Below are 143,540 nucleotides of genomic sequence, written 5' to 3' on the forward strand. Positions count from 1 at the left end.
AGTGTTCTGGGATGTCTGGCGGAGAGACCACAGGGCACAATGGGCAGATCAGTGCCGGAGGCAGAGGGCACAGGCCATCTGGGAAAATCTTTACCTTCCTACTTCCAAGTAAAAGGGTCCTAGTTCCCAAGGTACCTCCCAAGTCCCTCTCTGCTGCAGCTATGAGGTCCTTCTCTGTCTTTGGGAGACCTTAGTCTGTACTGATGTGAATGGAAAGTTTTAGAACACACTGTTCATGAGGGAAGAAGGCAGTCATATGTAGGCTCATCCCAGAATAGTCGCTTTTTGTGAATGTCTTCAGAAAAATAAAACAGGGTACTTCAGCTTGAATCAGTAGAACTTGCACACAAATCCCATGTATTCCCACTTACCCTATAATGTAAAAGTCCCACTTCTTGAGCCCTTACAGATACAAGTCTAAGCCGTACATAGTGGTGCAGACCGTTAATCCCAGTCCTAGGGAGGCAGAGGCAAGCAGATCCCTGTGAGTTTGAGGCTGGCTTGGTTTACAGAGTGAGTTCCAGGACAGTCAGAGCTGCACAGTGAGATCCTGTCTTGAAAACAAACAAACAAACAAACAAACAACAAAAAGTAAACCTGTTAATACTAAGTAACAGCAGCCCAGAGCCCTTTAAAATAACTTTCAGGTGAAGGTGAAGGAGAGAGGTGTGTGTGTGGGTGCTCTGCACACAAAGGCACTAGCTAGTAATATGTGTATCATCTGTGCTTTCAACTCCCATAAAATGACCATGAGGGTAAAATAAATAAAGTCTAAGAAGTATATAGGTGCCATGTCGGCTGGTTTTATGTCAACTTGACATAGGCTGGAGTCAGCTGAGAGGAGCAAACCTCAGCTGAGGATATGCCTCCAAGATTATAAAGCTGTTGGGACAAAAGGGTATTCTCTGTGACACACTACACTGTAGCTTCTATGGAGAGATGGTATTTTATTTTATTTTATTTTATTTTACTCTTTTTTTTTTTTTTTAGGGGAGAGGTTGCAAGGGCCTGAGAGTGGCTATGGAGGGATGGGAAGATGAGCGGGATTGGGGTACATGATGTGAAAATCAGAAAGAATCAATAAAAAGTTCTTTTAAAAGATCAGGCTGTAGGCAAGCCTGTAGAGTATTTTCTTAATTAGTGATTGATTGGGGAGGACCCAGACCATTGTGGGTGGGGCCAAACCTGGGTTGGTGGTCCTGAGTTCTATAAGAAAGAAGGCCGAGCAAGCCATAGGGAACAAGTCAGTAAGCAGCTCCCCTCCATGGCCTCTGCACCAGCCCCTGCCTCCAGGTTCCTGCCCTGTTTGAATTTCTGTCCTGACTTCCTTTGATGGTGAATTATGCTGTGGAAGTGTAAACCAAGAAAACCCTTTCCTCCCCAGCTTGCTTTTGGTCATAGTGTTTCATCACTGCAATGGTAACCCTAAGACAGGTGCCAAGACTCTTATTAATGAACTTTTCTGTAAGTAGTTTAATCAATACCATTGAGCAGGATATGACTATAGTCATGGAGTAGTCCCTGACATATAGTGGAGTATTCCCTGGGTCCTGGCTACTTGCCATGGTTCATAGACATTAATTTACTAGGTTAAATTCACAAACATTTGATTTGCTGGGAAGGCATGTGAAAACAGGTAGTTGGTTGGAAGTTAGAAAGTGGGGGATGAGGTCAAGAACTCGAGCCAGACTGTCCGTGGGGTTTGTTCTTCTGCTGCCTGGGAGGTAGAGGGGGGATATTCTTCCCACCCATAATGGATGGCCAGGAGTCACTAGACAGTGAAGAGGTGCCCATGGGCAGTGGCGAGGGCCACACTAGCCAGGTTCTCCCTGGGAAGTCTGGAGGCAGTTCTGGGAGGTAGGGAGGAAGGAGCCTGTGGGTTGTTAGAACAGGTCTTCTAGGAATATTGATGGCTTGGCTCCCTGACAGAAGTTACAAGAACATGGTCCTCCAGTTGAAAGAGGGATGAGGGACAGTACCTGCTGGGGTTTCATACCCACAGACAGAGCAGACCTCCGGGGCCTTCTATATTAGTACTTACGGCGCTGGGAAGAAAGGGAGACCTGAAGTTTGCACTTTTCTTGTTTTGAAAATTCATGCTACCAAGTGCCAAGTAGAAATTAGAATCATGCTGACTTCTGGATGTTCACACACCTAAAAAAAAAACCAGAGGTGACAGGCAGCACTTTGCACCCCCATAAGACTCGTTTGCCGGTGGAACATCTTAAAGGTACAAGAGCCAGGGTTTCAAGTGTCATCTTTATCCTCGGGATAGCTCTTCTTCTCACATCATGAGAAAAGCCCAAACCTAGAGTCTTAAAAAGAAGGACTGATGCCTTGTTTTTACCCTAACATCTATTTTACCTAAACATCAGTTCTTCAGGGATAATAGTTGGGGGCTGACTCATTCTACCTGTGTGGTTATGGGCACTGTCATCTCCATATATCTCTTCAGTGGTCATGCAAGGATGTTGTGGTGGCAAAGGCTCACTTCTGTCCTGGAGCTCACATTGGATAGATAACCATGGCCACCCCTAATGGAGCTAAGGCACAAGCCTGAGTTTGTCCTGGTGCTTTGGTAGCCCCAGTGAGTCTCCCAAGGCTTTTACCTCCCAGACACACCAGCCATAGGCTGAGCTACACTGGCTCAGACATAGATGTGTTTGACAAAGGCTGTCACTGGGACATGGTCCTGATTTTATGGAGATATGAACACGGGCAGTTTGAACTGTCAACTCAACAAAGCCTAGAGTCATGAGGCAAAGACTATTTTGCATCAGGTGGGCCTGTGGCTATACCTGGGGTGATTATCTTGAATGCTAACTGAGGTAGGAAGACCCATTGAATTTTGGGTGATGCCATGAGTGAAGAAAGCTAGCTGGGCCTAAGCAACATGCAAGCAAGGACACATGCATTCTCTTTTATCCTTCTGACCATGGGTATGACAAGGCGACCACTTGATTTCTCTGAACTGATGAACCTGGAATTATAAGCCAAAGGAACCCCTTCTACCCCAGCTGCCTTCCTTTAGGATGTAGGCCACAAAACAGAAATGAAGCTATACCAGAGGCTTAAGTCCATGAAGCCCCACATCCATTGGGGCTCTCACAAGAAGCAACCATGAATCCCCTCTTAAAGGCTTGGCTCAGGACCCCAAAGCATGAATCTCCTTCATCGATAATGGCCAGAACACCTGCCCCTCAGTCATCCTGCTCCAGTGTGGCCAGTTCCCCGGTTCCATATGCTTTGATGACCAGCTATGGCTCGTGCTCTGGCTTTGGTTTCTGCATCTTTCTGGGTTGCACTTGAGTCAAGTGGAATTGTGGGAAATTCATATTTCAGAGCAAGATTTAATTAGAGGCCTCACGTTTGCAAAAAGGAAAGCAGGAAAATTGAGTAACTCTGATCCTCTGATGGATAGAATGTTATCAAAGCGAAGCAGCCATGACTGCTGCCCACTGGGCAGGGCTTGTGAAGCTGGTGTCTCCTGGTCCCACACGATCTGTGATCCCAGACAGGCTTTAGGTTGCCTCTCTGCCCTGTTCTCAGAGGGAGAAGCATGAAGAAGCCCCAGGGATGACCCTACTGTACTACACAGGGCCAGAGTACAGGATTTCTCTCCAGGATTTGCCTGTCCCCCAGCTGGTCCCATGATTCCTGCCTTCCTCTCTCTCAAAAGTTTCAATCACCCTTTGTTAGGCAGTGTTAAGACATTAACACTTCCCCAGTTCCTCACCTGCGAAACAGCTAAGACAACTGTACATCAGAAGGCTCAAGAGAAGATGCCAGGCATTGCACCCAGAGCCTGGCATATTATTATTAAGCGTGGGAGCCTAAAAGCATGTCACTTTGTACTGATGTTCCTGCTGTCCCTCTTAGCCTTTTTCTCCTGATATTGACAAGCTAGACTGGGGGCTCCCTGAGCTTGCTTTGTGGTGCCTACTCTGTTGTACCCGAGGATTTCTCACAACCCTCTTTTCTATGGCTATCTCTATTGCCCCCCAGGCTGGGTTGGGACAGCTCTGGAGACTAAGAGGGAGGGGATCAGAGACTTCATGGGATGAAATGGTGGGATCCCCATTGGCATGGTGGCATTCCCTGACGCAGGTACCCTCAAGATCTTTGGATGGTATCTGGGTTTGGTGTGCCTTGTTGGGTCAGGACAAGATATTTGGTTCTGGCTTTGCTAGGAACACATACGTATTGGTAGCAATTAACACTCTCCCAAGTTTGAGGCTTCTTCTCAGTAAAACTGTAAAGAAGAAAATGTCCTGTATTTGGCTATTTGATGGCAGTTGCTAGCTCAGGGGCATGCCTGGTACTCATAGGCAGGAATGAATCTCAAGAGGCTAAAAAGATGCCAGGCTGTGGCTCACTTGCCCTGCAGGGCACAGCAGGTCTCTGAATAGTCTTTGGGAAGCAGGTATCACGGGGAAGGAACGTGTTCCTACTTATGGCTTACACCCATTGAAAGGCTGCCCCATGTCCTGGCTGACCCTCAGACATGTGGGGTTCAGCCCTCTGGCATGGCCACTGTCATGGCTGCCTGGCCGGGACTGATCTTTCTTGGTTAACAAGGTGATTGGAGACGTCGGGGGCATTTTCTGGGCTTGCTAATGAAGTTGCCACGAGAATGGCCTTTGGTGACACTGATGTCACAGGAGCTCTTGGAGTGGGATGAGGCCAAGCAAACAATGGGACCTGGAGTCCAGTTCATGGTTCCTCATTCCACAGTGGGACATCCAGAAAGCCATCCACACTCTCTTTCCTTTGCTTGTCTGCGAGGCAGATCCCAAAGCGCGGAGGTTTCCAGGGTGAGAGAAGCCTGGGCTCACCTTCCCTAGTTACAGAGATTGAGAGTAAAATTCTCTTCTTCTGGGGAAGTATGAAACCATCCACCACAAGCTGAGAACCACTCCCTGCCACAGGGATCAATGCCAGGCACAGGGACCTGGCCGTGACCTGAGCCTTGGGGAACTGATTTTATGGGGCAGCTGAGGGGGACAGGATCCTTTCTGTTTGCCCACCTGCCTAGGTTGCTGTGAGCCTGACTCAGGTCACTAAGGACTTTATCATACCACTCCCTGCTCAGAAAAATCCTTGTCATTTGGGGCTATCCTTTTTATCTTTTAGTTTTATTGCTATTTGGTGAAATAACTGTGGCCGTGGCCTTGTAGAGTTAAATTACACATTGACTGACATTTCTGTCTTACATATACATGCATCTTCTCATGTTCTCTCCAGACAGACAGACCATCCAACAGACAGACATCTATTCTGGTTCTAGCAGCTTCTTTCCAGGGCATTGTAGTCACCCTCCATGGTAGAGGCCTCAGGCCCAGCAAAGCTATACTCTCCGTGATCCTAGTACCATGGCTGGAGGGCCCTTTGGTCCTCACTGAGGGACAGCCTGGCTGGGCTGGACTGGGTGAAAGCTGATGTATCCCAGTGGATTCTATGCTTTCTCTTCAGTTAGACTAACTCTACTTCTCTGTCTTGTCTGTTGTAGCTCCTCAGGAGAGTTTATTTGAGGAAATAATTTGATAGCTGGCCATCGTTGAAAAGTACTGGTTTTCTAGTCACACAGTTAAGGTCTCCCGGGAGTGTGCATTTGGCTTCCAGTCTTCCTTGAGTAATTTGGAGGACAGTGAGGGACTGTGTGTGAGTGAGTGGGCCTGGCCCGTCAAGCTGGGGCTTATGGGTAAGAAGGGTTGGAGACAGTGCTGGAGAAGAAGGTAGTCCTTTTCAGAGTGTATTTTTGGGGGTGGGGTGAGGTCGGGGGTGGGGGGAGGTTGTTTTTTTTTTTTCCTGGCATATATTCTGCAGTGGTCCACCAAGCTGTCTACTCCCGACTCCTGTGCATCCACTAGACTATGTCTTTGCATCTTCTAAGGTTGTCTGCAGTCCTGCCAACGGTTCTTGGTAGCATTAGAAAACACAGTGGCCTGAGAAACAGTGAGGAGCAGTAAGTGTCGGGTAAGTGGTGGTTGGAGTGAGAAGCTGTGTGTGAGAAACTGCAGGCACGGCCCACGCCCATGCAGCACCCGAGAGGAAGCAGGGAAGTGGGCTGTGGGCTTGGACCATTGTTGGAATGAGAGAGAAGGACCCTTTCTCAGGAGGAATTCTGATGTGCAGTGTGATCAGGATGTGAGCTGAGCCCCCAGAGTAGAACTGGCTTTGAGAGGGTCTCGCTATAAAGACAAAAAAGCTCCTGCCCTGCAGGGTTGTACACACCATCTGGGAAGCTTGGGGAAGAGTTTCTGCTTCTAGCCCAGGCCGGGCTGGACTCCCAGGGGGTCAGGCTTGGACTCATCTCGAATGCCATTAGGTGCCCAGGTCATAATGGAGGACTGAGGCACAGGAGTGAAGTCTGGGCTGTGGAGACATCTGCAGACATTCCAGGCCCAGCCCTCTCTTCCCCCTGGAATGGGCTTGCCTCAGACATCCTCTTTAGCTCTCATCCCTCAGTGAGGTCCTTATTGACAATTCATTTAATGTTCAACCCACCTCCGCCCTCCACGTCCGCCCTCTCCACCCGTTTGACTTCCCCCATGCCTCTTCTCCCTGTGATCTTTAACCTACTGCGTAACTTATTTATGTACCAAGCCTGTCATTGATGGTCTGTCTCTCCATCCAGAATGTAGGTCCTCAAAAGTGTTTAGTGGAAAAATGAGGAAATGAGAGCCCTAAGTCTGGCTCTTGGGGACAGAGACAGTTCTTCTCCTACCTCTTCTAAGGAAGAAAAAAAAAATAAGTGTGATTGTTGGAAACACAGTGACTCTGCCAAAACACCTAGAATCAGCTCCATGGGCGGGAAGGATTTCCGTCAAATTTTGGTGTTCTGAGAACTGATTTGCCAACAGATGTGATGATGAAGGCTACCCTGCCAGGTGGAGGTCACGAGTGTCTCTACCACTATCTTGTGCCCAGTTTATCTGTAGAGTTGACTCCCCTACTCTCCTCACAGAAAAACTGAGGCTCAGGGGAAGTTGCATGGCTTGCCCATCAGGGATCGGTAGCTTCCAGGTGAGATGGTTGCTCAGCCTGCTTTGACTCTAGGAGTTTCCAACTGTGCCCTCTGTCCTAGTCCCTGTATCCTTTCCCACTGTAAACAGCCAGAGAACCATGTCTTCAGGAAATAAAAGTGGTATGTTCTCCCTAGGTGGAACATCAGGGTTCTCTTTTCTGTTGCTTAGCCTCTGGGGGATGACGAAGAAAAGAGAGAGAGAGAGGGAAAGAGAGAGAGAGAGGGGAGAGGGGAGAGGGGAGAGGGGAGAGGGGAGAGGGGAGAGGGGAGGAGAGGGGAGAGGGGAGGAGAGGGGAGGAGAGGGGAGAGGGGAGGAGAGGGGAGAGGGGAGGAGAGGGGAGGAGAGGGGAGAGGGGAGGAGAGGGGAGAGGGGAGGAGAGGGGAGAGGGGAGGAGAGGGGAGGAGAGGGGAGAGGGGAGGAGAGGGGAGAGGAGGGGAGAGGGGAGAGGGGAGAGGGGAGGAGAGGGGAGAGGGGAGGGGAGGAGAGGAGAATATGTCTGAAGCTGGTGTACTACAACTCCGGTTTGAGGTACTCAGGGCAGGTACTCTGTCTTCCGCCTGGTGGAGGCTCAGAAATTCACTTGCTCACAGCAGGGGGCCAGTGCCTTGACCTGGATTCTCTGTGATGGCATAGATGCTCTGTGTACACACCAGCCTCCACGCAGGAACTTGGACTGTGATCCAGAAACCGCAGTTTCAGTAAAAATCTGTAAATCAAGTCCCCACAGCGCTGCCTTGTTAGATGCCATAGAACTACATTGCAAAACGGGAACATGCTTTTTGCCCTAGGTGGACTTGGGAAGTAGAGGAGTTTGGTTCATCTTTACTGGTAGTTCTAGCACGCTGTAACTTTAATTTCAAAGGGATTCTTACTAAACCAGCAACCGTGAGTCGGTTCAATTTAGATGAGCCCAGCCCCGTGCAAGGAGCTTTTGTGATAGTCCTTCCTGTTATACGTGAGAGACTAGGCAGGGAGATGGGACGGGCTACTCACAGTCCCCAGTGCACAGGGGGCTTTGGAGCTGTACCTCATGGGCTCCACCTCCCTCCAGAGCTCAGCAGGTTCACCTGTGTGACTCTCCAGTCATCTAAGCTGGCTTCCAGGCCCTGCAGCCACCAGCTGCCAGGAAACAGATTGGCTTGGTAAAAATATGTGTGTGTGTGTGTGTGTGTGTGTGTGTGTGTGTGGTGTTCTCACAGAATCTGAGAGAATCACACCTTCACTTTGACAAAAAAACCCAACAACAACAACAAAAAAAAAAACCCCAAAACAAAACAAAACAAAACAAAAATCTGTTTGGGCTGCTCCAGTAATCACTTTGTAACTGGTGGCATAGTGGGCCATATGTCTGCAAAGTGGCTAACTGGGGAGGTACACCCTCTCCAACACACCTCAGAAAAGCCTCTTTGCAGTCGACCAACTCGATTGTATAAATATGAGGAAGGCCAGGTCTCTGTCCTGAGAAACATCCACGAGTCCAGTCACTGTTGGCGCTAAGATGGCGGGGCTGGAGGTTCGGCTTTGTAGACTCTGTAGCCCTGGTGTGTTCCAGGAGCAAGTAGCCCACAAGATTAAGCTGAGGGGTTGCTTCTGCATCTCAGCCTGAAGGTCTGAGGCAGGCTTCCACCAGAATGAGGAAGGTTCCAGTTTGCAGAAAGCAGAACTTTGTTAGGGCTTTTGATTTCTTGGGGGAGGCTCCAGGATTCCCTGGATGCTGGCATTTCAACTCTGCACGCTGCTGTGTTTGAGCCCCTTGATTGACAGGAGTTCACAGGTGAGAGGAGCCACCCACTCCTCACTCTGGAAGGAAGCCCATTTCCAGGGGACTGCTGGCCTTTTCTGAGTAGGACTTGAGAGTTCAACTTTGGAGCTGTTGTCCCACGGAAGCCAGTGTGCACATAGAAAAGTGACAGCCCCCTTGGAGAGTCTGAGGACAGTCCCTTCTCTCTGCATCCTTCCCTTGGAGTCAGCTCAGATAATCTGAGGACATAGATCTTTCTCATCGCCTCATGTGACCAGAAGGAAGCCTGTTCGAGCTGTTACTTATCTCCTTCCTGTGGGATACTTGACAATATGAAGAGTTTATTTGGGCTCACAGGTAATAGGGGGCTTTGGAGAAATCAAGACCACCAATTCATGGTGAGCATTCAGAAGTATTTAGAGATCAGGGGCTAGGAATTAAATCTGGAGCCAGTATGCTCATCCAGAGCGTCACCGGTTTTCCTTTTCACTGTCTTTTCAGACAGGGTCTCATCAAGTTGCCCAGGCTGGCTTGGAGCCCAGCTTGGTACTGAACTTGGGATCTCCATACCTCAGTTTCCAGACTAGTTTGGATGACAAACCTGGTGGGCTGATGCCAGATTAAGTGCTGATATGTCTCTATATTTTCCAGAAAGCTTTATAATCCCCACTGACTGGCCCAGCTCTGTGCCTCAGCTAGAATGTAGCAGAACCCTGCCTCATCGGGAAGCCCAAGGAGTGAGCAGAGCCCTGCTATTCCAGTATTTCCTCCTGAGGCTACAGTTCCAGCACTCCAGGAGGAAGGATGATGTCTGGAGAGGCACAAAGGCGTTTTCTGTTCTGGGTAATTTTATGTTCAGGTACGGTTAATGATCAGAGCCAAAATAAACTACCCAGGAGATAGGAGCATCAGTAAGGACCTAAAAACTCCTCCTGTGGCCAGCAAAGGAAAGCTGGCATGGTGAGAGCATGGCTTTGGCTAGCACAAAGTCTCAGGGTCCCTGGGGTTACACAACCGGCCAGCTCTAAACCAAAACCAAAACCAAAACAAGCCAGAGGACAGTCATTACACCCTCATGTTATGAGCAGTGAGGGGAGAGGCTTGGGGGTTGCCCTGGGCTCCATCCTCTGTCTTTCTGAGTCAATCTCTGTAACAGAAGAGCCTGGCTAAACTGTCATTGTATAGTGCCAATTGGCTGAGGCTTCCTTCTCCAGGGCAATGAGAAGCAGGCACTCAGGCTCAGCAGGACTCAAGCTCTCTTCTCTAGCTCCCCCCACCCGGGGGCTTGCTCAGTTTTACTTCTTGAAGAATGTCTTCCAGCCCATCACCATGTATTTGTTCAGGGAACTGACCATTTCAGAGTCTTAGTCTATGTTCTTTGCTAGAAACTGTAAGAGTCACATGGGCAGTTGGGAACTAGTGAGGCCTCGGTAGTCCCCAGAGTACTCTGTGCAGGATCCCTACTGTATTATATACCTGGCTGGAACATTCATTGATTGGGCTGGGTTGGATTGGCCAGGCCTAGCTGCTGGAGAGATTTCCCTGTTGTGTTATATTTTACTATTTCTGAGATCCACATGATTATCTCTTTTTAAAAGGTTTTTAAAGAAACGTAATAAAATATTGAATCAACGTCTCATCATTATATACATGTATGGGATATGGTATGATAATTTAACATTCATATAACCTACAGTGACCAAATCAGCATTCTTAGGTCCTTAACAGTTATCCTTCTTTGTGTTGAGAATCTTCTAACTTCCTACTCTGGTTCTTTATAAAATAGGTAACAAGTCACTGTCAACCCCAGTTGCCCGCCATGCTGAAGACCTCTGGGCCTCGGTCCTACTTTCTATCTGCACTTGGACCTTCGTGGTCAGTACTCAATTCTACAGGCACAGGAAACACATCCACACCTCTCACCCTCTGCCTCCCGACTGCGAAGTCTGCACTTAACGAATATCTCTCTTATCCATGCAGGAGAGATGGGGGAGTTCCCACGAATCCCTGCCCAATGTCATCCAGAGTGTTAGAGGACACTCAACCCTGGTGATTCAGCAGCTCACTATGTAGACCAGGCTGGCTTTGAATTCACAGAGATCCACCTGCCTCTGCCTCCCAGAGTGCTGGGATTTAAGGCATGCACCACACCTGGCATGCTTTGTTTTTAAGTCATACCTTCAGTTTAACATGGCTGGAGGCCTGCGTTCCACCCAACAGGTGCTCCTGTGGTGTGCTGGAACTTCTCCCAGCCCCCTCCCCCTGTAGAGGTCAATCAAATGCCCTTCAGTTTATTTGAGTGTGTGTGGTGTGTGTGTTTATGGTCACCATGCAAGTGGATCTGGTTGGAAAGATTGCTTGCTTGGCTTCCTCGAGGTGTCCTTCCTCCAAGTTGTAAAACTATTCACACATAATCTACTTAAGCACACATTCAAGGCTGAGATTGGTGGTAGCCTAAGGAAGAGAAATTGCTTGATGTGTTTATTGTCACTGTCTGCAAAGGATCGGTGACTCCTGGTCATGGGACACAGAGCACTGACTGCGGATCTCTATGACTGGAATTCCACAAGGCACAGAGTTTTGATCTGTGTGGAGTTTACCCAGGGACAGCCACAGATGCTAACTCAAGTGCTTTTTGTCTGGAATTCTCTTAACCTCAGGCCAGCACCTGTCATCTTTATGGCTTTTGCATGGGCCCAGATGGGGGTAGGGGAGGGAGTGTCTTCTACAACAGTTATTTTTCTCTCTGAAGCTGCATACAAAAGTGTCCTATCAAGAGGGAATTCTGGGTAGTGTTGCTTCTAGGGGAGACTATTAAGAGGATTTTTTACCTTGATCTTTCCTGCAGAGATATCCATCTTCCTAGGTCAAAGGGCAGCTAAACAGAAACAACGAAGCCTCAGGTAGCCTTGTGACAGTTTCCACTCGGGACATTAACCTCATCAGCAGGTAGGAGTGGGGGTGGGGGTGAGGGCAGGGATGTCTGCTGATCCTGAAATGTTGTCACCATTCAAAGAGCTGCTGCTGGTGGAATTTAGTTCGTGTGTGTGTGTGTGTGTGTGTGTGTGTGTGTGTGTGTGTGTGTGTGTGTGTGTGTGTATTGAGAATGCCTTTTAGAGGGCTGGCAAGATGGCTCAGCGAGTAAGAGCACTGACTGCTCTCCCGGAGGTCCTGAGTTCAAATCCCAGCAACCACATGGTGGCTCACAACCACCCATAGTAGTGAGATCTGACGCCCTCTTCTGGTGCATCTGAAGACAGCAACAGTGTACTTATGTATAATAAATAATTCTTAAAAAAAAAAAAGAATCGGAGAATGCCTCTTGGATTCTTTTGGAGGTGTCTCTAACTTGCAGCTGGTAAAGCAACCAGAGGGAGGCTACTGGTGAGGACAGAAGATCTGTTTTGGGGTCAGACATTCTAGATCGACAAGCCAAGTGACTGTTGGTGACTGAAATGTGTCTCTTCAGTCACATATCCAAGTCCTGACCCTAAATAACATCGAGTGGCATTCAGAAATGGGGTTTAAATGAGGTTATGAGGAAGAAGTCCCATCTAATCTGATGGACTTGGAGGTGAGGGTAGGAGGGAGGACACACACACACACACACACACACACACACACACACACACAGATGTTGGGAGAATGAGCATATGAGAAAGCATGCAAGGATGGTTCCTAAGTCAGAGATGGCTGTGTTCCACGTGTGTACCAAGCCCCAGCCTTGCTAGACTCTCGAGAGAGCTTGCTCTAAATGAGGTCAAGAGCACACCTATAAGACTGAGTGTGCCTCATGTCCATCCGGGGTGTTGATGAAGAAGTTACATCAACTTCTTCCGGCCCACAGTGGACAAGGGAGGAGGAGGGGAGTGAGCCACTTTGGAAGCCCATAGAGCTGGCAGCTTCTCTTTGGCCTCCAGCTTATTGGACAGGCTGGGCACCAGGACTACCTCTTCCTAGCTGGTGGTTTGACTCCTGTCGATCCAGCTGCCTCAGCCTTAGTTTCTTCATCTGGAAAGTGGGGTAACAATCCCAGCCTGGCAGGGGTTCTGTGAGACCGATGTGTTATAGTGATTGTGTGAAACTAAAGCCACTGAGGTGTAGGGATGTCGCTTACTTGGTAGAGCATTTGCCCAGCCTGTGCGAGATCTTGAGCTCAGTCCCCAGAGCTGCCTAAACAGGCCATGGTGCTACAGAACTGTAATCCTGACATCCAGGGGGAGAAGGCAGGATGATCAGATGTTCAGAGTCATCCTCAGCTATAAAATGAGTTCGAGGCCAACCTGGGCTACATGAGATCTTGTCTTCAAAACATACAAAAGAAAACGCAGTGGCCTGATTATTTCCGGGAGCTCCGAGGGTAGGAGTGGGATGAGGATTTTGGAGACCTGCCTATAGGAAGATGATAAGGACCAGGAGGAGAGGGGAGGGAGCTAGGAGGAAAGTGAGTCCTTGTAGCATGTGTGACCCAGTGCTGGTCCCACTCTGCCAATGCTGTGTCCCCCCCCCCCCCCCCATGCCCACACGTGGCTGTCTGTGCCAGGCACTTGCTCAGCATTGTCCAGCCTTGGGCCTTCTCTAGGTCACCATTGGAGGCTGACCTGTGGGGACATCCTGGGGTAGGAGATCATTCTGCATAGGACCAGATGTGATACTCTAGAAGCCTGTCCAAGTGTTACCTGTGCCGTTCACACGCCTCTTCGACCATTTGCCCCACCTTTGGGGCCTGTCTGCCTGCCATTCTTGTTTTCTCTGCTTGCCTGCCTGGTGTTGCCAGTGCCTCAGGAGCTGCTCCAAGGGCTCACCCTATGGCTGTATTGCTCATCCCATGGTTTCTCCTGTAGCTCAGTCAGGTCCCTGGGCACAGGACTGCACCCCCACTGTCTCCACAGGCAGAGCTCTGAGGCAGGCTTTCGGGAAGGTGGCTTTGGAGGTGTGTGATTAGTTTCAGTTAGTGCTAACTGGTTTCAGGTTTCTTTTGAAAGAGAGTCAAGGCCTAGCAGAGCTTTTGGGCTGGTGACCCCTGTGCTCCTGGAAGTAGCCCCCACCCCGGTGTATGGTGCTCATACCGGAAGACTTGGCTTGGAGGCTGGGTCTGTGCTGTGGCTGTAATATATTCCCAGATCCTGGGCCATCATCCCATTCCTAGACTCCAGCTCCACAGCCACATGACATCACCTATGACAAGGACAAGGGACCTCTCTGTCATCTACTGTGTCCTTCTCACCTCCAAAGTTCTTGAACTTTAAAGCAGTGGTTCTCAACCTTCTAGTGCTGCAACCCTTTGATACAGTTCTTCATGTTGTGGTGACCCCCAACCATAAAATGATTTCTTTACTACTTTACAGCTAATTTTGTTACTGTTATGCATTGTAATATAAACATCTGATATCCAGGATATCTGAGACGCAATACCGGTGGGGGCCAGTCAGAACCTAAGGGTTAAGAACTGCCTTAGAGTATCACTGAGGAGTTCCTCAAGGAGCGAGGAGCTAATTTATGATGGCACTTTCCTTTCTCTATCAGCAATAAAATAATAGGTCAATTGCTAAAGTGACAAAGCTCCTGAGCTTCCCCTTGTGTTGGGTTAGGTAATTCCTGGTGGCTAGTTGACTTTGGCTCTGCCAGGCCCTGTTTCCAGAACCATGATCAAATTAGTACCTTCCTCATTCCCAGGCCTGGTGGAGAAACTGACAAACGGTTTCTGAGGTGGGGGCAGAGAGAATGCATGGGTTGCAGGGCCCTTGTCCTTTCCTGTTACACAAGGTGAGGGACGTGGTGCCATCCCTGTCCATGGAGTCGGGGGTAGGGCCAGGACTCCTGTTCCATTTGCCTGTGACTTTTCGAAAACCTCTGACATAGACGTGCGGGGACTCTCTGAAAAACCAGAGGAGAGGCTCTAAGGGCAGAGTCACGATAGTTTAGCGATGTTCCATCTCTACCCCTTGGCTTCTTCATTTTCAGGGTATTGGAACTGAAGCTTGGATCTGGTGGTTGCGTCCTTGTGTCTGGACTGCCTGACCATCGTGTGGATAGGTCCCAGGCTTCTTTTCCTGGTAATTCAGGACAGAGAGCTCAGACCTGTGGTTGAACTCAGAGACACAGGTCCCAGCCCTGCCCCAGAGGGAACAAACACCTCTGCTACCCCTGACCTGAGAGCTGCCTGTTCCACTGTTGAAGTCCCAGGGACTAATGGTCCCTCTACTAGTATACCACTTTGATGAAGTTCCTGACACTGTGGGGGTTGGATGTGTTCTCTCCTTCCTCTTCCTCGTCTTCACTCTCTTCCTCTTTCTCTTCTCCATCTTCTTCCTCCTCCCCCTTTTCTCTCTTCTCCTCTTCCAGTCTCTCTTCCTCCCCTTCCTTCTCCTCTTTCATTCTCATTATCCACCCTCCACCTTTTAAATAAATTCTGGATCTTAGGCCTTTATGGAATAGGCGATTTGAAGACTCCCCACCTTTCCTGGGCTGTCTTCAGTTTCTTTAATCAGCTTATTCTTCCCTGCCCCACTGGTTGATGTCAGGATTTAGGAATATTACTTAATCCAGGCTCTTATTATACATTTATAAAGACAAGATACAGTCCAAGATCTTAAGATTTCTCCTTCTAAGAGTTTTTTAGTTTTAACATTTAAACCTTAGATATTTTTACCTTTAAATTATGAGGTTCGCCTCTAGGAACACTCTTTTTTTTTTCTGTGTTCAAAATTTTTATTATTATTTGAAATGAAAAAATTAAAGAAATTAGAGGAAATTAGAGGAAAATAAGATTGTAAAGTGCATTTAGTTCATTGCTTTCTCCATCTAACATTTCAGACCACCCTTCTATGCCACTGAGCAGAATGCCATACTTTGGAGTCATGCATCATATTCTGTATGATAGCTTTGATTGGCAGCACAATGTCCTTCGGGTGTGTGTCTGCTGTTTAACACATCCCTTGTTACTGGGCACCTACATTGTTCCCATGAGGAAAGAGCAGAGTAGCCTGTGTGACTTCCTTGGAGTAAAATCTCAAAGGAGTTAAAAGCATAGCCCCACATTTCCACTGTCCTAACTAAACAAAAGCACACGGTTTCCTCGACCATTCTCTAAAACAAAGAGAAGGACAGCTAGAGACAGGTAAGCGATGAGCTTGAGAACAGCCTCCTAACGGAGAAGTGCCGTCTCCACCCTGTCATGTGACAGTTTTCTTTCGCTGTCCAGATGTCGAAGATTGATGTTCCATTCCTATTTTAATTTATAGAGACCACCAGTGCAGTGAAATGGTTCGGCACATGGATAGCATTCTTGTTCTTTTGAATAATTTCCTTAGGGCGGGTTCCCAGCAAGGGGATTTCTGGGTCAAGTAGCTAGAATGTTCTGGAAAGCATCTAAGCTGCAGCATTTCCATAGATAGTGCAGAAAGGCCCAGAGTCTGTGTCCCGACTGCCTCCTGCATTACAGACACTTGAACCTGTTTCAGTGAGTCTTTCAGGGAGGTGGGGGCTGAGTTAGGTAGGGGAAGGTAAAATTACTGTTACTGTAAAAGCCACACTAACAGGGGGGATTCTCTGCTCTTCACATCTATGGAGTTCACAGTTCTCCATTCTTTCACTCAGTGGCAGTCGGCAGATTATCTCTTAGAGAGCAAACTGTGTGTGTCTGATCCATGTCCATGGGCCTCTGAACTGTGAAATGTTTGCTATGCCCAGACAGCTACAGCATAGAAAACCTGGAGAGTCCTCCATCTTATTAGCATCCAATCTTTCTTGTTTGTTTGTTTACTTAAGATGGGGTCTTACTGTATAGCCTTAGAAGACCTGATAATGACTACATAGTTCAAGCTACTTGAACTTGTAGCAATCCTCCTGCCTCTGATTCCTGATTACAGATATCCATTCCCATTTCTGGCCCCCTGTCTTAATTTTGGAGCTATAGTGTAGGGAGTTAGCTGCAAGGGGCAAGAGTTGGGCCCTGTGTTATTGGAAAGGCTTCCTGCCCCTGCTTTAGGATTGGTTGGAACACAGAACATCTTGGAACAACTTGTTTAGGAAAGGACCGTGTGTACTGTTGAATTGGCTTGATGGCTAAAGGGTGGAAGGGGAGAATAACATTATAGGCAGAGGAATCAACCCCCCACAAGTTTAAAATGTGCATGTAACTGAAGGGTGCTGCTCCCCACTCTTGTGGGAGTACAGAGTTCATACCAGATCTCTGACAGGGCATTTTGGACTAGAGGAAGGAGGAAAGAGAAGGAACATTGTGTCTCCCCAGGGGGCAAATGGACAGAGTTGGCTGCTTGCTTTCTCAGGCCCTGGGTGACCATGGATAGTTCACAGTTCCTCTTCTTGGCTTCTCCTCATTTTATATTCTTACCCACACTTCTTTCCCAGAAAGCACATGCCTCAGAAGGAGAAAGTCCAAAGAAAACCCTTGATATTTATTTGATCTGAAGAGTATTTTAGTGAAAATGACATTGGCCTTCAGACAGAGGTAATTTAAAACCCATTGTTTGTATGTGTGTGTGTCTTCTGCTGTGGTGTGGGTGTGGAGGTCAGAGGACAGCATCTCCCAGGCAGGCCTCTCCTTCTACCTTTATGTGGGATCCAGGGATCAAAGTCAGGTGTCAGTCTTGTATGGCCGGTGCCTGACCTGCTGAGACATATGGCTGGCTCTAGGAGAACTTTAATACACATAAACACCAATTTTGATTACAGGACAGGCTTGAGCCAACTCAAGACTTAGATTCTTGTTTTAACATTGTGTTAAAAAAAAACTGGGCTTGTTAGCAGGGCAGTGGTGGCACATGTCTTTAATCCCAGCACTTGGGAGGCAGAGGCAGGTTGAATCTCTGAGTTTGAGGCCAGCCTGGTCTACAGATAGGGTTCCAGGACAGCTAGGGCTACACAGTGAGACCCTGTCTTAAAAACAAAACAAAACAAAACAAAACAAAAACAAATAACCAAAAACTGGGCTTGTCATAAATTTTTTTCAAGGGTTTTCACTGAGTGGAGAGACATTTTATCTCAGGCAGATCTTTCCAGAAAGGAAGAAAGAATTCACTATTGCTCCTTCACATTGGACTGAATGTTAATTTAAGAGTAGAAGAAGCAGAAGCCATTGCCAAGTGGTTCATGGTGTGTGTGTGTGTGTGTGTGTGTGTGTGTGTGTGTGTGTGTGTGTTCCACTTGTGACTATGCTGAGTCTGTTTCCAGGGTAGCTGTACCCTGGGAAACGATCATTGTATAACCCTAAACCCCAAGGACTTATGAATCCCTGGGAATGCTCTGAGCATTAACAAGCTGTGCTGGCTAGTTTTACGTTAGCTTGACACAGGTTAGAGTTGTCAGAGAGGAGGGAGCCTCAACTGAGAAAATGCCCTTTCAAGACTGGGCTCTAGGCAAGTCCTTAATGAAAGAGGCCCCAGCTCATTGTGGGTGGAGCCACCCTTGGACTTATGGCCTGGGTTCTATAAGAAAGCAGTTTGAGCAAGCTGTGGGAAGCAAGTCCACCTCAAATAATCTGATTAAGAAAATCTCCCAGAGATCTGTCCAGTAGCTTGAGTTTTAGTCAATTCCAGATGGAGTCAAGTTGACAACCAAGATTAGACATCACACCTTGTGGAGTTATGAGAAGGTGCTTAATGCCTCCACTTCCTGAGGGTCAATCAGAATGAGGTGCCAGGTGCCTACCATTACTGGGTCATCTGCTGTGATGACCATGGCAGGAAGGAACAGTGTTCTTGAGCGTGGAAGCAAGCACTATACTCCAGCCTAGGCTAGGATCTTGCGTTACTTGGTGGCAATTTTACATTGCACATTAGTCACACAAGAGTGTGCACGTTGTGGCTGCCGATCCTTCTAGGGATTCGCCCTTCAGATGTAGTGTACTGTGGAGGTGCAAGCAAAACTAAGCCAATAGAGAGCCTCGCTCAGCAGCAAGATTTGTCATAGCTGTGGACTAGATGGGCAGCAGAGGAATCCTAACAGCTACACGTGGAAGCTTACACTGACCTTTGCAAGACAAGGCAGGCTTTGTTTGGAGATGCCAACGTATATTACCACATGAAAACCAAAAGGCCCACAGATACACAGAAAGGTTTACAGGGAGACTTTATCTGTGTAGACAGAAGATTCCTGGACAGACAACAGAGAGCTGTGGGGCAGAGATCTTTTCTGGAGGGTTTATGAAGGTGTGAATGGGTAGGTGAAGACTGAGTTTCATGAGCACTTAATGATTTAACTTGGTCATGAAGATCATGTGCGACTTCAGTGTTACAAGGCAACCTCCTCATCCCCAATAAAACCACACCCCTTAGAGGACATTGTACTAATTAGATTGGATAGTTCAGTTTAGTCTGTTTGGTTCACTTATACTGTATCCCAACCATAGGCTAGTGGGTTACATTGTATCACTTACATGGGATGTAAAAATCAGCTCCACAAACTGTTAGCCACCATAAAAATAGAGCAAAAAGTATTTATTCAGAGAGAATAGCCCATTCATCAAAAATATTTGTGAGAATTAGTTTCCATTTGCAAGAAAGGACTCTCCTGAACAGCAAGTTGCATTTTAAGCAAACAGCCATAGTTATTTTATTAAGGGTGCGACCATCCTTACCATCTTGTGAAGTACACATGGCAACTCCTCCGGAACCTTCCCAAAAGGTGGTGTGAAGACAGCTCGAGAGTTAGGATAGGTTGTTATAATTGTCACAAGGCAGGGCAGAGAAAGGGGGAGGGAGGGGAGGAGGGGTGGGCTGAATGCTAAATACAGGGCAGCTGAAAAGATACCTGCTCTTTTTCAGTGCTTGGTCACGTGACTTTAATTCTTTAACTACACATTGCTGGCACTTCTTGGCAAGGAGTCCATCCCATGGCATCTGCTCTTGGCTTCCAGCACCTTCTTTCTGTGGTCTTCTGGGTTGTTGATACCTCTGTGTCCTTTGAGACCCAGAAGTCCACGGGCATCAGTAGGTGAGAGCAAACCAGTTGAGATTTCTCCTCTGTTCACTTGATCACTAGCTACATTCTGGGCTGTGAGTCCTAATGACCCAGGAAGCCACTAAGGGCTGAATTTCAAAGTCATCTTCCTGACCAATGCTGTGGTGGGTAGACTTTGGAGCTACATGTGTGGCCTGGATTTAGATCCCAACATCATATCAGAAATCCGCCTGCCTCTGCCTCCCAAGTGCTGGGATTAAAGGCATGTGCCACCACTGCCTGGCTCCAACATCACATCTTAGTGCTAGATGACAGACAGCTCACGAGACCTCTGTGCCTTCATTTACCCTATGGTCATGCAGGTCACTCTGGACGGCCAGAGCACAGAACCATGGGTTGTTCAATAAAAGAACTAGCGACCTGTCTTTGAGAGAAAGGGATCCAGCAAGCGTGGTGGTGACTTCCAGTGTTCTTCTGCAACGGTACTTGGTTGCCAGGTTTCTTTGTTTGAAGTCCTCCGGAGGACCTGTGTAGAAGCTGGAGGGTCAGTTCCTGGCAAAGCCCAAGCACAGAACAGCTGTGTGGGCAGCTCAGGGTGGGTCCCAAGGTAAAGTGCAGTCGGGTAGACCTGGTCTCTGCAGCTCATTCACAAGCTTCCCCTGCTGAGACCCCTGACTCCCATCTTCCTGATCTATAGGGTCTGACTTTACATTTGCCATTCCGTGCTGGGCACTGTAGAGAGGGGGCACAGGGCATTCAGTGCAGAGCCCTTGGCCCATATTTATATTCTTTTGATTCAGTTTTAATTCCTTTGTAGCGTAGCATACAGAATAATGGTTTGATTGTGACATTTGCATACAGGCTTGCACTCCATGTTGCTCACCCCTTTCATTATCCAATTGGTATTTGTTACGGTGCTTTCAGCGTAAGGAATGGGTCAATATTAGAGAAGAGAAAGGAAGGAAAGAGTATGAATCAGGATGCCTTGTCTAGGTGGGAGCAGAAGATATAGGAGCTCCATCGGGCTGTACCTAGGCCCTGAGGGACTAGGCACATGCTGGCAGTTCTGATGACTCTTCCACTGAAGTCAGGAGACCTCTTCAGATGCCTTAAGGGAGACTTCTATGGGAGAGAGAGGTAGCCCGGCTGGGTAGCCATCTTGGACCAGCAGGACTTGAGGTAAAATGCTGTCATTGGATGGTGTAGCTGTAATTTGCACAGTGCAAGGAAGGTGAGTTTCTCTGTGCACGATTCCTGCCCTCTTGGCTGGGGAGGGGACTATGTTGTGGGGGACATGAGTCCTGGGGAGGTAAGGGGCCTTCACACTCTGATGTAAAGTCCTCGGTGAGCCTCATGAAGTCCCCATAGCAGGTTCTGAATTAAAGATTTAGATTGAGCCGGATCTAAACTCAAGTCTCATTTTTCGCCCCCGTGTAGACATGGAGATTTTTTGAGCCCCCAAACTCCAGCCTTTGGGCTTAGTAGCAAGCTAGTTCCAAATACAGTGTTGTCTCAAGGTTTGAATTCATACCTGGCCCATGCCTGGGTTAGTCTAAATTGTTCCCATTTCTGGCTTGTGAATACACCTGGCTGCCCCAGAGATGGGCCCTCCCACTCCTCTGCTTTTTGTGTGGAAGTGTTGTCCATTCTTTCTACCTCCCAGTCCACTCAAGCAGGGTCTGTTGGACCCCAGGCCCTTCAGCCCCTTCCCCACCATGACCTTCATAGCTCTCATTCCATCAGGCAGCGTCAGCATGAAGAGAATTAACTGGAGGCCTCTTTGCTGTGTGCCCAGGTCTGGCTTCTGGCTCCAGGTCTGAGGTTCACTCCTAGACATGCACTTGTGGTTGTTCAGTGCCGTAGACCCCAGTCTCCCCTTGCTCAAGACTAAGTGAGTTTCTCCTCAGGGAGAGATGGTGGGCCCTTCTGAGAGCACCCTTCTCACGTTAGCCCTCCTTTACGGTGAGCTGAAGGCGAGGCTTCATGCTAGGACAGTGCTAGAGGAAGGGGTGTGGCTACATGAGACATCTGTCTGAGCTTGTGGGCATCACTGTGAGCACAATTCCGTGCATACTCATGGTTCACAGGACACCCTTCACGCAGTGACCTTTTCCTCAGTGTCAGAACACGGTGGCTTCTCAAATGTCAACAACTTGAATTCACTCGTAGTGACATCACCGTGAGGTGCCTTGAGTCAGCTTTGGGGTGGAAAGTTCAGATGTTTTTAGCGGTTTGAATAATGATATTAAAAAAAGGATCCTAAAACAAACTGCAAAAGGCCCCAGAAAACCCAAGCTTTCACAGGTCTGCAGCCCCACCAAGCTTCTCCCTCCTCCCCGCATGCTCCTGCTTCTGCTACAAATGAGATGTCTTCAGTGCTCTGCCCGTGGAGGGGGCGTGGCACCATTGCCCCATCAGTCTCTTTCCTCCCAGACAGATCAGGGAAGTTATAATCCCAAAGGCCTCTTGAACATTCATCTACCCAACCCCAGTCCTGTCCCCTGCCTGCAGGTGTGGCTGTCGTTATCTCTCACTACCCCCAAATTGTCATGGTCAGACACAGTATTTCTCCATTCTGGGTGTCCTTTAGTTTGTTTGTGCGGCTTGTTCCCCTCAGTGAGTTCATCGTGTCTGTCATATCATCTCAGGTTTGACCTTCTGCCTTTACACCGTCCTCGAAACAGTGACTGTGTGTCTTGTAAAATGAACAAGGATATATACATGTACATTTCGCCCTGCAGGGTTATTATAAAGGGAAAATGCAGAGACATGTCAGGTCTAGAAGATTCTGGAAGCTCTTTGAAGCCCTGCGAGGACTCACTACCTCCTAATAGCTCAGCAGTCAGTGTTGTCTCCGTTTAGAAATTCTCAGGACTGGGGATAGAGCTTAGTAGGTCAAGTGCTTGCCTAGCGTGCACACAGTCAGGCTCACAGAAACCAGGTGTGCTGTAGCACAGACCTCTCAGCCCAGCACTTGGGAGGTGGGAGATAACAGGATTATCTAGATACCCGTCACCCTCAGTGACATCAGATTAATAGACCAGCATGAACTACACGAAAATGTATCAAAGATAAATAAATAAATAAATTAATTAATTAAAAAGAAAGAAAAGGAAAAAAAAGCAGTTTAGTGAGAGACATTCATATATCATACACTTTGTTCATGAAAAGTCTCCAACCCATGACCTCCTCGAGGGTTAAGCATTACTGATGTACCTGAAGGCTCTGTAGCTTTGGTGGCATTAGAGGCAGCCACAGAGGGAGGGCAGGCGCTGGGCTGCTGGCGTTGGGTGGTCCTGGGGAGAAAGATTCTGTCAAGGCCCAGAAGTGATGAGCAGTCTTAAGCAGTGATCTAGACTTAAACAAAAAGGGACAATTGAGGCGTAGGGATGTAGTTAGTTCATGGGTCAAGTATTTTTCCCAGCACGACCCAAGTGCAATGTCCCATCCCTAGAACCACAAAGCTGAAATGGAAAGTTTTCTGGTCGCATGCTGGAGGACAGGTGTCTTGGCCAATGGGAACTGGGGGATGGAAGGGTGGGTGCAGAGAGCAGTAGGTTTTGGAGGAAAGATAAGCCGGGGTCACACATGACTGGTGCTGAGTGGGACTTAAATATTGAGGGATTGGGGGAAGTAGAGAAAGCTGCAGAGGGCATTGACAAGGGTAACCTGTGAGATATGACCTAAAATCCAGCCTGTAGGAAGTTCCTGCACCCTCCCTGAGGCTTCAGCAGCAGGCCGAGGCCCAGAAGAGGAACTGTGCGTGAGGTTCTATGCTGGAAAACTAGGACAACCTGTTTCTGCCACTGCCGCCCAGCCCAGAAATGCTGGTGCAGGTGGCCGGTGAATAAGGGTTCCTCTTTTCCTACAATGTCTGGTAGGGGAATTCAGCAAGAAGGACTTGAGTCTGGAGCTCTGACCCCAACTTCCTCATACAGATGTGTAGGGAGAGCTGCCTGTGTAAACTGGGTGCCTGCTTCCACAGGACCACCCAGGGCAGGGCCATACACTCACACCTAGAGGCTCCTGAGCCTGGCTGTCTGGGGATCTGTAAGTGGCCACCACCCCTCCCCAACTTTTCTTCCTCTAGGTCCATGTCTGTGCCACACGCTGCTGCCAGGCCTTTCTGTGCCTGTCCCACCAGTGCAGGAAGGCCTGGCTGTGGGTCCGAACCTAGGCAGGAGATTGCCTTCATTTTTCCCTACCGTGACAGGGCCCCTCTCTCTGCTAGCTTTTTGTGATCTCCTGTGTATCATACTCCTGGCAGGACCCAGGGCATTAGAGGGTCAGTCTCTAAGAAATCAGAGTGTAACCAAGGAAACTTACCTCCTTCTCAGAACAGGCAATGGGCAGAGCCTGACCTTCCTGGCTAGGCTATGGCTTCTCCCCTGTAGGAAAGAGGGGACATATTTCTAACTCAGGGAGGTGACTTTCCTTCTCTTAGACCTTGGGCTGCAAAGTGCTTATACCTCAGCGATGGTGACCTTCGTGTGTTCTCAAGGCATTCCCCCTCTCGTGCTGGATGTGACCTCAAACTCCGAACTCCTGCTGTCTGTGATGTCTCAAGAAGTCCAGGGCACCCTCCTCTCTCTCTGAGCATCTACGCCTGTGTGCCTGCCCCTGTCTTTAGGGTCCAGGGAACTATTGAGATCCATTAGCCTGCTGCTGCATCTCTGCTGTGAGAAGCAGCTGCAGTTTATGAAGTCTCCCACATATTCAGGAAGCGGGAGGAGGACCCAGCTCTTAGAATGCTGTACACTCCTGGAAGCCTTCGAGTTAAGTTTGAACCCCTGTGGTCCTGTGCAGGGACTGGACTGGACCAGAATTACCTGTTCTCACTGCAGGAGGCCAGTCTGGGGACAGGAAGGTATCCTGCCTTGGCTGGAGTCTCAGCTGGAGTTTGCTGGTCCCTACCTTGTGGGTCTGCCTACCTCCCACCACTCAAAACTGACCCTAAAGCAGCTCACAAAAGTCCCACGAGGAACTTTGGAAGGGTTTGCTATGGAACTCCCAGAACGGAGCCTTTGCTGAAGCTAAAAGTGGTATTTCTGGGTTGCTGTGACCTGGGCCAGTTTCTTGTAGCCTGTGGCTGCCTCCGACTATGACTGTTCCTCCTCCACCCATGTTCATGCCTTAGGCTTTGCTACCTCCCAGAAGGAGCCTTAGCTTAACAGGGAATTGCCCGGAAGTTAGAGGTGAGGGAGGTAGGCCTTGTTTTGTAGGGTACCTGCCTACTCACTGGGTTCTGTGCTTTGTGTGCCCAAGGAGGCCGAGTCAAGCGAATGAATGCAGAATCAGAAAGAGTAAATGGCTTTGGGACTCCTTTGCTAAATGAAGATGGTAGGGTTTGAGAACCGTGGGGGCCTTGATCTGGGCAGTTTGCTTTCCCTGCTTACAAGCAAGGAATGAAATGTTTAAAGAAACCAAAATAGCCTTACATAGTCATGGTGAGTTAGACCCGCCATCTTGGTCTCCTCCAGTGCGAGGGGCTCAAACTCTGTGAAGTTAAAAGATTCCCTAGAGGCGGCCTCACTACAAGGTCTGGAACCTTCTGTAGGGTTCTAGTCATGCAATGACGGCAATGGGGAAAGGGTCTTAGCCTGATGCAGAGCTGGGACCCCAGAGCCTAGATTGGTCATGGAAATTCAAAGACTCCCCTGCTTGTTAAGTGTGTCTGGAGCAGTTATGAATCAGCCCCCAGAGCAGAGCCCGATGGCCTAGTTCTATGGAGCTCTCTGGCTGCCAAGGCGCTTCAGAGAGTTCCTCCTTCCCACTGTCCCTTCCCACGATGCCCATGGCCTTGGCGTTATCCAAGTTTCCTGTTAGGCTGTCCTCAGCACAGAGGGCAATCTGATAAAAACAGTTTTGTAGGATTGGACTGGAAGGTGCCTCAGGGACATTCCCTCTGAGGAGGTAACTTGTTAAGGGTCCAGGGGAATCATACACAAACTGGTTGGCTCGGGTTTCTGCTCAGTATATACTGAAGCCACTATTCATGGCTCTGCTCTCTCTGTATGCTGCATGATTCTCAAGGGTGAGTTCTTAGTGTGTTTTGAGATAGGGTCTCAGTGCCAGTAGATTGCTGGACTCAAGTAATTCTTTGGTCTTAGCCTCCAACTTTCTGGGACTCTAATGCACTACTGCACTTCGCTTGCAACTTTCCACGTCTGTGTCTGGCCCCCAGATCAGTGCCAACGGTGCTGCATGCTGGGGAGGCAGACAGCTGCTGCCAGGCAGTCCCCTCATCAGCATGGGTGGTGAGGGCGATGGGCTTCTGGTACTCTGCCAGGCTGTGTCCAGGAACTCAGTCTGAGAGGCACCCTGTGTGCAGAAGCTACTGGATGCCCTGGGTGGCTTCCTCTCAACCCTCTTAGCTTGCCCATGTGGTAGAACCATCCACCAGAATGCCCAGAAGAATTCGTTCATCTAGGCTGGTCTTTGTCTTCCAAGGAGCTGGCTTGGGCCTGGGGCCAGGGGTGGGTGTTCTTCTCTTTCTCTACAGGGGATCTAGCTGAGTGGCCTTACAGCATCCCCACTCTTCCAGTCTCTAGCTGCAAATTCTCCCTTGCATTTAGCCAGCCCTCTAGGTCACAAGGAGATACCAGCAGAGCCACCATTCCCTATGGATCCACCCCTTTGTGACCTGAATGCTCGCCTTCCATGAAAAGAAATAAGGCTTCTCTGTGTGACCAATTCTCAGACTTGAAGGGCAGAGAGGGTCATGGGACCTCTGCTCAGGGTCATGGTGAGATTTGACATGGTCACTAAGGGCTTCTTTAGGGAGCTTTGTAGAAAGTATCTGATTTTCCCATTGTCACAGAGTCAAATAAACCATAAGTGTTTCATGACACATGCCACCGGTGTCATATTTTGTCTTGTGGAAAATGTTTGACAATGTCTTGAAGGGAAAAATGAGGCCATGGGTTGGGGGGTGGTATGATGTCTGTCTGATGTATGCAAGAGGCACGCCTACTCCCTGGAATACCAGACCCATCAAAAGTCAGAGCAATTTAAAGAAAAAAGTCTGCTTTGCTGGTTTGTAGAGTTTGACCTCCCAAGCAAGGATGATTGATTAATTCAGGGGTTCATTCATTCATTCATTCATTCATTCATACACTAGTAAAATTTACTGACCATGTGTTGGTCATGATGTTAGGTGGCTTGTAGAGACACTACCCTGAACAAACTTAGCATCCTGGCACTTACAGACTTGTGGGACAATCAGTTTGGATCCTAATCCTGCCATTTCCTGTGTCATAGTGGGCAAGTCATTTAATGTTTTTGGATCTTTGATTTTATTTATAAAATGGAGATAGGAATTCCTACTTCACAGAGGAGGCTGCGGTAGGTGCTTGATCAAGTCGGCTGCCACTACTGCTATCTTCTGGTCTATGTGCTGCCATTTTCCTTTAGTGGGAGAACTGGGAAGCTTTGAATTGCTGGCTTTCCAAACTTCTGGCTATCTTGAGTCTTAAAGTCCCTTGGAAGAGGCTCAAAGAGCTGCCTCACTGGCCCCTGGGATGCCAGGTTGCAGACAGTCTAGCCACCAGAATCCAGGCAGTAGCTGCACCCTGTTCTAAATTCTGTTTCTCCGTGTACTCTGTAACTGGGCCACTCTGTCAGACATCCTGAATCGTTAATGACCTTGAGAAGCAATCCCAGCTCTGAATGTGGGATTCTGTTCTTTGAAGTCACCCACTTTCTTTGTGGGTCTGTTCTCCCCTCTCAGGCACGCCTCCTTCCAGCTTTGATGGTGCCACTGTAACAACTGGGTTTGCAATTATTAATTCCTGTGCACAGCAAGGTGCAGTTTTAATATACAGAAAATATAATTGCTATCTTGTGTAATCATTTTCTGAGGGCTGAAAGTGTAACCTTTAATTAATATTTCATCGGCAGGCGGGGCAGGTTACTTGAATAGGGCCTAAAAATATTGCTGTCCCAGTATGTAGAGAACGTGAATTGTGAGACGCACAGCCAGTGTCTGCTATGCCATTGTTCGGGGTTGCTTCTAAAATTAAAGCGGTTAACCCGTTAACCCGTAATCACATGGGCTGCGGCTCCTGGAGGGCAGGGCTGGTGGAACGGGAAAGGGACATGAGTCTAGGCAGTAGTTCTCAGCTGCCACCTGCCTGCAGCAACAGAGCCACTGCACCTGCCTGAGAAGTGAATGTGGGACATGGGGGCTACAAGGCCAACGAGTCTCTGATCAAAGCCAGCTTCTTGGAGTATGACCCGCAGACCCTGGGGCTGGCTGGACTTCCCCAGGCCACTGGGTTAAGGAAGCAGGACAGGTGTCATCTTTGATGTTCCAGGAGCCGGACACCTGAAATTTCAAAGTACAGCCTGAGGGAGGCCAGGGGTGCTCCCTAGTAAACCTGGGAAGCCCAGTGGTGAAGGAGGGCAGTGAGGGCTGGCTGAGGGGCCTAGCAAGGAAGGTCAAGAGTGCGGATAATGGAGTCTCTGAGGTTTCAGTGGCTCTCTGTGGTTCTTAATGGCTCCTTTCCCAGTTTGGGGATTCTGGCTGATTAGGGTCCTAGGGCTGGCTGGCTCCTCGGCGGAGAGCAAAGTCCTTGGTGCTCCATGTGTTCTGTGCAAGTTTACATAGTTGACGAGTCATTCCACACACAGGACATTCTGACCTTAGTGATGTCCCCTGAGACCTGGGGCAATGTGCAGATAGTGTTAACTTCTTCATCCTTTCTATGGCTGGATCTCTGACTGTACTTGGCTCTGCTCCCCATCTCTACAGCCACGGGGAAGGAGCCTCTTCCTGTAACGGAGCCTAGGACACTGAGCCAAGTGTGGCTGAAGTCGCCAATCTGACAATCCATGGAGTTCACCTGTGGGGTTCTGGGGCTGTGTGCAGTGTATAGTGTTCGGTCAAGTGTATGTGCCCACTGTTGGCTCCCGTGGTCCTTTCAGAGCCCACTTTCATCCATCTGAGTTTTGACCCCTTAAGCAAGGGAATAAGCACCCCCAAGGGGCTCATTTAAGATCACCCCAAGAAGGCTGTCTCTGTGTTCTTGGGTTTATTGAGTTTTTTCTTGTAATTATCGATGATCTTTAGATGAGGAGACAGTGGCAGATTCTGTGCATCCCTTAGAAGCTTCCTCAGTGACAAAGGGGTGAGGTCGGCCACCCCCCCCCATTCTGGCCACATGCCCCAAGGGGCCACTGTGGGGAGGTGGGAAGGGGTGAGGACCTGATTCCACTTTCCTTCTGGGAGGAAGTATTCTCTGCCACCCCTGAGGAAGAGGGACAGAATGTGGACAATGGCCCTTGTGTAGTTCCACAGGCCCTGTCTCACCTGCTTTCCTGGACAGGCTGCCATGCTTGCTCTTCCCATCTGACATACGAAGACCTCAGCCCTGAGGGAGGAGATAGACATAGCCGGGGTAATGAGGATAGCCAGTCATTTTCTGCCCTCCTAGGGGAGCTGGCCCTGGAGGGAAGGGCTCTCGGCGTTGCTGCAGGACACAGCCGCCTTCTTCCCCAACTCTGTTTCCTTGGCTCTGCTACTGATGGCTGTCACCCAGCTCTCAAAGTCACTTCCAGGAGGCCTTCCGGGGTCATCTTAATGTTTTCTCCCTATTTGGTCCCTTTGCAAACACTCTGGAGCAATACTAGGTCACAGATTTTCTTTTTCTTTTTCTTTTTTTTTCTAGTCACCTCTCAGAAGTCACCCAGTCAGTAACTGGCACATTTCAGACTTTGTCTTAATGCAAATAAGATCATCAAATGCAGTGTATGGGTGATGATGTATACAGGATCAGGTTTATATAGCATGTACAGGTATGGGTACACTTCCACCAGCCGTGTCTGTGAAAGCCAAAACAGGCCACACAGGGCAGTCAGTCCCTCCTTGGGGATTCAGTGTGACACATCAGAATATAGATGTTTGGGGAAATCGTTCTTCTGTTACTGCAAAGGTACAAAGCAGCCCTCTGCACAGACCTGGAAGCCCACTCTGTGGCAGCATCACAGTGGAGGCTACACGGGCAGCACATCTGGTTCCCTCTGTGGGGGTGATGGCGATTTCAGTAGTTGGATTCTTCTGGGCCATGCTGCTGATAACCTTGGATGCCTCCAGGGAGCTGAGGCCAGAGGAGGTTACTCAGGCTGCCCCGTGGGGGTGGGGGTGTTGGTGTCCTCCGCAAAGGAGTAGTTGGCATTAATTCAAATAAGCGAGTGTGTTGGGAGGACAGAGGGCAGGGCTTGCTAGGCAAGGCAGTGGCAGTGGCCTCAGGCTCAAACTGAAACCTCTCGAAGGCCACTGCCTCAGAATTGTTCAAATGGCCACACAGAACAACCTAATTGTTTGTGTTTGCTCAGTCAGGCTCAGCGAAATGAAATGGCTTGTCTCAGGTCACACAGCAAGTGAATGACTGGGGTGGGGCTTAGGGCCTTTCTTGGGGGCACTCTGAAATCTATGTGCCTTGGTAGGGTAGAGATGAGGTCTCTTTTCAGGACTTCCTGTACCCTTTGCCTGTCTCGTCATTTTACTGTTAGTCTTCCTATGCCCTCCCTAGTCCCCTCCTCATTTTACTCTCTTTTCCTTCCCTTTCTCCCTACAGCCTACAACATTCTTTTTACCTAGGAAACCCCCACATTAGAGCTAGGAACTCTTTAGCAGCTTGCCAAAATCCTGGGTGAGCATTCTCCTTGAAACTCATATGTGTGTGCATGTGTGTGTATATGTGTGTGTATGTGTGTATTTGTGTATGTGTGTATGTATGTAGGTGTATGTTTGTGCTCATGTGCAAGTGCATGTGCCACCTACATAAGATTACTGTGCATGTAAGGTGTACACATACTTAACCTGTGTGGCATGTGCACATATATGAAGTACGTGTACAGATGGATTGGTGTATTGTATGTATGAATATGTGCACAAATTTATACTTGTGTATAAGAGGAGATGACCACAGCAGAAGGGTTTGAGCCAGGAGTGGGGCTGCCCTAGATGGTCCTGTTCCTCAATTTCACTGGACACTGGTGAGAGACCTGCTACCCAACTCATGTACATCTACAAATGTCATGGTGAAGGGGAGAGGAGGGCATGAGTTCTCAGAAAAGGCCCACCACTGTCTTCTTGATGGCTGTTTGGCCTTTAAATGCAGGTAGCAATTACCCATTTGGACTATTTGGAGACTAATTAGCTTGCCCCTTGGAGATAGCAGGATGAAGAATGTGTCTCTTTGACCAGATCTACTTTCTCACCTCCCTGGGAAGGGCTTGGGGGAGGTCAAGGGATGACAGGGCACTGGTGAAGGATTGGGGAGAAATGAGTCCAGAGCTACAGGATGCCCTGTAGCTGCTTGGTCCCAGCTGCAGATCCTTCTGAAGATAAAAATAGCCTCCTGCTTTGGTTTGGCCTTTGCTGTTGTGTTATGGGCCACTTCCTTTGTGGGTGCAGCTCTTGGCTGTCTGCCTGAGAATGTAAGGTGGTGTCAGAGCCCCAGTTGGATCTGCCCCTGACTGCAGTGTCACTGTGTCACGGTGGGGAGCTGTGCCCTTGGCATCCCAGGATGATTTGAACTAGACCCACAGAGGCAGGATTCTCATGGTGGAGGAGTTCCAAGATCCCAAGAGGATGAGGAAGGTATCCACTTGGCTCAGATGGTTGCCTGAGCTTAGCTGTGAGTCCAGTTGCATATTGGTTCTTATCAGCCACAGGTCAAGCTCCAAAGAGTTGGTGATGCATTGTAACAATCACAAAGGTATTCCTCCAGGAGGACGCAGACTTGCAGGCAGGCGAGGTATCAGCATAGGCTAACATGCTGTAGATGTGAGAACTACAACATGCCTGAGTATGTTTTGCATGTCTGTTTTGCAGAGTTGCTCTGCCTTTCCTAGGTGCTAGGGATAAGCCTTGGCACCCAGGCCCTGCAGAGTGCAGGCCTACCTATGGAAGACTGCCTCCAGCACCTTCCTTCAGACTGTCACAGGCTTTACCCAGGCTGCTTGTGGTATGTGTCTTCCAAAATGTGCCCAGGTCAGCAAGGAGACTCCAGGCACTTCACCTACATCCATGATGGGTTCTGGACCCTCGCTGGGTGTGGGCGAGACTGGCCAACCTAGAACACTTGCTGTACATGGACACAAGTCACCTCCTGCCCACTCATGCTGGTGTCAGGCAGGGCCCTTGACATTTAGCAGTCTGTCTATGCAGCTGGGGGGCCAGCTCTACCGAGATGAGGGCTTGACCGTAGTCATTTGCACACAGTTGTGTCGGCTCTGCCTCACTGACTGTAACTCAAGGCCAAGGACCTTGCCTTCTTCATACTTGGGGTTTCCCCAGGGCCCAGACTCATGCCCTGCCCTAGAGGACAGCCAGTGCTTGGTCACATGGTCAGGTTTCTTTCTCCACAGCTGCAGCTGCAGTTTGTGTGCAGTAAGGCTTGGCCAGAATGTAGAGGCTTGGACTTGAGACAACCCCTGTCCTGTTCTTCTAGTTCCCTGTGACCTTGTGCAAGGCCCTGGAGTCTTTGAGTCACACCTGCAGAAGCTGTGATGTCTGTGTCTGGGGCTGGGCTTACGTGTTTGTCATGGGATGACCCAGCTGCTCAGGATCCCAGTAAGATGAATAGGGGTTTCTGGAGAAGGACCTGTGGCCTTCTTGTGACCTACAACCTGGACAAATGGCCCCGAGTCTCCCTTTAGGTCCCAGGAGCCTATGGGGAGACAGGGTGTTCATTTCTCTCCTTTAGAGCCAAGAGAAAACCCTGAGTCTGGCAGGAGGTACAGGATATGATGAGGGAGTCTCAGAAATGGGCAGTGCTGTATGGCTCTGAGCTGAGGTCAGGGATGACCCCAGGTGCGTTCTAAGGCACCTCGGGAACAGGTTTAAATAGTGCTATCATGTAACACCTAGGTTGGGATAGGAATGGCCATTCTGTGAAGTGGACTAGAGCTCCCCCAGGCCACCTTGGACTATGACTGGGGAGCCAGTGCTGGCAAAGGCACACATACAATTCCCTTCAGCTGTCTCTGGAGGCTCAAAAACACCAGGTGCAGGCTGTTGGTTAGAATTTCCATTTCCATTACCTGGGGCTTTTTTGTCCAGCCCACCCCTCCCCCGTCTCCAAGAAGGGTGTCATTCCCAAACCCAGTTGGCTGAGGCTCTTTCCAGGGGTGCCCACTTGTTATATGTTGGTGTCTGGCAGGCCTGCTACTTACCGAGGACAGAATGCCCAGCTTATGCATAAGGCATGGGATTCCCCCAGAAACTCTAAACTGCAAGGGCAGAGCCATGTGACAGTGGTCCCAGGAGTCCTGAATCTAAAGCCTGTCATAACCCAGATGGTTTTGGGACAGTCAAGCTAACTCTTTTGTCATTTGAACACAAGGGAAAAAAGTACTTGCTTAGAGTCTGTGTGAGGGGACTAAGTAAGGAAGGAGGGTGAAGGATGTGGGATATGGCTTGCCATAGCTTGCCATGGTGCAGTTAAGAATTAATCAGGGAGGTAGGGATGGTAGCTAGGATGTGAGAGCTGGAGGATGGAGAAGATGGTCATGAAACATTGCCATGGCAACCATGAACACACAGCACCTGTGGATACCTTCATGAAATTCCCCCATGGATAAAGGATGCACCCAGGGGGTCCCAACCCTATTCAAGGAGCTGAAAACTATTAACGCTGCAGAGTGTGTGGGGTCCTTTTCTCTAATGGTGTAGCCACTGGGGGATAAACTGAGAAGACAGGGTTCATATGATTATATATATGTACGTGTATATGTGTGTGTGTATGTATGCATGTATGTGTGTGTGTGTAGCTATCAAAAATAAAAAGGTGGCATGGCTTAGGCAGGCTTCTGCTCCTTGTTTTGTAGATCACCCAAGAGGCAGCCGACTGAAGAGGCACGGAATTCTTACAACATGGAAAGCGTGTTTATTATTCTTTTACTTGACAAGGAACCAGAGGCTACAGGTGCCAGATGCCCCGGCTATAGTGAGAACACAGATCACAACCACGTCTGTCTTGTTTGCTGCTTGTGCCTGGTCCACCAAATAGCAGATACTCAGGATACATGTTCTGAATGAGTAGGGCATCCATACAGGCTGGAAGCTGGGACTCACAGCGTGGGTCTTGTTTGGATTGGGGGGGGGAGGGTACAGTGAGAGTCAGGATGAGAAACATGAGGCACCTAACCAGAGGCAGATGGTTGCCAATCTACAAGCTGGCCAGAGTCCTGTGGGGCATTGCTCTGCCATAGGCTGTGCGCTTGGCTGAGTTGAGGGCTTTAAAGGAAAGAAATCAAGATGGTGTGTTTGCTTACCAAACATTTACTTACCTTGTGTCTGTCCTGTTTGTAGCTCCGTGAAGGCCATTATGAGGCTCTGGAGGGGGCCCCGTGGCTAGCATGGATCTCCAGGAGGGCCTCGGGTTAGACTGGGAAGGCTTCGGCAGTGCTCTGGGGCACGGGGTAGGGAGGGACTGTGTCCACCATAGGGCTGTATAGCAGATGTCAGAGAGGAGGTCTCCTGCAGCCGAGGCTCCAGGTGGCACACACAGGTGCTGGTGGGGAGGTAAGGGAGGTGCTGCATGGTCGCTGTGGGGAAGCTGCCCTAGGGATGTGAGAGTCTGTCGTCACGAGACAGCTGCTGTCATAGGACAGAGGGCTTAGCCTCCGTTTGTACTCTTGGCTTCTTCACTTTTGAAGTTCCCAAGGAAGTGCATGGTTTCTTGGTCTCAGCCTCTCAGAAGTGGCCTCAGTGGGGCCTTGGAATGCGCCCTTTGCTTTTACGGGATGCGATGTGTTGAGATTCCTAGAACACATTACTGTAAGTGCTCTAGAAGTACTTCTAAACACAGAAAGCTGGAGGCCCTTAGAAGTGCACGCAGAAGTTGCATAGTTGTATAAGTGGCACCAGGAAATGTGTCTTTGCACTGATCATTAGTCCTGCTTGAAGCCATAAGGAGCAGGTAAGGGCTATGCAGAGCAGGCGCCTTGGACCCTGGTTCCTCCCACTGCCAGGGATGGCTAACAACTCATAGTTTATGTTCTGTTATATTTCATTTTCACTTTGTCGTATCCCTCTTGTTGGAGAAAGAAATTCAGAGGGATTATATTATTATTGTTTTCAATTATTAGGGCAGGATCTCATTATATAGCTTTGCAATCCTGGAACTGACTGTGTAGACCAGGCTGTCCTTGAACTCATGGAGATGTGCTCCACAGCACCTGGCAGGATGGGTTATACAAGTATAAAAATACGTGATTTTAATCTAAATTAAAAGTGGGGTGAAATGTAGCAAAGGAGACACAAAAGGAGGTGTAGGGACTCAAGGGTCAGTCACTTCACTTAGACTTGTCTATGGGCATGAGGGTCCAGGTCTAAGCTGCCAATGAGTGCCCCCAGGTCTGCTGAATTTAGAGCTTCCACAGTGTGTTTGTGTTGCTTAATGGCGTGCTTTTGTGTTGGGGATGTACCTCAGTTTGTAGAACGCGTCTAGCCCTGAATTCCATCTCCAGCAGTGAGTAAGCCAGGTGTGGCAATACACACTTCCAATTCTAGTGCTTGAGTGGTAGAGGCAGGAGGATGGGAGTTTAAGGTCATCCTTGGCCACATAGCCTAGGCTATATATATATATATATATATATATATATATATATATATATATATATATGTGACTCTGTCTCAACAAAACCAAACTAGAAAAAGAAAAGAAAAATGTGCTTCAGGTGCCAAATCACTGTTGGTTGATGCAAAGGGTTTGTTCCAATCATGTGGTTTACCTGCTGGCAACAAAGTCCATGGCTATGTGTGCAAGTTGTCATGGTGGCTAGTGGAGCCAGACCCGAGAGTCTTGCAGCTGGTTGCAGGACAATTTTCCCTTTGTACCTGATCCAAAGTCCCTAAGCCCTGTAGGCTACCATGGCCTAGGTTAAGATGGCTAGTGTAGTAGGCTCACCAAGGGCTTCCATGATGTCAATTTTCAGGGCATTAAGAGAAGAGGAAGTGGCTGTGATTTGCTTTGGATACGTTAATAAGAGAGAAGTCTATGCTAGAAGGACTTATGGTGTGGACTCAAGATGTGGGGTGGATTGTGTCTTTGCTGGACAATTTTTGTATGCTCTCTGTTCTTCACTCTCTGTTGTTCACACCACATGCCATTCATTCCTGCATGTGGCCGGCTCTCCTCCCCTTGCAGGTTGGGTCCCTACACAGCATTCTCTTCTTTGTCACCTTCCATTCCTGTGCACAATCTACTACTCCCCTCCACCTGCAGGCTGGGTGTGTACCTGGGGCCATTCTCCACATTGCACGCCATTCATTCCTGCAAGGTTTCTGCTCTCCTCCACCCTGCTCTGGGGTCACACCTGAGCACTCGGTGTTCCTGCTGGAATGAGTCACCTTAGGGGTGAATAGAACTTTACCCTCCAATCTTATTGCATGAAAGGAAAACAGATTGAACCCTGTCTACTGGGACCAGCCTACCCTGGGCTCTAGTCTGTTGCAAATGTGCCTTAGTGAGTGATGCTGAGGGGTCTAGTCCTGTGATGTGAGGCCATTTAAACCAAGTTTGGAGAATATTGCACTAGGCAATCTAATATTTCCTTGGGAAGTATTAAAATGTGTAATCTGGGTGTTTGCTTCTATTCGTTTAGTTTTGTCATGACTTTCTCTAAATAGTAATCAATTTTGTAGGATGCTCTTTGCAAGTAGCTGCCTCATCCACTCTCTTACATTGAGGTGGCGATCTCTTTAAAGGACTCAGAAGAGTCTGTTTGCCTCTTTGCAGCTGAATAGCCTCTCTCTCTCTCTCTCTCTCTCTCTCTCTCTCTCTCTCTCTCTGTCTGTCTGCCTGTCTCTCTCTTTTTGTTTTTTCGAGACAGGGTTTCTCTGTATAGCCCTGGCTGTCCTGGAACTCACTGTAGACCAGGCTGGCCTCGGACTCAGAAATCCACCTGTCTCTGCCTCCCAAGTGCTGGGATTAAAGGCGTGTGCCACCACTGCCCAGCTAAATGGCCTCTCTTGCCTGGCACTTGCCTGGCCAGAGGGTAGTTTTCATTGGACATGTGTTGTAACGTCATCTCTGCTTTCTCCTCTTTTGTCCAGGAAGGTAGTCAACTGATCTCATCTTGTCCTCCTCAGAACCCCTGGAAAGTACAGGTGCCCTGCAAGGGCACTGCAGATACTGAGCCCAGTTTTACATCCAAAACATTCAGTCTTGCCTCGATAACCCACTGCGAAGTGATGGGATGGGTTTTCATGTCAGAAAAGTCAGGACATGCTAACATGACCTCGGGATGGCAGCAGGCATGGTACAACCATAGGCAAAGTTGGGGTTGGGCTGGTGGTAAGAGCCGTGGGAGCAGCTATGTGGAAGGGGTGCAGGAGTGTACTGCTGCTGTGGCTCTTCTGTGGTTTAAAGCAGCCACTTCAGGGAGCCTGGCTTGTGGGTACATGGCTAGTGCATGCTTCAGCTAATGCCATTTCCCAGAGGACTGGTGAGGCTTACTCCACCTTCATCCTCACAAGCCTCCCCTACCTCCCTGTCCCTTACCTTCCCTTGTCCTTGGCTCTTTTTGTGCTTCCTCCTCTTCCTTCTCCTGTGATAGATGAGTGATGGGTGTTGATTCATTCGAGGCTGTCAGTGGAGGGTTAAATAAGAATCCAATCCAATGGATGACTTTTTCAATCAGTCTTTAGATGAAGACCTGGTAGGCACAGTTCTAACAGTGTTGATGGTCACTCTGAATGGGTGTTTGGGAGATGAAGTTCCATCAATGTTTATGCACACTGAAGTTTGATAGCATTTGTAGGCATAGCATAGGTTTCCTGGCAGACCAATTTCTACTCCATTAGGCATCAGCCCACTGTATGTTCATCCTTTGCTGGAGTCTGTGTCCTATGCTCTGGTCAACCCTAGTATGCATGGTGGCATCTTCTCCAATATATGATGCCTGTTTGTGCCTATGTTAGTCAGGAGTCTGCAGAGGAGAGACTAACACAATGTGTGTGTGTGTGTGTGTGTGTGTGTGTGTGTGTGCGCGCGCGCGCGCTCGTGCGTACACGTGCATTTGGAGACTGGTACATCCCAAGTCTGTGGGATGGAGACCAGAGCAGGTTGAGGCCACAGATCAAGCCCTGAGGTTTGGCTGGATCTCCTCACGTTCAGGGAGTTTGGGCTGCTCTGTCTTGACTGCCAGCTGACCAGAAGAGGCCAATCTGCTCCATTCAGACTCTACACAGTTGCATATATATCTGACTCAGGAACACTCACAAACACCCAGAATAACATCTGATCAAATGTCGGGGTACCTTGGGCAAGCCATGTTGGCATAGTAAATTGACTTCACAGCCTCTAAAATAACATCTTTCTGATACTCATAAGAATATCTAGACCCATGAGGCCTGTGTGTGCTACACAAAGGCACAAACCCAGCTTCTCTCTGTCAATTAGCTAGTTGATGTGGAGTCTCCATTTTGTACCTTTCTTAGACAAGAGTGAGCTTTGTGTAATTTTATAAACATATATCCTGTCTGACTTCCTTGATACAAATTCATTTGATAAGTTAAACTTCTCTTTTCTTTTCCCTTCTTTCCTTCTACTCCTCTTGTCCTTTTCTGCTTCATCAGTGTTTATTTGACACCTAGCAATTTTCTCAGACACTGAGGAAACCATGAAGACATTTTTTGCAGCCAGCTATGAGCTTAGAATCCAAGAGAAGATACAGATATGGATGTCTCCATTAGATTTGGAGCCACTGGCCTCTCTCCTTCCTAAGCTTTCTTCAGCATACCAGGCACTAACCCTCAGCCTGTGAGAACACTGGGGTACCCCTGGAAGCACCTTACTTCTCTACCATGTAGCTGTTGTACACAGATGTGCCTAGCTTCTTCCTTCTAAAGTCAGGACTGAGGGCCATGAAGATACCCCATTTAGCCCCTGCCTCTGTAATTCTAATCCCCCCAAATGAATCCAGAAGGTTTCCCCGTAAGATTCAGGAGACATTTTCAGCCTGGCCTCTGGGCTGTCTTCCTGGGACAGTGCTGGTGAGAGAGGTTGGACTCTTTCCTGAGTCAGCCAGGGGGACCCCAGGCTACTCCTCTGGGACTTGGGGGAGGGGGACGCTCAAATGCAGATGAAGTGAGAGCACCAGTCTAGGGTGCTGCCAAGAAGGGTAACTCCAGCTCACATCCCCACCAGTTTCATTTTGGGCAGAGCGCTTCCCCTCTCCGAGGCAGGTGTCTCTTTAGCATCTGGAGTTGTTGAGAACAATCTCATTTTGGGTAGAATGGCACCATGGGTCTAGACTGGCATGGGCTGTGTGTACATCCTTTGGCTGGGTGGTGAGCTGCAGTGGAAGGAGCTGACCCTGGGGAGCAGCTGGATGCTGTGAGGCTACTCCTTGTTCCTCGTGGGCACTGTAGGAGCAGCTTGGCATCCTGAGCTGTCCTGGGGATTATGTGACATTGTGCATGTAAAGCCCCTTAGCAGGAGCTGCTTGTTCATTTTAAGTGTTTCACAATCGACATTCGTAACTGCCCTGCAACACTTAAGCTTTGGGGCGGCCCTAGCACCTGGACTCTTATTCAGAGCCAGGTGGGTCAGGTGGAGAAAGGAGTTGTGTTTGACTGTGGTAATATCTTCTAGATGGTTCTGCTCAGGCCTTGAGTTTCAAGACGATTGGTAAGAAGCACAGAAGTTAACGTGATGTGCTGCTAAGTTGATTCCTTTGAAAAGGTGCTTTCCCTTTCTGAAGTATGGCAACTGAGGGGTTGCCATGGTGACAAGTTGTCTGGTCAGAATGCAGAGCAATAGGAAAGATGGCTGACCTGCCATTTAGGGCCATGCAAGCAAAGCGAGCATCGGCATCCCCACCTCGAACAGTTTACTGGTAGACCTTCCTCCTCTGGGGCTCGTGTTTCCAAAGATGAGTTCATTTTGTGCCTTTGGTGGTTAGGCAAGGTGAGGAATCCACTGTGAGTGTTCAGGACAGACTGTACGGCACTTTGGCATCCCTGACGTAAAACTTAGAGTCCACAGGCTACTGTGAAGATTGACTGACGATCACATGCTAGGAGAGAATGGAAAGAGAGAGGACAGACAGGAGTACAAGAAGCACGAAGGGAAGACAGTGTCTTGAGAACATGCTGGAAAGAGCATACGTGTTCATGGGAGCCCCTGGAAGCTCTACAGTAACACACCAGAATCTCTGTGATGTGAGCAGACATCAGCTAACACATCCATTAATTTGTTTAGTTCTAGGGATCCCCAAACCTGTGTTGGAGTATCCTGTGGGGACCACATGGAGGACATACTGTGGGGAACGCATGGCCCCTCCTCATCTCAAAAGCTTTGGGTTTTCTGCTTTCTGGTCACCTGCACTTGGTTCTCCACACTGGGAGGAGGGCTCTGCAGAGGGTCTGTGCCTGGCATCCTGGGAGAGGCACTGGGCCAATTCACACCCACCTTCCCTAGCTGTAGACAAAATGAGAATAAAGTCCTACACAAGATGCCTGGGCACACCCAGGGGGAACTAACCAAGAAGGAGTTGCCAACTAGAGTGTGACTCCGTTCCATGGGATCTGAAACCAAAATGTGAATTTTGTTCCTAGAACCTAAGATTGGTATAAGTTCATAGCATGCTTCTGAGAGAGAGAAAGAGAGAGGGAGAAAGAGAGAGAGAGAGAGAGAGAGAGAGAGAGAGAGAGAGAGAGAGAGAGAGAGAGAGAGAGAGAGAGGACACTAACCTGCTAATCTGCTATGGTACCACCTGAGTGTAAATATTGTAGATTTATTTGTGTGTATTTATGTGTTTGTGTATATGCATGTATACGTGTGTACATGTGCTAATATGTAGGTCAGAAGTCAGCACTGAGTTTCTTTAGTCACTTTCAACCGGATTATTATTGTTTTTTAAAAAGATTCGTTTTGTTTTTGTTTGTGTGCTTGTGTATGCACATGTACGTTTGTGTATGTAGATGCCCGCACAGGCTGGAAGAAAGCATTGGATCTCCTGGAGTTACAGGCTCTTGTGAATTGCTCAATGTGGGTGCTGGGCCATCTCTCAATCCCTTGACGTTGTTTTGGGGAGCAGGATCTCTCACTGACCCTTGAGTTCACTAATTTGACTGAGTCTGCCCAGTTCCACAGGGAATACAGCTGCCTGCTACATACTCCCCCACACGGGTCCTGGGAGAATGAACTCAGTGCCCACGCTTATGAGGTAAACACCTTGCTGGCTGAGCTACCTCCCCAGCACCATGGCTCTTGTTTTCTCTGTGCCTATACATCCATCAGTAACTTCTTCTTCCTTTGGACAGCACTGGGTCATAGTCTCTGTATGGTTTGAAAACATTCCTTTCCTCATTTAGCAGTATCTCACAGGCGCATTTCCTGTTAGCTTGCTTTCTGGTCCACCATCGGTTACGACTCCTGTGGCCTCACCCTCTGTGCACCTACACTTGCAGAGCAGCCTCCTTTCTGATGCTCAGCGGGTTTCTGCCACAAGGTGCAGACTCCAGCAGTGCTGCTGCCATGGATGCCCTGAGAGCCTCTGACTTCTAAGGTGGGCCGTTATGAGGAGCCATGTGGACTAGGGTGGAGTCTACCTTAAAGAAGTATGTTTCTAGGTCTCCCTCCTGGCTGTCCATGGGTCCTGGTGATTTTGTTAAATAGGCCCAAGCTTTGAATGGTCCTGTCACTGGTAAACTGTCTTAGTTTACCTTTTGGTTGCTGTGATAAAACGCCATGACCAAAAGCCACTTGGGGAGGAAAAGGTTAATTTCATCTTCAGTTGGCACTCCACCATCAGGGAAGTCAGGGCAGGAGCTCTCACGGTAGGACCTGAACCAGAGGTCATGGAAGCGTGTTTACTGGCTTGCTCCCCGTGGCTCCCTCAGCTTATCTTCTTATACCATCCAGGACTATGGGTTCCAGGAGCAGCACTGTCCCCAGGAGGCTTGGCCCTCCTATATCAACCATCAAACCATCAAGAAAATGCTCCCCGTGCTTGTCCAGAGATCAATTTAGTGAGCGCATTTTCCTCTCTGCCAATGACTCCTGTGATGCCATCCTCCACACGTGCACACTTGCCTCCTCCTTGTGGCTCATCAGGTTTCTGCTGCAGTCCACAGGTCCCTTGCAACTGCTTGTGACAAGGTGACAAAAATCTAACCAGGACACGGACTTTCTTCTTCAGCACCAGCCTGGGCTCAGCTGAGCTATGTCTGCCCTATCCCTGCAGCAGGTGGGGTGAGTCTGCTCTTTGATAGGTCCCAGGGCAAAGCTGGGCTTGTTCTACTGGCCACTGGGTCCCTGGTTATAGATGTAAAGGTCCACAGAGAGAGTGCAGAATCTCCCTGAAGAAGCCCCACTCCCTGGCGACAGAGCTCTTGATCTCTTTGGGACACTTGCTGCAGGGTTGTATGGAGTACCCTGATGCCTTAGGTAGAGCTGTCAGCCATAGAGAACCTGCTAGCACTTGGGCTATGGTCCAGGCACCCATGCATTTCCTGATAGCTGGCTGTTCACACTAGAGTTGGGCTACCTGCTACACTGTAGTCACGCCCTGGCCAGCTGCCTTGCATTAGTCTGTGTGAAGTTGCATCAGGTTATTTCTATCTCACAGATCTGGACTCAACAGGCCACAAAGCCCCCGACTGTATGTGGACAAATGTGGTTTAGAAGATGGTCCTGTGAAAGGGTCACAGCACAGCCTACCTGTGGCCAGAAAGAATTCTTACGGTTCAGTGGCCGCACCTGTTCTGCAGGTTTAGCAGAATCCTAAGTCACGGCAAGACTCTACAGTAACCACACTCAGAGTGCCAATGGAAATATCAGACACCTGCTTACTACTATTACCATAATAGTAATTCTTGATATTTTACCATATACCTGAGGTGTGTTGCGATATCAAAGCTGTGTGTGTTTAGCATATGTAATTTGACAGGTTAGGAGATAGGTATTAATCTGTGAAGTCCCCAGCACAGTCTATACCGTGGACATTTTCATGTTCTCCCAGAGTTATTTTCTTGAATATTTTACTTTATGTATGTTACATGTTATATATGTATATATTATATATACATTTAATATATACACATATATGTACATATAAATTATGTCTTGACCATATGTACCCCAACATCCTCCTCCTATCCCTTTGATACCCCTTCAGCATAGCCCCTTCTTGTTTTCATGTGTTTGCCCTTTTATAACCCTGGAGTCTAATCAGCGCTGCCTGCTAGACTGGTCTTGGCTTGATTCCGTCCAGGTAAACAGTTACAGCGAGTTCCATGGGGACAATGGCTGTTCTGGCTAGGTTGGTTGGCTTTTATTTTTTTCATCTTAACACAAGCCAGAGCCATCTAGGAAGTGGGAGCAGTCTGTGGGATTTTTTTTTTCTTGTCATGACTTTTCTCAATGATAAATTATGATGGAGAAATGCAACCCAAATCAACCCTTTCCTCTTCAGCTTGCTTTTGGTGATATGTTTAGCCCAGCAATAGAAAACAAAGTAGGCCAGTGCCCGTGATCCGGTCCAGAAGACAGCAACATTTAGGCCGTTGTTATTTATCAAGGCACTTTAGTAAAGCTGGAAAGGTGGAGAATGCCATCCAAAGCAGGGAAGCAGAGTAGAGTGGTTGTTGCCTGGGGCAGAGAAGAGAGGGAAATAGTATAGGGAGGAGGGGGGCAGGGGGAAGGATGGTCGGGCATGAGTGGGCGGGGCATGAGTGGGCGGTGTTGTGGGCTTAAGCTAAGTCCTAGATGTCTACTACACACCTTGCCTGTAATTATCAGAAGCCTGTTACATACTTGCAATTTGACTAATAGGGTAGTTTGACACTAGATGCCCTTATTACAGCAGATTGTAATGTAATATAATTTGCCATATATTAATAGTGAATTAATTATTTGTCTCACTGCTGAGACAAACACATGACAAGGGCACTTTAAGGAAGGAAAAAGCTTTATACTGGCTCACAGTTTGAGGTTATCACCCCTGTATCAGGGAAGGGACGGAAGCAGGAGCAAAATGCCCACCCAAGTTCATCAGGATTGTCATAGTGACAACAGGATTTCTCTCTTGCAAAAGCTTAAAAACCAAACCAAACCAAACCAAGCCTCTTACTCTGTGAGCATATGTGTGTATGTACCCATGTATGTGTGCAATCATTGGAACTGAAAGGTTTTTAGGTGATGGCTCCACGTCTCATTTAGATCTGCGCTTAGGGCATTTCAGAAGCTAGTCCCTCCATTATATTTGAAGGCAAGGAAACACACGAAACTATGCATGGCTTGAGTGTGGGTCCTACCATGCTGGGGTAGTAGGGCTGGCCCCAGGACTTGGCTCTCCCTGCATAATCTGCCTGTGCTGCCCAGCTGGACTCTTGACTGCACAGCCTTGGCTACAGTCTGTTCTCCAACAATGGTCGTTGGAAGCAGTTGGCAAATGCTTTGGTTGCCTGTGCACACAATGCCCACAGTATATTATTGAGCAAACATAGTTCCCCAGTGTCTTTGCCCAGAAGTTTCTTATTGTCCTTCCCCTTCCTTAGTCTCAGCAGGGAGCTTTGTGCAGAGGAAAGAGGAAGCTCTTTAGAGCCTGAAGCCACCTGCTTTTGTGACTTAGCACAGGTCCCTCTGGTTAGCCTTCTGGGTTCAGGTTTCTTGGGATAATGGAGACGGTGTGTGTGTATCATTCCTGGCACTTACTGAACGCTGCACCTTCAGGACCTACATACTGTTTTTTCTCTTTTTTCCCTTCCATTCTCAAATCTCAACGGCTCTTTCTTCTCCTCTACCATCTTTGATAAATGTATGTCCATTCCTGATTCACCTCCTTGGCTCCCAACCTTGGAAATAAAAGTGAGCCACGTTGATACAGATCTTTTGTAAAAAAAAGTCTGGGATGGAGCTAGGGTCATTACAATTTGGAAATTACTGGTGATGACCTGAGGGGTAGACAGAACCCATTTAAATGAACCTAAACAGGGCTAAGGTAGGTGCTCATCAGAAAAGCCTTATTGGGGCGAGGGTGTGATTGTCTGGCCACTTAGCTGCCTCTTTGCACACATGATATGTACTTGGAATCTGGAAGTGACTTCTGTGTGCATCACCTGTGTCAACCCTGTCACTCTGTAAAAGTTCCTCTGAGAGACTAAGGTTGAAACAGCTGGCACTTCTCCCAGCTGCCTCTTTCTTGTGACACCTGTCTCTGGAGTCCTCTATCTCATGCTTCCCAGCATGCCTTGTCTCTACAGTGTCTTCTTACCTGGGGAGAGTGTCTTTCAAGCTCTCTGCTAGGAGCCTAAGAGCCCACTTGTGTGGTGCAGGCCTGTGTGGTCCTGGTTGGAAGTCCGGAGTATCTCCACTTTGTGTCACAGACATTGTGTCTGAAGTGTGAGCTGCCTCACAGCACCCACAAATGGGGAGTGTCTGGGCTGAGAGCCCAGCTGAGCTCTGGCTGGGAATCTGTAACTGTTGCCTCAGCGCCTGGCCCAGCACCTGTAATAATGTTGGAGGTGGCAGCTGTAGACCATCTGGGGTGACTACAGGGGAAACACGGGTGCTCAGAGGCCCTGCAGCCCCCATCTTCTCCCAGCCTGTACGTTCATTGCAATGGTCTCCTCATGCTCGTTGCTCCTCAATCAGGGGAGCTGCAGCCAGGAGGAAACTGCCTATTTAAGCTTTTCTGGATTCCTGGGCATGCTGTCCTCTGAGACAGGGGCCATGCAATGTTGCCTGACTGAAGAACCAGTCATTGATGGTATTCGAGGCTGTGGGTGATACACTCATCCCTTGCAAGGATGAGTGCACTAGGAAATGGTCATAACAAGAACTGCCTGTGATGGTGCTTCATTGTCAACTTGGTCCTAGCACTGAACTGAAATATTGTCTCATTCACAACTGAGGATATTGGAGCATAGAGCTGCTCATAGGTAAGAAAGCCAGCACCTAAGCTCTATTGGCTCTGGGATCTGACTTTATCCACCATGTTGTTCTGCTGTGCACCAAATATAGATAACAGGGGGTCGTCCTGAGCTGTAGCTTAGTCGGTAGAGTGCTTGTCTAGCTTGCATGAAGAAGCCCTGAGGTCTAGCTCCAGTGTTGCATAAACTGTGTGTGGTGGTACATGCTCCTAATCTCAGTGCAGAGGAGGTTGAGGCAGGAGGATTGCCAAGAGCTCGAGGTCAACCTGGCCCACAGAATGAGGCTTCCAGAAAAACTGAAAGAAACATTCTGATTACTTTTTGGATGTTATTAAAAGAAGAGGAAGATAAAAATGGTTTGATTTGGTTGATCTGGATTCCATAAAAGACTAAACAGTTCTTCTAAAACCACAATCCGTGTGAGGATGCATTAAGAAAGGCCTGGATACTATAAAGGGCCTGGCTTTTCTTAGCCCACGAGGAATGGTTCCTGGGGCATGGATTTAATCTTACTTGGTTGGACTCACTGGTCCCCTCCAAAGGACAAGGTTTCTGATTCTAGACTTTTTCATGTAGTATTGGAGCTGGAATTCAGGACTGCAACAGCCTGAAGGCTGACAGCCCATGTCTCTCTATCCCAGCCTGTGTTTTGGTGGTTTCGTGACTGCTGTGGCCTTCCTGAGCCCTGCACTATGTCATCTAGCAGAAGAACACACCGTCTGTTGCCTTTGTCCCGGTTGCTATGAGGATTCTGCAGGTGAACTGTGATCTCCCCGGAGCTCTTTGCAGGAATCCTCTGAGGAGATCTGACCTCTGCCTTGTTCTGAGCTCTTGGAACTTCCCACAAGAGATTAGTGCTTTAGAGTTGAGATGGCCTTCCTAGCTCAGCTGGCTCCTTTATTTTACAGAGATGTTTTCATAGAGTGTCTTGTGGACACCTGAGGCTCCCTGAGGTGCCACCAGGGAGAACTATTGTTATAAAATTACTAGCACAGGACACACTGCCTGCTTGCTTGGCTAGGTCCTGGTGTTGTGAGGCATGATCAGTAGACAATAGGCACCTTGGCCAGGAGCCCAGTGCTCTCTCGCAATCATTATGGATGCTCACTGTACGTTTTGTGGTTGTACAGCCACGATGAGCAATGACATTTTCCTTTGGAATGGCCCTGTTGGTGAGGGACAATTGTTTTAGACCTCTACTCCAAGATTAATCTATGTGTCTTGGAGACAAAGGTCTTGGGGGTGGATTCCAGCTTCTCCAGTGGTAGGAGCTCAAATTGTGACAGAGAGAATGACCCATCTGTGGAGCACTAATTTTACTCAAATAAAACAACACCCCTCCAACAACAAAGAAAACAAGCTAGATTATTCAAACCTGGTGTTGTCGTTACTCCCCGTCCTTACCTCTTTTCTCTTTGCCCTGTCTTTCCCCTTCCCTTTTACTTCCAGTCCTTTCCCTCTCCTCCTCTCGCTCTCCCCTCCCCCTCCTCCTCTCCCAGAGCCTTCTGCATCTTAGGCTAGTATCCTATCACTGGAGTAGATCCATAGCCTTTTAAGAATGTTATTTTAATGTGTGTATGTCTGCCTGTGTGGTGATATGTGCATGTAAGTGCAGTTGCCTGCAGAGGCCAGTAGAGGGCATTGGATCCTCCAGACCTGGTGTTCTAGTCAGCTGTGAGCTGCCAGATGAAGGCACTAGGTTCTCTGTAGAGAGAGTTCTGCTGAACTCTCTCTTTAGTTGCTACCTTTAAATTTTAATGCAGGGTTTCACTAAGTCACCCTGTCTGTCCTTTAATTTGCAATCCTCCTGCTGCAGCTTTCCAGGGAGCTGGGATACAAGTCACTGGGCCCGGCTCAGGCATTTTCTTGAAAAGAAAGTGGTGAGCCTGATGCTTCAAGAAAAATAGCTAACTGTACCAGCTGTCAATCATCAAACCGAAGCTTTCCAATTAAAATCCGACTTTTAGAAAGCCTTTGTTCACTCCTGTGAGTTTGAGAGATTGCTAGCACACGCAGACTTCCCTGGTAAACCAGTGGCTGTGTCCGTGCTGTGACTGAGCGGTGAAATGTGTCAACATTCCCCTAGATCTGCATAACTCAACTCCATGAATCAATATTTGCCTAGTGACTAACTCACAATGTGGCAAAATCATGAATGGATAAAACCAATCTATTCATAGTGCATAATGGCTAGTGGATTTGACTGTCACCGTGTATAAAAATATTAGGGTTGGGTTGTGACTCAGCCTGGTATGCAGAAGAGTTTGGTCCCCTAACACTGAATAAAACCGACGTGGTAGTACATGTCTGTAGTCTTAGCACCTGAGAGGTGAAGGCTGGAAGATGAGAAGTTTAGGGTTATCGTTGGCAACAGAGAGAGTTCCGTTCCAGCCTGGGCTATGTGAGGCCCTGTCTTAACAATAGAAACAGCGGGTGAGTGAATTCTGGATTGCTGTTAACCTGCAAGAGCCTGACTACCGCTTTCCAAGTGTTACTGAAGAGATGAAGAAGTGAATCCACACATACACAAAGGTCTTTTCTCAACCCTGTATTGTTTGAGGTCCAATTTTCTTCACATGCTGCAGGTAAATGGCAGAATTCTACAGCCTGACCTTAGCTAGAACCAGCTGGTTGCTGGTGAGTGAGATGTTTAGGAGCTCTGGATAAGCACGGGGCATTTTTTTTGTTCTCACTGGTGCTTTGAAGAATAGTTATTCTGGAAATATAAAATGTATTTAGGTGTGTAATGGATTTAGTTGTGGCTATGATCAATTAATTTGGGGGGGGGGTGCAGGAGACTGAACCTAGGGTCTTTACATGCTAACCAAGTAAGCTGCCACTTGGCTACATCCCTCCTCCTTCTGCTCATTATTTAAGAAACGGTCAATTTGAGGTAAAGTTGCTATGCCACTGAGAAAAAGCTCCCAAGTGTCTGGGATCACAGACTACACCACCAGGCCCAGTTCTAATCATTGTTGTTACTATTATTGTTATTGTTATTAATGTTTTATTTTGAATCAGGGTCTCACGTATCCCACGCCAGCCTGGAACTTATCTTGTAGGTAGATATAATCTTGAATTTTTGAACCTCTGAGCTCCACTTCTGGTGTGCCGAGATTACAGCCATGCACTACCACACCTAGCTTATACGGCACTGGAACAACCCAGGGCTTTGTTCTCTAGGCTAGCGCTCCACCAACGAAGCCACACCTCCAGTCCTTCTAATTATTATCATTTTGGCCCAGTTGACACATTCATTTTTCTCAGCAAACATCATGCGTTACATCTCACATGAACAAGAACCCTTTGGGCTGCCCAGTACTCTAAAGAACTTTGTCAAGAAGTCCTGATACCAAAACCCTGTGGGAGAAGCTGCCGGGCCTCTGTTTGAACACTTAGGGGACTTCCAGCAAGGCACCTGGCTGCTGAGGACTTTCCAGGAGCCAAGGCAGGCCCCATCTGCTGTGAGCCGTGAGCTTTCCCAGGCCCAACTTCTGCCTTTTCTGTAAACAGCTCGGGTCTGGTGGGATGTGACTCAGGAACCACTGGACTGGTCTCTCCCTTAGCAAAATATTAAAAAAAGCAAATGTAATATGCCAGGCACCAGTGTTTACTGTTGAATAATGTGTGCATATGAGGGTCAGAAGCATTCTGGCAGTGAAGAACACCGGTGTTATCTAGCAGGGCCTAGTGGGCAGGAGGCGCATGAGTCTGGTGACCAGAGGTGCTGTGTTGACAGGGCCACTGTGGATCTGTTCAACCTCTACCCTGTTTACCTGCACCTGTCTTGACTAGAGAGCTGTTTCTTCTCTACATGAGGCAAGGGACTCAGCTGAACTCTATGTCATGGCTCTTCAACATTCTTCACAAAATCCGCGGTGCATTGTGGTTCTTCAGACTCTGTGAATGCTCTGGGGTTTACAGTCACAGTTGGCAAGCGGAAAGATGTCTTTGTGCCCAGTGTGAGTGATAAGTGAGAATGTGGGCTAAGGTATAGAGACATCTGTCTAGGCTCAGGCTGCAGAGAAGCAGGCATTCAGAAGGAAGGACATTGAGAGCTGTTTGAGGAAGGCCTGGCTGTTCAAGCCTGGGGGACTCAGATGGGCAGCCAGGTTAAGGCAGGGCAGGTAGGGAGAATGTGCTTACAGACTCTTCTGTTGGTCTGGTCACAGTACTGAGGCTTTAAATGACGCTGTTGAGCATACCTTGGGTCTGGCGAAGTCCAGCACTGGGGACCTGAAGTGTTCTGCATAGGCCCAGAAAAGAGGAGGCCTGAACTTGACATTTGAGGATGACCAGGACCCAAGAGAGAAAAGAGGGTCAGGAAAGGGCTGGAAGGTAGGGAACAAAATGGTCAGAGGCATGGGAACCTGAAGTTGGGAGGCACGTGGATCAGTTTAATGGTGGTAAGGTGTCTTAGGGTGAGCTTTGGGCTACAGGGTAGGTGACCTTAAATGCCTGTTTCCAGTTCCGGTCTTGTATTTGGCCATGGGGAGCCACGATCTTCTCTGAGCAAGTGACTTAGCTGTCTGAGCTCAGTCTCACAGGAGCCTTTGGGTGTGTCTTCAATACAGACAGCAGGGAATAATGGGTAAAGGTGAAATAGGAGTCTGTTTACAGAACGAGGGGTGGGCTGAGTTGCAAGGGGAAGGGATGGAGGGGTAGGGGTGTTGCCAAGCCTCCAGCCGGGCGCCAGAACGACACGCATATGCTGGAGTTTAAAAGCATAGCTAAGTGTGTAGATGGCCTTTATGAAGTATGTAAGTGCCTTCTGCGGGGTGTGGTGTGAGACAAGGTTTTCTTGATGTAGCCTTGGCTGTCTTGGAACTGGCTCTGTAGATCAGGCTGGTTTTGAACTCATAGAGATCTGCTTGCCTCTTTCTCCTGAGTTCTGGGATTAAAGGCATGTACCACCATTGCTTGGTTGAAGGCATGGTGTGGCATAGCTGTGATCTCAGCACAAAGGAGGCTGAGGCAGGATCATTGTGAGTATGAAGTCAGATGGTATGTCCCATATCAAAATAAGCATAAAGCTCTCAAACTCAACCAAATGAAACACAACATACAAACAGACAGACAAAAAACAAACAAACAAATAAACAAACAAACAGAAAATACAACAACAAAAGGAGCCTGCATCTTCTTCAGCCCTTAGCTTGTGGGAAGAGCAGGGGAGGGACTGTCTGAGCTTAGCTCACTTTGAACCCATTATTCTTACCTAAGAAGACATGACAGAGGGTTGAGGAGACACTAAGATGGTGAAGTACTTGCCTTGCAAGCTTGGAGTGGGAACTCAATCCCTAGCACCAACACAAAGTCAAGTGTGGTGGTGTGTGCTTGGAATCCCGGTGCTTGGGAGAGAGCTGGGGACAGGGAAAGCTCCTGGGGCTCACATGCCAGCCAGATTACTGTAATAGGTGAGCTTCAAGTCTCAGAGAGAGATCTTGTCTGGAGAAACAAGGAGAACAGCTCCTGATAAATGATACCTGAGGTCAGCCCTTGACCTTCACATGCAGGATCAAACATGTGTACAACACACACACACACACACACACACACACACACACACACGCACACAGACACACACAGACACACACACAGACACACACACATACACACACACATACACACACACACACAAGCTAGAGAGTCCAGCTGACTACTTCCAGATTCCTGGAACAAGGAGATCTTCTTGTAGTAGCCTGCTGCATTTGGGGATATTTGTTACACAGCTACAGATAACCGACACACCTGAGCTGTCTTTGCTATTTCAGTGTATTGACTTAAAATTGGACCGGATGGGTTCAAATGTTGGCTTTTCCATTTGTAAGCCACATGGCCTCAAGCAGGTTTAATTCATATGTGCCTCAATCCTGTCCTCTGCAAAGTGGAACTAGGAATAGTATCTCTGTGCAGTTCCAATGAGAGAGTTCATAGAAATTGCTTGGGGTTTTATAGCACTAAGATTTGCCATTGTTATCACTACCACATCTAACACAGCCTTCTGCACTTCATACCCAGATTCTCCATGCACAACACTGACTTGTTCTCTGAAGGTCTCACATTCGTGGTCTTTTCTCCTTGACTCTGCACAGTGGCTAGAAGACTCTGAAGAATACCCAACACAGACTAAGGGGCTCAGTTAAATAAAACAAGTTTATCAACAAGATGATGACAAGGGACAGCATCTGCTGTGAGCTCATTAGGATCAGAGTTGGACATGGGAGACCTGTTGGACACTGTGGGAACAGGGCCTAGCACTGTCAAGTGCAAAGCCATCTTGTCAAGTTGGATGGAATAGCTAGACAGTGATACAGCGAGGCCAACACAGGGGAGTATGGATGTCAATTCTGGAGCAAACAGCATGACACATGTGAGTGTTGGTGATGTGCTTGTTGACTAAGTGGAACGAACACAGAGCCAGATGCTCCTTGTGGATCCTCAAGTGGCCAGCATTTGGATGATTGGACAGACACTCAACAGTGTGATGGACAGAGAGAACTAGAAGCCCGAGGAAAGGGTTTGAATTAAGAATTTCTACATTGCCCTGGAACATTGAGTGGCTTCTACATCCCCACAGCTGTGCTCACTTGCTTGTCTGTGATTGGCTCCTGCTTCCCAGCTTGCTTCTCACTGAATAGTAGTTCACTGGTCAGGCCTTCAAAAGATTGGCAGTAGACAGGGAGTACAAGGATTCTAACAGAGAGAGAGAGAGAGAGAGAGAGAGAGAGAGAGAGAGAGAGAGAGAGAGAGAGAGAGAGAGAGAGCAGTTCTACCTCCTGCTACAAGGCAGAAGAAGCAGCTACATCATCTCCTGGGCTCTGGGATGCTAGGGAAGGTGAAGTGATAGGAGGGCTGGCTTTTGGGTCCTGCCCAGTTGAGCCCTGGGAAGATAGGACGTTTTTGGAATCTTGTGTTCCTAAGGCCCTACTTGTCAGATTCCTATAGGTCTCATCCTGAAGTCAGAATAGCTTGCTTAGCAGCCTGTAAGTAGGGGCTGCAGATTCATCTACCAGCATGCATTTCTTAGAATCTACTTTTTGTTCTGAGATCCCACTGGCTAGAGATGGGTTGAACAAACCAAGGTCGAACTCCTGTACTCATGGATTCCAGTACCTAGAATGAGGGGTCTCTTTATAGGCTATGCCAGCTCTTAGGATGAAATGGAATTGACCAAGGGCATGGATTCTTATCTCAATGACTCGGAACACTCCTAGCAACCAGTTGGTAAAAGCTGGGGACATTTTGTAGTTCACAGTATCTCATGGCAAAGAGTAACCTTGTTAAAAATACCTGTCAACTATGCCTTGTGGACTCCTTGCCCAGTGGGAGAGCCAGGTGTTAATTTGCCACACAAATGAGCAGTCACACAGCACCCATACTCTGAAGGAAGCACAGGGAATCAGCAGGATGATGCTGGACCCTCCCCAATGCCAGCTGGACCCACAGGATGATGCTGGGTCCACAGCCTACTGAACAATGCTACCCTCATTCAAGAAAGGCTTTCTGTTTTCAGTTAGGCCTCCCTGGAAATCCTGGAAATTCCCTCATAGACACACCTAGAAATATATTTTATTAATTTCCCAGGTATCTTTCAACCCAATCAATTGTTAATCACCACTAACCATCACATTTATCCATATAATAAGCTAGATGCTAATCTTCTCTGTTTTTGTAGAGGCCAAAGTACCCAAAGCCACACAGGTCAACAGACTGGAGATCTACCTAGACACAGCTAACTAGTGCCCAGCCCAAGAGCCTGTCCCTTAACCTCTCATTTATCCCTGTGTCGTAGCTCCTTTTCTGGTTATTATGACCAGTACTTGACAAGAGGCAACTTAAGGGAGAAAGGATTTATTTGGGATGAAATTTTGAAGGTATAGTTTGTCATGATAGAGAAAGCAAGCTAGCAGGAACACACAGCTATATGCTTATCTCTATGTGGACCACGAAGTGGAGAGGGGGCAGGAAGTTGGGCAGGACTGTAAACCTCAAGGCCTGCCTCCCCAGAGATCCACTTCCCCCATGTAGGCCCTTGTTTTAGTTACTTTTCTGTTGCTTTGATAAAACGTCATGACCAAGTCTACTTCTAGAAGAAAACATTTATTTTGGCTTATGGTTTCAGAGGACTACAATGAGTGATGGAGGAGGGAAGATCAGCTCACATTTTGATCCACAACCACGAGGTAGAGGAAGAACACTGGGAGTCTTTTAGAACCTCAAAGTCCACCCCCAGTGATACATCTTCTCCAACAAGGCCACACCTCCCAATCCTCCCCAAACAGTTCTACCAAGTATTCAAAATAGGAGCCCAAGGGGACTATTCTTTAAATCACCACAGCCTCACCTTTAAAAGGTTCCAGAAACTTCCCAGAGAGCACCATGAGCTGGAGAGCAAGTGTTCAAACACACAAGCCGGTGTGGGACTTTTCCTAGCCAACCTGTAACACTCAACAACCCTTCTGCTCCTCTGTCTTCCAGCCGAGACATGCCACTGTTTGTTCTTGGTCCTCTGGGCAGGTAGCAAGAATCTTATGGGAAGAGCCATCTGTTCTCATATGCTTTGAGTGTGAGATGTTGCTGCTCAGGACAGTTGACTATGCTTTGCTGGTCCTGAATTTGCCTTCAGTGATGACATTAGCCAAGGCAGGAGTGATTATACCATACAAATTGGCACAAGCTACAACAAGGGCTGCTTTTAATTTCTTTACTCCCTGGAGCTGATTGTTGCCCCTCTGCTAGTATGCCATATCCCCAAGACTTAAGATTTCCTGGGGCTCACTCATTGGAAACCTCTACCTCAGACAAGGCTCTGTCTGGATTGGATGTTGGGAGGCCTCTGGCATCCTTGCAGCTTTCTTATCTTTGCTGCGTGTCTGGAAGTCTTCTGTCTGTCTTTCAAAGGCCACAGTGGCCTAGGCTCCAATTTACTGGGCTCTCAGGTTCTGGACAGCAGGAGGGAATCAGGGCTGCCCACTGTAGCCTTTCTTAGGATGGAGTAAGATGCAGTAACTTCTGTTTCTTTCCCTCCACATTCACATAGCAGCATCTCAGGGAGGGTAGCATGGGGCCCAGGATCTTAGAGCTGACATTTCTACCTGCCAAAACATAGTGAGATTTAAGTGTGAGCAGAGACAGGAAAGGCCAAGGGCTTTCTTGTCCCTTAGAGAGAGACAGGCCATGCCATGTTCCCTGTGGAGGGTACCTGCATGAGCTGGGGTTCTCCCATGGCAGGTCCCCATGTTTGCTCCATCTGACAGATAAGGAAACTGAGGTTCAAAGAGGAAGTAACCTGCCACAGACACAGACTGTGAGGGACAGATGTGAGAGCTTCTCTGGGGCAGAACCAGAGGCTGGCTTCCACATTTCTCTAGGCTCAAGTACAGAGATCAGCTCAGGACCAACATTACCTTCAGACCCCTCGTTGGATATCCATATCTTCCCGACTTGCTGCATGAAGAAGGGGTTTCCCCAGCTGCCTATGAGAGGCCAGTAGGAAGTGCTGCTGTCCCCGTGTTCAGCCTTGTGTATCAGGTCTGTGGCTTCTCCAAGGCTCACTGAGGCAATTGGAAGGATCCTGAGGTTTTGAAATTGCTACAGGCTTTGCTTGGGTTGGTAAGCCAGCTGACAAAGTAAAGGCAGGCATGGGGTGGTCACCATGGTCTCTTTTGGCCACATCTGATGCCTAGACCCCCTCATTCCTGCTTATAAGCCCACAGTGCCCACTCCCATGTGAACAACTAGCTCGTACATTTCCCCATTCGGCCGGTGGTGAAAACTGTGCTATTTTAAGCCCACATGGAAGTATGTCTTTTTTTTTTTTTTTTAAAATAAGGACCATCTGCTACCGGCCCCAGCCCAGATGATACAGTTGGAGCCTACCCACAGCATCCTCTCCCGCCTTCAGACGGTTCCAGGAACGAGAGTGAGTCAGACTCAGCTGAAGCACGTCTTGCTAACCCAAGCAATAGCCCAGGGGCCCAGCATAGGGGACCACCTGCTCCCAGGGCAGGTGTTCCCTGCAACCTCTCCACACAGGGAAGGAATCTCACCCTGAGCTTCATGGGGCACTCAGACCCGCCTTCCAGATGTGCCCCTTCCCTTTCCAAGGGACTGCAGCCAGCCACAAGTTCAAGCGCAGCTGCTACAGCTCCTGGCCCTGGCAGCTTGTCACAAAGCGCGTCACACAGTGAAGCTGGTGGCTCACAGCTCGGTCACTTCCTGCCAGTGGCGGCTCTCAGAAGAACTCCTGGGTCTACTTTAGGTGCAAAAAGGGTAATTGCTATCAGGAAAGGACGACCAGGGGTGGCGTCGTAGGCAGCTGTGTCTCTGGGCCATTGAGAAGGTACCTTTAAACACTAGTGGCTCAGCAATGCTACCCAGCTATCGGCCCAGGTGCAGCTTTCAGCTCTCCACCTGGCTGCCCTTCCTTAGCAACGAATGTCTCATTGTGAAGAGAGGCCATTAGCTTCCAGTGCACATCTGGCTTACAGACCATGCTTGCTCCTCTCAAGTGTGAGGCAAATACAGGATTATCAGACCCATCTATGATGCCAGCAAATGTGAAGGAGGACCACACATGGGAAGGGTTTGTTCTGCTGCCCAGCGATCGATCATGTTTTGTATCATACGGAGCTGTGACTGTGCCATCTGAGTATGCTGAGAAGCTGTAGAGACCTGGAAGGCCAGACTCTCTGGACTTGTCACCACCCCAATGCACTTCTTGAGCCCTAGAACAGCCTCCAACCCCAGCCCCAAGGGACCCTCAATAGAGAGTTCACAGGTAATGGTTCTCCAGCCTGGCTATTAGATCATTGTAGCTTTGGCCTTCATTCGTGATGCTGGGAACCTGGGGACCCCAGAGGCCAGGATTCAGCTTGGTGTTTATCTTCTCTGAAGTTCCCTTTCTCCTCCCGTGGTTATGGCTGTGCCTGGATGTGCTTGTGTTGGACAGAGCACGGTCCCATTGTGAAGTCACAGCACCAGTCCCCACAACGGGTTCTGGGGTCCTGTTGGGGCCTGAGCCCTTTCAGTCTTGAGTCCCTGCTAGCATAACTTCCTGGTCTGGAGTCTATCTGCTGCTCCTGTAGAGCCTTGCAGTTTATCTGTGGTCAGTTTTCTCACTCATTTCCTGCCAGCTGCTACTGGTTTTTCAGTCAGCTTCTAGAGCTACAGTAATTGGGAAAGTGCACAGTCCAAGTGGTTCACCAGCTGTGGCAGGCGGGACGTGAAGAGTGAGGCATACTCTGTGTCGAGCAGAGACGGGCACCTCCACCCAGACTGGGTCTGTCCCTTGGGCCTCTGGGAGTGACACAGAAGAGGCTCTAGGGCACATACTCATTGTAAACTGAAAGCTGGTGTATGTATGCATGTGTGTATGTGTGACATAAGGGATTTTTTTTTCCTGAAGCCAAAATAAATGGTTTCATGTTTTGAGAAGGCTGAGTTTGGTCTCTTTCACGGGGAACCCTAGGCTCTCTCTTTCTCTTTGAGGTGTGATGGGTGAGTTGTGCTAGGCCACTGACTGGGCTATCTGATCACACTTAAACTTTTGTTCCTTAGCATTTACAAAAATGAAGAGAAGGAAATTCCCATAGTGGAGCAAATTACTCCTCCAGCCCCAGCTCTTTGGACATGTCTATTTGTTATTCTCATTTTATGCCGTGGAATAGTGTATTGGAGCTGCTCACATGCCGGCAATCACTACTCAAGGGTCTCTCTATCCAGAGGCTTCTCTGCAGGGGTGGCCCTGTGTGGACAGCAGAGTCCCCAGAGGGTAGAATAAGGACCAGAGGGAGAGCAGTCACCTGGGAACTTGTATAAGGGGTGGGATGCAAGGCTGCCTTGAAGCCTTAGGCCCGGGGCCCAGGGGATTGGGCCAGCCATCTGCCTTCTACCTCTCAGCTGGCCCTTCTACCTCTCAGCTGGCCCTTCCTATGACATCATTAGTAGATTTTTATTAATCTGTTGGTACATATGAATTGTGAAGAATGAAAATGACACCCCAGTGTGGACGTACACAGCGGAGTCCACGTGTTTTCTGCCCTCTTCTTTCTGACCAGTTCATCCTCTCCCGGGTTTGGAAGGGAAGAGTGCCAGGTCACCTAGAAGCACCCAGAAGCCGTGAATGGAGTTGATGTAGGCCACCAGGTGCATGCTCAGAGACACCTGTGGACTTGTGTGATCCAGGCACGTGGTCTGAGCAGTTAATGCTATTCCTGGTGTGAGCACCAGGACTCCATGATAGGAAGCTGGCTTTTGTCTGGGCTCGTCACCTTTACCATGTGGTAGGATCTACCTTTTCTGGGTCCATAACATCTCTTGGGCCACTTCACTGGCCAGGATGACATATGCCCACTGGGCCTGGGTTCCAGATGGTACCTTCCAATTTCCTCTCTGAAGTCTAAGAAGTCACTTGCCAATGCTTGTCAATTTCTTTCCAATCACTGTGTGCATGTGTGTGTGAGTGTGTGTGTTTGTATATACATGTATTTATAAACATATAGACACCATAGTACAACCTCATCTGCTGTTCCCCAGGTACTGTCTGTCTTTTAAAAAATTTCTTTAAAAAAAATTTTTTTTTTCAGAGAGGGTTTTACTTTGTAGCCCTGGTTAGCCTGGAACTCACTTTGTAGACCAGGCTTGCCTCAAACTCACAGAGATCCACCCAGCCCTGCTTCCTGAGTGCAGGGGGTTAAAGACAGTGGCCGCTGTGCTCAGTTTCTTTTCTTTTCTTTGTTGACTAACTGGACATGGAGCCCCGGGGCAGCCATCAGATTCTACCGCCCCAACACTAAGAGTGCATGAGTGTTTCACCCTGCCAAGCTTTAAAACTTTCAAATGTGAGTGTTCTGAGGACTCAAACTTAGTTCCTTTGGCTTTCCAAAACCTCGAGCACTTAGCAGACCCAGCTCCACGCACTCTCTTCTTTCTTGAGGAAACAGTCACATCAGAAAGCCTCTGCTTGCCGCGCTCCTTCCTAGGTGAGGCGTTGCTGTGGCTCTGACAGATGAGTGTGCTTCTGCACAGCTTTCTGCAGCCTGCTCCCTGGGTTGGTGCTTCCTGTCTCAGCCTCCCATTTCAGATGCCCACAGAGTTGTGGGGGGAGCGGAGCAATGAATCCAGAAGTGGACTAGTCTCAAGCTGCTGGGATTTCTGGCCTTTGTCATACTCTGCCTCTTTGGTATGGCAGACTTCTCTTTGTGAATCCAGCTACACAATGGCACCTCCAGGAAGCCTTCTCTAGTTTCTGTTAGTCTCATGAGTGTGGGCCATCTCCTTCATCCAGGGGCTTTGTTGAGGTGTGGTGATGCCCTGAGACTCATTCCTGGTCACAGTGGGTGGGAAATCAGGGCGATTCCTACTTTGGGGGGGGGGGCAAGAACAAATCTTTCTTGCTTCCATCTCACTATCAACTCCCTGTCTCTCTATGGTGTAGACTCTACAATGGAAGTTGGAATTCCAGAGACCCTGCAGGATGCTGATGGCAGAGACACTGTCACAGAGCCTGGAACCATGCAGATGCCTTTTGGGAGCTTAAAGCAGATGGGGGCTGAGTGACAGAGATGTCAAAGAATGGCTCAACATCATTCCCTTGAAATAGAAGCCCCACACTCCTGCTTGAGGAGGGTACTAGGGAAGGGACAGGTCCTGGAGGACACAGTCACACAGAACCAGTGCCATTCAGGGGGGTCAGAAATGACATGATAGTCTGATGCTTCTGGTGTGGGAACTGGAATCAAGGGAGTCCGGGTTTCTCTGAAGGTCAGGGATGGCATGGGGACTTAGATCTCCTGAAGGTTGGGGATGACACAAAGATTTGGGGTTCTCCAAGAGATTAGGGATCACACAGGAGTCTGAGGTTACTTAGGGATGTCTGGGATGACACAGGGGCCCGGAGAGGTCAGGCTTTGATCTGGACTTGGTCCCTGCTGATGACCCATGACAGTTTTCTAACCTAGTGGGTTTCTGATTCCTTTTCTGAGAGCATGGGGCAGCAGTGTGCGGCTGCCCAGAGGCAAATGGGGACATTTGTACATTGTGTCTTGAATATTTTCATCATCTCTGTCTTGGACAGTCTTCCCTGGAAGGTACCTACAGCGTGTCCCTGGAAGAGGAGAACAGAAGAGGTTGAGGTGGCTAGGGACTCCCATGTCTGGACAGTCCCTGGGGCCAATATAGCAGTGGCTCTCAACCTTCCTGATGCTGTGACCCTTTAATACAGATCCTTACATTGTGGTGACCCCCAACCATAAAATTAATTTTCTTGCTACTTCATAACTGTAAATTTGCTACAGTTATGAATTGTAATGTACATATCTAATATACAGGATATTTGATATTAGACCCCTGTGAAAGAGTTATTAGACCTCCAGAAGGGTTGAGACTCACAGGTTGAGAATTACCACTTTATAAACAGGCTTAGACAAGGTGAGCCGTGGCCCAAGAACCCAGCTCTGCTGCCCACTCACGGTTAATCTTTTTTTCAGATGACTCAACGTGTCTCCACTTTGAGTTCTGGGCTTGGGTCACCGCTTACCTCATTTTCTTTCTCAGTGAAACTGGCTTTAGTGTAGGGTTCTGGGTGTTTCCATGGGAGGCCATGCGGGAGGCCATAGATGTCCTGGGCCTTCAGAATAAACTTGGCTTTTCTTTCTAGACCAGGTTGGACAGGTCTCAGAAATGGCCTGTTTAGGGCATCATCTCTTTCTGCAACTCCTGCTCTGCTCAAAAGGGTCAAGATTGGGTTGTTGAAGCTTCCTGCACAGGGAGGAAAGGGTATGGGAATGGCCAGGTAGGCTTCAAGTCCCAAAGCCTCTACTCACCTCAGCCTAGACATCCTTGGGAGTCATCTTGGACCACTGACCTCTGGCCTAGGTGCCTCTGGCTGCTGGGTGGAGTGAGGGCTGGGAGGCGACCCCCGGAGAGCCTCATGTACTGTATAGACTCCCTATATGGACCCTCCCCCTCAGCTTGTTCCACTTTCAAAAATAGCTAATGAGGAAATTAATTTTGTCACCCAGATGTATTCAGTAAAAGCATGTCAGGGAAAGACAATTAACCTCTGCACTAATAAATCTTTTCCAAATTAATGAAATTCACTTGTAGATGCTGAGAGACTCAGTTGAGGTGAGGACCCCAGCCCAGGCTGCAAGGTGAGTGTGAAAACAGAAAAGAAAGGGGAAGGAGGAGGTGGGCTGAGAGAGGGGGCAGGGAGGAGAGAGACATGCCTTGGATTTGATACATTGTCTGGGATAGTCACAAACAAACTCGATAAATGAAGCCAGAGAATAAACATTATGCTACTTTAAAACACAGGCTTTTCAGCCTTACCTTGACTAAGTTGCCTCCACACTGAATCAATCTGGATTCCCTTTTCCTGGGAACACCAGGAAGAAGTCATTGTCTAGAGACAGGGGAGATGGCTCCGTGGACAAAATGCTTGCTAAGCAAATGAGAGGATCCAAGTTCAACTCCCGGTATGCACATAAAAGTACTGATTGCAGAGGGAGGTGCCGGTAATCCTTGCTGGAGGAACTGAAGTCCGGTGAATCACTTGGGACTGCTGGTTAGCCAGTCTAGCTGAATCAGTGAGCTCCAGGCTCCTTTCTCACAAACTAAGGTGGCGAGTGATGGAGGGAGACGACGCTCAGCCTCCATCTCTGGCCTCCACACACGCCCTCACACATTTGTACATGTTCTCCCCGCCCCATGCTCCCAACACACACATGGCTGAGTCTCTGCTCACTGAGAACTTTTGCTCAGAATCCCAGCCCTGTCAGTTAACTCATGCTTCTCCCTCATTTCTGGTTCCTTTGTGGAGACCATGTAGGGTTTACAGCAGCATCCTTGAAGACGTTTGGGTCTTCTTTTCCAAAGCTGAGACTGGTTAGCTTGGACAGGAAAATTAGACAGGAGAGACAAGTTCTGGAGACATGGGCAGGTAAGGCTGATGTTAGCTGTAAGGCTGATGTTAGCTGTATCAGCAGGAGGAGAATGGAGGAACAGTCAGAATCCATACCCTTCAGCTCTCAGAGCATCAGCTCCCATCTAGAGAGCCCTCGCTTAGGAAGCAGGTCTCAAGAACCTTTCCCCCGAGACTTGCAGCTTTGCAGCACTGGCTGGCTGGCTGGGAGACGTGTCAGGGATATGCATCCTTTATAGTTTGGGTCTGGGCCCTATTTGCCAGATGCTCAGCTACGAAACCTGGTTCACAAACATTGTCCACAGGGTGCAGCTATGTCACCAGATAAAGGCCCTCCCATTTGTTAGGACTCCATACTTCTGTTAATCCTCCACCTCTATGCAAACTGAGCTGGAAGCAACCAGCCTTTTACCTCTCACTATAGTACCTGTTACTATAGTTACTCTCGCTATAGTAGGTTCTAGGAATTAGATGTTGGCGTGCATGGGGTAGCACAATTATCTTGTCCTGCTTAGTGAACAGCTTGGAGGCAGCAAGAAAATGGGGAGAAAAGCCCCTTAGCCACCAGGGCTTCTCTCTAGAAAGAACAGGGCCATTGACAGCTGTCACCAGTTAACCAGAGTGAAAAACAGGAGCTGTGGTGTTCAAGACCTAAGAGAGTTCTAGTTAAGGCTGGGCCACCATATTGTCAGCTTGTCTGATGGGAGTGCTTGTGGAAGGGGCTGAGAACATGCCAGTCATTTGTATCACAAACACTGCTCTCACATTGTGAGCACAGATGTGGGGGAAGGAGATATTAGGTATCTGGAGTCCAGTGACCAAGCTCTCACTATCTAATCTTGGTAGACAGAGTGACAAGTGTGTAGATTGGAGGCATGGATAGATTATCACCTATCTTGAGTTCCGTTAGGCCGTTGTTCACTCTTGGGTAGAGACCTCCCCCGTTCTCAAGCCAGGAAATGGAAGAGATTTGTCCAAGTCTCTGGATCACAAGCTGACCTTACGTGCCCACCCACACAGAGAAAGCTCATAGAGTGGCCTCCTACACCTCAGGCTAGTTGATGGGGGTCATCAAAACCTGGGACAGAGAATGAGGAACTATCAGACTTTGAGGACAACCAGGTGGTGGGCAGGGGGCTCAGCAAAGATAGAGCATCGGAATTCATGTTTTCTAAGGAGTCCATGGAAGGGACACCCGATAAGGGAACTCAATAAGGGGCACAGGGCATAGTAGTCTGGAGGGCTTATTTCTTTTCCTCCTCCCTCCGTCCCTCCCTCTCCCCCTCTTGCCTCCCTTCCTTTAGTGCCCAGCACTAAATTGTAGGTTGTAGATATTCTCCTCCCATCTCCCAAAGGTGGAGATTGGACTGATACAGGTCAGGCAAGCACAAACCCAAAGACAACCTCATTGGCAGCGGCAGCGCTGAGCCCTCTGCCCCAGGCTGTCACCTCAGAATGGGTATTAGGTCTAAATGTATTCTTGGACTGGGATCTTTTCTAGGGTGGTATTTACCATCTGCCTCTTTCTCTGCACTCTGAACAAAGATCAGGAAAGTAGCTATGTCCACAGCCTGAAACCTCTAAATCAGAAGGCAGAAAGAAGATTCCCCTGTTGAAGGTGAGGGTTCATCATGCAATCCAGCTACCTTGTAAATGCTACTGTCAAACTCTTGGAGTTGGGTGGGTGCAGCCTTGGCCAGTGCTGTTTGGAGGAGATCCCTAGAGCCCCATAGGCTGGGGTAACATTTGTGTCTAGGTCCTGAGGCAGTCTGAGCCTTAGTTTCTCCATCTGATTTATTGACATAGAGCTTCTACTTCATGGGGGGGGGTAATGTGGGTAAACAAAACAAAATGTGTTTTCAGTTCAAAACAGTGCATAGGTGCTGCCTCCCAGGCAGGTGCATACAGGGCATGATACTCTGAGCCTGGAGGAGCCTCACAACGTTCTCATGGCCCTCCTGGAGCCCACACCTCTCCTAGATCCTTCGCACATCAGAGTAGGAGCCATGTGGGTGGGTGGTTCCCCATCAGCCTTGGTCTCTCCAGCTTTCTTATTACTCAAGTGGGCATAGATGAAGAACAAAGAGCAAGGGCTTTCCCAGAAGAGACAGAACATGACTCTGCAAAGCAGAAGGCTTGGTTCAAAGCTACACTTCTTTTTCCTTTAGGGCTGTGACAGTCTCCCAATAGATCTTTGCTGTGCAGTGCTGCTTGGTACTCAGGAGCCAGCCCTGAGGGAGCTTAGGAACCAGGAGTCTAGCCTGCCTTCTGCCCAGAGTCTTGTGCATGAGTCCCTCTGTCTTGCTCCCTCTCCCTCTCCCTCTCCCTCTCCCTCTCCCTCTCCCTCTCCCTCTCCCTCTCCCTCTCCCTCTCCCTCTCCCTCTCCCTCTCCCTCTCCCTCTCCCTCTCCCTCTCCCTCTCCTTCTCCCTCTCGGTGGTCTTGACTGATCCTGCAGGCCTTCTTGCTGCTTGCTGGAAGGGTTAATCAGCTGCTGTGCAGGGTAGAAGGGTGGGAGGGAGACAAGTGGGGAAGTAGTCAGAGCTGAAGTCTCGCAGCTGGGGCACTAGTTCCCAGTTCTCTTGCTCAAATGGTGCTGTGAGCTCTTGGCTTCTGGCTCCCTTTCCTCCCCTTCCAGAGAGACCCAGGTCTCCCCTCCAGACCCCTCCTCCTCACTGCTGACTCAGCTCTTTCTACAGTTTGCAAATGCTGCCTCGGGTGGTGGTGGTGGACTGGGTCTGGTTAGGGGTCAGTTGCTTTTCCCAGCTGCCTCCGGTGCTTCCTATTTAGAGACCAAGGCTTTTGGAGGTCAAGTGGCAAACAGCATGCCATGCCTGAGTTTGTAATCAGTGCTATGATGATGCCCCTCCTGGAGCTTTGTTGTTTATGAGGGGCTTTGGGGTAGGTAAGGACAGTTTCACCTGGGAATGGCTGGTAATGTACGGTGGCTCTTGGACTCCATCGATTCGTGGTGGAATTTAGCAATGAGTTTCCCCCGGGGACAGAAGTCGCTCCCTAGAAGGCTTGTCTATCAAATGTATTCTCCAGAACAACTTGAAGGCACTTGCAGAGACCCCAGCTCCACATGAAGAGGCCACTGTTTGTGTCTCTTTGTTCCTTTTGGAACAAAGATTTGGACCCCAGGGCTTCACTCTCCTGACCTTGAACATTTATTAGGTCCCCCTTTTTTCTGATCCAATTATTTCTCCAGCTTGGCCACAACTACTAGAGTTTACAGAACACAGTCCTTATTTTCAAATAGGGAGTGCCCAGAAGGAAGGCTCCTCAGTGTGCAACAGGGCAGGCTAGTTTCTAGGCCCTATCCTTAAGTCCCCTCCAGAGGACTCCCTTCCCTCCCTCATTATCATGAGGGTCCTATGTAGAGAACTGAAGTAGTTCTGGGAAACTGGAGCTGGTAGAGGCTTTGAGTATAACTATTTTTTGTACTAACAAAGATTGAGTTTAGGGCTTAAAGCATCTTAGGCAAGTACTCTACCTCTGAACTACGGACATCTCCAGTCCACTTTTTAAATCTTGAGACATTGCCTAGACTGTCACTGAATTTACTGTGTAGCCCAGGCTGGCCTTGAGCTTTTGATCTTCCCACCCTTGTCTCCCAGGAAGCTACATGCCTGGCTGAGTGTAACTGTATTGTAAATACATTTGATACTGTAGAGAGAAAGAACAGTAAAAACAGCCACAGCGGCACACAGATGCCACAGTCTTCCATCATCTTCATCACAAGCATCAGCATCCTCATTTGACCAGTGAGGACATGCAGAGAAGTTAAAACACCTGATGGAAAAGCCCCAATCAGAAGAAAGAAGCCGATCTAAGCTACAAATCCAGGGCTCTGAGCTGCACATGTGTTTGTAAAGATCCTTAAGCTCAAAGATGGCTAGCTCCCTCCTTCACGAGTACACTGGGTTTGCCCAGGGTAAGGCAGAATGACCACAAGGTAGAAATGCTACCGTGGACCTTGGAGTTTATGGAGAATAAATCACCACTTGTCTATTGGTGTGCTGCAGGGTGAGGTGGTACAGACAGGAGCTGCTGAGTAGAGTGCCAGCTCCAACGCCAGTGTGTTTACGTTCATGTGACCCTTGGGCTCCCTGGAACTCCATTTTGCTCACCTGATAAAAAGGTATAACAGGTCCTGACAGTTATATCATTTCCCAGGGGCCGTTGTTGAAATGGGACAGAGTAGTTTAAACATTGGAATCCAAGGTCTTGCAGTTCTGGAGGCTGGAGGTCTAAGGTCAAAATGTCATCAGTAGAGTGTGCACTCACTACGCTTGAGGGGCATTGTCCCTGTCTCTGCTCAAATGGTCAGGGTATTACAAAGTGGCCTGCTCTAACCTACACTGTTACCTCTATAAGGCAGAAATATGTCCTGTGGCAGAATATCTGTTTTCCATACTTCTGAGAGCACGGGATGAGGGGTAGATGAACTCTCTGGGTTGTCTTCTTAGCTGACTGTATGTAGTAAGAGATGTTCCTTAGTTTGGATCAGATTGGAGTACTCATCAAGGAGGCAGCTTTGAGAAAGACAGTATGGTTATTTCTCAGCATCTCTTATGAGAGGATTAAGTAGGCCAGGCTAATAAAAATGTTCCCTTCTGTGCACTCTACCAAGCTTTCTATATTAATTTTTTAATTGGCAAATCACAGTTGTGCATATTTATGGAGGTGCCATGTGACATTTTGAGGTATAGTTACATTATAGAATGATTAGGCCAAGCCCATTAATGGAATGCTATCTCATATGCTTACTTTTTGCCCAGAATGATGGCTATAATAAATAACAATTCATTTAAAAATTTAAAAATTGCTAACAGAGCAGATTTGAAAATCCAGCTTGGTTCTCTGTAGTCAGGCATAAACACGGCCCCAACTCCTCAAATGTGACAAATGTACTCAGATATTTTATACAAATGTAAGTATTTGGGCACGTGGCCCGATCCTTGAAGTGTTAGCACTGATAAGTTAAATGTCAGTTGCTTACTCATTTGTGAGTGAAGATTCTTAGATATTCAGCCATGTGCTGTTGAAATTCTACTCTGAAATGGGCTCTGGCAATCAGCCCAACAGAGTTGAAATGATGTTTGAGGCAGGCTAGGCAGTGTGTCATCACACGTGTGTGCATTTAAATAAAGGTCTCCAAAGAGTGTTTACATCATACAGTCTTCCCCACCACTGTACTACCCACCTTCTTGTGAAGCTGTTTTACCTTCCAGAGAAAAATCTGATCTTCAAAAGGAGTTAGCATCCTTGACATTTCTTGGTCTAATGTCTCTTGGTTCTTAGGGTCTTTTAACCATGCATGATTTTATATTATCATTTGGAAAATATTAATTTATTGAGTTATGCAAACCTTCCAAATGTTGACACATTTCACTGTACAGCATCCAGGAACCATATTTATTAACACCACCATCAATCTCATTAGAAAAGCCTTGGAAAGCACTCAGTCAAGCACATGGTGATGGGTAGTTTTCCAAAATTTGGATTTTTTTTTTTTACTTGAAATCACAGATTTTATCATTGACAAGATGTTTTCCCTAAACTACTAGGCTCACTTTGTTCATTTTCAAGGGGATCTCTGCCAAACACCTAAGTCTGAAGAGTCATAGATTGTGAGATATTGAGTAAAAAATGGTATTGTGTGAGATGAAAATGGCTAGTTTAGCTTGCAACTCAAATGACTGCTTTCCCCCAGGCAGCTTCTCATGTCAGAGAATAACAGAAGGGCCCAGATATCTTTTCCATTTTCTAGTACAAATTATTAAAATGCAACCAAGAGTGAAATTACTACTTTTTTCATTAAGGACTATCTTTATCTTTATGGCTCTGATTGGGTAGGGATGTGTGTGACAGGGAAGAATGGAATCATTATCACTGCTGTTCGGTATCACTGCCTACTGCTTCGGTGAGTGGAGTTTAACCAGTAATTACTTTTATTTCATGTATGCAAGGGTTGTCCAGGGTAAGATCAAACATTACCCCATACTTCTTTCTTTTTCTCTTGTTTGTATTTTTGGGTCTCTAGGTCAGCCCATTATTTGGTTTCAGTTTGTTTTTTGGTGCTCAATTTCTCTTGTGTCTCTCCTCTTCCTCACCCTTTCTCTCTCAACTTCTATTTTCCTGACCCTGGTTTACCCTGCCTCACCACACCCCTTCCCTTCCCTACACTCCTTTCCCAGTGACTGGGTCCTTGGGAAAGGGACAGCTCCACATGGGTGTGCATAGGCAGCATTCACTGTGGTGGAAGAGGTACCCTCCTAATGATTCTCAACACATAAGTAAAAGAAGGCCCTTTCCTTGGGGTATGACTCAGTGCTGGAAGTATCTCAGTAGGTGCTGTGTCTGCAGGGCACCCCCTCCTCAGGCTTGCTGTTCTAGGGTACAGATTTCAGTGATGGAGTCATGGGAAAGGAAAACCACTATCTTATTCCTCCTCATTTTGAGGCAGCTTGATTTTGGTACTGTGCTGAACACATAGGTCTAAGGGGTTTATTACTGTTTCTGGTGTACTTGCTATGGAAATTCCCTGAATATCAGAAGGTGACTTAGTCTCAGTGAGACTTTGCAGAATAATTTGCTCATGGAGATGGCTCCTCCTAAGGTTCTTTGGTGCTCTCCTCCTGTTCCTACTCAGCCCATCCAAAGTTCTTGCCTTCATCCCCCTCCCCCCAACCTAGAGTACATCTTTACATGACATATCCATGACTATTATTTAAAATTGTAATTTAATTTTATTTAATATGCATGAGTGCTTTGCCTGCATACATGCCTATGCTCCTTGTACATTCCCAGTGTCTGCAGAGTTCAGGAGAGAGCATCATATCCCTGGAAGTGGAGTTACAGATGATTGCAAGCTACCATGTGAGGTCTGGGCATCAAATCTAGGTCCATGTAAGAGCAACAAGTGCTCTTAACCATTGAGCCATTCTTCTAGCTGATATCCCTGGCTATTCTTTTTTCTTTTTGAGAAAAGCAGCAAATCTTTAACAAACTCTTTGCACAGGCCAGGTGTCCCAAGAACGTAACGCATATTTTTTTTCATTGAGACCTTATAGCCCCCAGAAGCAAACTGAGCCTTGAAAGACATGTAGTGACTTGTCTTAGAAGTCTCCTCATCAATCGCTTTCCTAGAAGAAGGATAAAGATATAGACATTGAAGACTGGAGCAATTGGTAGCAAACAGAAAGGCAGAAACAATGAGCTCTCCCACCCCCACAACCATCAGTGTGAAAAATGTCTTCCCTAGGGTAACATCCATGTATGCACGTGCGTGCACACACACACACACACACACACACACACACACACACACACACACACACACAGAGAGAGAGAGAGAGAGAGAGAGAGAGAGAGAGAGAGAGAGAACATGTATATGCAGGTAGCATTAAATGGTGAGTGGGTGTGTGGTAAAGGAGCTGGTGTCTGGTCCAAGTATGGCACTCAGAGGCCTATGGTAAGGCTCCTGGTCATTGTCCTGCAGGGCAGAGGGGACACATGACAGTATATAGTTGGCATGAAACAGATGCCTCAAGCTTGCTGTACAAAGTAAGCAGTAAATGTGCTTCTGGAAAGTGTATGTAGAGAGACATTTGGAGGTTGGATCTGGAGGCAAAGAGGAGGAGCATAGTGAGGGCCAGAGGACAGAGCACACTGAGGCCCCTGCAGAAAGCCAGAGGTAATTCATTGATGCCAATGAGGATAACAGACTCTCCAGGCCATGACAGATCACATGTGAGGACGAGTGTGGAAAGGGGTGTGGCATGTGGTCTGGCTTCTAGGTAGGATGCTCATGGGCACTGAGACCCTTCCTTCTGGCAGTGGGCCATGGGCCAGAGGCAAGGGGTGGGTGTGAGGATGAAGGGACTTTGAATGAAAGCTTTGGGAGACTAACATTTTAAGCCTCTCTACTGACCCATAGCTAAAGGTATGGAGGTGAGCACCCATTGCCAGAGTTGGGGATACAACCCCAGTGAGACAGTATCTTAGTGGGGGCATTTAGAGCACTGTTCACATGGCCCCATCCAGATGACTGAACCATGGTTTGAAGGTAACTGTAAGCTCAGAGAAAGGAAAGAGGAGCAGGAAGGGTGTGGGAATCTCCTGGCTCTATACTTGATCAACCACAAGTCCTCAAAGCCCAAAGCTTGATGAGGCAATAACAGTGTCCCTCTGCGCAGGCTCAGCATCTGTGCATCCTCATGCAAGCGAAGTGACTTTGGACCTGACAAGCTGTTCTCCAGCTCTTGTCACTAACCACCAAGTACAGCTAATTCAGCCTGCCTCCGGCTAAGGAGTTATCGGCCCTCCGACTGAAGGATGGTTTCCCCTAAGCACTGAGCTTCCCCTCTGGCAGAGCTAAATATCAACTATTTCCCTCGATTTCATGATTATTCATGGGAACTCTTGTCATTCTTGAGTGGGAAGTCATAGTAGGGAGATATAGATACCACTGAGAGGAAGAAGTGCCTGAGAACAGGGTCCTGTTTGTTACGGGTGGACTGCTGAGTCACAGCCAGCGCATACGCTGCCAACTCGGGTGAAACTACAGAAGTGGATGAGTGTCCAATCATCTAACCTGTGTTCAGGCAAAGGACCTGTCATTGGGATGAAAGTTTGCCCACATACTCTCCTGTTTCAGGCTTTGACAGTCAAATCAATTCAACATCTACAGGGACTTAAGAGGTGACAGATGATATGCTGCAGTGGGGAGAGAAGCGTGAAGCCCAGGCCTAATATGCTTGTATGGATGCAGTTACTTAAAACTGAGCATAAGAGGGGTTGGGGGTGGCTTAGTGATTCCCTATTACCCACATACAAGCATGGAGAGCCGCTATGGGAGAACATGGGAGGTGGAGGCAAGGGTTTCTGGGACAAGAGACCGAGCTAGACTAGACAAGTTGACAAGCTCCAGGTTCAGCAAGAGATGCTGCCTCAGTAAATAAAGTGGAGAATAAAGAAGAAAGGTACCGGATACAAACTCGTGGCCTCTACATACATATATGCACAGATATATTATCACATGTGTAAACTAATATGTATGTATGCATCATTATACACTCACACCCTGACCACAACCCCCCCCCCCCCAAAATCAAACTGGATACAGGAACCTTGTCATTGAACTGCCGTATGTGTGTGTGTGTGTGTGTGTGTGTGTGTGTGTGTGCATACATGGATGTTACTCTAGGGGAGACATTTTTCACACTGAATGGTTGTACTTGTCATTTTTCCAATCAGTGTAACAAAATGCCTTAAGGGAGTCAGAGTTTATTCTAGCTCACAGTATCATGATCGGCAGTGTGTTCATGTGATAGATAGGACACAGAGACTTCTGGCTTGAACTGAGTGTAGGAAACATTGTAACCTTCCATTTGTGACCTACCCCAGGAAAGGCTCTATGCACTTCCCACATTTTGCTCCTCACTAGGTAATAAGCATTCAAAACACTAGCCTGTGAAGCCCATCTCAGATTCAAGCAGTAACACGGGTAGTCTCTTAGTCCCATGGAAGGAGAGCAGGATTGAGCGCTTGGAGAAAGCACACTTTCTCACATGCCCAGCTGAAGGCAGCGTGTGGAGCCGGGTTCCTCCTGCTCTGTCTTTTCTATTTTTAATTTTTCTGTATCGGATATTTTCTTTATTTATATTTCAAATGCTTTCCCTTTTTCAGGTCTCCCCTTCAGAAACCCCATATCCCCTCCCCCCTCCCCCGCTTCTATGAGGGTGCTCCCCCAACCACCCACACACTCCTGTCTTCCCGCCCTGGCATTCCCCTACATTGGGGCATCAAACACCCTCAGGCCAAGGGCCTCTCCTCCCACTGATGTCCAACAAAGGCATCCTCTGCCACATATGTGGCTGGAGGCATGGGTCCCTCCATGTGTACTCTTTGGTTGGTGGTTCAGTCCCCAGGAGCTCTGGTGGGGGTGTCTGACCAGTTGACACTGTTGCTCCCTCCATGGGGCTGCAAACCTCCTCAGCTCCTCCAGTCCCTTCTCCAATGCCTCCATCGGGAACCCCTGAGCTCAGTCCAATGGTTGGTTCTGGCAGAGCCTCTCAGGAGATAGCCATATCAGGCTCCCTTCAGAAAGCACTTCCTGGACAATAGTGTCTGGGTTTGGACTGCATATGGGATGGATTCCCAGGTGGACCAGTCTCTGGATGGCCTTTCCTTCAGTCTCTGCTCCACACTTTGTCTTCATATTTCCTCCTGTGAGTATTTTATTCTCCCTTCTAAGAAGCACAGAAACATTCACACTTTGGTCTTCCTTCTTGGGCTTCATATGGTCTGTGAATTGAATTGTGGGTATTCCAAGCTTTTGGGCTAATATCCACTTATTAATGAGTGCATACCATGTGTGTTCTTTTGTGACTGAATTACCTCACTCAGGATGATATTTTCAGGTTCCATCCATTTGCCTGTGAATTTCATGAAGCCATTGTTTTTTAATAGCTGACTAGTATTCTATTGTGTAAATGTACCACATTTTCTATTTCCATTCCTCTGTTGAGGGACATCTGAGTTGTTTCCAGCTTCTGGCTATTATAAATATGGCTGCTATGAACATAGTGGAGTATGTGTCTTTATTACATGTTGGAGCATCTTCTGGGTATATGCCAAGGAGGGGCATAGCTGTATCCTTAGGTAATACTATGTCCAATTTTCTGAGGAACCGCCAGACTGATTTCCAGAGTGATTGTACCAGCTTGCAATTCCATCAGCAATGGAGGAGTGTTCCTCTTTCTCCACTTCCTCGCCAGCATCTGCTGTCACTTGAGTTTTTAATCTTAGCCATTCTGACTGCTGTGAGGTGGAATCTCAGGGTTGTTTTGATTTGCATTTCCCTGATGACTAAGGACGTTGAACATTTCTTTAGGTGCTTCTCGGCCATTTGAGTTTCCTCAGTTGAGAATTCTCTGTTTAGCTCTGTTCCCCATTTTTTTTTTAAATAGGGTTATTTTGTTCTCTGGAGTCTACCTTCTTCAGTTCTTTGTATATATTGGATATTGGCCCTCTATGGGGTATAGGATTGGTAAAGATCTTTTCCTAATCTGTTGATTGCCATTTTGTCTTATTGACAGTGTCCTTTGCCTTATAGAAGCTTTTCAATTTTATGAGGTCCCATTTGTCAATTCTTGATCTTAGAGCATAAACCATTGGTGTTCTGTTCAGGAACTTCCCCCCTGTGCCCATGTGTTTGAGCCTTTTCCCCACTTTCTCTTCTATTAGATTCAGGGTATCTGGTTTTATGTGGAGGTCCTTGATCCTCTTGGACTTGAGCTTTGTACAGGGAGATATGAATGGATCAATTTGCATTCTTCTACATGTTGACTGCTAGTTGAACCAGCACCATTTGCTGAAAATGCTGTCTTTTTTTCCACTGGATAGTTTTAGCTCTTTTGTCAAAGATCAAGTGACCATAGGTATGTGAGTTCATTTCTGGATCTTCTGTTCTATTACATTAATCTATCTGCTTGTCACTGTACCAACACCATGCAGTTTTTATCACTATTGCTCTGTAGTACAGCTTGAGGTCAGGGATGGTGATTCCCTCAGAAGTCCTTTTATTGTTGAGAATAGTTTTTGCTGTTGTGGTTTTTTTGTTATTCTAAATGAATTTGATCATTGCTTTTCTAACTCTATGAAGAATTGAGTTGGAATTTTGATGGGGATTGCCTTGAATCTGCAGATTGCTTTCAGCAAGATGGCCGTCTTTACTATATTAATCCTGGTAATGCATGAGCATGGGAGGTTTTTCCATCTTCTGAGATCTTCTTCAATTTCTTTCTTCAGAAACTTGAAGTTCTTGTCATACAGATCTTTCACTTGTTTGGTTAGAGTCAGAGTCACACCAAGATATTTTATACTGTTTGTGACATTGTGAAAGGTGTCGTCTCCCTGATTTTCCTGCTCTGTCTTAACTGCATTGTCCCCCTCACTTTAGAGGATGAGTGGGGTGGAGGGCCATGGAAGGGGTCATGACGGAGCCTAGAACTTCCAAATCAGAAAAGCAGGGTCTTACTAACTACCTCCAGGGAAAGGCGCTGATCTGCACTTATGATATGAGGTCACCTTCATTAGAAAGACACGAACATGCCTATTTAGATATGGTCCCTTCTTTTAGAGACTTGTCATAGCTCAGACAGAAAACTTTTCAGGTTTTCAGTGATATATTTTCAAATCTCATTCTCCATTGGGTCCCCCTCCTCCCCTTTTTTCCTCCTTCCCTCCTTTTTTCCTGTTCCGTGCTGGTCTGCCCTGGCATCCTTCATTGTGTAGAGGGGTTGAAGGGGCTAGGATGGCTTCCTGGAAGAGACAGAAGGAGTTAGGAGGGTATTAAGGGTCTTCCTTCCTCACTGTGAGCCTTTTTTTTTTTCTGATAGTGCCAGAGTGGGAGAAACAGTCACACCCAGAGCCAGTATACCTGTATTAAAACCCAGCTTAACTTTTGAGTGATAGACCTGGGCTAGAGAGAGAGACCTGTCTCTCTGACCTATATAACACAGAATGGGTCATGCTGGTCTGTGAAAAGGAGGCTGGTCTGGAGCAAAGGTTCAGGGAGGAAGTTTCCAGAAACTCTTACTGTTCCTCATCTTGCACAGAATGACTGTCTGCCCAAATTGAGAAATGGCCTTTTCTCTTGGTTGTTGACATCTGAGCTGCCAACAGTTAGGCTGCACTCCTGCAGGACACTGTGACCCTCCTGGGCCTCTCTGGAGACTCCCAGTAGCCACCTGTGGTCTCTCTGTTCTTTTTGTCCAGCTCTCGCCAAGTGGGGCAGAATCCCTCCGTGCATCTCAAGTTGCTGTGCTCCATGGCTTTATTGAGGCATGGGAGGAAGCCAGCCTGCCTCTCCTGGATCCTCTGGTACTCCCTGCAGTGCCCTGTGGCAGGCTGTATCTCTCGCTGTTCCTCAGTCAAGATCCTGCTTTCTATCCCCCTCCTACTTTTTACTTTTGCCCTGGACTTACACATTATGGCTGAATCTACATTTGGGGCATTTCACCTTTTAGGCTCCCACAACCAACAGGAAAATTCTCACACTGCCTCACAGTCTTCCCCGAGGACTGGACTGCTTCAGAATACAACAACTGGGGTGTTGACCACATCCGTCTAATTATGGCAGAAATCACCAGCTTTATGTTGGGTCCATGTATAGACTAGAACACTCTCGGTTTGGTATTTTTATTTCACTCTCTCCAGGATCTCACTATGCAGCCCCTGCATGTCCTACAAGGCTATGTGGATCTTCATGGCTCTGCTTATACCAGACCTCTCTTCTGTGTATTTTTTTAAATGAGAAGAATTAAAATTATGATAAAATATATATAACAAAGTTTAATACATTTAGAAGTGCATGGCCTGTGGCTTTATGCTCCTTTTTCATACGTTTTATTTTATTTTATTTTATTTTTAGGTGCTACCTTCTGCCTGCTTCACATCAAATGCATCTATATTTCTGGGTGCATCACAGAGAACACCACTGCTCTCCAGTGTCCTCACTTTGGAACTCTCAACTGAACTTCTGGGTTGCACCTCCAGCTCTCTTCACTTTCTGTGATTTGGGACTGTTCTGTCTGTACAAATGCAAATCATGAGACTCCCCTTGGGGGAGAAGAGAGAGTCAGAGAGTCAGACTGTCATGCCCAGAGAGTGGCTGGCTCCTACCCCCGGAAATGGGCCTCTTACTGTGACTGCCCTGGGGCCAGCCGAACAGCTGCGTTGGCCGAGCAGGAAGTGGTGAACAGGCTGGACCCTGTTCCAGCACGTTGTGGGGGAAAGAAAGAAAAAAGAAAAAAAAAGTTCCATCAGAGAAACTGCACGCTAGCTTAGGCCAAGGCTGATCACTGACCTCCTGTGTGGTACAATCGATCTGGACCAACCACTTCCCCCTTATTCTTCCCCGTATGGGAAAGTCGGTGCAGGTGCGCAGGGCCACACAAAGCAGCTTGGGAGATAGCAGCCCAGGAAAAATAATTCCACCTGTAAACACCTGTGTTAACAAGTGCTGTATTTGTTCAGCTATTTTCTTTTTCAAACACTGTTTACACACACCTATTCTCTTACCTCGGTCAGGTGTGTCTTGCATGGCATCTGGGGACCCACTGGCAGGAGTCCAGGGTGCCTCAGAAATGCCTGTGTCCTCTGCCCAGCAATGTAGGGCTGGGACTGCCAGGCTCTCAGCTGGAGTGCCAGTGCTGCTGGGTCAGCCTCTTGGAATGCTTTCAGGTCCCTAGGTGCTTAAGGTTGGGAGACTTCACGTGACCAGAAGGGCCTGTCCGGGGGACAGTGACCCCAGCTGGATGAAAGAGCGCACCTGCTGGCCCAGGTCACTTTGCATTTTCACACCCTGAGGAAATTTGAACCCTTGGCCCACCCTTACACCAATGGCTAGATAGAGATGCCCTTCTTAGTGGGCAGGGAGTCAGTGGCTGTTTAGGTCAGCGCTCTGGCATCCTACTGCGACTCCTAGAGTTCTTCCTGATTCCCTTTGACTCCAGGAAGGATCCTTTTAGCATCCTGACACTCAGGCTCAGGCCCAGGGTATCTCAAGGAATTAGCCAGCCACTCCCTGGTGAGAGTGAGCTATTGTTATTCTGGATGTTTATTTACCACAAACCCCTTTATCAAAACAGCTACACAGCTATAGAATGAGGGGCAGGGCAGGGGTAAGAACCCTCTATCTACCACTCCTGCCCATCACTGAAGCACATCTGTCACCAAGGAGCCCACAACAACACCGGGCAGTCTATTTCAACTTTCCCAAGTGTTTCTTCTGTCCTAGAATCCCTCTCGATGGTTGTATCATTATCTGCCCTCTGGCCTGTGACAGTTTCTCAGACTTTCTTTGTCCTCTTGTATGATGCAACAGTTTTGGGGAGCACCGATCAGGTATTTTTCTTATTGTCAGAGTGGGAGTCTGTGTTTGGAGATGCAAACCTCAGGAGAGAAGTCTTCATTCACTGCAGCCTGATGGGAGCGCACACTGTCATGGTCACCTCGCTGTGGGAGCACACACCATCTCAGTGACCTATCGCTATTGGTGTTGACCTCTGTCTCTTAGCTGAGCCTGTTCATCAGATTTCCCCAGAGTCCAGGGCTCCCATGTAGCGCGACCCTTCCTCCATCTGTTCTTCAGAGGTCAAACAATGCTGAGCTAGGGGCAGGGGTGGCCAGTCTCCACCCCTTGGAGGGAAGAACAAACCCACCTAAAACATATGGACAGTCACATGGTCTCTGCTCCCTGTTATGTACTTACTCAATGGTTTATACCCATGGTTCCTAGGTGTTTATTTTATACTCTGGGCTTGAATACAGTCCTCACCCTATTTGATTGCTCTAACCTTTCCAGATTTGGGTTTGGGTTTGGGTCCTGCTGACGGCTTGGTCCTTTCTCTTTCTGAGCACTTCCTCACTCAAGGGAAAGGCACTTTTGCTGAACACCTGCTCGGGCCTTTTATTTGCATTTTCAGTATCACCCATCCCTTTCCCAAACACCACTCTCCTCCTCTCAGACCCACAGTCTTCACTCTTGTCCTAGCATCACAGTAGCATCACAGGGTACCAGAGGCGGGGAGGCAGGTAGCCAGGTGTGGGCTCTGCTTCTGTCCCTCCCTAGCTGTGCATTCAGGAACAGCCTCTGATATGTGTGTGTGGGGGTCAGAGGTCAACCTTTAGTGTTATTTCTCAGGAGCCATCTACCTTGTTTTTCTAAAAACAGGGTCTCTTAGCATCACCTGGAACTCATCCAGTAGGCTATGCTGGGTGTCCATTGAGCCCCAGGGATCCACCTGTTTCTGGTCCCGAGATTAAGTGCCTGAGTAACTTTTTGATCTTTTGTGACCTAGATTAGACCAGATGGGCTTTGAAGCCTCCCTCTTTCCTGATGTCCCATGCAGGCCCAGGCACGGTTGCCCAGAGGGTTGAGTGAAGAACCGAGACAGCTGGGAAGGGGCCATGGGCTAGAATCAGCTTTGTGATTCTGCAGGTAGGAAAGATGTCATTCTCCCACAGAGAGAGGACTAGACCCTGAAACTGACCTTTGGAGACAATGCCCTTTGCTGGGAGCTTAGGCTTTTTGCATAACCAGGCTGACTGAGCACAGGCCCAGCGGTGAGAAGCCAGGCTGATCTGATGGTGTGTTAACTCCCTTGCCTTTGTGGGTAGGCAAATCCGCACCTTTGCCCACTGCTATTAGACATCTGTCTCTCACCGTGCTCCTCCCCTCCCAGCAGTGGCACACGTCAACTTCTGTCACTAAGTGGGATTTAGGTTAGGGTGTGAGTTTAGTTTTCTGGTGTGAATTTTCCAGCTTGGTTACAGGTACTGAAACCAGAAGCCAGTGCCTGACGGACGGTGGAGTGTGGCAGCACATATTGGTTCCTGTGGGAATTGTCATGGTCCTGGTCTTCAGTGTGATGGAAGCCAGTTCCAGCAGAACAGGAAGGGGCAGGTTCTGGAAATGGTGTGAGTGGGCATGACAGGGGAGCACACCTGAGTGTTCAGGTGGAGAGGCCTAGAGCGGGCCTGAGCAGAGCAAGTGTGGGGTTCTGTCCTGGAGAAAGAAGTTAAACTCTACTTAGTCCAGCTGGGATCCAGGTTAGGGAATGCCAAGGCTCAGGCAGAAACAGAGGGTGTCTTAGGACTCAGTCAGGCATGGATTGAGTAGAGGAAAAGGGGACTCAGGTCACGAGCCCAAAGACATGTTCCTCCCAGAACAGTCAGGGAGGAGTCAGCTGTCTGGTAAACAGTAAGGGGTATGGACAGATAAAAGGGGATGGTCCTGGCCTCCCTCTGTTTTAGGTAGTGCACACAAGCATGGAGATGTAGACACAGGGAAGTCTGTTGCCCTATGGTAGGTCAATACTACAAGAACCCAGTGAAAATGTCCGCCCGTTTGCTTTAGGATAGATAGCTGCGTAGTGGGATCCTCTGAGGATGTATAACAGAGTCAGATAGGATTATGTAGGAGATACTTGAAGGTCACACTGATGAGTGAATAAAGCCCCATTCAGAAAGGGGAACCCACAATACGTTATATCATAATCATCTCGTTGGAGTGGGCCACTGTATTACTTTTCTATTACTGTGATAAAACATTGTGAGGAAGGCAACTTATAGAAGAAAGGGTTTATTCAGGCTCAAGGTTCCAGAGAGATAAGAGTCTATCATGGCAGGGGAATGGCTGGCATGGTGGCTGAAGCAGGAAGACTAGAGCTTACATTTTGAACCACTAACACAGAGAGAGTGGCCTAGAAATGGCCCATGCCTTCAAACTCTCCAAGCCAGCCTCTAGTGACATACTTCCTCCAACAGTGCCTTCCCAAACAGCGCCACCAACTGGGAACCAAGTGTACAGACACACAACCTGTGGGGGACAGTCTCATTTAAACGAGTGTAGTTATCATGTAGGCTAACAGAAAACCTGATGAGCAGTGACTGACAGAAAACATAAAGAATGGTTTTTCTTATGCAATACCATCTGGAGGTAGGCAGTGGGCAGAGTTTTGTGATTTAACAAGATCTTCCAAGGTTCAGGCTCTTCTGCCACTGTCCATGAAACATTTTGTTGTTGTTATTGTTGTTATTTTTTCGTTGTTTGATTCTGTTTCCCATCATTTCATTTTTCCCTCATTGTCCTAAAAATGGCTGCTGTAGTCCAAAATTCACACAATCAGAAACAAGTATAAGGAAAGGGGCAGGCCTGGCCAGTCTCTTCTCTATCCCCTCTCCTTCCCTTTCTTCCTTTCTCTCCCTCCTCTTCCCCCACCCGACAAGGAAACAAAGTCTGACAGCTAGTCTCCCTGAAAGAGTCTAAGGCATCTGTATGCCTCTCTGGCAAGATAGACCCCGTGGTGTAAGGAAAAGCCAGGGGAGCAAGAATGTGGCCATCATAGCCAGGGGAGGGAGATTGTAAAAAGTGGCTCAGTTAGCTGGTAGTCAGCTTGCGCATGCAGAGGATTTGTTGGGAAGGGGACCTGGGGACTCTGGGTAGCAGTGGCCTAGAATGTGGGGCTCTGGGAAAAAAAAACCGTGGCTAGTGTTTTTATTATATAACCTTTGTGGGCGGATGTTCTTGTTACTGTGTAGTTATCTGATTCTTTCAATGACAAAAACAGAAAGTTGGTTAATTTAAAGACAGACAGACAGACAGACAGACTTCAGCGTGGCAAAATGGGGGCCGTGTGACATCCATGTTAAGGGAGTGCTCTCGGGCGAGAGTGTCCAGGGGACCCTGGGATCCTGGGCACAGGGAGCACAGGTCTCGTGGCTGAGCTTGTAGGTGTGTGGGCAGCAGACTGGGACAGGTTTCGGCTGGCACTGGAGTTGAGGGGACCTCTTCCTTGCTCTCTAGGTGTATCTGAGAGCCTGGGGCAGGGCTGAGCATATGAGCATGGCTTGTGGAGGCCATTAGGGGTGGTGGTGAATAGAGGTGGGGTGAAGCAGGAAGCTGGGGAATCCGATGGAGGAAAGGAGACAACTCTTAAACATTTGCTCACTGAGCTGTCCCTGCTTTCGTGCTGTCTCATCTAGAAAGTGGTGTTGAAATGAAGTAAGTCTTCAGGAAACCCCCATGTGTTCTGCGATTGAGGCTGACATACTGACATAGGCTTCTAATTCTGCCAGCTGACCAGGCATGTGTCTCTGACGACACAACATGAGGCTGAAATGGGAAGATGATCTGAAATTAGCCCCTGAGTCAGATGACAGGGACGAAGTCAGAAGAGCAGAGAGACATGTAATTGCCGTCCCCCTCCCCGCTCCAAGGGTGATCTCACTATGCACGGTAGGCAGTGGGGAGAGGCCTGTGGACCCCTGCAAATCTGGATAGCGTTCAAAGAGGTTCTGGTTCTTTACTTGTCCTGGTCAGCACTGTTTCTGCCTCTTTCCTGACTCAGCGAGTGACCTGCAGTGACCCCGAGGAGGGAAATGTCTTGGCTAGACTTGAGGACTTATTCTATGAATCAGGGGCAGAAGTCTCTGGCCTTGTTCTGTCATTGAAGTTATGTCACATGATTTTGTAGAGGGAGAGTGTCACCCCAGTTTTTTGACAACCAAAGCTGGGCTACACTTTAGCTTGTAGACCCCTAAGAACTTCCTCAACAGAGGATCAAACTGTACCGTGAATTTGATGAGTCTATTGTATGTAAGAGGCACCCCGGTACAGCCTAGCCCTTGGTATTCCCTGATGAGAAGCCAGTGAAGAGGAGAATCAGCACCCCCTGCTATGAGTAAGACCTAGTTGTAGAGTCTAGGAAAGAGTTTGAATAAAGAGATGCATAGGTTTCTCATGTAGCAAGTTGTCTGGATCTGATGACCTTAGAGTTGATGTAGCAGGCAGAGCTCATTGTGGAAGAAAAAAGAAACCATTCTAGGTATGTTAGTCAGCAAAGTCTCTACTGCAGGGGATTTATTTATAAAATCAATGGAGGGGCTGAAGGAGAAGGATACAGGCTGGGCCTTGGGAACTGCTCTACCTGGAAGGGTCTAAGTCTCATCCTTGGGAGAACTGATTCTAAGCCCTCCAGCCTAGGGCAGGTGTGGAGAAGGGGTTGGCATTGAATCCTTGTCTCTAGAGAACTGATGCTATCTGCACTACCATTCAGACCTGGAGGATGAGTACCGTCACACAGTGGCAGCCACCGTTAGGCATTCTAGACAGAGAAAGCATCCACTTGACCACTGCCTTATATAGACAGTGATTTTGTGAAAGCTAATTATCATCCAAAACCTTTACTGAAAGGAAGCTTGGGGAATACCTTCCAACTCTCTTAAGGAAGAATACAAGTGGGCTATTCCAGGGAACCCAGCACATGGGACAGCAGAAGGCTGCTGGCTAAAGTAGGCTTGCCCAAGAGAAGTTCTTCAAGAGAAGTTTGACTCAGGAACACATTCTCCTTTAGGTAGGCCCATGATGGAAAGGGACCATGTTTTTCAGTTTCTGATTTGACACTGGAAGCTTTTAGCCCCAGTTCTATATCCCTCAGATAAGTGGCTTTGAAAAGTTCCGGTTGCCCAATTGTGGGATAAGGAAGTGTGTGTGATAAGCCAGAGTGGGGCTCTCCGGCTACAGCAACTTATGGTCTAAGGTCTCAGAAGTACTTCTCCGGAGGAGTAGCTCTTTGTTCCTGGATTTGCGAGGCCTCAAGAGCCCTTCACTGGGCACTTTCTCTGAGAGTTCATAAGGATCAAAGGAGCAAGGAGGAGGGGAGATGTGGGGGGAGTTTGGTGACCACAAGTGAAGGGGGGTGGGGTGCTGCACAAACAGCTGTGTCCAGTGTACCCGACCCAGAGCTCCAACATAGATGCTTCTATTAGGATGGGACACCAAAGCCCAGCCCATTTGCCTCGATTTCCCCCGGCAATGACCACTGTCTTTTAGGAGAATGTAGAGAGGGCAAGCACTCACAATGAGCCTGGAACTTCACACTGCAATACCATCTGAGCTCCAGTGGTTACCTGCCTTATAAGCTCGGTGGCTTCTTCCCAGCCTTGGTGGTCTGTCTGTCTGTTGCAGTGGGGATGGAAAGCAGCTAAGGGTGTTTGCTCAGTGAGCATTTACGGAGCATCTCCTTTGCACTGGGTTCTTGGTTAGCATTAATTAACAGGGGCTGGAAAGATGGCTCAGTCAGTAAAGTGCCTGTCAAGGAAGCAAGAGGATCGAAGTTCTGATCCCCAGGATCCCATGAAAAGCCGGGAGTATGGCCTTCTGTAATCCCAGCACCACAGAGGCAGAGAGCTAAGAGGATCACTGGGGCATGCTGGCAATCATCACGCTAGGCAGTTGTGAGCAACAGAGTTGGTGACAAGACTGTCTCAAAAATAATGTGGAGAGCAGTAGAGAAGACATCTGATATCAACTTCTAGTCTACAAACACACACACACAGACAGAGAGAGAGAGAGAGAGAGAGAGAGAGAGAGATACACACACATACAGACACACACATACAGGTATACACACATACACACATACATACACACACTTACACATAGAGGTACCTATACACAGACAAACATACAGACACATACATACTTACACAGACACACATACATACACATACACACACATACCACACAGATACACACACATACACAGCACACATATACATACACAGCACACACACAGGCATACACATACCACACACATACATACACACATCACATATACACATATAGACACATATATATATACACATACATATGCATACCACCACACAGATACACACATACACACCACACACAGAGACACACACATAAATACAGAGACACAGACACACATACACACACACTCACATGCACATACACACACACACACACACACACACACACACACACACACTAAAGGGAGGGCAGGGAAACAATAGATGTGTGATAAGGTAAGGTGTGCTGCTTAGAGACCCCAGATACAAACAGGATGCAGTGTTCTGGCCCTGCAGTCATCACTAGGACATATCTACCTGGGGCTCTCCACGTCCCTTGCAGGACTTCCTGGTACTAAGAGGAAGGCAAGGGTGGGGCAGAGCGGGTGGAGGATGGGATGGTTCTGCATGGTTACCCATGGCTGCAGCGGAATGTGGTGAATGGTTAACTCCAGATACCACTTCTGGCCCTGAAACAAAAAGCTATGCTTGTCAGCATTTCCCTTTTCTGTGCTGTGAATACTCTCCCATGCTGATTGAAGCTCTTCATGGGGCCTTGTGTGGCAGGCAGGTCTGCTCACACTGGGCATTAGCAGTACAAAGCCGCAGGCTCCAGGATGCCATTGATGTGGCAAGGGGCTGGCTGTACTGTGGAGACAGGGTCACTGCCCCCCCTGACCCCCCCCCCCCCCAGGTAGGAGGATCCTATGGACTGACCATGCTCAAATGGCTTCATGTATATCTTAGCAGGGGGTCACTAAGGCCTTGCCACCCAGCCCCAGGGACTTCAGAGTCTTGTCTAGGGTCACACAACTGGCAACTAGGCCCATCCCCCACTCCTGGTTCTTGTGTTCCCTTATGACCTCTTATTTCCTCCGAGGCCAGTCCTGTCTGGAGAAGTCTGTTGGAAGGCAGGATGGTGACACTTTAGCTACTTGTACTGGGAGCAGACACTGGCATGCTAAAAAGTCAACAAACACATGTGCTCTTTGGTGGGCTCTGAACACCCGGCTTCCTCCAAGTCTTTGACGGCAGCCTCATTTGTGCTTACCATCCTGCCTCCCGGTCCCTCCCGTGCCCGACATGAGTCCCATGCAGATGAAAGGACACAGGAGGTAAACACATCCCAGCACCCAGTGTGTCCTTTTCACTGTAGGCAGTTTCGAATCCCCATTTGTGAGCTTCGTGGTCCATGGCATACTTGAACAACCATTGTCCTGATTGTTCCCAAAGGGGTGTCTACTACCTCGAAGAAGATTGTGTGTGTATGTGTGGATCAGAACTCAACTGAACTTGAAATGCCAGGCCTGCTGTTTCACACGCTCTGGACATCATGAAGACAGTTTTCCCTCCTAGCCTCGGCTCCTACTGTAGCAGTGAGATGAACCTGCATCTAAGGGGGCTTGCTCAGGTGAGCATTTATCGAGAATTAGCCGATGTTAACAAGCATGAATAACCAGGCTGTGGGCCTGAGAGAACGTCAAGTCTTTTGGGGGGTTGGGGGAGAATGACCATTAAAGGTTGATGCCCAAGCGTGACGAGGCAGAGAGATGTGGGGGCAGAAGTTGGTCAGAATCCGTGGGAAAAGGCCCCAGAGGCTTTCTGCAGGCCAGGTGGCCAGGTGCGGCGCCTGCGTGTGGGCGGACAGGTGCTCGGCTGATGTCCCAGGGAGAGAGACATGAAGAAGCCTGCTGGCTCAGGGTCTTCTGGAATGCTGTGTGTAGGTCGGGGTGGTGAGGGGGAGGATGCCACAGCAGTGGAATATCCCTGGGGTAAGCGAACTCACGGGGTTTAGTGGGCTCACCAGCTCTCTCTCTCTCTCTCTGCAGAGCCATACACTATGTTTGTGGCTCACACTGCCTCCATGAAGCCCTGGGAGTGTTCTAGTCTTAGTGACCCAGGGCACACGTGATCACGTGAGCTGCAGAGCATCCTGCTTTCCGAGGGCCACCATAAGGGACGTTAGGTGGCCTGCTCGGAGCCTGAGGCACCTGGGAGGGCTCTGCTCCCACCTCCCGATGTCCTTCCTTTCTGCCATATCCGAGGAACTTGGCTGAAAAGCTACCAACCACAGGCCTGAATGAGTCCTTTCTTCCCAGGGAGACACCTGCATGGAGGTTGGGGGCCCAGGAAGCCGGTGACAGCAGGTGTAGCTACTTGTTCTCAAGTGTTTCCTCTGATAACATTTCACAGAGATCGGCTTTGCTGGATGCTCCGGTCTCCTGGGGGCCTGCGGGTGCCCTGGAGGAAGGGAAGGAAGAAGAGAGTAGGGGGGAGGGGAGGAGGGAGACATAGGGCAAGGGAGGCGGAGTGGGGGGGTGGGGGTGGGGGGAGGGGAGGGGAGAGAGGGGGAAAGGGAAAGGGGGAAAGAGCGGTGGCCGTGGCAATAGTCTTCCTCGAACCTGGATGGGCCTAAGCACCCTGCTCACAGATGTATCACAAGTCCAGCTTCCCTTGCATGGTCCTGTCTGTAGCATGAAGCAGGGGATGAGATACTGTCAGAACAAGGGCTTGTTTCAAAGAGAAGATGCAGCTCTCCAGCTTGCCCTTGATTTTACAGCAGGCAGCTCAGCACCCCCAAACCCACCCGAGCTGCAGCCTGTGTGGAAAGGAAACCAGTGTGACGGGGGTGGGGGGTGGTGGGGGGTGGGGGGGTGGGGGGGGCGTTTCTGTCTCTGTCTGCCTGTCTTTATCCTCGTGGGCTTTGCTGATGTCAGGGTGAAGGGGACAAATGACATTTTGCTAGGAACGGAGTCACCATGTGTTTTTTTTTCCCCCTCCACTGCATCATAATACCTGTTCTAAGGGTGGGAAAATATAATAGGAAAATGCCTATTTTTAAGCATTCCTCAAACCAACCTTCCTAGTTTCTAGGATAAACATCAGTGCTTTCCTGGGCTCAAAGGCATATAGGCGCTCCACAGACCGGACTTACAGTGTGTCTGTTTGTCTGTAAAATGGGGATAATACTACTACCTCCTGGAGCAAAGGGCTTAACGAGACAGTGCGCCTTCCTTCCTCAGGAGCAGAAGCGACTCCCTGGGAGACGTCAATTTGCTCCTTTGCCCATAAAGCTTACTGTTCCCGGACCAGTACTAGGGAGCAGGGCGAACTCTCTTTCTGTGCTAAACACAGGTGTGTTTATCAGTTTAAAAATCCACCTCTGGTAGGCTACTGGAGGAATAAACTGAAACTCGTACGTAAGTCATCAGCCCCGGGCAAACTTGGCAACTCGTGCTCAGTGAGTACACACTTGCCAAGCACCTCATGCTAGCCCTGTTTCAGCAACTAGCGAGGGAGTAGCCATGCTGTTCTGGTTGGAGGACCTCTGTCCTGGAGAGGAGGTATAAGAAGTGGTCCCCAGTGAACCAGAGCTGGGGACAGGGATGGGGGTTCCCGACGCATCCAGGGAAGCTTGGTGAACCAAGAGTCTGTTATTGAAAGCCAAGAGGTCCCCTAACACGCAATGGAGTTAGAGGCATCAGGAATGTTTATAGGTAGGCTCGGAGTGGGGACATTCTCTCCGGATGGGACCTGAAGAATATGTTCACATTCCAAAGAAGAAACACATCTATGTGTCTGGTATAAATAGCAGTGTCTGACACCGGAGTGCCAGACATTGTGCACACCACTCTTCGGGGCTTCCTCACAGCTCTGTCTGGTATAGAGATGGGGATGAGATGTTGCCCAAGGCTTTGCAGTTAAGCCCGGGGTGGAGGGGTTGGAGCAGACATCTGCATGGCCTGAAGTTGGCCCTGCCTTGCTGGCATCTGCTGTTCCTGCTCTGGGGAAACCCCTATGGCTTACACCAGTGGCGAGAGAACACCCTTGGTTCTTTGGTCTCTCTGGGACCACATCCCTGCATATCTCAGTCTCAGCCATCTCTCCTCCGCCAGGCCCCTCCCTGCCTTATCTGCCCACTGCCCCTTATGGGTCTAGGCCTTGCCCTTTCCATCCTAATCTTCTCAGGAGCTCTCTGGTTAGTTCCGTTTAAAATCTACACTCTGGCTGCCAGTGGTACCTCCAGAACCATGGTGTTCTCAGGACACATCTCTCACTGAGCTGGCACACAAAAGGCCCGGCCTGTCTCTTTGGCCTCCTCTGGCAAGACTCTGGACTTTGGCCTAAGACTCCAGCATTGCAGGGCTCTCCATGGGTCACTGCTCAAACCCGGGCTAGTTCCTACCACCCTGTCATCCGCATACACCCTGCCCCATCTCCCACTGTTTTTCCCAGCCAACTCTTGATCTTATCCAGGGCTCTGGGACATTCCCCAGGTTGCTTTCTTTCCAAACCCTACACCAGCAGTCTCTGTGCATCCCCCACCTCACTTCCCTTCTTGCTTTGAGCCTCTCACTGAGCTGAGATTTCCTGGCCTGCTAAGCTTGGTCTGTCTATCACAGGCTTCACACTGGGAGTGTGTTGTTGGAACGAGAAAGCGACATTGATTAGGATCAAATTCCAATCCTGCCACTTAGCAGCCAGGCCTCGCTGCCACCCCTTCCTGCTTCAGATTTCACTGTAGAAAGTGGGGATCCTCTGCCCGTCCCCTGGAGATGCTCTGATCAACCAGACACTTATACCAGAGAGCCATTTGCAGCCTGACCTGGAGCTGGTGCTCTTCAGACTGGTGACTGAGTCCCAGGGGCATGAGAACAGGGCATAGGGACAGAGGACATGGCACTTAAGCCTTTGTAAGTATTTAGCTCAAACCCAGGCTTTGGCTTGAGGTCTGTGTTGTTTTCTGCTTGTGTTAGAAGGTCAGCATGATCCAGCCCACATGTGAGGTGTGCAGAATTCCCCTACCCCAGATTCCCATGTTGAAATTTTAACACCTGGCATGACTGTATTTGGAGACTGAGCCCTCAAGGAAGCCATTAAAATTCAATGGGGTTGGAAAGGGGTTTCCAGGGTCAAGTGGGCATCGTGGCTCTATAAGAAGAGATTGGAGCATTTCTCTCTTCCCACCTCTCCACACATGAGCACTGTAAGGTTAACGAGAAGTGGGCATCTGCAAGCCAGGAAGAATGTCCTCGCCACGTGCTGATCACCCAGACTCTTGGTCTTAGATTCCATCCTCCAGAGTCCAAGCAGTAATGTGTGCCACTAGTACCCGTCTGCAGTACTGTGCTAGGCAACTTTACTCAGTGGCAGATGGGTGAGTACTGGTTTCAGGTCCCATTTGGTTTCCTTTCTTGGAAACTCAAAGTTTGGGTGAATATAACTAAAGGCCACCTGTCACTCTGAGTTACCTGGGTCCTAGCTGCATGAGTCCTTCTTACTAGAACCTGCGCAGGTGGAGAGAGATGACTTCACCTCCAACATCTGCAATTGGTTCCCAGTGGCTATGCCAAGATAGACATCTAAAAACAGTTCCTCTGTGGGACAAAGCCATTGGCAGACATGTGACCCAACTTGTTGACATTTTTTTCCCCCTCTGGAGGACTCTTCTGGCTGCACCTGCCTGGGGAGAGAGCTGGGCTTTCCTGCTGTCTTTGCTGATCAGTTCCATTTCTGACAGGAATGAGAGGTGAAGGGGCCTGTGACCTTCACAAAAGCAGCTGCCTTGGTGGCAAACCTCAGAGGCCACGTTGTCTCCTGCACCTACAATGGTCTCCAGCAGCCCAGAAACTAAGAGCCAGAGGTGCTAGTGTTCCATGCTTGGTGAAGTCTTAGGGCCTGGATTTTTTTTCTCAATACAAAGGAAAAGGCCAAATGAGTGGGTGGAGGACACAGCTGGAAATTCACAGCCCTGCCCCTGCCTTTGAGTTCAGCTTTGGAGGCTTGTGGGAAAGAGAAGGGGGCAAGGAGTAGAAGGGACAGGTTGGGTGGCCAATCTTCCTTTGCTGGCTGCCATTTATTTATGCTGTGACAATTTGGGCTTTTCCTTCACTGATGTACAAATCATATCCCTGCAAGGGCAATGTGCTCCAAGTGAGAGAAATGCTTTGTGGAAGGTTTCTCCATCCATGGATACTGTCAGGGTTGTGGTCATTCCCTGAATGAATTGATGGGGGAGTTTGGGGTTTTCTGGGTTTCCAGCATCTTGCTGAAGGGGAAGTTGGACTGATGTCAGGGATGCTGGTGGAGCAGGAAGTAGACCCAGCTTTGTTGGGATCTTTTCCTTTCTTGTCACATTCAGTGTCATCCCTTTCCCCTTTGATGTGAGACCAGCTAAAGTGAGTGAGCTTTCCAGGAATTCATTTCCTCAGAGATGGAGACACTGGAAAGATCACTAGGGAAAGGAACCCTACAGGGTGTGGGGCTCACGATACCAGGTTGTTAATTGAAGACTTTGTGTTCAGTCCTCCTGTGGCTGAGGACAGCAGGGAGTGATGTGAGAGGGTCCCCAGCTGAATGTCACTTTCTTGTCCTTGAAGACTGTGGCTCTCCTCCTAGACTCACCCTCTCATTTTCCACCCTTTGTCACCCTGCCATGTCCCTGGCAAGTTTGCCTGCTCACCAGGAGTGACAAGGACAGCAACACAGATACCTTCCAGGCCTAAGTGTGACTCCAGATTCACAAAGAGACAATCCCTGAGTTTCTTCACATCTTTAAGTTTTTTCCCCAGCAGTAGACACAGAGACAAAGATTTCTGTGCAGTGCACTGGGAAGGTAATGCCAGGCAGACATGCTCAGAAGTGAGGGTACCTGGGCCTGTTTGTGTCCTGGGACTACTGTAAACCAAGTGCCACTAGATCCCAGAAGTCTGAAGTCCAGGAGTGGGTAGGCTGGTCTTTCAGGAGGGGCATGCTCCAGTGCTCCATTTTGGCAGCTATGAGTGTTCTTGGCTTGCAACTGTGCCCCTCTGGTTTACTCTTCTCATGGGGTCTCCTGCATCTTTTCATGTTGTCTTCTTGCTCAGTGTTTGTCTGTTTCTGAGTCTAAATGTTTCTCTCCCTCTATTCTTTCTGTGCGTGTGTGTGTGTGTATCTGTGTTCATGTGTATTACGCACATATGCATATAACGTGTGGAGGCCAGCTGCCTTGACTGTTCTTCAGGGACTATCACCTTGTTTGCTTAACATAGGATCTCTCATTGGTCTGGATCTGCCCAGGTAGGGTAGGCCGGCTGGCCAGTGAGCTCCAGAGAGCTGACTGTCTACCCTTTCCCAGTGCTGGCGTTATAAGCATGTGCCACCACACCTGGTGTTTAAAACGTATTTCTGGAGGGTCAAACTCATATCCTCCTCATGTCTGCAAATGTTTGCTGACTGAGCTGTTCTCCCAGCCCCACACTTCCCCTTTTTAAAAGAACATTAGTTACACACTACTTACCTTACTCCCAAGTAAGATCATACTCTAAACTCGTGGAGGCAACATATTAGTGTACCATCATTGGGAAGGGCACAATTCAACTCCTAAAAGGAAGATAATAAAGGACATCTTCTCCAGCTTGGGAACCCAATCTGCCCTTTCCCAGGGCATCCGGGAGTAGTATGGCCTACATCCATGCTGTCCAGCTAAGGTTAAAGTTGCTGCAGTGTTGACTGACTTGGTGACCTCTAATCCTATATATGTCCACAGGGATATGTCCTCAGTGTACAGAGGAGACGGCTGCCACCCCAGGGGTCAACTGGAGACCACCTTGGCAGTGTCTCTGAGGTCAGGGTGACTTAGCCACGGGATGTTGAGTGTGCCGAAAGAAAATCCTTTTAAGAACCAGAGCTGATTTCCTGGTCCTGTGTGGGATAAAGTGCTTTATCATTTGAATTCATTGCATGGATGAAGCAGAATATGAACCACCAATGCCTAGTTTAATTTCTAGAGCTATGATATTCTTGCCTGGTGGTCAGAGTCCACATCAAACTGGTCACTGGTTAACATATTTCCTAAGTTCGGGGAGAGGATAGCAGATGTTATTTGGAAGAGGTCCAGTTGAGCCTTGACACTGGGATGGTTCACATTGGTGTGGCCTGCTGTGTGGCCTGGAAGGTCTGGATGCGCCAGTCTGAGATCCAGATGGGGCCCTAGGCTCAGGAAGATGATGGGCCATACATAATGGGGGCTCCTGCAGAGTAGCTCAGATCTCTTGGGTTGAACATTTTCTCATGAGGAGAGCCACTTTGTTTGGCAAGGATGGGAACTCCAATACAGAAAGCCAGCTGCCAGGGCAGAAATGAGGGGCAGGAGGCAATGGTGGCCTTTAGAAGTGAAGGGTGGCCTTTAGCAGTGAAGGGTGGCTTACACTTGTAGGGAAGGAGGTTGTAGGTGATGGTGGTCTAAGGACCAGCGATATAAGAGGTACTACCATGCCTGCCACCTGCAGAATGCCCTGCCAGTCACCAGGAGAGGGAGACAGGGTGGCGTGGAAGCAAAGTCCAGGAAGGGATAGTGCATTCCCCTGGTAGGAACCTCCTCCTGCCCTGCCAGTTCCGGTGGGAGTGCATGACCCCGATTGCCCTCTGCATTTGAAGCTTGTTTAGAATCCAGTAGAATCTCCTCCTCCACATTTAGTGATAATGTCCAACCTTGGAGTTATATAGACCTGAAGTCTGTTACTAGCCATATGACCCCAGATGACTCCTGCCGTCAATAGACCCTCTGGAGCACACATAGCATGATGAAGCACGGCTCCAGGAGAAACAGTGCTGATGGAGGATAGTGGCTCAGGTGACAACTCTAGCTTCCTTAAGGGAGCCGACTCGGAGGGATTTCCACATCCTTCGGCACCACACTAGAGACAACTAAATTCCTGTTTACACGCCAACCTAAACCCTCTTATTCTCCCTCCGCCACCACCACATATATTTATGCTTTCGGTTTTAGCTGCTCTTATGTTTAAAAGCATCAAGATGCTTCCAGGGCGGTTATGCTAATGCACAGAAGGAGTCTAACAATTGCACGGGCTGTACTAACTAGCTATTTGAGCTGCATTGTACAAATAAGATGTTATCTTAAACAAGCTCCTGATATAACTCAATAATCACTATAATGCTTTTGGGTGAAATTGTGGTGTTATTACTGAATTTAGTCCTTGAGATGCAAATGCTGAACTTGGGAGCACATCCTGACGGAGCCAAGTTGCTAAATTTTGGGAGGCTGGGGCAGGGCTGGCATAGTGTAGGAGGCCCTGGGAACCCAGCATCCCTAGAGGAAGTGAACAACGGAGGGATAGCATCTGCTTGAGCTAGAATTCACGAGGTCAGAGACTTTTCAAAATGAGGAGAAGGCGGTGTAACATTGTGAACCTTGCATGTTACTGGGCCAGGAGAGAACTTTAGCTATCCTAGCCTGGATCACACGGTAGAATGACAGCCAGGAAGGCTTGCAGCCAGTACCTATGCCCTCCGGAGCATAGATCCTCTTCATCCTCAGTGGGGGAAGGGTGATGGAAACTTTGGGGGCAGCTAGATTTTCTATTGGCTGCTCACAGATAAAACAAGTCATGGGCTCCACAAGGAGAACTCTAAACCTGATAGTCTGAGTTCAGTCACTCTGTCTCTATGGAAGAAGGACAGACTGACTCCACCGGTTGTCCTCTGGCCTCCACACACTCTTTGTGATATGTGCAAAGCTTCCTCTCCAACACATATGTACAAGTCAATGCAATAACTTTTGTTCTTTTGTTTTTTGAAATAGTGTCTCTCTACTGGCTGTTCTGGAACTTACTATATAGATGAGACTAGCTTTGAACTCACAGAGATCCATCTGTTTCTGCCCCCTGAGTGCTGGGATCAAAGGTGTGTGCCCTAAAACCCAGCCTACCATAATTTTTTTTTTAAAAAATCAGATACCAAGGTACACATATTTAATGTTATTCTTAGTTCCTTATTTATTATATAAATCGTACTATGATACATCTTATATACTTCTATGTACACTTAAGAACACAGCAACCTCATCTATTCTTTTTCTTCTTCCTTTTTTAGTGTAAGATCAGGGAATGAGCAATGTGGTCGACTGCCAGTGACTAAGTCAGCGGGGCAGACTATCCAGCCAAGCAGTTACCAAGTTGTCTGAAGGTTAATGCCAACAACGAGATCAATACATTAGCAAAGGCAACCACACTTCCTGCCAGAGGAAAGCAAGTGTTTCTAGAAAGTGGCCCAGATCTGGACTCAGAAGATGCACTGTGAGGACATCCAAACCGCTCGGTCTCAGTCCTGGATGAGAGGAGGTGCCAGCTGAGACCAGGGTCTGCTCAGGCGCATTTGCTCACCACCTATGGGATGCCAAGTGCCTCCATGGACTCTCAGAGAAGACTGGGTGTGTTCAGGACGCTATGGCCATGATACATATTCTAAGTGTACATTGAGGGCAACGAGGAGAATCTGCTGAAGGCCTTGCAGGCCTCACCTGGGTGTCCTGCCCGATAGAATAGACTGAGGACAATGAGACACAGGCTAGAGGCTTGTTCTTGGACAGACCCTCTGCCCTGAGCTCCACATAAACACTTAGTGGGCTCTCATTCCAGTCAGCATGAGGCCTGCCTCATCCTGAACTCAGCAATCTCACTGTGGGGCCTTTTACCTTATGATCTCCCATTGCCATCCAAAGAGCTTGTGCTTGATCTCCAGCCACCGGTTAATACTCACAGGTCTTACTCATGTTTCCGCATCCTCTGCATCCTTCATTCTGTACCACACTGCCTCAGAGGAGTGATCCATCACCTCTCTGATTTCCAGGAGAGCAATGAGAGGACACAAAGGGAAGTTGCCAAGTCACCTAAAATAACACCAGCTGAACCTTCCAGTGCCTCTGTCCTCTAGAATTCCTATATGTCCCCTCCTTGGTAAGTGGCACACATAGACGAGATTGAACACTCACTGTCCCTAAGGCCTCTGAGCACTCTGTGGACTTGAACTCTCTAGAACCGAAGACTACTTTCTCCTAGGAGGCTTGCTCAGTTCAGTCTGAGGTGGCCTTGAGTCAGGACTTTGCTTTGCTATCTCAGGGCTATCTGTGATCCCGTTACGTTATAACAGGAGGTGTGCTTCATTTGGTGTCCATGTTGGTTGGATTCCTGTTACTACTTTTATGTGATGGGGCCTCTCATCCCAACCTTATGCCCATGGTGCACACCAATGCAGACAGTCACAATGAAGCTTGGTGACCTTGGGGCTAACTTTTCTACTTTATAGGTGAGAAAAGTCAGACTTTAAGGGCTTAAAAGAGCTTCTAGAAGCCACAGAGATGGTCAACCAGTCACACCTATGAACCTCTCATCTCGAAATGTAATGTTTTTCCCATGTAAATGCAGCCTTGTCAGCCAAACTGTCCCCAAGGTGGACTATGTTGCTGAGAGCTACGTGTGGTTTCCAGGGACATGGGGGAGGCAGGCTGTAGGTCAGCTGCTCAGTGGCCTACCGTTGCTTCTGATATCAGGTTGTTCTAAAACCCAGGGAACCCTTGATCATCTAAGGGACCTGAGTCATGTCCCCACCCCTACACACACACACACACACACACACACACACACACACTTCAAACCATAAGCTGGAGTTCTAACCACAGAGTGTGACGGTTTGGAGGTACCAGACCTAGAGCCTTAAAGAGATTCCGTCAAAGTGAGATCATGGGGGTGGCCCTCATGAAGGCTGACTCAGTCCTAATATGAAGAGATGAGGATTTAAGCTCACAGGAAGATGGAAGCCCATGAGGACAAGGGGGAAAGCCAGGGAGAGAGGATCCAAGAGGAAGCTTGCTTTTGGGCTTCTGGTGCATAACTCTCTGATATAGGTCGTTTTTTAATGGAGGTCAAAGCAGACAAAAGGAGATGAGATAATTTCATCATGGGGATTCCACTGATGTGATGCCAAACACTGGTAAGCACAGATTCCACTGTTGGCCACTGTGATCTTGTCCCCGTAGCTCACTGCAAGCTGAACAGATGACATTAGATCTTGGAGTTGACTTTTGTCCACTTGGGAGATACACCCTGGTCCCTTCAGTCCTCAGGATCACTCTCCTCTCAAATGCCTTCTGAGGTGGTGGTGGTGGCTTCTCCATCCATGGCCCTGTTTTTCTGGCAGGTTCTGTCTGATGAGCAGGCCAGCTCAGCAGGAGGGAAGGTGTAGTAAGTTATAAAGCTGTGCTGGAAGATGAGGAGAGAGGCTGGCCAGATGGAATGGGAGTGGGTGTCGCCTCCATTCTGTCACAAGATGGCAGGAGCATGACAGTCTTCTATGCCAGAAGGATGTGAGACTAGCCAAGAACAAGACCCCTGTCCCAGGTGGAGCTGGGGCTAGACCCCCACCTTCTGATATTTGTCAGATCGGTCTCATTCAGGAAGCATACAAGACATACACATCTTCAGATTCTGATGTTTCTAACACGAGGCATAGCCTTCATGGCAATGGAAACTGTGAGTTTGCTCTTTCTTCTCTGTCTGAGGTATGATTCAGCCAATGAATGGCTGTCACCATCTATCATGTGATAGCCACTGTGAGGGTCAGGGGGAAGGAAGCTCACACTTACCTCAGCCATCTGATAATATCCTTGTCACTTACATGGCTTACCCCTGGCTTTCTTTTTGGTCATCCTGTGAGATAAGCAAGCCAGAAGTAGGGCTAGGGCAGGGCTCTCTTCCCATGGAAATGCATCCTTGTCAGGCTTGGCATTTGCTTCCAGAGCTGAGTGCCTCAGCCAGCATCACAGCCGCTTCCTTACAGCTCCTGTCAGTGAAGGGCTGTTCTGGGTCTTTCTCTGGGAGAGTCACAGTTCTGCATAGGCCTTGTGCTGTCTCTTGATAAGCTCTTGGGCATCATTTTAGCATCAATTGAACATGCAGAGTCGCTCTTACAGGGTGGGAGATGGACTTGGTGACATTTTTTTGGAAAGGAAACAGATGAGGTGACAAAACTTCAGAATGGCTCCAAGTGACATGGGTTCAATAATTAGCAGCACATTATGTCCTTCAGTGATTTAATACCTACTGTATATGTCGTGTTCATGGGGCTTAGGGACTGGTGTGCCCCAAGGTCACATAGCCAGAAAGGAGCTGAGCTGGGGGCCACAATCATGTCTGTCCTGGAACTAGGGTGAGTCCTTATATGTGGCCACACTGTTTCTGTTATAGAGACATTTACTTAGTTTTATGGCCTATAGGTCCTGGGCTATGTGATAGAGACTTCAAGAAACTCCCACAGTCTGGCATCGACTGTACCCCAGAACCATGGATGTATGGAACTGGTGGAAAGTCAAGGAAGGAAATATGTCTTAGAAAAATTGAAGTATATGTTTATTTAAACAAACCAAACCAAACCAATCCTGCAATGTTCCCTACCGTAAAGCTCAAAATACAAAAGGTAAGAGGTCACAAGGAGAACAGTTACCTCTAACTTTTCCTGCAGAAGTCAGCTCCGGGTACTTGCCAATGTAAGTTCTGTTCTGTTTCCCCTACACATCAGTTTTCTTGAAAAGTTGTAATTATCCATTGATTGTAGGTTCAGCAGACAAAACCTTGGTTGTTCTCATTTTCCATTTTCTTCCTGATATCCGTACAGTTCCCATGCAGCTGCGCTCAAGCAGGGACCAGTAGAAGAAAACAAAACACCCAGCGTGGTGTTCTCCTGTCTTCATTTAGAGTTTAATGCACAGCTCCCCGTTCCCACCCTCTGTGTCTAGCATCTTTTAAGTGAACACATAGCTTAATACTCTTGTGTGCTGCATTGTCTCCTGTGGGTGGCGATTTATGTGTCTCCCAGGATTTCAGAATGTAGCCTGTGCTCAATAAATAACAACACAATGGACATCTTTGCCCATAATGGTTTCTCTCATATTCTGGGATGTTTCACTTGGGTAGCTTCCTGGAAGGTACATAAGGGGTCAAAGGGAAGGATATAGTCACTTCAAATGCTCCAGTGTGGTATGGCTACACACACTTCTCCCAAGCATGTGGAAACTTCTTCCATCAGGAGGTTAAGTGGCTCAAGCAGGCAGAATATGAAGTCTGGGACCAAGGTCTGACCTGGGTCTGGCTTTGCCATTTCCTCCCAGGTGACCTTGGGTAGGTGACTTAATTTCCATGGGTCTCATGTTCTTCATGGGTATGCTATCTGTAGTTCACAGAATTGTGGTGAGACTCGAGTGAGTGGGGATTGTGATGGGGCTTCATGGGGAAGGTGTATACATCCTCTAATTAAAGGGCTGGCTGGCCATCAGGCAGATGTCAAGCCTGAAGTACGGCAGGACCCTACGACCCATAAGCATAAGATTCGGGACAGGTGTGCGGGACTCAGGTATGCAGGTGTGCAGCACCCAGGGCGACAGGTGTGCAGTATTTGGGACAGGTGTGTGGGATTTGGGACCAGAGGTATGTATGACGCAGGAACACAGGTGTGAGGAACCTGGGATAGGTGTGTGACACTCAGGAGGAACACAGCTACGCAGCACCCACGGCCATAGGTAGACCTATGTTTGAGTTGAGTTGAGTTGAGACTCGACTCCCAACAATCTCACACAAGCTGGCCTCCAGTTAAAACTGAGGCTTTGGCCTCACTGGACCTGTGACTTCTATGACTTCATTCCAAGTCTGTGCTGCGGTCTGACCACCAGGCTTTACTGCTTCAGTGCTCATGGCTTCCCACACATTGCCGAGTGAGAGAGCCAAGGAGAACTCAGGAGGTGGGCATGGGGGGTGGTTGGCACTTGGGAGGTCGAGGCCCACTTGGGATACATTGTAATACCAAATCTCTGCTTAGACATACTCAAGTCCAAACCATCCTGACCAGTCTTTGCAGAGGAAACCCAGGAGCCGTAAGTTCTGGGTGGGTGTGCGTGGCGAGGCATGGAGAGGCTGATGCGTTAGGGCAGAAATCCAGGAAGCTCTCTCTCACCCTTACTCACCTTCTCTCCCTCCTTGGCTTTTCTTCCTTGACTGTTTGGCTTATTGATCTAATTCTGTTTCTAAGAATATATGTTCTGTGTGTTATTAGGGTACCTGTGCCTAGGGGTGCACTAAAGATGGAGCCATGATATTGTAGTGGGTGAAGGATGGATGGTAGCTGAAGAGTTAAAGGAAAATATACAGATTTCCTAACAGGGACCTGCCTTGCAGAAGGCCAGAGAATGGATGTCCTTTGGAGGCAGGGCCTTTGCACAGGACTGAATGTGGAGGAGGAAGGATGTGGCTCCCGAGGCTACTCTCAGAGGCAGGTATGTTCTGAGAGAAGAGGAGGAGAGGATGCCTCAGGGAGACAGGATGCTGCCTGGCCCGAGGTTTCCCTCCTTGAGGCTGAAGCCAGTCACCATCCCTGAGGCACAGGGTGACCTCTCTCCTAGTGTACAGACTTCAGGGACATCAAAGCTTCGTGTGGCTGTGCCGAGACAATTGGCATGTTTTAGTTTCTGGAAGGAAGCTGCCTTGTGGCTCAAATGCATCTTTTCCCTACCTCATGTGACACATGTGACACCCTGCCCCCAAGTTAGTGTGTGATCTGACCCTGAGGACTCCCCTATCAGGAATAACAAAAGGGAGAGCCTGTCTGTGGCGGGGACCCAGTAGGTTTTACTTTCTCTTGTGCTTTTAGACCTACATCTGATGCTTTGCAAAAATGTCCAAGCTCAGAGACTATCAATAGCTATGGCACACTGACTGCTCACCATGTGACAGGCCCTGGCTGTGAATGACAGTCTCTAGGAGTACTGGTCTCTGTATCTCACTACTTTACCGACACGATCATCAGCTTCAGGACATTAACCAACTTGGCACACTTCAGGAAAAGGAAGAGCTGGAGTCTGCTGGAAGGGGTGTGATTCTAGAGTGTTTGTTAACTACGTGTGGAAAGAGACAGCACATCATGTAATTTGTCAAAATATGGCTCATTGGACCTTGTTGAAGAAGTAAAAGAAAAGACAGGTTGAGCTAAAGGTGAGGCGAAACGAGGGTCCCCAGCGTGTCCACAGCCTGAGAGGGAACATGGCACACTTTGATTTGAAGGTGGTCCTCAGCCTCCAGAGCCACCGGGGAGTTCATATCTGTTGTGCATCCCATTCATGGGCCTTGGTTATATTAGCTCAGAAAACAAATACAGTGGATACACAGATGCCACTGTCCCCTGGCCTTCGGCCTTAGCCAAGAACCTTGTGATATGGCCTGGGCTACTTTCCAGCTCCCTACCCACCTGTTTGCACAAAAGGAGACTTTGGGATGCCTCTATCTCACCCCAGCTGGACCACCCACCCTAGATCATGCTGGGGACTGGGGCAGCAGGCACTTTTGTGTGTGTGTGTGTGGTTTGTTTTTGCTTTTGCTGGGAAATGATAAAGGCTTTGGGAAGAAATGATATTCTAGGAAGAAGGAGGTTGCTGTTGACAGAGTGAGGGACACGTGGCACTTCTCCAGAGAAAGAGCTCAGGCCAAAGAGGGAGGAGGCCATGGCACATGGTGCCCTTGCACCTGTCTGTGTGGTGCCGGAACTTGAGGGCACAGGAGGAGAAACTACAGTGTGCTGTTGCCTTTGTGCCTGGCTGTTTCCACACAGGCTTGGAAAAACAAATAGAGCAGAATATCTGGCCTTTGAGATGGTGACGCTGTAGCCTGTCTCTACCATGGGAAGCCAGCATTGGCATGGGGTGGGGGGATAGGGGTGGCTTCCTTACAGAATGAGAGCCCTGAAGTGGCTTTCCTGTCTGTGCCCCTAGCATGCTCACTCCTATTTCCTGCCCCCCTCTGAGTCTCTTCGCTCAGAAGAGGTGGCAGGACAGTCACCCTTCCTGGCTGTGGATAGAGGGCCACTTGTAGCCTGCACACTGGGGACATTGTTTAAGATGGTGTCACCTCTGTAAAAATATTGGTTCTGTAGTAGTGCCAAGATTTCTGAGTTATCTCCCAGCCAGCACTCCTTGTACAAATGCAGCCTTCCTTCAGACAGGTTTAATCAGTGCGAAAATGTTCCTGGGGCTGCTGGACACCTCCTCTCTGTGCTTGCCTGTCACCATCAGCCACCAAGTAGCAGCCACATGAAGCTGTTCACGTGGGGGCAAAAGAGTTCTTCGTCTAAAAAGCTGAGAGAAGCTCACCCTTGCTGCCTCCCACTAGTTAACAGTTAACTAACCTTTAGGGAATATTGTCTGTCAATGAAATTTGTAAAAGTTTCCTGGCTACTCAAGGGGACTCTGTCTTCAGCAGAGCCTAAGGCTCTGAGAGTCCCATGAGCAAGGTCAAGGTTATGAGCCGCAGGCTTGGAGGGGCAAGCAAGAGTGTTGTAATTCAGAGGCTCTCAGCAAACCCTCCAACCAGTTTTCATAGAATAATTTGATACAGCTATCCAACTGTTAGAAGACACAGATGGGGGGGGGGGGGGAGAAATTGTTTCTGCCTGTATCCATTTGAGATTAGAGAACGTTGTTTTTCAAGTTCTGCAATTGAATAAGAAGATCAAAACTAATTTAGAGTGCATTAAAAAAAATCTGAGCATGGACAGAAGTGAGTGAGAAAACACGCCAAAGTCTGGAATGTAACAGATTTATTTATTAATGTATAATAATGACTGTTAATTATTGTATAATAATAATTGTTATTATAAAGCAGAAAAATATTTACTCAATGTGGCCAAATTAAGAAGAAGGACAAAGAGATCCAGAGGCTGCTGCTTCCTCAAGTCCATCTTCCAGGTCCTCACATGAGGATACAGCTCATATAGAAGGTAAGAGACATTGCAGCTAAGCAGCAGTCCCATTGAGGTGTGGTCCCACCACCATTGACCCAACGTTGTCCGGGCTTTGGTTGCTTCCTGTAAAGGGTCTGATAAGTTGTAAATGTCTTTGGGCAGAAATACGAGTAACTGATTTGTCACGGTGTATGAAGGATGGCAATTCAATAAAGCTGTTAATTCTGTCTTTCCCCATTCGGGTCTCCAACTCCTATGTAGCAGAGGCTGAGGGTTACCTTACACTTTGGCTCCCTGTCTCTACCTGAGAACTGGGACTATAGACTTGGTTGCTGTGGTGCTGAAGCTCAAGCCCAAGGCACCATGTATATTGGCAAGAATTCTACAAACTGAGCTACAGCCGAGCCTCCTCTTTATTACTGAAAGCCTTGTAAATGGCAGTTTCAGATCATGCATTTTCTCAGAGAAGTTAACAGACACACAGTTGGAGTCAGAGTCTGGGGAGTTCGTGTCTGGGTTTGTGGCTTCTCTACTGGCTTACTGTGTGAGGTTGGTCAAAGCCATGAACCTCTCTGGGGGCTCTCTGAATACTGTTATTGGCTGATTTGTAGGTGATGGATAAAATGAACAAGCTAGCCCTTGAGAAAAGAAAGGTCTCACAGACTTGGCCTGAAAGCAGTAGAAGAATAGGATTCACTTTCTGCTGATTCCCTTGCCACTCATTCTGGACCCTTCTCAGGACTGACGTTTGCAATCTGTGATGGGAAGCCACGCTGGAATTGGCTTGTTACTCAAAAATATTGCAAGCAAATATTAGCTCAAGATAAAGCAACACGAACAACACACAGGCCAGTTTACCCAGAAAAACAAAATCTCACTGTGTTTTCAAATGATAGTATGTGATTGCTTCCAGACTCATGCTTACACCCAGTTTTGTGGCAGCAAGATCATGCCTTGGGAAATTAAGGCCGGGTGAGGGGCTAGGGCTGGGGGTGGGGGAGTGAAGGGGGTGGTGGTGTCCCAGGCTAGCTTTGCCATTATGTAGGGTCTGTGTTCTAAAAAAAAAAAATCTTTGTTCCTGATAAGGTACTTGTTAGAAAAACGGGGACTAAATTTATTGTTGGCATTTGGGGAGCCAATTTCCATGCTGTAGCGCTGGAACTCGGAGCTGGGGAAGTGTACTTGAAGCCAAAACTGGCTTTGTGGCTCTGCTTGCGTCCGCTCAGCACCACCTGCCTCCAATCAAACTGTCCAATTACACGAGACATTTTTTTTTTCACTTTCTGGGAAGGGAAGAAATTCATCCAGGGAATGAACCGATTTCTAAATGTTTTCTCTCCCCACCCCTTAAAAAGAAGAGAGTGGGGGGAAAGATAAGAAACCGCAACAAATCCAAACAAACAAGAGTGTTGGCCCGCCGAGGCAGCACCTCCTACAGCAGCACTTTCAAGGGTCAAACCCAGAAGGCTGCTGTCCACAGGCTTCCATGGTTTTGACCACTGCCATCAGATCTATAATTACCTCTTCCAATAAAGTTATTAGCCATTCAGAAAGAAAGCGTCTCTTTCTTAACTCGCAAGGCAGTAATTAAAGGCTGCGGATTTCACCTGTGAAATCTTGCAGAAAGTATTGAGCTTGAAGTCAAAGAAATTTAGCAATCCACCGTGACATAATTACACTTTTTCCCCCTCTCCAAATAAAATCTTGTGGTTGAAACAATGAGTTCGGGGCAATGATACTATTTATCTGTGAGCCCCAGTCTCTCTCTTTTCAAACTTTCTTTTGACTTCCTTTGGCTTTCTTTTCTGAAAAAGCTCAATTCGCAGCTGAGAAACAGAATGAGCTCGAAGGGGCTGGGCTGGGTGGATGGCGTGTGGGCATGCCATGATCGGGGACGGTAATTACAGATGTGCTCACCCCTGGCAGGCGAACTAGCAAAAGAACATCCCTGGGTGCTTCTAGTTTGCATCTTGAGTTAGTCCTCGTCAGAAATAACAATGGGACTGCTCACTCTTTTAGGATTCCATAGAAACTCATGGAAAGAATACCCATGATATAAGATACAATTTGCTAAACGCATGAAACTCAAGAAGAACGAAGACCAAAGTGTGGACACTTTGCCCCTTCTTAGACTTGGGAACAAAACACCCATGGAAGGAGTTACAGAGACAAAGTTTGGAGCTGAGACGAAAGGATGGTCCATCTAGAGACTACCATATCCGGGGATCCATCCCATAATCAGCCGCCAAACACAGACACTATTGCATACACTAGCAAGATTTTGCTGAAAGGACCCAGACATAGCTGTCTCTTGTGAGACTATGCCGGGGCTTAGCAAACACAGAAGTGGATGCTCACAGTCAGCTATTGGATGGATCACAGGGCCCCCAATGGAGGAGCTAGAGAAAGTACCCAAGGAGCTAAAGGGATCTGTAATCCTATAGGTAGAACAACAATATGAACTAACCAGTACCCCCCCCCCCCCCGAGCTCGTGTCTCTAGCTGCATATGTATCAAAAGATGGCCTAGTCGGCCATCAGTGGAAAGAGAGGCCCATTGGTAGTGCAAACTTTATATGCTTCAGTACAGGGGAACGCCAGGGCCAAGAAGTGGGAGTGGGTGGGTGGGGGAGCGTGTGGGGGACTTTTGGGATAGCATTGGAAATGTAATTGAAATAAATACCTAACTAAAAAAAAAAAAAAAAGAAACTCATGGAAACCATTTAGGGGTAACTTTCTTTGTGTGTGTGTGTGTAAGTGTGTGCATATATGCGTGAATACACACACGTGCACCCACACATGTACATGAGTGCAGGTTTTGGTTGAAGGCCAAAGGCCAACCTCAAGTGTCTTTTCAAGTGTACCCACTTTGCTGTTTCCGTGAGACAGGATCTCTCACTTGCTTTGTCACATTGGCGTTCGCAGGTTAACAGTAAGCCTCAGGTAGGTTTGGGGGTTTGAATTTGTGTTCTCATGCTGATCTGTCCCCTCAGGCCTGTGGTGGGCACTTTTCACCTCACTGCTAGCAAGGCCTTGGTCTTTTTAAGGCTACCACCCCAAGCTTATCCAGGCAACATGGCTCCCATTCTCCACTCTGAGCCCACTGAGTCACTCAAAGGGTGACTCTACTCCAGGGAAATTCTCTTGAGTGCTGGGAAGTAGCTGTTCTCCTCCTGGAAGGGACCCTCCCAGGTCAGTTTCCCAGGGACACTTTGACTTTTCTGTCCCCTCTCTGGGCCTGATGGGCCACTCTCTCATGCAATCACTGTCATGCATGGTGATTCTCTGATGACCAGGGAATTTCTTCTCCTTAGGTTTTAAATGACTATCTGAAGAAAATGGTGGTTGGAAAAAGAAGTGATTTCTTCCTAGTTTTCTGGATATTTCCTTTGCATTCCTTTAGAGTCCCCTTGTCCCCTAAATGTCCCCTAAGTATCTACCCACCTTTAGGGATTGTTCTTGGCTCCCTTTCTTCCAACTCTAATGCACCCCAGAGGGAATTTCATGTAGGTTGTGAATTCACGGGGGCTCTCATCCTATTCTGGGGGGAAGTAGTACTTGGGAGAGGAATGGGAGCTGTATGTTCCATATGTGTGCTACGTTCTGGTTTTCTATGAGTGTGTGCATGTGTGCACGTGCGCATGTGCAGAGGTGTTTGTGTGCAGAGGACAACTATGGGTGTCGTTCCTCAGGAGCTGTCCACATGACTTCTTGAGACAGGGTTTCTTACTGAACCTATAGTTTCTGATTTGGCTAGACTGGCTGGCTCCGTGGCTCGTCTCATCCTTGTTTCTCTCCAATGCTGTGAATACAAGTGTGAGCCATGATGATTTTTATGAGAGTTTCAGGGATCCAACTCAGATTCTCATGCTTGTAAGGCAAGAACCTTACCCATCGAGCCATCTCCCCAGTTCATACCCTGGTTTTCTGTAGGTAAAGACGGGTCGTTCCTTTACCTTTGTGGGTCTTTGTTATCCCAAGAAATGTGGAGAGCTAGTAGCAGGCACTTGGACCCATTAAGCAGAAGTCACTGATTGTGCAGTTCTGGCCCAGGCTAGGCTGGGCTTTCTGTGCTTCAAGCATAGTTTGTGTTGGCTCCAAAACTGATCTTCCTTGGCTAGCCTGGCCACCAACTCACCACAGGTAATGGCTCAAGTTTAAGTTAATGATAATAAAATAAAAGTTGAAATTCCCAATAGCCATATTTCAAGCACACGTAGCAATAGTGAGTGCATTTGGGCATTCTCTTGGACAGCAATAGAAATGTAGAACATTCTAGAATATACTACAGAAAGTTTACAGGGTAACAATGCCTTGAATGTTCCTCTGGGTATGTCTGCCGAGACTTTCTTTCTGATATACCCCTTGCCTGTGTCTAATCATGCCACCCATCCAGATCTTCTGGCTGACTCTTGAAGCTGGGTGTGCCAGGCTGGGGTTAGCAAGAGATTCTGGGAGCAGTTACCCTCAATCCGCATTCCCCAGCTCTGGGATCTGATGCCTTTTGTGTCTCATCCCCTTCCCATCAAGTGGACAAGTTCAGGCCCCATATCAGGGAACTGGAGAGATTGGGCAAGATGATGAAGGTAGGTCACGTACCCAGGGACACACAGCAGATATTATGTGCAGACCAAATCATTCTCAGCTCATCAGACATTCTGCCTCTCCCGTTTCCCTCACACTGTCATCTGTTGGGTGCGTTTGTGTCCCTCCAAGCAATCTCTGTCCTGAGTCACTCTCCTCCTAATGGGTTCCTTAGATGTGTGTGTATGAGTGTGTGTGTGTGAGTGTGTTTGTGTATATTTAGTGTGTGTGTGTGTTGATACTTGTAGATGCTTGTTCCCAGCAGTGGACAAACTTGAGTGTCATTTCTTAGGTTCTGTCTACTTCTTTTTATTGAAAGAAGGTCTCTCACTGGCTTGGAATTCTCCAAGTAGGCTAGGTTGACTGATAGGAAGTCCCAGAAATCTGCCTGTCTCTGTCTACCCAATATGGGGATTATGAATGGGAGCCATGCCACATGCCTTTTCTTTTACATGGGCTATGAAGATCTAATTCGGATCTTGCAAGTGCTTTACTGATTGAATGGACTGCCCAGCCCCAGAGGCATCTTTCTAAAGTAGATATCTGGTCATAATTTTCCACCAGAAAATACCCAGACCGGCTCCAGTGTCTTCAGGTACAATGCCACCTCCTTAGCAAGACACACGAGCCTTATCGGGGCTCACTGAGACTGAATCACCAACCACAGAGCGTACACAGGTCAGACCTAGGCCCCCTGCACATATGTAACAGATGTGCAACTTGGTCTTCATGTGGGACCCCTAACAGCAGGAGCAGGGGCTGTCACTGACTCTGTTGTCTGCCTTTGGATCCCTTCCCCACTAACTGGACTGCCTTGCCTAGCCCCACTAGAATAAAATGCACCGAGTCCTATTAGAACTTGATATATCAAGGTGGGATAATATCCAAGGGAAGGCTCCCCTTCTCTAAGGAGAAAGGGGGGAGGGTGAGGGGAGGGGCGTTGAGAGGGAGGGACTGAGAGAAGAGGGGGATGGGGAAACTTCCATTGGGATGTAAAGTAAATAAATAAATTAATGAAAACAAAACCAAAAAACCAAAACCAAAACCAAAAAAAAAAAAAAAAAAAGCAAGCAAGCAAACAAAAAAAAACCCACCCAAAACCTCCAAAATCAACCAAACAAAAAACACACGGGGCCAAAGAAGGTGAAAAAGAGGGTGAATACTGCACTACCCTCCTCCCTTGTTCTGACTCTGCATAGGGATCTAAACAACTGCCACCTAGCTACGGGTGGCTCTTACCCTGATGTCCTCTGGTCCCAGGCTTCTCTCTCTGTACACCTGACCTGTGTCCCCTGAAACCTCCCAGACCTTTGGGCCACTTCTGCTTCCAGCTCCTGTGGCCCAAGTGCTTAGATCTGTCAGAGTACTGGGGATCTAGGACAAAGGCAGAGTCCTCCCCAACAGTGCCCCCGGGTGCTCCTCTACCAAGGCTGGTTTCTGGAAGGCTCTTGAAGGGTGATACTATTGGATTTTGTTTCAGAGGTGGGTTTCACTCCTCCCATGCCCCACACAGCACAGCCTTGCGAGCTGAGCTCAGACGGAGTCAGCCTGCTGCCTCGCCACTGTGAGGTGGTGACTCAGGGGATAACTGTGGGCAGGGGGGCTTTCCAGCAACCCAGTTAGCTGAAACCACACAGCAGCCTTCCTAGCCTGTGGGGTGACCTACTTCTCAGTTCCCGCAGCTTCGACGCCCAGCCGGCAGAATGTTGATGAGGAGGCCGTGCGCTGGCCTCTGGTGAGAAAAGGGGACAGAGATGCCGCTGGTTGATTTGACCTTGCAGAGCTGTGGGGACAGGATGTCCTGTTCTTTCTGATGCTGGGAAGTGGTCTGGGTAAAGGGGACTTCCTGTTAAGTCCGGTAAGTTCCCAAGGAAGGGGGACCGCAAAGGCTGTTTGGTTACACTCACCCAAGAGATTCTTCATTCGAACCCTCCTAACTAACCTTCCTGGGTGCATTTCCCAACCAGAAGGAACAAATCCCAAAGGGCTCCTCGCCCAGCTCCTCAGTTCGTGTTTTAGTGCTGAGGTGAAGAGCGTACTCTCTGCCTTGCATCCACGTGTAAGTACACCCTTCTCTCCCGTCTCAGGGCAGGAGGAACTGCTGGTGGGTCATCCAGGTGACTCACACTGCCTTAGTCCACCCATCCCTACAGAGACACAGAGATGCCTAACAAGGTCACTGGTCTCTTTCTTTCTTCAGTCTGGTCTTAACACCATGGCAGCACCTCCTTTTTCGTGAATCTTTTCCCAGCCAATCCCTTCTCCACGGGGATGGCCCAGATTCCCCTCCTGGGACTCCAGGCAGTAAAACTGTCCTAATTGGCTACTGTTTCCTCTCTCACCACTCTACTCTCTCTGGCTAGGATATCCCTGGAAGCCAGCAGCCTACTTAGCACTTGCCAGCCCAAGGAAACTGACCCTGTGGGTATAAAACATGCCCGGCCAGGCCACACACCACAAGACTTTTACACCCCTCCCCTGTGTGTTTTCATTGCAGGTTGGAGGAGGATAATGTGGAATGGTAGAAATGGGCCTTTAAAATAGGATGGCTTAGCCTTGCCTGGCTCCCTTCGTATTTAGCACCTGCAGGCAGGCCTGGCAGGATCTGCAGGCTACCTGTAAAACAGAGAGAAAGGGGACTCTGGCAACTTCCCTCTATGTGACTGCTAATGCTTGAGGTATACAAGCCATAGGCAGGGAGAAGGTGGGGAGTCAGTCAAGACCCGGTTTGACAAGGGTACTTGAATTTGAGGGCTTCCTGACTTCTCTGACTCTCAGTTAGCTCATCTGTTAAATGGGTTTAATCACACTGCCTACATAGGAAAGATGTAGAAACAGTCCTAATAAATGTCCACTGACAGAAAGATGTGTAAAGAAAACATAGCATCTACAAAGGATGGAATATTATTTAGCCCTCAAGAAGAAGGAATGGGTAAGCCTTGAGGACATTTACTAAGTAAAATATGCCAGCCATAGAAAACAAACACTATATGATTTCATGTACTTGTGGCATTTGGAAGTAGCCACATTCATGGCCTCAGTGAATGGAATGATACCAGGAAGTGGAGAGAGAAGGGAACAGACAGGAAGTTTCCCTGATGCTGAATGTATAAGCTATAGACATTGGGCCTCCAGTGAGCAGCAATTTCCTGAATACTTGCATGTCTGTTAACACGGGCAATCTCATATTGAGAGTTCTTACCACAATAAAAAAGTCATCTGCATGGGAAAAACAATATTACCCACATCACAGAGCTTGCACAGTCTAAGACAGCGTGCCAAGAATATATGCATTTGGTAGTTGGTAGCTGTGCTTGCTGGTAGATGGCTGGGTAAGTCCTTAAAGAGGAAGAATCAGGCAGGTAATGTTATACGAGTTGGGTTCTTTAGACTTCTAATTTATTCTCTCACCCTCACAGTGTCATGTGACTCATATCAGGGACCTTCCAGCTTGTTTTAGACAGGGTCTCTGTGGTTTTTTGCTACACATGCTGGTTGGCTTATGAGCTCCTGTCTCTGCCCCTTGTCTCTCTGTAGGAGCGTTTTGGTCAGATGTGCTGTGGCATCCATCTTTTACGAAGGTTCTGGGATCTTGTGTAGAAAGCGCTTTACCCACTGAGCTATCTTCCAGCCTCTCACTCACTCTCGAGGTCTTAACATTGTGGAAATGTCTTATATATCATTTCTGACCATCATAAATTTAAGTATCGATTAGTAATCTCTTTTATGGAAAAGTAGATTCATGTGTTCCCAGCACACTTTAAAGAGTCAAAATACATTGTCACTTGCTAATTTCTGGCAACAAGGCCAAATCTTAAATAAAGAATTAGATATTTAGGAAGCAGAAACTGAGGTTTCTCAATCTCGCTGAGTTACCCACCCCCCCTCAGTGTATGGTGCAATGAGTGGCTCACAAGCTCTTATAGCCACTAAATGATGTTCTCCTCAGCCCTTGGGCACCCGTGGACACGGGGGAGTTTGGGCTCTGGGCTGTGAGTGAGGAGTGAGCTTGAGATCTGACAACTGACACCTTGGCATCCCCATCCCTTGTCCCATACCAAAGCCCAGGAGTTAAGAAAAGGACCACCCACTTATCAGTGAGTGCATATCAAGTGAGTCCTTTTGTGATTGGGTTACCTCACTCAGGATGATATCTTCCAGATCCATCCATTTGCCCAAGAGTTTCACAAATTCATTGTTTTTAATAGCGGGGAGTAGTACTCCATTGTGTAAATGTACCACATTTTCTGTATCCATTCCTCTGTTGAGGGACATCTGGGTTCTTTCCAGCTTCTGACTATTATAAATAAGGCTGCTTAATGAGCATAGTAGAGCATGTGTCCTTATTACCAGTTGGAACATCTTCTGGGTATATGCCCAGGAGAGGTTTTGCTGTGATATTAGCCTAGAAACTTAGAATATCCAAGATACAATCTGCAAAACACAAGAAGTCGTCTTCTTCTTCTTCTTCTTCTTCTTCTTCTTCTTCTTCTTCTTCTTCTTCTTCTTCTTCTTCTTCTTCTTCTTCTTCTTCTTCTTCTTCTTCTTCTTCTTCTTCTCCCCCTTCTCCCCCTTCTCCCCCTTCTCCCCCTTCTCCCCCTTCTCCCCCTTCTCCCCCTTCTCCCCCTTCTCCCCCTTCTCCCCCTTCTCCCCCTTCTCCCCCTTCTCCCCCTTCTCCCCCTTCTCCCCCTTCTCCCCCTTCTCCCCCTTCTCCTCCTTCTCCTCCTCCTCCTTCCCCTTTCCCTCTTCCTCCTCTTCCTCCTCTTCCTCCTCCTTCTTTTCTTTAAAGATTTATTTATTTATTATATGTAAGTACACCGTAGCTGTCTTCAGACACTCCAGAAGAGGGAGTCAGATCTCATTACGGATGATTGTGAGCCACCATGTGGTTGCTGGGATTTGAACTCAGGACCTTCAGAAGAGCAGTCAGTGCTCTTAACCTCTGAGCCATCTCTCCAGCCCTGACCCCTTCTTTATTATGAACTCTACAGCACTCTCTGTATCCAACAGGGGACAAAGACAGCAGGCAGCATGACATGCAATGTCTTTTCAGATAGCAAGTTGGTATTGTTGAAATGTTCTATCCCAGCTCTGCACTTTAACTCCCAGGAGTTCACTTCAGGATCAGGGCAGGTCTGTGAGCACTGATTCCCATTTTTAAATGTATGGGAAAGAAACCATTTTAATGTCTAAGATAGAGGCATCAACAATAAATTCTGTCATTTACATACATAAACTATTTAAAAGCTATTAAAATTGATTTAGGGGCTTGGAAGATATCCCAGTTGTGAATCCAGACTTGGACCTCAAGCATAAAGATCTGAGTTCAGATTCCCCAGCATAAATGTAAATGCTGGGCATGGTGGTGTGCATCTGTAACTCAGTGCTGGGGTGTTCGGGGCTGGGTGTGTGTGCAGACACAGACAAATCACAGAGCTTGATGGACAGCCAGTCTAGCCAATCAGGGAGCATTAGTTCAGTTAGAGATTCTGTCTCAGAAAATAAGGTAGAAAGTGATAGATGGAAATCATCTGACATTGAGTTCTGGTCTTCATGTGTACCTGAATGCATATGTATGCACATGCACAAACACACAAATAAAAATTAAATCAGCTGAGCAGTGGTGGCACATGCCTTTAATCCCAGCACTCGGGGGGGCAGAGGCAGGCGGATTTTTGAGTTCGAGGCCAGCCTGGTTTACAGAGTGAGTTCCAAGACAGCCAGGGCTATACAAAGAAATTCTGTCTCAAAAAAAATTTTAAAAAAGAAAAAATAGAAATTAAATAGAAATTAAATCAGTTTAAAGAGTGGCTAATAATATGGAAAGATGCTAATGTTGTAAACTACTATATCTAATAAAACATGTAAAAACAAATGGGTGTAGACATGTCATCTATATGAATTCATGAATAGAAGAGATGGGGGAAGAAGGGGAGAGAGAGAGAGAGAGAGAGAGAGAGAGAGAGAGAGAGAGAGAGAGAGAGAGAGAGAGAGAGAGAGAGAGAGAGAGACTCTTAAATGAACTTTCTGGCTAGTGACCACATGTGGGCTGGTGGGCCCATAAGGTTAATAATATGGAGCTGGAAAATTCCTATCAGCCAGTAGCAGCATGGTTACATTCTCTGTAGTTCAACCCACTGCTTAAATTACTTATGCATTTGTCATCAGAAGCTTGGCTGCATACATGAATACTTAACATTGCACTACAGCTGCCTACAGCATCCAGTGCGGCATCATGCTGGATGGGTATACAGCCTAAGAGAGATGGGCTGTGCCATGCAGCTGAGGCCCAAGACACTGCTCTGTCTAGGTTGGTGGTGAGTATACTCTGGGGAATTTACACAAAGACACAATTGTGTAAGGTCCATTTCTCAGGATGGATCTCCATCATTAATATATGCCCAGATATATGTATTTGTGTGTCTGTGTGATTATGTGTGTGTCTGTGAGTGTGTGCATGTGTGTGTGCATGCGAGTTTCTCTCTCTCTCTCTCTCTCTCTCTCTCTCTCTCTCTCTCTCTTTCTGTGTGTGTGTGTGAGTGTGTGTGCATAGGAAAGAATATACCAAGACATGAAGAATGGCTCTACCTGGCCAAGAGACATTTGTAACCAATTTCCTTTTCTTTTCCCAGAATGCTCTGCTTTCCTTGAAATTTTCTATAATGATGTCTGCCCTAGAAAATATTTCAAATTGATTCAACTAACAGAAATGACTCAGCCACTGAGAATGCAGTGTGCGTCATTCCAGATCTCCTTCATGGAACCTCTGGAGCTCGGCCCCTCAGCCTGGTGCTGTGGACTTAGGCAAAGGTGCCCCCAAAGCCACTGTTCCTTCCCTGACATCTGGGCCAGAATGAGAATGCGGCCTCTTAGCTTCTGCCTCCTTCTCTGGACCAGTTATGGATCCAGAGGCCAGTTAGAAACAGAGAGGAACACACTGTGGGCTCTAGCCAAGTCTGCGCTGGCATTCCAGCCCCACCGATAAACAGTCTCTTTATCTCCCAAGGTCTTGCCTCATCTATAAATTTGTGAATAATTCCACACACAGAATCTAAATGAGTGGAGGAGTAAGAGTTTAGCACTATCACCATACAGCAACTAGCCTGTGTGTGAACATGCATTCCTGCATGTGTCTGTGTGGCATGTGTGATCTCTCGTCTGATAAAGGGTCCTAGATGGCTTTTGGCATGCACTTCTGAAAGCTTTGGATACATTTATGAATTCTATTTTTACAACTTGCTGGCCTTGTACCAGAAGAGGGCTGTGGGAGACTCTTGGTTCTGTGTGGACGGGTTCGTTTCTGCTTTCCTCTCTTTAAAGAGAATGTAGACAAGGCTGGTGGGAAGTCTTCAGTGTTCTCTGAATTCGCTTTTTTGTCTGTGTGATGTGTGCGTGTGTGCACATGTGGAGGACAACCTCCAGTGTGAATTGGTCCTCCCCTTTTACTCCATGTGAAACAGGGTCTCCTATTGCTGGTTCCTGTGTGTGTAAGGCTTACTGGCCCCCAGGCTTCTAGCAGCCTCCTGCTTATACCTCCCATCTCACTGTAGAAGTGATGGGATTGATTATAGATCAATGCTACTATTTCTGGCTGTATGTGGGTTTGGGGGATTCAAACATAGGCTCTCTTATTTGTATAGCAAACACATTACTTACTGAGCCACCTTTTCAACCCTGAATCTACTCAGGAGACTTCATGCACCTCAGCCTAGGTGCGTTTGGTCAGTGGAAAAGGCAATAAACGGTTGCAAAGACATTCGCACTGCCCCCAGTAAGAAAGGGAGGCCCCGAGGAAGGCTAATATCATTGGCATCACCATTATGCCATTATCACCACCAGCAGTATCTCCGGCATCATTAGCATTATTATCACCATCAAAACATGATGACCACGTGACAGCTAGTGGAAGGGTGCACTGGAAACTTCCATTTGGTCCCTTCACCACGGTCCTTGCTTCTGCGCTCCAAGTACTTGGAAGCTGTCAAGTACATGCCTCATAGTGCCCCTTTCAAGAGACCAGTGTCATTGCTGTTAGGTGACTTGGCCAGGAAGGAGGGCATATGGGTGATGGGGCTGTCCTGGCAAGGAGTGTATGCGCCACTGCAGAGTAATCCTGCACTGGCACCATCGGGGCAATGTGGGCAAGAACAACACAGCACAAGGCCAAGTGCAAATTGTTTTAAAATGCACAAATGAGCTCGGTTCAGGTGCTGCCAAAGAATTCTCGATTTCAGCAGAGAGTTATTTTGTACACTTTTACTACGCTTATCCAATAAAAGCACAACTGTTCATGGAGTCATTAAGCTGTGCTTTTAGGAGATGCCGTCAAGGAAAGCAGGCCACAAATCGAGCCTGATTTGCTCAACTGGTTTGAGTTGCCTTTTGTCAAAGCCACATCAAACCTGCAATCTGCGGGCTCTCTTTCCCTTGTGAAATTGTCACCCTGAACACTTGGAATCGCTTTTGGTTCTAGGAGACCTGTCATCATTCAAAGTGCCCACGTGTGCTCAGGCCTGTGATGTGGCTCCTGACCTGAGGGAGTGATGAAGGAAGCAGGATGCTATAGGGAAACAGGTGGTGTGGGGCGTGGCTACTGTGGGAGTGGGAAAAGGAGGGCATGATGCCATCTATTAGAAACCTTTCTTTCCGGGGCTCCACTTCAGTGTTGGCCTGTGACAGTCTAATGGACTCTTTTTTATATACTTATTACAGATCTAGTTGTCAAAGGCAGGATGAAGGTTATGGGGAAGCATGGGGAGACATTCTAAGACCCACTTTATCTCATTTTGTCCAGAGAAAATCTTTGGTTATAGTTACCCCACATCTTTGGTCTCTTGGCCATAGCTGGGTGGCATTCTATTGCTAGCTACTAGGGAGGCTGGGAGAGAGCATCAAGAATGTTACTAACAGCCGGGCAGTAGTGGCACATGCCTTTAATCCCAGCACTTGGGAGGCAGAGGCAGAGGCAGAGGCAGAGGCAGAGGCAGAGGCAGAGGCAGAGGCAGAGGCAGAGGCAGAGGCAGAGGCAGAGGCAGAGGCAGAGGCAGAGGCAGAGGCAGAGGCAGAGGCAGAGGCAGAGGCAGAGGCAGAGGCAGAGGCAGAGGCAGAGGCAGAGGCAGACAGACTTCTGAGTTCGAGGCCAGCCTGGTCTACAAATGAGTTCCAGGACAGCCAGGGCTATACAGAGAAACCCTGTCTCAAAAAAACAAAACAAAACAAAAAACAAACAAACAAAGAATGTTAATAACATCTTGACCAATTGTGTCCAGCACTCAGGGCTTGGTCCATGGCCTGTCTGGCCCAAAGGGGGTTCTTCTAGCAAGGAACAAGAAAACAGGTTATCAGGTAGATAAATGATGCACACCACGGTTTGCAAATAGTTTGGGATGAGGGAGGTGTTTATAAGAGGTACACAGGTAGGATTTTGAATCTCCACTAAAGGATCAAGAAGAGGGTTAGGGACCTGGAATCCCTTCTGATACAAATAAAGCTAGATCATGCTGCCCTGAATGTGCCCTATCTTATCTGGTGGAGGAGACTCTAGGTACTTCACCTCTTCATCTCCAAGGCCTACTACGTGGGAGCCCTTTCACCAACTGCTTGCTGAAGGAACAAATACATCTGTAGTACTGGCAAGGGGGTCTTCTTACACAGAATGGTAGCTGTAGGGCAGGAAGCCCTGGAATGGTGTGCTGGGAATGGGGAGCCCAGGCTTGTATTCATGTACACCTGGGGTAGAGTTGTGTTAGCAGCTGGCCCAGGTCAAGTCCCTTAGCCACTTTGTGCCTACATTTCCTTGTCTGTAAGGAGAGAGAGCAGCGCGTCGTGGGAAGATTAAATGAGCAGGTGTACATTGTATATCATGTACCTGGCACAGAGCTAGCATGCAAGACACAGCAGCTGTCTGTATTTTTAAGCTAGACACTAGTGAGCAATGAGAGGAACTCAGATTTTCGCAGCAACGGGATCTTCCAGCCACCAGCAGGCCCCCGAGACAGGACTCTGGCAGTGTCTGGAGAATATAAAACTATCCTGCCTGTTACTTTTGGTGTCTGTCACTGGGGGTTGGGGGTGGGGGAAGTCACATGCTGACCTTAGTGAGCAAAGATTCATTTCAGATGAGGTGACCCTTGCTCTTGAGGGTTGGTGCTAGCTGCACAGTCTACGGAAAGCCTAAGGACTCAGTTTCCCATAGATCAAGGTGGCAGAGCAGGGTGAAAAATTGTCCTTGCTGCCTGCTGGCTCAGTCCCCAGTGGCTGGCCCTCTCATTCTGTACCGCTTGCTCCTGTCCTGACATCCCTGACTCCTCCCCTTAGTTGGACTGCCTTGAAGTTTAATTGTAAGCAATAGAAACCAAGTGTTCCATTATCGTAACCCAGTTCTGAAAATGAAAATCAGGAGGAACAGGGCATCCGCACAGCAGCGTTAGCAACAGCGAAGGCTAACTTAATTAAAGAGCTGCTTTGAGGCATCGGGCAGGAAGTGAAACAGCTTTCAATGGCAAACATTTCTCAACCATTCAGTGGACAAGTAGTCTTGGCATGCTTACCCCCATTGTCCCCTTAAAGGAAGAGTGCATACACAGCTAAGGTAAGCCGGGGGACAGAACAGAGTCCCGTGTTGTCACTGAGCTCCCGGGAAGCTGGTCTCTCCCAGGAGCTCCTAGGAGGCTTACTGGTTCCGGAGCACAGAGTCTCCGGGCGTGACCTGTTGGGTGGTCAAACCTGAGTGATTTTGGGCAGATTGTCCAGTTTGTATTGATTCCACCTACCAACTGGTCCTCTCAAATCTGTTGTGAGTGGGGACACTTTACATGTGGAATTCACCACCATAGCTCATAAGTTCACCCCCATTCACTGGGGATGCAGGAAATCTAGTCTCCATTGAAGTCATTTGCTGCTCTTGCCAAATGCTGCTGCTGTAAGTTCTTCTACAAGTCAGGCTCTTTGCGAGGAAAAAAAAGCTTCCGGGAAGTATGACTGGCTGGATCTTTTCCTGAGGAATTTATTTCCTGGGCTCCACACTGATAGAAATATGGACATGGGAAGGAAAGGAAAGGCAGACGACGGGGCTACCCGCTGCCTCTTTCTTAGCTACATCTCTATAGGTTTATTTACAGATGTCAAACAGGATATGGCACCGGGGAGGAGCTCAGTAAATACTCCCTAATTGATTACAACAGGAAAATTGATCTGAAGATCTTGAAGGCAATGGGTTAATTTGGTTATTTATTTATTTTTCAAAGTAGTCATCAGTTTTAATCAGCAGCAGGCATGGTGGTAAGTAGAGGTGCGTTGCTTCAGCCAAAAGCACAGAGAACATGAAATAGCTGGGAAAGGTGAAGAATGGCCCTTAGTGTTTCTCTTAAAAATTCTCACAGTGGCTGAGTGCTCCTTCTCCTGACCTTGACTTTTGGTTCTATATTATTGGACAGCAGATATTTTAATCTCTCTCTGATGTGGTGTGTGAGTGTCTGTGATAATCGTACAGGTGTGATATATGTGTGATATGTGGTGTGTGTGTGTGTTTGTGTATGTGTGTTTGTGTGGTGTGGTGTGGTGTGTGGTATGTATGGTGTGTGTCATGTGGTATGTGGTGTGTGTATGTACACTGTGAGTGCCTGAGAGCTTCTGGAAGAATTCTCACATCTTTTCCTCCATTGTCACCTTAGAAACACGTGATTAAAGGCATTTGCCACCATGCCAGCTCTCAGTGGGTTCTGGCCCTCCAACTCAGGCCCTCACATGCACACAGGTAAACACTTTACCCAATGAGCCATCACCTTGGCTTCCCTGGAAGACATTCTAATGAGGTCCAGGAACAGGAGGGGCTAGAACTCTCACTGCTGAACTTCTGGTAGCATAGTGCATACCCTCCCTAGCCCTGTCTCTCCCCTTTGACATACAGTGAAATCCCTTGGCCTTGGTCTTGAACTTCCAAGTTTGGCCATGGGCTCCCTCTCGTCTTGTTCATGTTCTGGCATCCATCTTTCCCTGGGACTGCTCCCCATGAGCGCAGAACAGAGTCACGTGGGCTAATCCCCAGTTGTTCCCACAGTGTCAGGGAGGGAGAGTTATTTAATAAATTCTGGGTGAATGAGTGCAGAGAGGACCAGGTTCTTGGGGAGCCCCTCATTTCCCTTGTTGTCCCTGGTGGTTTATTTCCAGCTTTGTGTCCCATCCTCCTGAAGAGACTAGCAAAGCCAGATTTCTCACCTTGTGGAAGGTTAGGCTGTATGACAAAAGCTGTTTTAAGGGTTCTTTTGACAGACATCTTCCCTAGGGAGAAGCCTAGGTGAGGGGTTGGCAAGCGTTGCTGGCCAAGCAAAAGAACTTGCCCTTGAAGTTGAATGAAAGGGGCTTGTGTCTTTGTCCTTTCGTTTCAATCCCTGCCATTGTCCTTTGTCTGGCAGGGCTGGGAAAGCCTGGTGCTCACAGCATCTCAACTCTTAGGCCCCAGTTGATGATTTATCCCATTGGTTTTCCTGCCAAAATGCACGTAAAATGACCACCTTGAAAATGACAAAAGGCTCTGCACACAGACCTGTGGCTAGAGGGTGACAGCCAGACCCTGCTTAGGCTCAAATAACTACCCTCTCCCCTCCCCTTTGCCTTTCCCTCCCCCTCCCCCTCTCCTCATCCCCTACTTTTTTTCCTTAGCCAAGACAAGAAGTGACTGCATCTCCAGGATAAGCTATTGTAGAAACGCTGAAAAAAAAATGACTATGTTGGCTCATAGTGCTGCAGAAACTACCCACAGGCCAGGGTCTGTCATTCTGGCCTGTTGATGTCCTTCTTGCTTCAGTCTGGTGGATGATTCTAGTGTTCATCAGGCCCGATGCTCTGCCTGATAAAACCCCAACCGTTAAGGGGAAGTATTTGTCATCTCAGCACCTGGTTTCAGGAACAAAGTTCTCGCCTTGCAGCCCTGCAAGCCATTGCAAAATCACCTTTGCTCAGGGATTTCTGGTGTCTGAGTGCAGTGGGGACTATCCTAGGAGCTGGCTGGGTAGGCAGTGGTGGGGAGTTCAGGTGAGCAGGACTTCCAGGTTGCCATGGAGATTATCAATCATCTGAGGCAACCTGCCTGGAGGGGTGGGAGGTGAGAAACCCTGAGCAAGTCATCTGCCTTTTACCAGTTTCTTGGCACCTGGTATACTGGTGTATGCAGGCTGGAACTGGGCTGTCCTTGGTCTCTGTTGGTGACTACTTGGTCACTGGATTCTGGAAACAAAAGGGAAGGCAAGCATTGTGACTTCTCTTGAGAAATGTGCCAAATTCATACTTCTGTGTTCTCTCGCAATTCTTCAGGGGCCCACAGAAACCAAGGGTGATTTTGTGGGTGCCTAGGAAGGGGAAGGTGCCTCTCACCATATTTGGTCTGTGAGGCCCAACTCCCAACATGCCCTGAGAATCCTGCCTTCAGAATTTCCAGTCACTTGCTCTAGTTAGTTGACCTTGCCATGATGAGAGTCATTCCAGCTCTCCATTATTAATTGCTGTGATGATCAATATTGACTATCAATTCCATAGGATCTTAAGTCACCTTGGAGTTGGCAAGCCTCCTTTGTGAGGGAGATTCTAGATGAACTGAGGTGAGAAGATACAACCAGAACGTGGGCTAGGGTCCTGGACTGATTGAATAAACATGAGAGAGAGAGAGAGAGAGAGAGAGAGAGAGAGAGAGAGAGAGAGAGAGAGAGAGAGAGAAGTATCAGCAAACATCTCTCTTTGCTTCCCAACTGCAGATGCCATGTGTGCTTCCCATCTGCTTCCTGCCCCTGCTGCAGGACTTTCTATGCCTCATGCCATGAGTCAGAAGAAACCTTTCTTTTCTTAAGCTTTGTGTGTGTCAGGTCATTTGTTACAGTACTGATAAAAGTATCCACTATCATCATGGAAAGCTTTGCCTATATGGGCTCCTGAATTATGGGGTCTTTAGGAGGTGGCTGTTCCTATCAACCTCATTTTACAGCAGTGAGAATAGAAGTCCACAGGACAGAAAGAACTAAGTCAAAGTCACAGATCTTCCAGCTGTCAGAGCAGCAACCATCTTGCCCTCTCCACCATAGCACCTGCTCAGAGGCATGCCAGAGGCCCCCCCCTCCCACGCTGACCCCCTGGGTGGGCTTTGTTTCTCTAACAGCTCCCATGGATCCTTGGGGCTGACCTTGTCCACCCCTTGTCCTAACCAATTCTCTGTAGCTTTTGTCTTTTTGCTACATTACCACTTCCTTAAAGGGACCAGCCAGGCCCGTTTCACCTAGTAACACCTGCCCAGGAAGCTCAGGTGTTGGCCACCTGGGCACTGCCAAGGGCCAAGTGCATGTGGTTAGCCAACTGAGCCTGGGCTTTGGGGAAGAGCTGGCCTGGAACACAAGGCCCTGGCTCTGTAGAATGCCTTCCAACTGAGAAGGCCTGTGCTGACACTGGTTTTCTGGAGGCTGTAGATTCTGAATCTGGAAAGGCAGGCATTGTCATTTAGAGCAGTAGCTTGTTAGCCACAGCCCCGGGAAGGGATGATGGCCCCATGGTGCAGTCACAGCTGGTTGAACTTAGCTTGTGTTGTCCTGAACTTTGTCCTGTCCACTGACAGGTTTAGAGCCAGCCAGGCTCCTAAGAGTTGTCTCATGACAGAGGGAGGCGAAGCCAGGGACCTCTCTGAAATACCAACCAGCCTTGGCAAGGAGTCTTGGAAAAGTGTGTTCTTTCTTCCAGAGCCACAAAGGGCACTGTTGGGAGAGGGCCGTGGAGTGGCACGGTGCCATATAGCCCTGGCTCTCCCAGAGATGGGGGTGCGGGGATGGACAGCATTTATACCTCAGCCTCATTCTTTTGAAAAAAGAAAGGAAGAAAGAAAAGGAAGAAGTGGATTGTTTTTGTCAATTCTTAGAGAAGTTTACGTGTTCTAACTTCATGCCTCCTACCTCCATTCCAAACTGTGCGAGCTCAATTTCCCTGGGGCCACACCCTTAAAAAACATACAACTCTTTTCACTAGCATCCACCAACTGCAAATATCCCCTCAGCTACAAGCAGGGGCTCCTGAGCCCTGTAGACTGTCGTCTCAGAGCTATGATCTGAGCTGGAGTGTCGACTGGCTTGATCTTATGCAGGTCTTGTGCAGGCAACTACAGTTGCTATGAATTCATGGTGCAACAATCTCGTTATGTCCAGAAGCCAGAGGTTTATTCTGGTCCTTCCTGACCTCTGGCTCTGACTCTTAGAATGTTTTTGTTTCCTCTTCCACAATGGACCCTGAACCTTAGCATGGAGGTGTGATTGCACACTGTGGGGGAGGAGGGATATTTGTGCTTGTGTGTGTGTGTGTGTGTGTGTGTGTGTATGTGTGTGTGTGTGTGTGTGTGTGTGAGAGAGAGAGAGAGAGAGAGAGAGACAGACAGACAGACAGACAGACAGACAGACAGAGATGTTCCATTTAGGACCAAGCACCTACCAACACTTTGACTACTTTTGAATTTCTGCATTAACTTCCATCTTCTGTAGAAAGAAACTTCTCTGCTGAGGTCTGAGAGCTCAGTCTCAGTATATCTGCAAACAGGGAGTGAGAATGTCCATGTTCCCAGGGTAAAGACCAATGGAACTCACCACCAAGCAGAGGCTCCACCACCATTGCTATTGTTACTGTACAGCTAGCTATAATCTCATGCTGTCCACTGCTCCAGGACCCCCTGAGCTCCTGGGAGCTAAATGGGCTCAGCTTTGATGTTTTGTTCCACATCCAGGAAGCAGTCCTCTCTCTCTCTCTCTCTCTCTCTCTCTCTCTCTCTCTCTCTCTCTCTCTCTCTCTCTGTTTCTGCAGCACTTTGTCTGGCTACAGAATCTATGACCCACCTTGTAATAGAGAGGGAGTATTATTTGACTATTAAATTGAGGTTGACAGAGGTCAAGGGGTAAGAACAATAAACTGAGATTAAAACAGTGACCCATATCCTTTTATCCTAGAAAAATGGGAAAAATAGAGTCAGGTGGCAGTTTCAAATTCTCTCAACTTGAGGACTCTTTTCTTTACCTTTGAGGTAGAAACTGGTAGGTCTGAATCATCTGACACTGGACCCAGGGGATAAGACAGGGCCCCTGGCCACAACATACTTCATGTTTTATAGAGAACTCACTGACTTTGCTAGTTTACTCACCAGGGTAGACATGAGGGTTTGGAAAGCTCCCCAAGATTCAAGTGTCAAAATTGCAGATAGCACCTTGTGCAGGGGAAGTGCTCTGAAGGTGCGGGGGCCCACAGGAAGTGGGAGCTGTTTCTAAATGAAGGATGTGGCTCGAGACAGGTCTGAGAAATGAAAGTCAAGAACGGAGAAGAAGTGGGATCCTGAGGTGCCTCGAGGACAAGGAAGTGGCTTTGTTGGCAAAGGTAGGCAAAACAAGCGGCTGAGTGAAGGTCTGGGGTGAGTGTGGCCGCCATTTTCCTTCTAGTGAGGGATTCCTGAGGAAGGTATTGGAGCCTGCAGGTTGGACATTTGCATGTGGAGATTCTCAGGCAACTCTCAGAGCACTTTCACAGAGACCACGCCTGAGGAGAAATGTAACTCATAATATGCTTTATCATGGCCTCTAACCAAGCTGAGGATTGAAATGGAGCATGGAAGCCACAGAGGGCTGACTTTCAAGGAGTTGCTCAGAACCATTGTCCAATATCACAAAAACCTTAAGAAATATATATCTCATTGGAATAAGGTTCCCCCTATGTTTCTACTAAGTCTGTCAGTGATTTTATCCTCTGCTCCAGCAGTACTTAAAAAAAAAAAGTCCCTTCACGGAGAACCACGGGCTATCAGCGATGAAGGTGAGTTCAGAAGCTATATATTCCTCTTTACTTTACAGATAGGGAAACAGGGTCAAAGAGAATTTACCCAACAGCCTCCAGGCTACCTGTTCAGTGGGAAGTAGAGTTCATGTCTTGATTTTTCCTCCCCAGGACTCAGTTCATGAGGATATATCTGCTCCACAGGTACTCAATATGTGCTAAGTGGGTAGCACAGAGTTTCCCCTGTGCACCCAGGTCTTCGCAGGTAAGATACCTGTACCTAGTGGGCAGGCATGGAGCACAGAGGCACTAACCTTATGAAGAAGGGATAGATGGTTATAGTAAGGGCAAGGGCTCTGGTACAGAATTCGTGGGTAGGGTAGATCTCTGCCTCTGGGGATGGACCAGAAATAAGGGACATTAACCCCTGTGATGGTTGATATCAGCTTGACAGAATCTACAGTCACCTGGGAGCTGGGCCTCTGGACCTGGCTGTAAGAGTTACCTTGGTTAAGTTAACAGGAGTGAGAAGACCCACCTACTAGGGGTCACACCATTCCTTGTGGGATACTGACTCTATGTACAGAGAAAGGGAGCTGGGTAACTCTATGTATCACATGGCTGTGGATGCTATGTGGATGCTAAGCTCCTGCTTCCTTGACTTCTCTGCCGTGTCAGACTGTGCCTCTGAGCTGTGAGCCAGAATCAACTGTTTCTGCCTTCAGTTGCCTTTGTTAGGGTGTTTTATTTTTATTGTTTTTATCACAGCAGCAGGAAAAGAAACAAAGATAGCACCCTAAGGACTAGAGGGGATGCTAAGGATGTGAAGACACTTCACTGGGGTCAGCAGGGGACGGACACAGAAGGAAGTGGGGCTAAACTGCAGGAAGCAGACCCCGGAAGGAGACAGTAACTCCAGCGTCTGAAAGAGATGCCATGTGGAGCTGTAGGCAACTTGTAGGTGACTCAAGACATGCTGTGACAGACGAGGTACTTTGGAAGTTGTAAGAGCAGGAGACAGCGTCTCACTTTCTGGGCTCTTCACCTCAGAGACCAATGTGGTTAGACATCAAACTCAGCCACTTAGCTTTTGACAGCTGTTCTTCTCAGGCATGCCCCCTTCTCAGTTAGATTACAACTGGCCGTGCAATGAATGGGCCCAGGCTGTCATGAGCTAGGTAACCTCAGATAACAGAGTCCTATAGCCTCTGCCTCCCTCCAGAGACCTATCTGCTGGATCTTCCAGATATACCTTCTTCACATCCCCCAAATTGGAACTTGCTTGTATCAAGAGTTAAATATAATTTATACTAGAGAACCAAAAACATCTTCTAAATGCATATCAACTACAGCTGTTTGGGAGAGAAGCTACGTGGAAGGAGAGCGAGCTGTCTTGGAAGCAGCAGGAATGCAGTCAGGGTGTGGATGCATGGTCCTTCCAGTGAAAGGGAGTTTCCTGAGCCTGGGATAGGTCCCCTCCAGCTGTCCACAAAGCTCTGTTAGCAGTTCAATTCCACCTGGTGTCAGAATATACTTAACTCAAGCACAGCCTCTTTGCTCTCAGTCTAAGGTCACATATCCAAAGCTTACTATAACTCCTGGCTAGTCTGCAATTTGTCTATACAGAATGGATGTTTAGCCGTTGGAAGTAGACTTGGTCATTATGTTTTGTCTTAGCAGTAACTGGTTAAATTGATGGTCTGTCTGGCTTCTGTGCTTTGCTCTCCTATGGGTTGGTTAGCTTGAGTCAGCATGGCCCTCACCCACAAGCTCTCTGGCTAGAAGAGGGTATCAAATCATCTGGAACTAGAGTTATAGATGATTTTGAGCCAACATGTGGGTGCTAGGAACTGAACCCCAGTCATCTGCAAGAACATTCAGTGTTCTTAACCACTGAGCAATGCTTCCAGACCACAAAGCTCTGCCCTAGTACAAGTTCTTAGGAGAAGGAAGTATACCCATAACCATAACTAAAGGGTTCATCAGTCTTGGTTCATGTTCACTGAAGACTGAATAAGTCAATGCCTGGACATTTATAGGAAGGCAAGAGAAGTCAGTGGGGTGAGGCTTGGGTCTCACCAGAATGCTGTGGGTTTTAGGCCTAGTTACCTACTTCCTGTATGGCCATGGGAATGACACATGCAATCCTAAAATGATGGAAGTAGTGGGAGGACCCAGATGTCATGGGAGGAAGATACAGTAGCCCAACTGTCAGTGTAAGTTGTTAATCCACTGAACCTACTTCTAGTTCAGTATCTATATTCAGGAGTAAAGGGCCAAACACAAACGGGACACTTGGAAAGGAAGAGTGTGGCATGGAATTTATTTGGGAAAGAATAAAACATTTGAAAAGCTGTTGCAATGAATACTTGGCAACACTGGGTCAAAAATTCAAAGATGGATTAACTATTGTGGTGGGTGCCTAGGAACTGCCCCATTTAGGTAGTTGGCCTTAGAAAGATGTAGAATTGTGGACCACTGAGAAATGTAGGAATTTGCTCTTCAGGTATCTGTTTGTCATATCAGAAAAATGTCAGTAAGATCCCTGTCTCATAGCATACACTGAGTCAATTTAGATCAGTGGTTCTTAACCTCTGGGTAGTGATCATTAGAAAACACTTATTTCCTATGGTCTTAGGAACCCCCAACCATAAATTTATTTTCATTGATACTTCAAAACTGCCACTTTTCTACTGAATAGTGTTTCAGTTCCTAAGAGCAATATGTGTTTTCTAAAGGTTGAGACCTACAGGTTGAGAACTGCTGATTTAGATAAAGAAATATAAAGATTAAAAAAAAACACAGGAGAAGTCTTCCAACATTGGATGAGGGACATGATCTAAGTGTGTATGTATGAATGAATGATATATCAAGCTACTTAACATGGTGATACAATTACAATCCTTGGGTAATAAACATAAACACAGTTATATACTGGGGGATATTTGTAACAAACACAAAAAGTGAAGGATAAGTGCTAAGAGCGTCAGTTCAGCCCAGTGCTAGACAGTCAGTTCATGATACAGTCCTCTGGGAACACACGTAAAGGATGGAAAGCAGGGCCTGGGTAGGTATTTAATACTCATAGGAGTGTTAGCATTGGAAACAGTGGAGACAACCCAGATGAATGAGTAGGCAAAATGGGGCATGGACACACAATGGTTATGAGTCAGCCTTCTGGCAGAGGAGTATTCTGACCCATGCTTCAACGTGGGTGAACCTTAAAGACACTGTCCCATGAAGACACATAGTCACAAGAAGAAATATGCATGAATCTACTTCTAGTTCAGTTCATGGAGAAAAAACCTGAAAGACCAGTCAAGACAGGAGAACATGTTCACCCCAGGGAGACAGATGCACAGCAAATCAACAATGAGATTGTATCTCACACCTACCAGATTGCAAAAACCCAGGTCTCCCAGTGCCTGGAGATGGGGCGTGAAGCAGCGTGAGATGCCACATGTCATTCTTCGTGATGTGTGAAGAAGCAACTCCCTACAGACTTCTTTTGGAGGACAGTTTGGCAGTATCTGGAAGATGTGGAGAAAGACACACCTCTGTGTCAGCATCCCCTTCCAGGGACATACTCTAGAGACTTTCTCACACTTGTGGGTGGAGTTATGCACAAAGCATTTCTGTACCACTGCTCCTATTGAGGAAAATCTGAAACCATTTTAAACACCAGTGCTAGGATGAAGGGTAAACAAATTGTCATTAAGCAGTAGAATACTATGCAGCAGTTAAAAGGTTCTATACATGGTCTGCCTGTATGTGGACAGGTCTTTCAAACACAGTATTTGGTGAAGAAAGCTTGCTTCTTCACAGACAGGGCATGGGAGGAATGGAGAGTTAGTGTTTAGTTGCGACAGAGTTTCACTTTAGCAAGATGAAAGTTTCAGTTTGGAGATGAATGGTGTTTTAGGATTTTCATTGCTGAAAAGAAACACTATGACCATGGCAACTCTTACAAAGGAAAACACTTAATTGGGGCTGCCTTACCAATCAGAGGTTTAGTTTATTATCATCATGGCAGGAAACATGGCAGCACGCAGGCAGACATGGTTCTGGAGAAGGAGCTGAGAGTTCTGCATCTTGACCCACAGGCAGCAGCAGGAGAGTGCATGCCACACCGGATGTAGCTTGAACATAGGTGACTTCAAAGCCACTTCCACAGTGACATACTCCCTCCAACAAGCCACATCTCCTGACAGTGCCACTCCCAATGGCCAAGCATTCAAAACCATGAATCTCTGAGGGGCATATCTACTCAAACCACCACATTCCATTCTGTGACCCCCAAAGGCTTGTAGCCATGACATAACACAAAATGCATCCACTTCAAGCTGGGTGTGGTGGCACACGCCTTTAATCCCAGCACTTGAGGCAGAGGCAGGCAAATTTCTGTGTTCGAGGCCAGCCTGGTCTACTTCCAGGACAGCCAGGGCTATATAGAGAAACCCTGTTTTGAAACAACAACAACAACAACAACAACAACAACAACAAAAAGCATTCAGTTCAACTTCAAAAGACCCCGTAGTCTATAACAGTCTCAAATTTGTTTAAGAGTCCAAAGTTCGAAGTCTCTTCTGAGATTCATGCCATCTCTTGACTATAATCCTCTGTAAAATCAAAATCAAAAAGCAGATGACATACTTCCAGCACCTAATGGCTCAGGGTATATCTGAGTGACTATGACTAGTGGAGAATATGCACATTTATTGAGCATATAGTAATAAGTGTTTGTGGGATGAATAATAATAACTAATGGCAATAAAGAGAGCATGTGGCAAGAGTGTATCGGGACTTTGGCTTTTCTGTTCACTGAAAGTTGAACCTCTTGCCTCTAATGTCTGTGATGTTGGCTAAACCATAACATTCATTCTAAATTTAAATTAGAACACATACGCATGCAGCAGAGGCATATAGATGAATCCTTCTGAAATAAAGACTGCTGGGAAAATAAACTGGCCTGTAGAGTCTGTGTGAAACCATGAATACTACGAAAGTCTTACCCAAGAGTGCCATGAACGGGGCCTGAGAAGATTGCATGGTGGGTCAGAGTGCTTGCTGGGCTAGCACGTGGACCTGAGATTTCTAGGATTCTGATTGTCATAAAAGCTGGGCATGGCCATGCATGTGCATGTGACCATGCATGTGCATGTGACCATGCACGTGCTGGGGGTCACCAGAGATGGGAGGATCGAGGAGGCTTTGCTCCAGGTGTGAGATTCTCTTTCAAAGGAATAGGGTAAGGGTAGGAGTTGGGCACATTATGTCGTCCTCTGACCTCTGCATGGTAGATGTACAGGGTTGGAGGGCAGGTCTGGCCACTACTGCCTGGGCTCAGATACACACAAATGGGTGAGTGTGTCCAGTGTGACCACCTGAAGTAGGTGTGCTCTGAAGGAGTGCTAGGCTCATCTGTGACCGCCTATGTCAGATGTGCTCTGATGGAGGTTGTGGATGCAGGGTGGTTGAGATGTGGAAGCAATAGCAGAGAGCTCATGGTCTTCTTTGAGAGCCTTGCTCCAGAAAATAAAGGGAAGAGCAGGACTGATTCAGGTTTGCCCCATCACAGGTACTGAAACTCCTCCAAGTAGGATGCTTTCTGTTCTCAGAAGGTGGTAGGATGCATTGGCAGAGAGAAGCACATTTCTCTCCTAGGGGAACAGACTGACCCTATGTTGTGCTAAGTTAGGGTATTATGCCATATGCATGCGTGCCTCTTGGTCACTGCTCAGAACATCCAAGCCTTCAATTTTCACCCCTCCAGTTTTATTCTTTATTAGAGGATGGCCCTTAAGCCTCCATTTCCTTTAGATGAGTCGAAGATGGGTCAGCATGATCTGTCTTGAGCTTTGTCTCCGCTATTAAACTGGAGCTGTTGAAAGTCCACACAGACTTTAATGACAAGTTTGAGGGCCGTGACAATCACCACAGCTCCACCGTCAGCCTCAGTAATAGTTGCTCTCCATACCCAGCACCTGCTGTGGCTCAAAGCAGTGGAGTAGGTCATATGGACCCAAGAGCTCATTTAATTGGCAAGTCACCCAAACAAGATGACTGAAGTTGAAGAGAGTTTGGTGAACCTGTGATGGGATGGCTTATTTAGACTCACTCAGCTCTCCAGACTCAAAGCAGGTCATGACGAGAAGTGCTTCTTTAGTGTTCTTATTTAATCCACTTTCAGGTGCCAAGTAGCCATGGCATTATACGCTGTGGGTCATACACCAACATCCTCTGAGTTTAACTCATAGTTAGGTAGTAACTGTAACTCTGACATCTTCTGTAGGATAACTCGCAGTAGTCATGGCTGCGGCGGCTTTCTCCATATGGTGGCACACAGCCATTAATGCCCCAACTTCTTCTTCTATCTGCATCTTGAATAAAAGACAAAATCAGCTTTCCAGGGTGATCAAACCTGCCCGGAGCTTGTCTAGTTGATAACAGTTGGCCTGACCTGGGTTCTAGGACCACCCACAGAGCAGCTCTTCTGGTGTAGGAGGTGACATGAATGAACCACGAGTTTAGTTCCAGTATGGGCCAGTTGGTAGGTGACTGACAAGGGCAAGGATCATTTCTTTATAGAAAATGAAAGGCTTTGCGCATCATGAGATGCACTGGATCTAGTGTGCATAACGAACCTCTCAGAAAGCATCAAAAATGCAGAGTCCTGCCCTCAGGCTTCCGGAAGAGTCCATAGGACCCAGTGTTGTAAATAGATGGTAATATATATGTCCCTGGTGATACCCATAGCCCAGATGGCACCCTGAGTTATGGAGAGGACCAGCATTCTGTCTTGCTGTTGATGGATGTTGAAGATGCAAGTAGAATCCATTCCAACTTGATTGAGTTTACTCTTCAGACCACTTCTGTGGATGGTGGTCAGGGCTACTCCAAGAAAGTGTTTCCTTTTCCTCTGTGCCCTTACTTAGGCTTTGGGTTTCTTTCCAGAAACACCCTATCTCAGTGTATTTAGGTAGATGGTATAACACATTGCAACTCAGCTTTGCCTACTCTTTCTCTCCTTGAAGTTCTCAATATGCGTCCTTGGGAAGGCGGGACTCACCACCACACTGCTGTAAGGATGGCAGGGTAGATCCCTGCCAGCTAGGGACAATGCTCTCACCAGCTGACTTTTCTGCAGTTTCCTCTCTCTGCTTACAAAGGAACTGCCAGTTAGAGACTGACAGTAGTTGGAAAGAACTAAGCCACCATCTGGTAGGGGCTTAGTGTTTCTCCAAGTGCCTAGAACTACACCTGGTCCCTTTGGGCAGGACCCAGTAAAGAGAAAGACATAAAGACATTGGCCCTGCCCACTACCATCCACTTAGGGAGACCAGAATAACCCACATGCAACCGTGGGGAACAGACAAGACAGGCTTATAATTAAATGCTAATTTGAAGGTTTAGAAGTGATGTTGGAATCCAAAGCAGAAGGAATGGGAGAAGGCTGGGAGAGGCGACAAAGCCTCTTTGGAGAAGGTGGGACCTGGTGGAAGTTTTGAAAGGTTGGTAGGTTGGAGGAAGGTAGGAGCATTTTAGGCCAGGGCAACATCAGTCGTTCACTTCCTACCTGTTGTCTAAGAGCTTTACTGTGGGCGCTATTTGTGTTGGAGTCTGTGGTATCAGGGTAGGTAAGCTCTTGGCTGTCAAAAGGGACTAGACATTTACTGGGACTCCAAAACTGGTAACAGCAGTTACCAGAAATCTTCTTTGGATAGCAATTAGTTTGGGAGGTCTGGTTCTTTTCTTCTTTCCATGTATATGCGTGCTTGTGCTTGTGTGTGCATGTGTGTGCATGCATGCATGTGCATGTGTGTGTGTCTGTGTGTATTTAATGGAAGAGGTTCTTCAGGTCAACAACTCAGTTGCTAATTGGCCTCCTGCTGGGGACAGGACTATGGAGGGGAAGGAATGAAGATTCACTGTCGAGAGACAGTCACAGGTAGGCTTGGAGTCCTCTCCACAAGAGAGGGGAGGACCTTGCCGGCGTGGCAGGAAGCCTCAGGTAGCAAGACAAGTGTAGGTTCTTAGACTAAGGCTCTTGTTGCTATGGAAATCAACAGCCAGGGAATGGTGTGTGGGACAGTGTGGGGTGGGAAATGAGTACCACAGTAGTGGGTATGACTATGTACTATGTCCCATGGGCACAGCCCAAGCCAGTGTCAAGTTTTGAAAGAGTTCTCAGTGGTCCCACTGAAGGAAGGAAGTCACAAGTGGGATTTTTTTCTCCTTCAAATGTTTCCAGTTCCTGCAGCATCTTTTACTCTTTGATGGCGTAACAATGACAGCTGCTCACATCCAACTTCCCTGACAAAATCAAAGGTAGATGTCCTGGCTGGTTTATGTCAACTTGATACATGCTAGAATCATCTGAAAGGAGGGAACCTCAACTGAGAAAATGCCTCCATAAGATTCAGGTGTAAGATATTTTCTTAATTACTGATTGATGGTGGGTGGTACCATCTCTGGGCTAGCGGTCCTGGGTTCTATAAGAAGTCAGGCTGAGCAAGCCATGAAAAGCAAGCCAGTAAGCAGCACTCCTTCATGACCTCTGTACCTGTTCCTGACTCCAGGTTCCTGTCCTATTTGAGTTCCTGTCCTTCCTTCCTCCCTCCCTCCCTCCCTCCCTCCCTCCCTCCCTCCCTCCCTCCCTCCCTCCCTTCTTTCCTTCCTGATGAACAGCAATGTAGAAGTGTAAGCTAAATAAGCCCCCCTTTCCCCAATTTTCTTTTTGGTTATGGTGTTTCATTGCTGCAATAGAAACCCTGACTAAGACAATAGAATTTTTATGACTTTTTAAAAAAAATTTAAATGCAGTAATCCACCAAAGTTTAAAAACTCCCTCCTCAATTGCTGGTAAGGACAGCCCAGAAAGGGGACAGTTGACAATATCCCTGCTGATTCTTTTCTCTATGCTTGGGCTTTTCATTCACATAGCAAGTACTTCCTGGAATGTGTGCCTCTCACTCAGCTTGGGTCCAGAAAACTTTTGAGGCCCAGAAGGCTGATGAACACAGCTGTTCTTTGAACCCTTGTGTTGGTTTGAAGACTCTGGGTCAGTACCCTCTGGTGTCCTCAGGGAGGTACTGCTCTATCCATCAGACAGGCCAGTTCTCATACATGGACCTTCTCCAGGATAAGCATGACAGAAGTCCCGAGTATTCAGAAGTATTAAGTATCGAGCATGAGAGAACCAGAAACCCAAGCCAACCTCCCTGCTTAGGACCTTCACCTGTGGTGACCTAGGGAGAATGGGAGTGGAACCTGCTTGTGTCTGTGGTTGACAGAATGGTTACTGGGTTTCAAACAGGAGCCACATGCTGTTGCTAGACAGAGCTGAGTGACTCCAAGATGGCACGGTCTCATTGCAGCAAGGGCCAGATGCAATTGAGAACTGGCCCAAAGTCACAGCTCCTTATTTCTGAGTGCTGCAGGAGATCACTGGTGAACTTGGTGTGCCGGATGCCTGTGTGCCTGCAGGAATGGCCAGACATCTGCACCCGGGAGGAGATTCCGACAGAGAAGAGGTACACGTGCCATGTAGTGAGCCAGAAAAAAGTCTGGGACTCACTGTGGCTTTTGAGAAGTCCATTTGTAGGAATGGTCTAGTCAATGGTCCTTGCTGTCAAAGCGCTGTCTGGTTCTGTCGGTGTGTTTTGCAACTAGGGCGCAGGGGTGAGGTGGGTGGGATTTCATAACAAATATCTCATGCCTGGAGGTGTAGGTTTGAATCCTGACATTATTTCAGTTAGTGGTCCGTTACGCCAGCGTCCAGAGGCCAAGCTGAGGAGCTGGTGTGGGTGTGAAGTTGGCTCTGCCCTCGGCATCTGTAAGCACCGGAGTGCCGTAGACTCACGCCCTGCCCCCATACCACAGGGCATGTTGTAATGGTGCTCGTAAGGTAATAAGCCTCATTTTAGTGTGAAATACGGCATGCGCACAAAAAGAACCTGTGAGACCAGAGTCACAGGCAGGCAAATAAATGGCTAGTTAGCCTGCAGTGTGACCCCATTAGAGTAGCTGCCCTTCCCACCTGCAGGAACAAAGACAAAGGCAGAGAATGGAGACCGTTTGCCCTGTGGGTCTTCAGAGCGCTCACACAGCACATTTAAAATGCATTCACCCTCTCCCCCTTGCCCCCAGTTAAAAATTAAGATTTTCAAGTGAATCCACCAAAAATCAATGTCACAAATACTGTAATGGAGGGGCAGGGTCCCCAGGCATTCAAGGAAGCCTCAGACATCGGCAGCAAACACAGGTACTTTTCCTGCCTTGGACCAACGGGCTTAACATTTATGCCGATTACACAATTATTATTCAATGTTATTTAACACCTGGAAAGTTGATTTGACCTGTTCAGATGGCAGGCAGTGGGATGGGGTGTGTCAGAGAGCTCAAAGTCTTAAATGGGCTTTCCAGCTGCTGCCCTAGAGGTAATCAGGTAGAGGGAGGCAATAAGGAGGAATAAACAAACAAACAAAAAAAGCTAACTTAATAAAAACAACAATCAGGAAGGGCGAGAAACCCAGTGGGCTCCTACATAGAGTTCAGCAGGCAATAAGGGGTAACTATTTCGGGGTGGGGGTGGGGGTAGGGAGGAGGGGGAGCCAAGGAGATAAGCACCAGGCAGGCTGCACCTGCCTTTCTTAGGTAACCTCTGAAGAATGCAGCCACAGGCTCCTGCTCATTCACACCTCCAGCTCTGCACTCCCTTCCATGGCGCCTCTCCACCCAGCTTCCCAACCTTGATTTTACCTTCTGGTGGTGTACAGAGGCTGCTCAACCCTGAGCTGTGTGTGCACTGGGGGCACATCTCTATCCCTTGCTACCTTGCGATGTATCCCCGGGGCCTTGCTTATTTCTCCACACATCCTCTTGCTTTCGAAAAGGACTGAACTTAAGCCAGGCCCGCAATGACAAATGCCTTGTGTTCTCTGTTATGCCAACCCCGAAGCCTCCCTTCTCATTGTTAAATGTGTGTGTGTTGAGGTGGGAGTAAATGTGGATAAAGGGCAGGAAACTGGAAGAGATCCTTGAGATGGAAAGGGGGGCTTAAAGGGAAGGGTTGGGAATGACAATAGCACACAATTACCATTAACTGTAAGGGGGATCTTGGAAGGAAAAGGGTGTGGGGGGGCACTGGAGCACAGGGCAGGAAAATGGGAGGGAGGGGTACGAGAATCAATCACAAAACAGTACGTTTGCAAGTGCTATCATAGAACCAGTTACTTATTTGTAAGCTAATTAATTAAATGAATGAATATACTCTAAAAATAAAATTGCAAGCTTCCTTGTATACCTAGATCACAGGTATAACCCTGTATGCTCTTCAGAATGTTTGATTGCACCGTGGGCCTAGCCTCTCCCAGCCTGGCCTGCCTTCACCCTCACCCCACCCCCTACCAGTCCCCACCTCCGCATCCGGCAGGCAGGCAGGCAGGCGTCCTGTCCTGGGTCCCACTGCTTGGAAGGATGGGTGTAGGTGGAGCCAGGCGCTGCTGGCAGGACGCTGGGGCTTTTGGGGGAAGGGTGGGGGAGAAGAGGGCACCCAGCTGCAAGGCAGGTGCTGCTGTCACCAGAGGTGTGGGTGCGCCAGAAGACAGCCTTGCATGCTCCACCAAGGTCCCTTAACCCCATGTCCCTATTCCCTTCCCTCTCTGAGCCTCAGCCACCTGCCCAAGAGCAGTTTCCACGCCTGGAGGGCATGCCAGGGCTGTGCCTGGACAAGAGCTGGCTGTGTGGACCCTTCCACTCCCCCACGACGCCAGCACTGCGCCAAGAGCTGTTGACTCTGGTTCCCTGCTCTAAGAGTCCTGTCAATTCCGAGCCCACATTCTACACTCTGGATAGATTGGAGGCCGTCAACACTGAGTTGTACAATCACACAGTAGGACGTGCAGCTGATGCAGGGCCTGGCAAATACATTCCGGGGCAACAGGTGTCCTTGGCTGGACACCATCTCTAGTCCTGCCTGACAGTGTCCACAGTGCATCTAAGCCCCTAGGATTTTTGAGTCCCTTTTGGTCCTGGCAGGTAACTTGCGCAATGCCCACCTCTAAGCCAAGTCTCTGGAGCCAGCAAGGGAACTGGGCCGGAGTTTGAACTTCCAGGTTGAAGTTTAGATAACTGAGCTATCTGAGGGGCCTGCTCCTCACAGCTGCCTTCCTGTGCCAGCATCCTCCCATCTTTCTGGGTGTCTGGTGGGCGGTGGGTTACCTGTGAAAGGCAGAGTGAAGAGGGTACCCTACACTTGCCAGCCGCCTGCACAGGCCTCAAAGCCTTTGAAGAGCTTCAGGCTGGGCGAGTTGGAGATGTGTAGGCCCGGAGCCCCTGTGAGCAGAGCACGCGCTTCGTTTTCATATTCTTGGTCGCCTTCATCAAGATATACTATTCTTCGACATTTCCTGCTCAGAAATCTTTGAATCTCGGTTCTTTGTCCTGACAGCAGGTGCAGACCAAGCTCTAAGAAGGCGCACTCTTTAGACGCCCCTGGGTTACTCAGCTCAGTCTCAAACCACAACAGATCATATGTTCCTCCAGAGAGATCCAGTGATGTGGGGCAGAGAGAGTCAAGTCCAGAATGGCCCCGACATCTCTCTGTTCATGGGGCAGAGTGTCTGCCTTGTGCAGAAGCCAGGAAGCCAAGTTCTAGGTCCTCAGCAGAGAGGCACCAGCCTGCTTGCTGTTTCTTGCTTTGACTTCTAGAACTGAGCCGTGCATCCTCGATGCCCCTGTTAGGAGCAGGGGGGGATGGTTCCCTCTCACTGGTAATGGTTTGCAGCAAGACACATCCAGACTTTAGCCAGTGGCCTTTCCTTCTTAGGCACTGGCCTACAGATGCCACAGCTGATGCCCAGAGGATAGTGGTCTCAACAGGTTTCATCCTGAAATTTTTATAAGATGATTCTGGACTCCAGGGGCCCCTTCACTGGGGGGACATAAAAGCCATTAGCTCCTGCGGTTTCCATAAAGGAAGTGCCCTGCTTCCTCTGTCGTAGCCCCAGTGGGTCTGGATAAAGACAGATTACAATCCTTGGGCATCTTAAGAACGAATACCATGGTTTCCGCCTTGCCTGTGCCTGGCACCGTGCCACACGGAATGGAGAGCCTGAGTCACAAACCTCAGGGATGTCAGTGCCATGCGATTTCATTCTTTCTGTGCCTTACCTTCCTCCTTTGTCCAGTGGGGTGTGTGTGAATAAGAGTATCAGCTGCATAGAATCAGTGTGAGGGAGAAATGAATCTGTAAATCTCTTCAGAACAGAGCCTGGTGTCAGCCAGTATGGAAGTGGGGGCTCCTAGCTATTTATCTTATGGTTGGGTCATTTGGCTAAGCAATGTGGATCTTAATCCAGCTATTGATGTGTTACTAAAAGTTTTCTTTTTCTTTCTTTTAATGAGATGGGAAGAAGGGGAAAGAGAGGCCATGGGAAGGAGGATATTATTAGTCTACGTCACTACTAAGCCAAGCGGAAGCCATTGGCTAACGTGGGCTCCAGGATTCCTTAGTGGAGCCACACTGGAATGGCCAGCTGCTTTCAGATAGTGTGACGTGGTGAGACTGAGGTCTGGAGGAAACTTGATTGGCACCGGACAGCCGTCAAGTCTTGCACTGGCAAAAGCTCTACTGAAGGCATGGGCTGTGGTTTAGTCAGTACTTCTTGCTTCAACTTTATATACAATGCGATTTTAGGTTAGCCATCAAACTACCACTAAGCACTTAGGAAAACTGAAAAAATTAAGAAAGCTCTGTGTGTTTGTCTGCTCAGTCTGAGCATCTGAAGGTGGCGTGACTCAAAGGGAAATCTCTGGACTATTGAGCTGAAGCCAGGGCTGCACAAAGGTTTGCAGAGTGCTCTAACCAATGTAGGTGCTGGCTGGCAAGTCAGGCTGGGAAGCAGCCAGCAGGAAATGTGCACGCAGCCCCACAAGGCTGCACCTGCCCGCCCTTGGAATGCCTCCTGCAGTTGAAAGCATCTCAGGTCAGGTCCTTTCTGAAATTCCTTTCCAGGAAGCCCCCTGAAGGTTCTTCTGAACTGAGAGCTCTAAGGAGTGGGCTTGGGACTTCGAGTTGACTCCAGGCGGTGACTGGAGAGGGCTGTGCAAAGCCCTGGCCCGTGTAGCGTCTGTCTTGAGCTATAACTCACTACAACTGAGCTACAGGCTAGGTCCAGGTGAGACTGAGGTGGTCTGCGTTGTTTTTCTAGAAATGGAAATGGCACCTGCTGAGTCATCTCAACTCTTCCCAGATGGCTTTTGTTAGCAACCATTTGTATTTCCTAGACTCCGGTTTATAAATGTCAACCGTTCTTAACCCCTTCTTCTCCACAGAACCTGTGTGGCCATCTCCGTCTCCTCACTGACAGTGTATGAGCCTGAGGGCTGGCAGTCTCTGAAGGTCAGGTGGCAGTCTTGCGATGCTTCAGGAGTATCTGACAGTGATACGGAAAGAGAGATTTTTAAGGGTAGTTGCTGTTTATGCCATGACAATTAGACTTGATCCCTTGTAAGCATTTCCTCCTCTTCCTCCTCCTATCTGCCATCTTCAAAGCAACGGGGCAGGAAAAAAATGCTGCTTTGCCCTATGTAGATAAGAACACAGCTGAGAGGGGAGAAGTTCACTTGGCCACAGCTCAATACTTGTAGAAAATACTGACACTCCACTCACTGGCACTGTGGTTTTGGTCTTGTTGCTCTTCTGTTTTTTAAAAACTCAGTCTCACATAAACCACAGGCTGGCCTGGTACTTTATAAGCAGCTAAGGCTAACCTTGAACTGTTGATTCTTCCGTCTCTGCCCCTCCCCCCCCCCAAATCCTGGGATTATAAGCCTGTCCCATTGTGCCCAGACACTTGCAGCCAGTGCTCTGTGATAGGTGATAGCTCTAATTCCTCAGTATCCCTTGCTTGCCATGCCTTCCCTGTGAGACTTGATTTGTTCTGGGTCAGTCTGGGGCTGAAGGGTGACAACAGGACATGTCATGATAAAGGAGGCCATGTAACAGGCCCAGTGAGGGGTTTATCTTGATCTTGGTAAGGTTGAATGATATTTGGCCTATTGCATTGTACAGCTGTGGGGTTGAGGATGGTGTGGGGAGGTGGACTGGGCAGAAGAGCGGAGAAAGCTTTTGCTTCAGGTCTGGAGAATAGCTAATCTTGAGGTCGGCTATGTTCTATGTTACCGATGGGTTAAACAAAAGTTCTAGAACCCAGAGAATCAGAGAGGGAGGGGTAAGGGTAGAGGGAGGGGGAGAGAGGGAGAAGATGGGGAGAGGGAGATGGAGGTCTAAGGGTGCCCAGGGCTTCTGTCTTCACATGATACACTCCTTTGGAGCATCAATAAGGTTTCATACTGAAACCTCCCTGGGTGTTAGGTTAGGAGAGCAACGCTAGTTTTCTATCATGTCCCAGCACTGGCATCGTATGCAGAAAGTGAGTGGCCACTATCTGACTCAACGAACAAAGACTGAGTAACAGGTGACGTCATTGCTACCAGGAAGATGGTCAGTGAGGTGGGGAAGATCATGGAGCAACAGACTTGGACGTAGGGGCAGCCAATAGGGCTCAGCAGGCAAAGTGCTTGCCATGCAGCTCTGGTGACCTGAGTTCTATCCCTGGAACCCACGTGGAAATAGAAGGACCCAACTCCATAAAGGTGGTCTCTGACTTTGACATTCGAACCATGGCACATGACCCCACAGCCCACACCCAAATCCATACAACAATTTTTAAAATGAAAAAGGACTGCCAGGAGCTGGCTTGCTGACCAGCACACACATTTAAGACAATAAAGGGGATTTGTTTTGGGGGAGTCACGTTTGTCTGTGAAAATGGAAGGCATTTTCTACCTATAAAATGAGGCCAGCGGTGTGACTAGGGTAGTCAGGGTTGGCTCATTTAAAATAGATGCCAGATTGGAAGGAAGACGTCTAATATCATAGAGCAGTGATTCCCAGGCATGGCAGCCGAATCACCTGGGAGACGTAAAAGCTTCCGGATGCTCAGACTATGCCTCAAATAACATCTCCCTCCGGGGAAGACACCAGCTATCAGTGGTTCCAATGAGTCCACAGGGGACTCCGCTGTGTGTCTGTGGTGTCTCGCCTTGGTTAGAACCATGAGCATTGGATCCTGAGCTTCGGGAAGGAGTCACACCCCCACTCCTATGTGGCCAGAACTTGGCTCAGCACTTAAAAAAAATGATATGCTTTGAAAATGTAATCAATAATAATTTTAAAACTCACGCACATGTGGAAAATGTGAGCTGGGGGGTGGGTCACGTGGGAAAGTGTTCGCTGTGCAAGGCTGAGGGCCTGGGTTCGATCCCCCAGCACCCACCTTAAACAATTATAAAGCAGGTCTTGATGGCTTGTGTGTATAAGTCATCATGTATAAGTATAAACTAGCCTAATTGGCAAGCCCTAGATCGATCACACACACACACACACAAAGAGAGAGAGAGAGAGAGAGAGAGAGAGAGAGAGAGAGAGAGAGAGAGGGAGAGAGAGAGAGAGAGAGAGAGAGAGGAGGAGATACTGTCTTACAAAATAAGGTGGATGTGTCTGAGAAACACCTGAGTCAAGTCTCTGACCTTTGCACACATGCATGTATATACACACACACACACACACACAGAGAGAGAGAGAGAGAGAGAGAGAGAGAGAGAGAGAGAGAGAGAGAGAGAGAGAGAGAGAGGGAGGAGATACTGTCTTACAAAATAAGGTGGATGTGTCTGAGAAACACCTGAGTCAAGTCTCTGACCTTTGCACACATGCATGTACACACACACACACAGAGACAGGGGTAGGGTGGAGTGAGGAGAGACCAGCTTATTGTTGTTCATTACTAAGGAAACCCAGTGTTTTGTAGCCTACGAGGCTGGATCTCACGCCCTGTTGGAGCTGCTTCTGTGCTTAGGAGGGCAATGAATTTTCAGCAGAGCAGAGCAGAGGTGGGTGAACCCCTCACCCCGAAACCTTGTCAGATGCCACAGGTGTGGCAGGCCAAATCTTTTAATACCATTTCCACTCCTGGGAATTAAATTCATTCTCTGTGAACAGGGATTCATAAATCCTAGCCCTGCCTTCAGAACAGCAGTGTGATTTCACCAGGGTGATAAATTGCTCCTATCAAAACAGACATCGAATCTCCCAGGGACATAATGGGCTCCCACGGTACAAAGTGTCACGTCTTAAGTGCCTGTGATCAAGACTGGTGCTGCAGCATCAAGTCTTGGGAAATCAATGATAGTATTTTCTTCTTTGAGCCTCTCTTAAGTTGAGAGAGGTAGAGAAGAGTGGGTGAAAGGGATATGATTGAATTAGAAAAAAAAATCTGTCATAAAAATGTTCTCCAGAGCCCATCAGCTGCAGGTTATAGGGTGAGGCTGGGGTTTGGATGGTTGGAGGAGAAGTGAGGGGTTAGCTTTTACAGTCTCCCTGGCTAAATGTGAAATGTGGGTGGGTGAGGAAGTGTGCTGTCAGGGAAGGTGATTTATGGAGGCCCAGAGGTGCTCCCTGACTGAGAAACTTGCCTGCTTACCAGCCCAGATTGCCTGCTGTTCCCCTAGAGCGGAGGGGCAGAGGCAGAGGCCCCCTGACAGAAATGCAACTGTCACCTGGGAAGAGAAATGCGTTAAGCAATCTGCAGCTCTCATCCTTTTACCTTAAATCGCAGCCCCTACATTCCTGGCCCCTTGCACTGACCTACAAGTCGACGGAAGCGTGGACACCATGCCCCTTACTTCTCTGTCAGTTCTTCTGTTTTGTGACTTCTTTGTCACTTAGACTCTTGACTTTGCGGGAAAGGACACAGCTTCCTTCCCCAAATCATATTGAGTCTCGCTGCATATCCAGTCTGCATTGGATGCATTCTTTAGGACCTGACTGGCTTGTCACCTCTCTAGGAAGCCTTCTTGGATGCTGACTGGGGCTCTCCCAGCTCTCATGGGAGCAGATGACAATCCTTCTGGTGTGTAGATGGCTAATATCTTTTCATGTATTCACTCAACAAACATTTACCAAGCTCCTACTATGTTCTAGGAGTAGAACATGCCATGTATGTGAGAGTCAAGGCAGGTCTCATTCTAGTAGATTCCCAGGTACAATTACACCGTGAGCCTCAGGGAACCTTAGTTCTGACCATTGTTTTCTGAAAGCCATGGGGGAGTATAAAAGTACAGAGAGAAGGGTTTAGTGGTAGGGTGTCCACTCTCTTGGTGTTTGCTACTTATGAGTGGACTGACAACATTGGGTAGATGATACTTCATGTTTTGAGACTGGTATGAATTGGAGTAACCTAAACCAACAATCTGGCTTTCAGAAATATCCTTTGTATTTTAGAAATCCTTATGAAAAGAAAGGAAACTGTTCTTTGTTACTCTGCCATTTGGAATAACCATCATGAGTGTGAACCTCGGTAATTAAGCTTCTCTTGTGCGTAGAGTCCCCAGAGAGACCCAGTAGCTTCTGTTTTGTTTCTTATTTAATTCCCTCAGGTTATGCCTTTTTCCAAAAAAAAGTTCTTCCTCCTCTTCAGCCTGACATTGATGGTTTAGAGTAACAACTGTGGTCATTATTGTTATTACTCTTATTGCAAGGTAGCATTTATCAAGTATTTACAAATTGCTGGGCACTGGGCCAGGTAGTGTAGAGTAGAGGTCTTTAAATCCCTGCTGAACAGATGAGGTAGGTCCTGTGATTCCAGTTTTCAGATGCAGAGGCTGGCAGTGCTTAAGCAAATGACTGCAGATCACAACCTTGAACGTTGTCCCTGTGGTGAACCCAGATGTCCGGGGATTCCCTGGCAACCCGTGGCTGTGCCCACCCGGGAATGTCCTCAGTTTAAAACTCATGCTAAAAGTTCTTAATGCTCTGCTCTCATTTTTGCGGGATCAGCTCCTTAGAGGTGGAATCCCAACGTAGAGGACTAAGCTAATTTTCACTCTGCCAACCACTATTTCTGCAACTAGAGGCTGCGACTGGAGGGCCCCTGGATGATGTAGATAAAAGGAAGTGAGGGTATTCAGCGGAAGAGAATCAAAAGTGGATATTCTGGGAGAGATTGATGGGTAGAAGGAGTAGGGTGGGTGTCAGGAGGCAAGTCATGAAGGGTGACTCCACTTCTGAAGCCCCAGTCAGCCCAGAGACTTCTCTCACTCCCTGGGGTACTGGTAAATCCATAGCAGGCAGAAACAAAAACCTTCTAGGCTCTGGGTTGGCGGTTCTATAGAACTCAGAGTTAGTCATGTTAAACAAACGCTACCCTTCCGTTTCCCTTGGGGGAAAGAAAAAAAAAATAAAACACCCACAAAAAGCATGCCTCTGTTGTCTTCGCCTGCTAGTCCCAGCCCAAGGCTTGTGCCAACTTTTCCCATGTAAAAATGTTAGATGAAATTCCAGTGCCATCAAATGAGACCTTTCTTCTCCCACCTGCACATTATGACTCTAATAAACTCGTTATCAGCTCGTGAAAAATGATGGCAAACAGCTGACTGAAGGATCTGATAAGTCAGCAGTAAAGATTAACAGTTCTTTTCGGAGAAAGCCGTGAAGAGGGTTCCCTATTTAAAACAATTGTGGCATGCGAATTCGAAGCACTTAAATCATTATCGGCAATTAGTCCTTGTCAAAAAGGTTGCAGCTGGCTCCAATTACAGGTAAGATTTTTTATAATTTGAACCTAGTGCATCTGAGAAGTCCGACTTGGAGGAACACTTTCAGGAGAGATTTGCAAATTGAGAAAAACTTCGAGGCATTTCAGAATTTAAATGCTCATTATTTCCGGAGCGGCGCTTTGTTATTGACATCTATTAATAAGTTTCTAGAACTCTTCCCATAAACGTCATCTTTCAGCTGTCTCTATCCTAACAGAAAAATCAATGCTGATTTAAAAGATGTCTTTAAAAGTAATGTGCATTAAACAAGAAAAGGAACAAAGGAGTACCAAATTAAAAACAGTCGGATATCTCCCCTCCGTCCACAGAGATAAGCACTTGTGTTTTCCATTCTTCTAGGAGATACCACCATCACTTTGCCTAGAATTGTTTTTGCTTTCACTCTTTATGTGTTTGACTTCTTCATTGGGTTCTAAGCTGGGCGTGGTGGCACATGCCTTCTAGCACTCGGGAGACAGAAACAGGTGGATATCTGAATTCAAACCAGCCTGGTCTACAGAGAGAGTTCCAGGACAGCCAGGGCTACCCAGAGAAAGCCAGTCTCCCAAAACAAAAACAAACAAATAAAAAAAGAACTTAGAGTCTACCTACCTTCCTTGTCTCTTTTGTGTGTGTTGATTATTTCTGATTATATATTTAAAAAAATCTATTGGTAGCCTTACAGATTTAAGTAATATTACTTTTTTTATCCATTGACTTAAAAAATCTGCTGTAAGGTTAATTAAATATTCTCCTATCCAAGATGCTTTTAGTTACAGTGTTCTATCACAGCACTAGAACCCTGACTAAGACACGAATGCACCATTTGTAGAGGAGACAATGCATCTTTTAGCCTTCCCAGGTCCTCAGTCATACACTTCGTGTGCCTGTCTTGAAGACATCCTCCCACTGTCCTTAGCTTTCCCTTGGACTCTGCCCACAGCTGTGCAGGCACACTGTAGAGCTGGTAGCCTGGCCAGTCTCCTGCTTGGATCACTGTGAGTTCAACCTTACAGTGAGACAGGTCTCTCACTAAACTCGGAGCTTACACATTCCACTAGACTAGTTGTCCATCAAGCCTCTAGGGATCGAGCACTCTCTTCTGGGGCATGCTGCTGCTTTGATTCCCTATCTTGATTCATGCTTCAGTTATTTGTCCCATTTCTGTGGCAAAATACCCATCAGAAACAGCTTGGGCTAGGTTTCACCTTGAGATCCAGTGCATCATGATGGGGAAGGTGTGGCAGCAGGAGCATGAGGCAGCTGGTCACACTGCATCCACAGACAGGAAGCAGGGAGAAATGGATGCTGGTGCTAAGCTCAACTTCTCTTTTATATTCAGTCTGTTACCCTAGCCCATGAAAAGTGCTGCCCACATTTAGGGTTTGTCTTCCTATTTCAACTAATCCAGTCTTGAAACTCCTTCACAGGCAAGGTGATGCTAGATTCTATCAGGTTGACAATGCCATCACACTCTCTCTGTGTGTGTGTTCTTGTTGTTGGGTGTGGTGGGAGCATTTTAGTGGCTTTATCTTTTCCCCTTGGGTCATTCTTGCCACCTGCTCCAAGGACTTCGAGCACACATTATGACAAATCCCCAGATCTCTTTGAGTCATACATTTGAGACTGAGGGGATGCCCTCTGTGGGTCTGTGGACCAAGGTACTCTGAGCCAGATGTAGCCAGGTCTTTCTTTAAACCATTCCCTGCATATTTCCATCTTAGCCAGGGATTCAGTCACCAGTGGCATCACATAGTGTCTCAGGTCTTCAGCTGCTGGTGTCCTCTCAGATCCTGTGCCTGGCAGTCCTCAAACTGTCTGCATCACCCCTTTCTTCAGGATGCCATCGCCTGCTTAAATGACTGTGGAGGATCAATGAAAACCATCACTATATACCCTTGCTGTGGTCTAGAGAATCACTCCTTTGGAGACTTCCCTCTCACTCAGCAAATTCTGGGTCTGAAAACAGCCCAGGTTCAGGCACCAGGTCCAGAGCTGATGCTTGACTTTTTATTGGGCAGATATTTTTAGCCTCGTGACCGTTTCCCCCCTTGGAAAAAAGTATTTTGGGGTATGTAGATTTGAACAGTGCCTTCTTTGGCTGTCCAGATCTTAGTCCTGGGCGTGCCTATGTGTTGTTCCTCCTTGAAGGGCTTTTCTGACTACCACTCCAGACTCTGTGCCCATTATAATGGTACCTGCTTCACTTCAAAGTAAATGTGACACTGGCTTCCATTAGGGAATTTTGTTCTGTAATGCCAGATGGCCAGCACTGGTGGTGGT

The 143,540-nt window shown here is 48.0% G+C and overlaps 3 long non-coding RNA genes across 5 annotated transcripts; 1 reads left to right on the plus strand and 2 right to left on the minus strand.

The window, feature by feature from the left end:
• The first annotated feature begins 5,708 nt into the window (after nucleotides 1-5,708).
• Gm36287 lies at nucleotides 5,709-96,375 on the plus strand. Of its 3 annotated transcripts, XR_003950180.1 has the most exons (9): nucleotides 5,709-5,735; nucleotides 5,894-7,026; nucleotides 9,421-9,628; nucleotides 10,556-11,718; nucleotides 33,529-33,626; nucleotides 60,698-60,744; nucleotides 83,914-84,091; nucleotides 92,264-92,364; nucleotides 92,554-96,375. It is a non-coding gene; the product is annotated as a predicted gene, 36287 (long non-coding RNA). The 3 variants fall into 3 exon arrangements; XR_381342.3 differs by lacking the exons at nucleotides 5,709-5,735; nucleotides 92,264-92,364 and having other exon boundaries at nucleotides 5,824-7,026; XR_872584.1 differs by lacking the exons at nucleotides 5,709-5,735; nucleotides 83,914-84,091; nucleotides 92,264-92,364; nucleotides 92,554-96,375 and adding an exon at nucleotides 74,957-75,597 and having other exon boundaries at nucleotides 5,824-7,026.
• On the minus strand, nucleotides 53,674-57,013 carry Gm36496. Its single transcript, XR_381348.4, has 3 exons — nucleotides 55,639-57,013; nucleotides 54,997-55,210; nucleotides 53,674-54,684 (listed from the first exon to the last, which is right to left on the minus strand). It is a non-coding gene; the product is annotated as a predicted gene, 36496 (long non-coding RNA).
• Nucleotides 73,771-75,770, minus strand: Gm36441. The gene is made up of 2 exons (XR_381347.3): nucleotides 75,607-75,770; nucleotides 73,771-73,845 (listed from the first exon to the last, which is right to left on the minus strand). It is a non-coding gene; the product is annotated as a predicted gene, 36441 (long non-coding RNA).
• Nucleotides 96,376-143,540: the final 47,165 nt, after the last annotated feature.

Source organism: Mus musculus, chromosome 12 (assembly GCF_000001635.26).
Source record: "Mus musculus strain C57BL/6J chromosome 12, GRCm38.p6 C57BL/6J".
Taxonomy (NCBI): Eukaryota; Metazoa; Chordata; class Mammalia; order Rodentia; family Muridae; genus Mus; species Mus musculus.